The sequence below is a fragment of the Xiphophorus hellerii genome, chromosome 2, assembly GCF_003331165.1.
Source record: "Xiphophorus hellerii strain 12219 chromosome 2, Xiphophorus_hellerii-4.1, whole genome shotgun sequence".
NCBI lineage: Eukaryota > Metazoa > Chordata > Actinopteri > Cyprinodontiformes > Poeciliidae > Xiphophorus > Xiphophorus hellerii.
In genome coordinates, this window is record NC_045673.1 from 11,922,921 (window position 1) to 12,067,099 (window position 144,179).

Here is a 144,179-nt window from a genome sequence, read left to right on the forward strand (position 1 = left end):
AATCTGAAAAGTGTGGCATTATTTTAAAATGCTGCCAGTGAAAATTCAGTGCTATAATTAGTAACTTTAGCCCTTTTTAAAGAAGCTATTAGTAGAGCTCCAGATATCTGTTGCTCGGGTCTGAGAATCTTTTGAGGAGAAAACTATTGTTACTTATCCAGCTCAGATCCAGCTCTTTTGGAATATAGGCAAGAAGTAAGCACTGTTGGGGAAAGCTAGTCAATTTATTGAGACGATGAATACAGGTGATTTCAGGGGGATCTTGAATAAAAACTTGTTAGAGGCTTCAAAACACTTCAGACTTAGCTTGAGCTTCATCCTTAAGCAGACAGCAACACTAAACGTATAGCTAGAGCTTCAATGGCAGTCAGAAGGCTTGACAATTGCAGTTTACTGATGATACCCATTCAGTCTGACTGAATTTGAGCTGCATTGAGGAGTAAAGAGCAACAATTTTAGTTTCCAAATGAGCAAAGCTGGTAAAGATATACCCCAAAGAATTTGATTGATGCAGCCGTAACTACAACTAAACGTAGATCTACAAGTACTCAGCAGAAAATGCATGGAACACTTCTTAAAGGATTTTTACTTGTAAAATGCTAGAACCTAGCATAATTTCTTTTCACTTCACAACTTTCTGTTGCTCTATCCCATAAAGTCACACTAAAATACACTGAAGTCTGTGGTTGTAACAGGACAAAATGTGAAAAGGTTCATGGGATCTGAATTCTTTTGCAAGGCACTTCAATTACTGGGTGAAAAACTGATTTATTTTTGTTCTTTGGGGCTTACATAAAGCATTAGCAGTACTGTCTTTTCAGTGCAGCTATTCATTATTATTAGTAATACATCACAGCAATCTTTAAAAGACACAGCATTTTAGGAGTGGGAGTGAAAAAGTGATGCTTTGCTGAACACACGTCTGGAATTATGGCCATTTAGATAAAGGGATCCCATAATTAGAAAATAGGAACATTTGTATCAAAAGCAAAACATGTTTTTCTGCCAAAACAGCCACAGAAGGATTTTACAAAGATCCAGAATACCACAAACATCTATCAAGATGCAAAATGATATATTCTCAAACAGAAATATATCACTAAATTTAATGAATGTCTCTTTTGTTCCTTCCTTTCCCTTTCAATTTCTTTTCTGGCTGTTCTAGTTTGTCCAGTTTTAGCTTTTTTTCCACATTCATTCTAGTGTCACAAGACCTTTAACATTGTGCTGTTTGAACCGTCAGTAGTATAATATACAAATGTACAGATCCACATTAGAAATGCATACACAGTTAGTTATTACAATGATGTACTACAAAAAAAGCATGAGAATCAAAAGTCTGTGGGTATTGCAGTGAGGCAAGCAGAGCCACAAATGTGCATCCAGATGGAAGGACTCAGCCCCTCTACCATGTTTAAGCTCATGTCCATTTACATTGAAACAAAGCTATCAAAAACAAAGGTTCCAAAAAATTCCTCCTAAAAACATTTTTTTTGTTCTTTTGTTTCTCTACGTACAACAATGTTGATTCCATGTATATACATCCCTAGAAAATAATTTAATTATAGTTACACACTTTCTACATTTGTGAAACAATACAGTTCTAGTCCACAAGGAAGGCGTTTGCTTGTATTCAGTAAGTGTGTTTGTGTGTTTTTGGGTGTATGTGTAAAAGAGTGTTTGTGTGTAAAAGGGGGGTAAAACAGAGCTGGGGTGAAAAATGTTCGTTATTTGGCTAACAGTCGCAGGGGCGGGTTTAGAGAGCGGACTGGATGCTGTCACAGAGAGGAAGTGGTCGAGTCAACTATTTCTCTCCCATTGCACACTGTTGGGACGAAGTGGGCGCTGACAGAAGCTACGAACAAGAAGGAACAAGTTGATTAAAACACAAAGATTGATAATTAATAAGTAAAGAAAACATTTTATTGGATAGGAACCTTGTTTTGTCCCTGGCCCTCTCCATACTCCTATTTTGATCTGTTGGATTCATTTCCTTGTCTTCTTTCCTAATTTAAAGTATTATTATTTTATATTTGAGTGATTAAAGAAAAAAGAACGACTACTATACATCAAAGTTTAGTGTTTGCTTCCAGCATACTTACATATTCCTATATACACCTCATATGGATCAGTGGACCAATTTTATTGTACTGCTACACTGTAGGTGGGTAAATGGCAATAAAGATTTATCTTATTTTGTACTACTTCTCATTCATTGCCCTAGTACTAGTACTAGACTTCTTCTTCCTACCTGGATAAATCACTATATAAATTTTGGCCTTATAAATTAACATACAACTGCTCTAAAAATGTGAGTGGATGAGTTCAATGGTTTCTTTGGATTTTGGCTCCACTCTTGGCTGCCTTCTACTTGGTTTCTTATTTTTACTTTCCTTTTTCAATCAATTTTTGACACGAAAATGAGAACAGCTCCACGGGCTTCAAACTTGAAAATTTGAAATGTAAAATTTCTAAGAACACATTGAATTTCTCATGAAAGCTGCTGATCTCATTCATGTCTCATAATCACTCTGTAGTTTTGAGAAAGAAAATGCATCTACCTCAAGTGCCTTTTTAATGAACTACTCTGGTTTTTGGCACCATCCTCACTATAGGCTATGTTGTTTTATTCCTGCCTGTTTGATCAGCTGTACTTCATTCTGTGAGTTCTGTCTGCAGTGTGTGTCAAACTGATTGACAAAGAAACTAGGACAAACACCCATCGGAAAAAAGTGAACTGCTTCTGAGACCAGAACCAATCAATTTAAGCGCCACTTCCATCCTGAGGTACAGCAAGTGCGCAAACGACGCAATCTCTCCTCTCTTCTCTAATGTCCTACACATCAGCACTGTTTATTCCCTGTGGCCACATGAGCAACTCTGCCACTTTAATCTTTTTACTTCTTGTGTGAACAAAAAATAATAGTAAAAATGTTTGTGAAAACCATTTATTCCCTTCTATGTTTTAAATCCTGTTAGCAAAACTTGATATTTCCCAATTTAATAGAAATTGGTGAGCAATATTTCTCTTTTAACAGAACGCTTTGTTCAAATTAAGACAATTGTAAACCCAAATCCACGTGTTTTTGTACTCAAAAGAACAATCCAAAATTTAAATGCACTTATCACTGGTGTGAATGTGAAATTTATTTTAGTTTTGATAAATTACTGGCAAATCATAGAGTTGGTTTCTTTGCATTCTTTACCTCTTCAGCAGTTGACAGATGTTCAAAAAGTTGATGAGAGCTACTCCAGAAGCTCAGTTTTAGCCTGCTTTATGTTTTCCAGAACTATTTTAGATACGTGTTTGGGATCATTGTCAGTGAAAGAGACACTCATTATAATACCACCTTCACTTTGACTGACAGTTGCTCTTAGATTTAATAGCCTTCTCCTGACTCCTCCAAACACTCTTGTCATTGTGGCCAAACAATGACAATTTTTGTCTCCCCTGACCATAAGGGGAACATATTTAAGGGGAACATATTTGTTCCCTAGAACATATTTCTATGTTCTTGGTCAATAAAATGTAAAATTTTGTTATTGTAATATTTAATTGTACAATTTTTAGTGAAATAGAGAAATAGTATAATGAAAAACATGTATTTACTTTTAGCTTTGGGTTTCATTGTTTGTGACAAAGAACATTGGTTAGAAAACCAATAACTTTAAGTAAACATACCATGCCAGTAATTCAGGATTCAGTACACGGAATCCTTTTGAACAGTGAATGCCAAACAAGCCCATCTGTCACAGAAAACCTGCCATTTCAATAAAAACAACCTACCATGGGATGCGTATGTAGTGGCAGCCCCGCTGACACTGAAGCGATTGAGGTTGAGACGGTGGCTGGTCACATTCTTCTGGGGCTGAAACATGATGATGTGGACCTTGGGCGCAAACATACAACCCAGGACTACAAAGCCACTTAGACTGACAGAGATACACATGGTAGTGGTTTGAACCTGGAAAGAATGATAAAAGTATAATTTGAAATGTTGTTAATAACGTTTATGCTTGTTTAGTTAAATATTTCAGTAGCTGTTGACTGCACAGTGTAAAAACTATTGACACCACTGAAATAATTTAACAATTTGTCATGTTATAACTTTGGAATTTTATTATGGTATATTATGATTTCACCAACACAAAATAGTGCATAATTGTGAAGCAAGTTAAAATCTGAAAAGTGAGCCATGCATTTGTATTCAGCCTTTGTACCAAAATAAAATCCAGTGCAAACAGTTTCCCTCAAAAGGACCCTAGTAAATCTTCTGAGGAGAACAAAACTTAAGTCTTTGGCTTACATGCAAAACAAAATGTACTTCTGAAAAATAAAACATTAAAATGCTGCTAGACAGATACAAGTGTATCTGACTTCTAATAATGAGTACAGCCAGTACGACACTAGAGTACAACTCTTGTTTTCAGATCTCCTTACCTTGCACCAGTTCTGAGAATAACAATTACTGAATAGATCAATAAAGACTTAATCAACACAGAACACAAAAGCCAAACTTAATAGTCTCTCGGTGCTCACTTTAAGTTTGTCCTACGTGGTTCATTGTGTAAATCGATGCCAAGTACTGTCCCAGTCTCTTGATCACATGTCTGCAGAGGTGTCTGCTGCATGCTCTGTTCAGGCTCCCCTAATCACTGCTCTAATTGTTACAGCAAGTAAAATCACAGCACAGCTGAGCACATTCGTCAGTAATCAACAATTCAACATCTCTGTTTATGTAAATATTTATGAGTGTGGGAGGACATTATGTCTGCACTAGACTAATCTTTAAGAAAAATTTCTTAGAAATATTAGACAAATTTAAAGAGACAGACAGCAAAAAAAAAAAAAATAAAATAAATAAATGGTACTTTTATTCAGGGATCAAATGGGCAGCTCAGACAGCACCACTTCTGTCATGCCCCTTGAAACAGACTGTGTTTGTGAACACGTCTACTTAAGGTGTGTAGGTGTACACTCAGGATTTTTGCTGTTCAGAAGAACACTCATTCGCCTTTGATGGTAAGTCTGGACATGTGTCAGCAGTTTAGCAGAGCCTGTTTGTCACCTCAGAACAGCAGAATTGGGACATCTGCGGATGGGATTAGCTACAAATTAAAGTTGCCACTGCACCTGTTTATGTCCTGTGTTACCTGACTGTTTCTGTCAATCATGCTGAGTGAGAAGGAGCTGCAATAAGGCATAGCTACAAAGTAGTGATTTTTTTATATTTATTTTTAGCTTTAAAACTATCTTTATTTACAGATTCATCCTTCCGTTATCTAACACGCTTGTCCTTGCAGGGTCATGAGGGGGGTGGTGTGTATCTCCTGCAGTCAACAGCCGAGAGGCGGGGTAAATCCTTGACAGGTCGTCAGTCCATTGCAGAATTTACAGATTTTTAAAGTCAGATCGCCTCAGTATTATTTTGAGGTTATACTACAAAGGATTTCAACATTAAGAATTTTGACTTTTTTCCCCCCCTTTTTTTGTTGTAAATTGACTTCGATAATTAATCCTTCTTGTACTGTATGTGGGGGGAAACTTATGTGCAGTCTAATTTCTTAAATTTTTTTGCAGCTGTTTTGCTGTCACTGTTAGCTTGTTCTCTGTGGATTGAGGAAACTGGTACTAATAAATACAGAGGATCAACCTATTGCATCTATTTTTGAAACACTTTACAGTTACCCTCTTTCTGTGCATAAAGACAGAGGGTGCAGAAGTGATCATAGATGAAATTCACTTTTGTTTTTATTAAAAATAATAGAGAACTCCTATTTGTGACTTGATGAGGTGCTTCTCAAAACCCTAAAGAATAACACGTGACTAAAGACATCATGTCAGAATGGTGTTTCTACATCAAAAGTGACTTTGCAGACAGATTTAAAAAGAGGTTATAAGTGCATCACTTTAATTTATTTGGTTCTCAAAAATGTATGATTCTAAATTTACTGCATGTCAAAGTAAGTATACTGCACTAACTTGTAGTTAAGTGGGAACAAAAAGAAACATCTGTGATTTAAAAAAAAGAATTTAAACAATTTATTTGATTACAAAAAAATGGGCAAAAATATTGGGTATACTTCACAAGGATGGATAATAAATTGTAACTTTTGTGACATTCTTAATAATGCTTTTTTGAAAATCGAGCAGCGCAGCAGGTCCGTTTTTCCCTTTCTCCCCTTTTTCTCCTTCTGTACCAAAATTACCTCCAGCTTTCAGCAGATGTGCATAATGCAAACAGTTATGGTCTTGGAAAATATCTGGTAATTTGCTCTAGCTATTATGTACATAGATATAAATAAATAGACATGGGTAGGCTTTCCTCTAGATACATTCATAATACCTCACTTAAAAGTGAAAAAACTGCATCGGTGCAGAGAAACACTGCTTGGTGAAGATATTTTAGGATTAGTTTTGCCCTGGTACAATGCACAAAGTCAGGTATCCAACATTTAACTGTAATAATAACCTGTGTGAATATGCCCTTGGAAGCAATAGAATCTTTTACATTTTTGAATAAATCTTTAAGAGTTCAATACCAATATTGGTCTGGGAAAGCTTTATTTTGTTAAATGGAAAAATATGAATAATTGAAAATGAGGTTGCCAAAAAGTGTGATAAATTATTCTTTTTGGATTGAAAACTTTTTCCTTTTGCTTCAAAAACTGCAAGTGCCTAACTCTGGATTCAGACATTAGCTGTTTTGTTTTGAATAATAATTTTCAGCACTTTAGCATGCCTCTCCGTGTGTCAGAAAATACCCTGTAGTCACTGGATGTGACATAGAAGATGGGAAGAAAAGCCAGCCAAATTATACAAGTCGTATACATGGTGAATCCAATAAACTTGGCCTCATTGAAGTTCTCAGGGCACTTCCTGGTCTTGAAGGCATACCTAGAAAAAAACACAAACCCAATATCTAATGTCTGAAACACTGAATGAAAGGATTGGCAATCAATTTAGCAGTTGGTCACTTTCTTAGACTCCAACACAACTTACACAGTACACAAGATGACCAGGAGCACATCATATCCCAGTGACAGCAGCATGCTGGAGTCTCGCACATTACACTTGAGGATGACAGTCTGTCGTCGTTCTGGTAACGTAAAGCGACGAGTCCCAGGAACCTCCAGAAGCAGCCACACAGAGACCATGACTAGCTGGACAGAGATCAGACTCAGGCAGATAAATACCTGACAAAGAGAGGAAAGAAAGGAGAATTAAGGTCATTGAGTTTCCCTGTGTCTCAGTTACTCTCTCCATTCTTCTGGCTGATGCAGATTGATGGACAGAATGCAGCATTCACTCACTTGAGAGGATGGGCTAATGAAGCGCGGCCTCACTGCGCCCGCTCCATCTTTCACGCCATTGAAAATTCTGGCGATTCTGTTGGTTTTGGTCAGCAGTGCAGAATAGCACACAGCAAACGACGTGCCCAGGCCGAGGCGCCGCAGAGCACATATGGCCGGAGAGGGTTTGGCCAAAAAGAGGAAAGTCATGGCATAGGACATAAAGACTCCGGAGAGGAGAATGTAGCAGAGCTCTCTGCCTGATGCTTTCACCAATGGTGTGTTGTTATGTCTGACGAACACCCAAACCACCAAGCCAGTGCACACAAAGCTGCAGAGGGGAAGCATGAATCAGACAATCAATGGTGTGAACATACAGTAGAGCTTATGTTGCGTATGTGTTGCTTGACTAGAAATGTTAGAAATAATAAAGACAAAAATATTCTGTTGTTGGCAATTAGAGGAGGAATGCTCATTGTCTATTGGTTTAATGAAAGCAAAAAGTATGTATATTGCCTTAAAAAGTATTACTTGTCCCACTGTGTTATGTTAAAACTTTGATATATTTTATTTAAATTTAACATGATGGACCAAAACAAAGCTGTGCATAATTATAAAGTGGACAAAAAGTGATAAATCATTGCAAAAATATGTTTTTCCCTTCTATCCATCTTCCTAGCAACACCTCAACAGCATGATCAACAGCATGACTCACATGTTGATCATGACATATAACTTGTGGCAGAACTTCTTATCATTAATTGTTTTCTTCTGCCACTCTGTGAAGTAGTGAGCACGTGTCATAATATTTACTGTACTTTATGTCTTTATATAGAAATTAAATAAATATCAAATAAAATATTGAGTTAAATTTATACAAAAGGGAAAAAACTCATCTTTATGTTACCGTAATTAAACATCAAAATCCAGTTACTATTACTATATTTAAGTTTTAAAAATATATGATCATATTTTAAACTGGGTTTATAAAAAGAAACACCCTCCAGACTTGTGTGAGAAATATTTCAGAAACTGATTTGCAATTACTTGGTTTAACTTCTGTTTAAATTTGCATTTACAAAATGTATATCTATCTGTTGGCAGATTTGCATATATTTCTTAATTTTTTTGTTATCTTTTCCTTTATTAAAAAAATAAAAAAATGTTTTTCACTTACCCAACACATGCAATGGTAATAGGACCAATGGCCCAAGCATCTTCCCACATAATGTAGTCCTCAGGAAGATCGTAACAGGATGTGAGGTCATCAGTTGGCCACTGGCCAGGAGCGCAAGGTGAGCAGGTGAACTCATCAGCCAGGTATTCATGAGGCTCACACGCCGTACAGATCCAGCAGCAGTACTCACCTGGAACAATAATATGAGAAATGTGTGGGAACATGCCTATAAAGTCAATGCAGCTTCACTTTGACAAAAAAAAAGTTAGAATTCCCTCTCCTACCTGCCTGCATTTTCTTCATTTCAGTTTCGTTCACAGGGGTCGCTGCACTGTGAGGTTGGGAGCACCTCTTTGGGCCAACGAATCAGATCGTTGTTCAGACTCAGACTCTCTGCCCACTCACCTACTGGCACGTAACCGTAACGCTCGCCAGAACGCTGGTAACTAAAGATGTTGTACCTGCCCATGCCGTCCCCCTGGGAATCAAACTTCACTACCGTCTCACTGCCTGGAGGGGAGAAAGGGGCTGTGGTGGGGAAGAGGAGATAAAAGATAAGGAATCACAAACAAACATCACATTAATGCTTGCTGTACCTAATCGTTTTAAAAGCAGCTGTGGACACTAGATAATAAACAATAGCTATCTTGGCCTATGAGTTCGGAAATAAATGAAGACCATTCAAATTATGTTTTTATTGTTGAGAACCAGACAGTTTCAGATATTAGCAAAGAGGCCGCAAGTGCCAGTGATGCTTGATGATACGCATGTCACTGGCTTCATATCCCTCTCCAAGGTACCATAGGGATAAATTCGCTGGCCTAATATCTTATCTGATCATGTGTATCACCAAAGGCATCATTAAGCCTCTGTCTATAAAACCATATAGTCATAAAGGCACAGGAATAAAGACCCTGGGCAACGTAATAAGTACCCACTCATTGATGGAATTAGCCTGTGTGTCTCCTCTGCGAGGGAGGCACACTGCTGAAACTGCCAAATTGGTTTGTATACATGTTGTTATGAAAGGATTACCATCTACCCCGAGGATGTGGGAAGAAAGGAGATTGTAAAATTGGCATGATGCTGAAGCCATAAAAAAAGGAGAAAATGACTTTGGACTGGGAAAACAGTAACCTGACGCATTGTTGGCAGTATCCGACCTGATAGTGCTGACACTTCGTCCTTTTGACTCAGACAAAGTGTGTCTCTCCCACAATGCCACATCTGTCCCTATAGCGGAGCAATCAAATCTATGTTGCTGACACATAGATGTGTTATACAGTGCAACCTGTCAAATGATGATGCGACTGGGGATAGTGCAAGATATGCCAGGTTTTTGATTTCTCAACATACAACAACAAGACTCTCAGCTCCTCAGTAGATAGATGCACTGATAACATGGCAACGCCTTCCTAGTATCATTCCATGCTTGGGTTGACAGAAGAATTTGCAGGTCAAATTCAATTTTTATACATACAGAATGAGATCAGTAGAATAAATCTTAACAGATTGCAAATAAGCCGTCAGATTTTCTGTGAGGATGTGCACACAAATGCATGTGAGGACCCTATTAGGTTGTACTTCCAGTGTGATAGCTAAGGTATTGCTCTGAGCTCAGTGGGAGGCTGTGCTGACAGAACCAAAGTCTTGACCCTGCTGTTAGCTTGCGCGTGCGTGCGTGTACACAAGCATGTACAAATGGGTGGCACTGACAGCAGCAAAAGCCATCCAATTGTTGTGCAAGCTCAGTGTGATCAGGGAAGAATGGCATGTCAGATGGCAGCAGAGGGGGTTAGCGTTTATGAAATCCATAAATCACAGAGACAGCAAAACCCTTTATCTTCCTCCTGCCTCCCCTCTGTCATAGGAAATTCAAAGCGTCAAGTCTTATTTAAATTTTGGGGCTAAATGGTTAGTTGACAGCTAAATTATTGCAATAAGAATGTGGCGATAATATCAAAAGATGAAGAAGAGATATCAATCATTATCCCAGCAGCTGGCTTATAATAAAGTCTTCAAAATAACACAGAGTAATAGGTAAACCAGGCTATTTGCCAGTGAAACACAGCAAACACACTTTTAGTAAGACTTTCCCACCAGCCAATTATCAAAAATATGTTGCCAGGACCTTGGATGTGTACTGAAGCCAAATGAGCTGTATGTCAGTAATTACATGTAAAGCAGCCTAAAAGATTACAGATGCCTCTGATGGTCCCTTTCAGCGTTGTCCTTGAATTACCTAAAAATCAAGTTCGGCGAGTAAATAGATTGTTAGGACTCCCGACTTCTTATTGACTGCATGGAGGTGGATATGCTGAGTTCACAAAATGTCTTATCACGAAAGTGTCTGCGAGTGCAAGTTTGAGCCAGTGAAATTCTCTACGACTCCTCAGAGTGGAGAGACATGTACTGGAGACTGATGGTAGCTGTTTTCTCTTTGAATCTCAACTCAGATGCCATAGTGAACAGAAACCTACATTGCAGGTCAGAAGTTTGCATAGATACATTAAATTAACTTTTATTATATGTTCCACATTTTCTATGATATAAATTTTAAAGGGGTAAAATCAACTTTTTTAAGTTATACATCCTGTTATAATGTTATTCTCTCATCAAAAACAGCAATTATCAAATACCTGGTGCTGAGCTTGTTATATGAACTACTTCTCAGTCTAACACTGCTAAGAATGATTGTAAATGGCATAATGAGAAACATTGTTGTGATGACGTGTTGAAGGCAGTGTCGGAAAGAGCATGAGCTTCTTAAAGAGACAGAAGCCCAAAGTGTCACATTATGAAGTCAAACTTCTTTTAAATTATGCTTAATATATACTGCATTTTTATAACAACTGAAGGTAATATAGATACTTGATTATGCTACAAAATGGCAATATGCCTGGAAAATACACAACACCATCCCTTTAAAGATGTAAGAGTTGTCTCAAATATATACATACACACCCACTAACAACTAGGGGTTTCACCAACTTGTCGACCTTTAGGCAACTGGTGGTCTGCAATGACTTTTTAAGTGTCAAACTACAAAACAGATTTTTCCAAGAATATGGAAGACGAGGAACTGGGTGGGAAAAATCTGATAGTTTGAATTGCATTGTGTAAGTGATATAGTAAAGGTTAATGTAAACCAGCATGCTCGACTGTTGTCCTGCCTCAGACTCCGAGTGTGTGTATGTGAAGTTTGTCCAGTATGTTGTAAAGTTTCCATTCCAAATGAAGTGGGACAGATCTGTGTTACGTTGCATGTCTGAAAATGGATAGGGCAGGTGCCAAAAAGAGAAATTGAAAGCAGTTGACTGATAAGATTGTTGAACATTCATTTGTTACTTTTGAAGTAGATTGCTTTTTGTAATTTTTATTTTTGGATTTTAATTTAGCCACGTACAATTAAGCCAAAATGGCTCATACCCCTACTAGAACTTGAATTTTTAAAATTATTTTACCAAAACACTGTTTTCTGACTGAAAATGCAACAAATGTCTCTCAAAATATCAGAAGACAATGTAACAAGTGTACCAATTATGAAAAATGTACACCGGTATTTGCATTTATACAAAGATGACATTTTGAAAATGTATTATATGTTGCAAATTTGTTAAAATACACTATATTCTGATAGTATGAGTCCAATACTGGTGAAAGAAATCAAATGCAACATTATAGATACTTAGAAAGTCAAGGTAAATCCAACTATTTGTAACAGTTTTGCTGGAGTATGGATATACAGTATGTAAAATATGCAGGACACCAGTCTTTGGGGACTGGAGTTGGACACATCTGGCTTAGACTATTAATCTGCACAGTTCCCTGAACACACAGTGTAAAACAAGCTCAGAAGAGCATCAGGTTAACTCAAACATATATATATATATATATATATAAGGCAGGGATCAGGCATGTTGACCACTTATAATGACGAAGTACTGCAGGGTAGCACAGCAAAGAAAACACTCAAAAAAATCTAAAAAGTGAGACTAACACATAAGCAAACAAAATCTAGATCAATTCTACATGGCATAAATTAATAAACAAAACATTAAAGTCATTGCTTTGACAAGAAAAATGTGATAATTTTGCAAAACTATCTAAAAATCTGGACTGCACACTGGAGCAGTTGGTTGTACCATTGCCTTGCAGGTTCTGGGTTCAAATCCCATACTTTTATCTTTAAGAGTGGAGCTTTCCAGAGAAAATTCCAGCTTCCTACCACAGTCCAGGGTGTACGCCACTTATCACCCGCTAACTGCCAGAGATAGACACCCCTGCTAGGATAACTGGGCTTAGATAATGGAAGGATATTAAAAAAATCCATAAAGACCAAAAATTGAACAAAACAAAATGGGGCAATTCCAAAAAGTAGCAAATCCAGTTAGTTTGGAAACCTTCTGCATGAAAACATCTCTAAAGTGAGACACTTTAGCAATTCTACTAACTTGAGAAACACCTTATTATTCTGGCTTAATTAGAAGCATGGAGAAGACAGGCATTTCATTCAGAAGGTGAGAAATTAATTATGTTCTCAGCCATGAAGGGCTAACACAAGGCCCAAGGGGGTATGTTGGTGTTAAAGGCAGGGAGACAGAGAAGGCAAGTGGTCTTTGGAGGAATAAGTAAGAAGAAGTCATTTTATAAGGACGAAGAGAGAATTACAGAGACTCATCGAGAAATGATTTTCTCTTTTATTTCACAGTACGTGTCTGACACAGACGCATCCCTCAGCACTCGTGCATAAATACACAAAGATGCACTCGCATGTCACAAATGAACACAAAAGCGAGATCACATTAGCTTTTTGTTCTCCCAGCAGATTCAATCCCAGAGGATGGAAATGTTGCCTGGGTCACACTGCAGAAGGCCACAAGGGAATGCCAGAGGACAGATAGGAAGGAGAAAAGGAAGTCTGGATTGAAAAAGGGACGAAGGAAAGCAGAGGAGACCTAAGGCCTGAGTGAAATAAAGATGGGTGAGATAGACGGGACAAAAGAAAGAAACCTTGAGCCAAAAACAGGAGGTTCTCGGATGGAGAATGGGCCGAGAGACAAGATAAGTGTAAGAAAAGAAGTAAAGTGACAAGGAAGGAGAGACAGGTGAATACAGGTGTAAAAGAGAGGAAATACACCAGTGGAAGTACGAAAAACCACTGTCATGGTAGTAGAGATACAGGTGGAAGGAGGAAATTCTTCAGAGGTAAGAATCAATAAAGAATGGGTGAAAGAAGGATGGAAGGACAAGTAAAAGGAAAGTGTGAGGGAACATACCGGTGTGGAGAGACAGCTGAAAGAAGGAGAGCAACCTTGTGAAGTCTGTGTGGGTTGAGCAGTTTCTGAATGTAGAAAAAGTGGGATGTTTTCTAGGTGAGAAATAGGAAAGGAGATGGAGAGATAGAGGAAAAAGAAGGACTAAAAAGCCAAAGAAATAGCGACAAAAAGATGGAGGTTAAGAGACAGAGTCAAGTGAAAACAAGGCAGAGAATGAGTGAAGGTTGTTCACTTGCATCTGAACGTTGCAGTAAGCTCTGTGCTCAATATGGCCCTGAAGGCACACCGCCTCTGCTAACACAGACGTATCACACACACACACACACGAGCGCAAACGCCGCTCACACACACGCACACAGTGCAGAAAAGGGGGAATATCACATCTATCACCACTATTTGAACAGAGACTGCATGCATGTGTGTATATACTGATCTGTTTGCTGCAGATCGGGGAGGTGGGTGGGAGTTGAATGATGGCTCTGAGAAGTGTGTGGGTTGGGGGTGTCTGCAATTCCATGCTGGCAGAAAAAAAGCAAGCATTTCAAGTTGCCTCTGTAAAAAAAAAAAAAAAAAAAAAAAAAAAAGCTGACTGTTTTGCAGATTCCTGTCTATGTGTCTTTTTGGCACATGTTTATCCGTGTTTTTGTGGTTGACTCATGTAACAAGGACTCATAAAAAATGCACAAAATGCACAAATCTGCCCCACTGTCTGCTGCTAGTTCTTTCGGAGCTGGTTCCCGTGATCTACCAGATCACCTCAACAATTGGCAATAGAGTCGGCTTTATTACCATAGCAACTAGCTCAATGAGACTAGATGAAGAGAGCTGTGACTGAAAACACTCTCCTAACCAAACAACATGCTGCATCAGTGCGTCACATAAAGTGTCAGGGAAACACAACAAACAACCTCATTACAGGAAAAGACATTGTCCACAGTGCTGTGAAAGGAAATCCACTAAAAGAGGATACTACTTTAGCACATGTGGAATAAAACTTTGATGCTATATAAAATCTGTGTGTGCATTAGATCTATGGTGCGCTGAGGAGTTTCGGTTCTCCAGTTCTGACTGAGAGCACTGCGGATAGTGATGCTGCAGCTAAACTTCAGCACTCCTCACCTTCTTTTCCACTCACTGTATCAGTTTTACAGAGCAGTGAGAATGAGTCATTCAGGGCCAACCAACAATTGAAAATAAGTGCTGTCATATTGTACTCACTTAAACTGAATCACAATCAAGCTCTTATAGCTATGGATTCTCTGAATGAATACATCCATCTCATAGACTTTTTGATAGGTAACGGAAGAAAGAGACATAGAAAAGAGAGCAGAGAAAAGTGAGGAAAATCACATTTGATCTTGTTGATTTTCTTCCAGATCTATACCATAAACATCCTTCACATAAATAAAGTATATGACATATCCTTCTACTGTTCAATGGTGAGACAAAGTGAAACATTGTTTTGATTTTTTTTAAACAAGGTTACACATTAAAAGTTATTTTCTTATTTCTTATAAACCCATAGTTACTCTTGGATGTGTTTTTAATTGTTTTTTGAGGATGACTTCATTGGCGGCTGGTTCTTTTCTAGTGTGAAAAGAACCAGGCATGAACTTGAGGGCTTTATCTGTGACACTATTTTTTTTGAAGTATGAAGGGAATTAGTTCAGCTAAATAAACTAAATAAATATAGATGAATCTTTGACAACTCTTAAATCAATTATATGATATAAATTTTGCAACTTATAAAACAGAAAAATTAAGGGCAACAGCATAGCAAAAACAAACGGTACAATTTCCTTTGAATAAATAGTACCTTGCACTGCTGCTGGATGGATTAGGGATCTGAAATGGTAGGGATCTTGTGCTTTACTGGAGGTAATGTGAGGTATTTCAATCAATATTGTAAGCAACTATCTAAAATGGAGAGTACTGTTCATTTTTATGAGATTTGGTCAGCTTTATTTGTGTCATAGTCTTTTTTATCTACCCACATTTTCATGATGGGAACATTTCAAATAAAACCATGTTCTTCAGCTGACGCATGATGTCCCACTCAGGTTCTGCTGCAGCTCTTGTTTGTTCACTCCTCGCTTCTCTCTTTACTACTTTTTCTCTCACTTCTGTTCACCTTACCCCAAACTCTCTCTTCTCATTTTAGTCTGCCTGTCAGTCTTATCTGTAAGCCCCTCTCTCTTCCCCAACCTTCATGGATGATGCCATTCCCTCGTCCTCTTTCCATCCCTCCTGCTCACTCTCCCCAATGTCCCATGGCAAAGCCGCTGTTAATGTTGTTTGCCAGGGTGTTTTGAAGTCTGCTTCTGGTCACGGTTGGTGGGGGAATAAGCACCTCTAAACCTGTGTCAGTCCCTGAGATGCAGCAGTTTATTTATAACACTTCCTTTGTGCGTGATCTGTCAGTCAAGCCAATCCTCTGTCTCCTCTCTCTCGACTCTTCAGAGACTGACAGACAGACAAGCTGCATGCTATAGGAGCTATTATAACACACACACAATCTCATTAGTGTAAGAGAGAAGAATATGGCTCACGGATTAACTGCAGCTCTCATTCCTCAAAGCAACTTTGTAGTGTCGTATCAATTACGCATGGGTAAAAGGTGTCAATGGCAAGCTGGCTGTGACAATACATAGCAATTAAGAGGATTTGTTTCAGTACTTTTCATGTTCTGTGGCATAGAAGATGGACAACAGCCATGTGTTCATTAGAAGACCGTTAAGCAGACACTACATTCACATTCCTGTCTATTTCTTCTTATCTTGTATCCTTCCTCTCCAACATTTGCTTCTCTTTTTGCTTCATCCACTCTCACCACCTTATCTGGAACTCGACACTCTCTTCACCATGCGCTTGCTCACTTACCTGTGAAGCTGACATTAAGAATGTAATCCCTGTAGAGTCTGCGCCCATCCAGGGCCTTCATGCTGTCACACAGCTTGGTGGTGTTCAAGCACAGGCTCCGCTGCATGTTGTGGAGGGCATGGGCCATGGCATACACTGCATTCACCACAAACATGATCTTGGACTCTGGCTCGAAATACCTCTGGTCCATCGACAAGTTTTTGTCACACGGCGGAAGAGGTGTTCCCCCGAAGCCTAAGCCTACAGCTCCCAAAGAGCACTGGAAACGCTGCTCCCAGAAGTCCCTGAACCAGGGATTCCTGTGGTTTTTGATAGGGTCCAGACTCAGGAAGTAGCGGTTGAAATTTGGTATAGGGTTTGCTGCCAGTTCAAGTGTGATAGCTCCTTCAGCAGTTATTTCATTTCCCTTGACAATGCTCTCCTGTGCGCCCCAGCCATCACTAGCCACCCAAATGAAAGAGGTGTTAAGCCTGGCGGCAGCTGCAATCAGCTCTCTGGCATCATCACTGCGCAGGAAAAGGACGGCCACGTGGGCATTTGGCTTCTGGAGGAGTTGACGGATTACAGCCTCGTAAGACTTCTTTGCATTCGAACGTCCCACCTGGAGAAAAACAGGGGATTATGGAGTGAAAAAACAAAAAACAAAATGCTTCTTCCGTTCTAATGCTATTTGCAATCCGTGATCATCATCATTTAATGGAGAAAAACAAGCAAGAAAATGTGCTTAACAGTCTCACGCTATTATTCACCTCTGTAGTAAATGACATAAAAAATGAGACTGTGAAAGCACTCAGAAATAATTCTTAGAGATAAGCTTTTATTTTCTGCCTCAGCACTGATAACACAGTAATTTTAACCCCAATTCAGAAGAACAGGAGATAAGCCATAAAGGAAAAATATGAGAAACTTATAAATCTAGCACCTTAGTGAGTCTTTTTGGTGCAGTGACGATTTAAGATTCGGATTCTAAGCTATTTTTGTTTCTTTCATTACCTTCTCTGAAGTGGCAATGCAGATGTTCCTCATTCGTGCTTCCTGTTCGAAGGCCTCTATACCAGTTTCACCGTAATCTCCCTCTGATGCCACAGTGGACACGTATGTCCAGTTAAAGAACCGGAGGATCTCTGCCATGGCTTTGGCCTGGTAGAAGTCAGGCGGTACAGTGCGGGCAAAGTAATCATATCGGGTCTTATCGCTGAGCTTGGCACTCGTTGAAGCATAGCTTATCTGAGGGATCTGAAAGAGCCTGAGAAGATTGGCAACCTGCAAGGATAGACAGTAAAATAAGGCATAAATCACAGGAAACCTTTTCTAACGTACTACACAAATTTACCAAAAGAATTGCTCATTTTGACATTCTCTGTATCCATGATTTTTTCTTTAACAAATGGTCATGCAAACCCATGAGGGAAATAATTTTCTTATAAAATTCATTTACATCAAAGATGTTTTGGTGAGGTGTCAACAACAGTTTCTTTTGAGTAAGTTTTGTTCTGTTAACCTAAAGAAACAGTTAATTCAATGCATTTTATGTTTTTATGCACTGTTGCAAAGCTGTGAAGAGTTTTCCACTGAGGGCCAATATATTACACTAGAATCAAATCATTTAAAAAAGGTATGAAGTATTTTAAAATAGGAGATAAATTATGAACATTAGGTTATTCATGAAGTTCATAGGGCATTTACACAAATCTACTGTGATGTATTCACAAAAACTGAGCTGAGAAGTATTGAATTCGCACAACCACCTTTGGCGCACATTCGGCATATGTAGCATCACTCTAGCATATAGACAACTTCTGCTCGAATACTGCCGCAATGGCCTAGTAATGACATTACTTATATTAATCTCACGCTACATAATGAAGATTCTCTCTCTGCTGATGAAGATTTACTCACCATGTCATGCAGAACATTTGAAACAGCACATAAAAGTGATGGCTTGACCTACTTTCAGAATAATCTATCTAATATTTTGGGGACATGCATGAAGTACTGAAATTTCGTTCTTAGATGGCCTAAAATATCATATATTGATCTAGTAAGAACAAAAAAAAATATTTTTTTTTATCCAGATTTGTAGTAGACTAAATAAAATACAAAATGAAAAATAATTATTTGATAAAATAATGAATATCCCCTCTTGATGGATAAGTCTTTTATCCCCTTCTTGTCCCATCCACCAAATTGTGCTGCCCTGAGTCATGAGCCTTTTCATTCGTATACAGTACAGGCTCATGATAACACGCCAATGACGGGAGAATTTACACAAGAGAAATACACACTTCAAAGCGGCAACAGGACTTGCTGTTCTATAAAATCACCTTCATTTCCTCATGTTTATACATACTAATACAGTTTTTAAATATGCCAGCATACATGGCAAGATAGGTAATAGTGTGACAGCAGCTTTAAGCATAAACAAGCATTGCGGTAAATATTGTAATATTGAAATTTGCTGATATAGTGAAACTTCTAAACAGCACGAGTTTTGCCCAGAGCAAAAAATAATCAATTGCTGTGAAATATTCAAAGCATATTTTTGGTAGAGGAGCAGAATCCTAATTGAAGAGGTGTTTTCAGCTTCAAAACTCTTCTTGTGTGCATTACTCAAAATGTTTTTGATTTCTACGTGTGGAGTCAAAACTGTGGAAATCCAGACCTTCAAGTCGAAGGTCAGGTTTTCCTTTAAGAAGAGGATGATGTTAGATATTCAGTAAATGTTTCTGTCACTTAGTTGATCCTTCTGTGTTATTCACATTTTGGAATTAGTCAAAATTCATCTTTAATCAATAGTATAACTGATGTCCTGTGGCCAAGGGGTGAGAATAAGAGTACATTTAATCCTAATTCTCTCCTGATCTGTAAATTAAATAACTGAAGTTGGAACTATATTTTTGTGCTATTTTGCTACATGTTTTTATTTTATTCTATCTTTTATTTTCTCTTTTTTATGTTGTTACTTGGGTTACCCACTGAATATTGTTTGCAATTTCAAAATTAAATAAAATTTTATTCCATTCACCAAACACCCGTCATATGCAGAAAGTTAAACATAACTGTATAGCAGGGATGCCCAACTCTAGTCCTTGAGACCTTCCATTGTGCAACTTTTAGATGCGTCCCTTCTCAAACACACCTGAATCAAATCGATAGTTCATTACCAGGCCTCTGCAGAGCTGAATGGCATGCTGATGAGGGAATTAATTCATTTGACTAAGGTATGTTAGAAAAGAGATGCATCTAAAAGTTGCAGGATACTGGCACCCATGCTGTACAGCATCCATAAAACAGACACAGAGATCATTAAAAGGTTTATGGTTTCCATAACATTTGCCTTTCATGATGATTGGAATCTAGTCATGCTCTCTCCATAAATCCCAGCACATGATCAAGCGCAAACAATGCAAACACAGCTGCTACGCACGCTCATGCTGACAGACTCATAAATATACATCATCAACCTGAATGCACAAATCAACAAACTACACAGAAATGTTGCGCTTTCTTCAGTTTAATCCTTGGAGAGTGCATTGCTCTAGGTTTTTCTGTATCTCATTCATGGTGCAGTTGATGAGCTGTTTTGACAACATGTCAAAATCCTATTAGACTAATAACACAGCTCAGTAGACGGCACACAGGTTGAAATCCACGCAAACACTCTTAGACACACTGCCACAGTCACACTGATGTCTGCTTTTAGCCATCTAGGAAGGTTTTATGAGTTTAACAGCAATGAACGGTGTTGACTTAATTGCCACTAAAGGTCACACTTAGAAGTGTAACTGGATTGCTCTGTCAGATGCCACCAGACAGCGACAACATCTACCAACACGGTTTATCTGAGCGGACGAGTTCTGGCGAGTTCACTTTGCTTTATTCTTGTGAGCAAGCAGGGAGGGAAGATAGTAATAATGTGGAAAGTAGGTTGAATGTGAGAAAAATGGAAAGAGGAAAAACAGAGAAGTGGAGTGATAAAGCATCAAAACACATACTGTAGGTACACTTACTCATGATTTCAGAAGATGTAGCATTGAGCAATACCTGTCAACCCTTGTTCTAAATTTGAACTTAAAAGAATTATATCTTTATGCTACAAATGGGGTAACTTTAGGCTAAGGAGGCATAATTATTTCTGCAAGTAAAAATATGCATGATGTGACTGTTTATAAATATATTTAGGGAAATATAAAATGAGTAATACTTGGATGTGGCTCAGTCTCCAGCACAGGCACACGAACATAAGAACACAAACTAAGATGCATCCACAGACATAAATGAAGGTAAATACCTTCCAGGCATTGAACTGCATGGTTCAACATAAAATAATTCCATATGACTTCATTAAGAAGCAAGAGACACACTGGCCAAGTAGAGAGGCGTAGCTAGCTAATCTTTAAAGGACGGAGATCAGAAAGTAGGGCAGCGTTAAGGTCCTGTGAATCACACTCACACCTAAAAACAGACGTCAAAAATGGAAAAAGCAAAAAAAAGGGGGCAACAAGAATAAGGTGAAAGGAAACAAGGTATAATAATGCTTAAGGAAGGACAAGAGGCAGAGCGAAAATGTTGACAATGACTGCCCCAGAATGGAGGAGGAGAAGGGGGCTGAGGTTACCATAAACTGATCTTTTCCCTAATAGCCAAGGGGAATGCCTGTGGATGCACATAAAGACAACCCACAATGAAACAGAACAAAGCAAAGATTTGAAGTACATGAAAAGACAAATGCATAATACAGGAGAGAGAGAGGGGGATGGAAAAAGAAAAGGGTGAGGAGACTGAAAGACAGTTGCTCAGATTAGGGATTTCAGAACTGATAGGAGGAGGCTTTTGTGCAGTCACAGAGGAGTAAGAGAGAAAAAGGTTTTATGCTAAACTATGTAAATCACCCAGCTCTGTGACAAGAGCAACAGGAGTTAGGGAAACACAGACGAACATGCTGACTGAACTTGATTCAAAGAAATATGCATGTGCATGCTAACTAACACACAATCAGACCATGGGAGCCGGAATATGTCAGCTTCCAAACCCTTAAGGCGGTATGCGAAAAAAATCAGGAAGGTGCTCACAAAGATGTAACGTGGGGCGAAGTGTTTAATATGTTGTTAATATGAGTAAATGCTTAGTTTTACCTGTATGGAAACACTGCTATAGGATCCTCCGATGACCCCTGCGATGGCAAGAGGGCTGTCGTCCTGCAGAGCGTAAGACCCATCAGGACAGATGAACTCTGTGTCATCCACCTTAGTGAGGGAGGCTCTCACAAACTCCAGAGCCTGGAAATCATTCAAAAATGGGTTTCTATCTCTTTGAGCACGCAATTATCAATATATGTTCAGGGCTTTCAATGTTTTCCTCAGTACAGAGGTCCGTGATTCAAATGAGATCCTTCTGGAATAACAGTAACAAGAACAAGTACCTGGCAGAAGAACCCCTTGAACTTTTTCACATTTTATCATATTACAACCACAGACTTCAATATATTTTATTGGCATTTTGTGGACCAGCACATTATGATGTATCCTGAAGCTTGTTAAATAGATGCATGAGAACGTGGCGAGATAATATATGGTCTTTTTATTAAAAGATAACAATTCCTGGAGGCAAAGTGCAGTAATCTTTCTTGTAATTTGGTTCATTTTCCTAATGGAAAATAGTTTCAGTCTGCCTCTTTCAAGCATTAACGTTTATCTTCAGAGACAAGATCTTTGGCCCATTTCTGATGAAATTTCAAATAAGCGAGTCATAGAACACTTGAATATGTACAGTAGTTCTAATTAGACCTGTTTTTCTCAGTTCAAAATGGATTTGTTGCACTGTTGTGCAGATCTTGTTTTTTGATCATTTTCAGCTGTAGATGTCAACTGATGCAAATGAAAACTCCACAGTCTACACACAGGACGTGTGCTGACTATTTACCAGCATAGAGGCAGAACGTGTGTTCAAACCATACCCAGAAACATCCAAAATTTACACATATACTGATTTTTTTTGAAAAGCAATTGAGCTCACCCACCTGCTCTAGCGCATACGTATCTCTTGAGCAGGTGTCAAGAATGTGCACCCCAAGGGAGACGCCCGGCAGCACAGCGCTGTCCATGTTGATTCTGTCTATGGCGAACAGCATGGCCTCCAGCCTCTGGATCCCTCTGTCTTCATTCACACGCCCACACTCTTCCATCCCAGCCCCTTTCTCGTGCACTGGAAACAGGCCGCCGAGCACCAAGTCACCCTCAATGCGGATCTCACGGCGGGACTGAGGTGGGTCTGCCAGCAGGGCGCCTTGACACATCATGACAAAAACTAAAGAGGGAAGGTGGGACACCATGTTGGGCTCAGGGAGGACTTGGATTGTCAAAATGTGAGGTCAGAGCAGAAGAAGAAGTTGAAGCGGAGGAGAGCAAGAGGGCAGAGATTGATGTTAGGGGTGAGGGGCAAAAAAGGAGGAGCAGAAAACGCAGAGGGTTTGAGTCAAGCTGCGGCCGTGGATGTTGGCGTCGTCTTGTGGCCCATGGAATGGTCAGGAAGTGTTGAACTGGACCACACACGAAGGGGCAAACCATCTGGGCATCAAGTCTCCTTGAAGGTAAAAGGGAGAGCAGGGAAAGAAGGTAAAAAAAAATCCCTTTTAATAAATAGACTTCACAATAAATTGCTATTAGTACAATGAAGCATCAGACCTATGGTGGGGTTTGAGGACATTGTTAACAACGGCTCAAAGACATTCGTGGCTCACAGCAAAAACTCAGCCATGTAGGGATATCAAATTGCTTAGAGGTCCTCCCTACCTCCTGCCTTATTGCATCACTCACAAAAACTTTTTTGTACAGAGTACATGTGTGTATGTGATTGCATATTTTAGTTGTGTGTGTGCCTCTGGTTGTGACAGGATACGCCAGCTTAGATGGCTGGTTGATACATGAGCCCAGTATTCTCATGCCACAGATCAGAGAAGCTCCGCTAATCTGATCTCCCTCTGAAAATTTCTCTCCTTGCCCATGAAGTTTTATGTTTTACAGTTCATGTGTGTATGTATCTCTCTCTGTGTGTGTGTGTAATATTTATTACTCCCACGCTCCCCCGCATAATTAGAGTGTGAGGACTGAATGGATTTTATCATGAAAGATGCTATCTGACAACAATACGGCCAACAAAATCTGATGCTGCTGAGCACAGCTTATTACTCAATTAAGGCTGAGTTTCAACAGCTCTGCTGCCCATCATTTCCCACCTCTTGTTTAATCCGATAATCTAAAATATTTATTTATAAAACACAAATTTTCCAACACTAAAACATTATTGCAAGGCAACATTCATTCATTATATGACTATAATATATTTCCCCTGTAAATGGTTCACTATTTCTTTTTACATAGTCATGTAAATCGTTGATTCAAAGTGAGGAGCGGAAATCTGCACATGGTGCCACAAATGGGAACAGAGGATCACTACAATTCAAACACAGGGTGAGTTTCTGCTTCCAATCAACCCCCTTGTAGCCAGTTGTAATTATTCCCCCGAGTCCCTGAATACTTTAGATGTTTTCCTGTAAAATTCAGTTCAAGGGATGATGCACCTGACTTCCTACAGTCCTGCATTTAGGTCATTTACCCGGCACTAAAGATTTTGACAAAACACTGGAAAATGTACCACTATGAAGAAGTCTATAGTGCAACAGACTGATGAATTGATGCAGAGACATTTTGTCTGTACATAACAAAGTTAATCTGAAAGATAAAAATGATAAAGAAACTTTTAAACAATATGCTGGAATGACCAAATTTTGGACATGAGTCAGCTCTTGTGGCTTTCGCTATTACATTTCACTATGAGGAAGAAATGTCTAACTTAAATAGCAGCAAAAAAATAAAAAAGATGCAAATATCACAGTTTCTGAAGATGGCAGCTTTTGCAGTTTTGACATGACCTTCAGAGTTTTTTTTATCTAAATATGAGGGATCTGTCTACAATAAGATACAGAACAGAAAGCGTGTTACAGGATGATTACTGGGATTTCATTAAACAAGAACATTATACTTCTTTCGAGAAAAGTATAATGTTTCTAGTAGACAATTTGGGGTCATTTTGGGATCATTTTGAAAGTGATAATTATTTTAATTATATTGATTAGATGACTTTCGAAACTCAAGCAACCATTATGTAGTTAATTAATTAACATTAGCACACTCTACTAACACACTCAAGAGTACCAGTCATACTTTCCCTTAAAAAAAAAAAAAAAAAAAAAAAACTAGTAAGAAATGACTTTTGGCTTTAATGGCCTTTTTGTTTCACAATAGGTACAATTAAACATGGGAGGCCAAATATATTATGAGAGAAAAACAAGTCAAAACGTGCAGTCAAGGGTTTGAGAAAATATTTACTTATAAAAAAATTATGTTCTCCATGATTGTTTGTGAAGGTGGATCTGTATTAACTGTTTCCTCTAATGCCTTACTGACAGTATGGTTATTATTCCAAATCGCATATTCTACAAGTAATGTCCTAAAAAGATTGTCAAACAATATGTAACATTATGTCTATCATTGCCCCTAAGATTCTCAAGGAAATTGAATATTTGCTTCTTTATTACCTTATTAAAGGTACAAAATCAAGTGTATTGAGAGAAACAACATTGTATGAAATCAAATGAACAGAAATCCATTTCAGAGACCAAAAAGTGTTTCACTGCTCTCTACAGTACTGCTGAATATGAATCACAGCAGCTTTGGTGTGTGTGAACACCTTTATTCAACTGCAAATACTTCTTTGTCTTTATTAAGCCAGTAAATCTATAAAAATTACTGATCTGTCACTTTAACATTTGAGTGATCAGATCAAATAATCAATTTGATCTGATCAATCAAAGTCAATCAATCAAATTATAATTTCTGATTGGAAAGGATCATTTTCCAATCAGACTTTCTCCTTCCTAAGCTACTCTGAATGGAGCACCATTTCTAAATCATTTTTTGTTTGATAAGTAATTTTGTTTTATGGATGCCGTGTAGAATTAAGTTCACACACCAAAGGCTATCTGAAACTATCATAACATTTAAATATTGATTTGTAGCCTTCTCTACTGCTTTTTGACAGATTTTCTGAATCACTAAAATATATTATTAACAAATACATTAAAAATTATGAGACTATGTAGCCTCTACATTCCATTCACTTTACAAAAAGTCAATTACATTCAACAAAATTAAATTCCAACTAATGCTTTGCAAGCAGTTCAGTGAAGTTCAGTTTATTATTTAAATTGGTTTAAAAAGTTTTCTACCAAAGTTGGCCCCGTGCTTTGCAACGAGTCATTAACTTGCAGCCTTCTCTCCTCCTGAACGAGCAAGTAACAACAATGGACAATCACTTGCATTTTGTTGTTGCCTTTTCAGCAATCCCTCATAGCGAGCGTGCAAATACTGTGATACTATGAATTTTTACACAATGTTTCTACATTGGGTATCAGCACATGCCTAGTTGTCTTGGTACCATTGTAGTTTATATAAATTGCAAATCACAGAAAATAACATTTGAAACATCTTAACTTTTTCCCTTTCCTGCAAGTTTTAATTGGGGATGCACCAGAGATTACAATAGGACAGTTTTTCCATAAACAGCTCTGACTGGTGAGTGGCAGGTCAAATACAGAATAATCTCTTTTTTTTTCTATCCATTAGATGCATTAAAACTGAGGACACCCACCATTCTAGTTCAACAGACACATCAATAAACAAAGTGTACTTTGATACACTCCTTGAGTTTAATTAAAGATAATCTAAAAGTTCAGGACATGCTCTGGTGCATAAATTGGGAAAGTTCCTTAATTGATTCAAAACTACTTCCTCTGTCAGGTAGTCTGAAGCAAGCTTGTTTCTTTTTTATGAGTTACAGTCTTGAGGAAAAAAAGCAAGATCAGATGTCAATGTAAGCTGGAAATTGATATCGACTGATAAATGCCTCAGCTAGTTTTTTAATCGAGCTTTTTTGTATTTTACAGGAGGGCTATGTTTTGGAACATAAAACATAGACTTCTGCTTCTAGTGAGTGATCAGTTGCCTTACCAGATTTGAGAAGATTAGAAGAAGATTGCAGCTGGCACATGGCATCACCTTAGACCCCTTAAAGAGATGTGTAGGACACACATGGTGGGTTAGCAACAGATCTGCAAGGATGACTGAAAATAAAATAAAAAACAAGGAAAGTGCAGGATGTACTACTGACCCTTCTGCCAGGGAGTTATTATGCAGAGTAAGATCTGACAGAAAACCCCATTTCCCTTCTGACCTCCCTAAGTCAGTGAGTCAGCTACATACAGGGCACGGCACTCGTCTTCGGGTTCTCACATTTGTTTCCTCCCTGAATCCCCTTTTTTCTTTTTCTTCTGTCCTTTCTTCTTTTTTTACTCATTCTATTTATTTCCACCTCCCTTGCAGCCTCCACAGCCCTCAGTCTCCCCTAACAGGCACGGCTGCTGTGGATGACATGTATCCAGCTGAGAGCAGCTATACAGGGTCGATGGACCGCGGTACTGAGAGGAGAGATAGTCCCGCAACTCATGTGTGTTTGTGTATTTGGTCTGTTTCCACCGCGTATGTGCGTGTGTATGCTTGTTTATTGGCCTACTGTGAATCCAACAGAACTCACAGATGCAACAGTAACGTAAACATCACAGTAAGGGAAGATACAGTATGTGCAACTGCGTTAAAGGACTGAATATAAAAAGAAATGTTTTCGTAAAGTGAAACACTTACATTTTAGATCTTTACATATTTATTTCTGTCATTTTGTCTGTTAAATACAAGGAAAGGAAAATAAGCAAATTTTTACCTCTTGATAAATGTCTGAAAAGAGGACTACCTTTACTTAGCCCTCGCTAAACAATTACATGGTGTCCTACACTTCACTCAGTCTAAACGGTGCAATGGGCTGTGACCATTAATTATTCACAAAGTACATTTTAAGGGGGAAAAGCCTGATGATCCATAAATAGGACAGAAGGATACAACAAACTACAAAAAAACAAGTGGGCAGCAAGAAACAATGCACACCCTTTCTTCCCTTTTTGTATCAGCACACATCGGTAAGAAAAAAAGAGCAACTTGCTTTGGAAAGTAGCTTTGTGTGTGTGTTTCAGCAATTTGTAAGGTCCATTTTGCAAATAAATGCTATGTTGTGAAGAGCCACTGCTCCTTGTGAGGCCCAAAACTCAGCCCCCATTAGAAGAAGAAATGCTGTTAGGATATTGAAATGAATGGAAGTTAATGCAAAATCCTAGTGAAGATAGAAAGATGTATTATGTGTGTGCATTTGTATGTGTGTGGGGGGGTGAAGAGCGGAGGGTCTCTGTGTGTGTGTGCCCTGGATGTTTTAGTACTTGGCTTACTTGGGTTAGAGCCCTTTTCATTTACCAATCAAAGTCAATAATCAGGTACTCCGAGCTCAGCCTTTCCTATATTGATTAATCAGTCTACTCCGTGAGCAGAATTACGTCCAAAGGTTAAAAGCCATGCCATGTTAGAAACATAAAAATCGACTCTCTTTGGTTTCGCACACCACTGAAATTCATAATATTAAATTGCATTCATTTTTGCTTTGCATGGTCATAATTCCGCACCGCAGAGTGTGCAATCCACATGCTGGGACAGATAAAGAAGGGCTTTTAAAATGGAATTATAATCAACCCCCGCAAGAAGTGTTGTGCTTCAGGGCCACTGAGGCTAAACTGTGCTCCCATGTGCAGTTTGTGCTCCAGAAGTGTTCTTCACTAAAGGATTTTAGAGCACTACACACAATTTAGACTGCATGGGACCATCCAGAGTGAATTATTTGCTTCACTTTTGACCCCAAAAAACTCATTCAAAATGCTTTGGAACACAAGAAATGATTAATCAACTTCAAAATGCCCACAACCTTTACCTTCTCACCAATGTTCAATAAGGTGTTTTGACTTAAAACACTTTCCATGTAATTTTACAACAGCAAAATCAGCATATGATGTGAAGAAGCATGAGGCAGCATTTAGGTTAAGCCTTTTCTCCTCACAAAAGGTGAGAAGAAGAGCTGGCATGTCCAGACATGCATTAATAAATACATATGGTGTTATGTTATGTTAGAAATACATGCTCTGCACAAGTTTGAGATGGGATTCATGTCTCTTTGAAGGGAGTCAGATTTTGTGCATCTATTTCTTTATAAGAACTTATTTTTATATCTTAATTACTTTTTTAAGAAGCAAGTGTGGAGTAACTCATCCATGCTGCATTCATGGCCCTGTGAAAAGAATTACTTTTTGATGAGCAGTATTGTTTGCAGTATTTGGAAAAAAAATCTGTTTTATTTAGTGATTCTCCTATACACTGCTGTAATATTCACTCAAAAGTAGAAATGAACAAATCAACTGGGTAATTTTCTGATCATGATTAAAAAACAGCTTCTCAACTAACGACAGAGCAGCAGTTTGGAGAAGCTTGAATGACATCACTAGCTACAGATGACCATAAACCCACACTGTGATGTATGGTTTAAAAAAAAATAGCAATTCACACCTCCAACCAATTATCCTACAGCCATTTCCCACACAGTCCACATCTATCTTAAACATTTTTGTCCTGCGTTGCCATGGAAATGGCCTTTAAACAGATATAGAAAAAATGGGTTCCAGAGTGAACATTTTGCCCTCACGTGTTTGTGACATTTTGACATCAAACCTGACCTCTTACCCCAAATGTGTCCTACGCGTTATACATAGCAACAGCAATGGTGGATTACATATTCATAGTTGTGATGCAACTGCTGCAAAACTACTGCAAAATGTTCTTCAATACCCTACTTTATTATTTGCCAGTCTTGTTTTCTTGTCATGCTTATCGTGTACCTCGTGTGAATGCTTCATGCGCATTTCCCATTTTCAATCTTTGGTGCCACTTACATGTCTTGGGAAGTAAAAACAGTGTTGTGGGCCGTTCTCTGTGTTTCTGTGTGAATGAAAAAAAAAATTCTGAAAATGGTCCCCTGTGGATACGCGGGTGTTTTTAAAACCAGTAATCCCGTTTTAGAAAGAAGCATTATCTGCAACCCTAACAACTCTCAAACACCCACCACTCTGACGCCCTGCCTACACTAAAAATCATTGAGGAAGATATAAATAGGCTCTTTCAACAACAGAGGACCAAGAATGCTCCAGGACCTGATAGTATGTCCCTCTTCTGCTTGACAGCCTCATCTTCACTCAGATCCTCAACAAGTCTCTGGAGCTGTGTGAGGTTCCCTCCTGCTTCAAGCATTCCACCATTTTCCCAGTCCTCAAAAAGCTCACCATCACAGGATTAAATGATTACAGGATTGTTGCTCTGACTTCTGTGCTCATGAAATCCTTTGAGCAACTGGTGTTGAAATGTGTGAAGGCAGGCCCCCTGGTGGACCCACAGCAATTTGACTAGTGGGCAAACAGGTCAGCAAATGATGCAGTCAACTTGGGACAACACTGCATTCTCTGCCGCCTCGATGATTCAGTGATGTAGATGGGGACTCTGTTTTTTCCCAAACTGTCATATTTGTTTGAGCTGTTCAGGGGTGAACCTATGGCTTTGAATCAAAAGTGTGTTTGAGCTTAAGGTCATGAAATGATGGCTGGACATTCTTTTTCAGAATTTTCTGTTAGAGATCAGATTTCACAGTTATATGATTGCAGAAAGTGGTTCAAGTTCTGAAGGAGCAACGCAGCACCAGACCATAACACTACCACAACCATGTTTTACACTCTTTATGATGCTCTTTTCTGAAATTTGCTTTATGCCAGATTTAATAGGAGGCATATTCACCTTCTTTTTTCTTGTGAGTCCACAGAATGTTTTCTAAAATTTTTGTTTCTTTGAAAAGCTTCTTCAAGAGTTGCAATTTTGGTAAGATCGGAATTTTCTGCTAACGGTATATTTTCAAATAAAAATAGGAGTTCTCTTCTGTTTCTATGCAATATGTTCCTCTCAATTATTTACTCCAAAGAAAGAATACCCTCAACCAATCAGGGCATTCTGTACATTCTTGAACAATTTGATAGCTACAAACTTACAGAGTTAGTTTGAAATGCAGTGCATCACAGCAAAGCCACAAAATGTGACAATAACAAGTATTGTGACAAATACTGTGGAAAATAGGAGACGAAAAGCTTAGGAATAAACAGCATGGCCTGTACTTATTATACAGGTATTTTTTTTTATATTGTATACAACTTTGAGCCCTGCATTAATTTTGCTGCTCTTTCCATATTTCATTAAAACGTCAGTAAAATTTCTGCACCACAAATGTGATCTGAGAGCCCGTCTATGTTTGCTACTGCACAGTACAGCCACAGTGGCATAACGAGGCATTGTCTTGACGATTCTCTGAGTGAGAACAGTTTCTGTCTTCATTTTCCTCACACTGTGTATTCCCTAAGTTTTGATGATCCACAACTCATTTGACATGACTTGGATAGAAATGTCTGTTCAGCCTAAAAACAGACCAGTGGCAGGTGAAATGTGTGGAAGCATTCATCAGAACCACATTTCATCATCGTAAAAGACAGCAAGCCTGTCAGATGGAGAATTACCCCTCTGTGGATGGAATCTATCAACTTAACTGTCATGTAATGACCCTGGGAGTTATCGCGACACATCAGTCAACCTTGAAATGCTACAGGTCTCACTGCATACTACTTAAATTATGTTCACACACACGCTGGTCTGTCATCTTTCAGGTTGATATACGGGGGTGAGCACTTACAAAGGAGGGAAAAATGGAGAACGGTGACCACAGTCATCTGAGGAAGTTACACAAATGCATATAATCGGCTTGTGTGGACACAAAAGCCTCTTAGACAGAAATAATGTTGGTTGTTTTGGGTTGATTCAGGTTAGGTAGTGATGTGTAAAAACCAATTACTGCAGTCATTGCTCTGTAATTATTAGAATTTAAATAATGTATTTTCCATTTTGCACTTCACATTATTCCTGGATCTCACTTTTTCATATTCTTATTTAGTTGTAACACTCATATTTAAGCCACAACACAATGGCTTGTAGTTTTAAATTGAACCTAAGCCTTTTCATTTGTTAGGAAATATAATTATTAATAGTTGTTCATTTATATAAACATTTCTTAGTTATGATGAAAAGAAATCATGTAATATGTTTCGTAATATGTGTTACAACATTCATTCATTTTATAAATCTATTCTTTTTATTAATTTGGTAATTTTTGCATTTATGCAAGTCACTTTACACAATAATGAAGACAAAACCGTACATTATTTACTGTTAACTCTTAACGTTGAAGCATAAGTCATTTTTTAATACTTTTCTCTAGATAAATGATTTTTGTTTGATCAATATGTCTGCCAATTTAGCTGAACAAATATTTGTGAACAAAATGCATTTTCTTTGTTTTGGGACAGCATATGTTTTCATAAAAGTTAAATTCAGTTGAGGAAAACCTGACTTTCTTTAATTACAGAGTAAGCTACTATGCAAACACTGCATCTACAACTTAAGATTCATATGACAGTATCTTTAAAGGAGAAATTAAAGCAGGTTATTTCTCTCCAAATGTTTTGTGTTTTATAAGCTAATTCTTTGAATGATTTTAGCAATCTTTTTTCATCAGGGTTGTAATTGAAAAGAAAATGTGCTGTTGGGAGAACATGGCGAACCGAGACAGAATAAAGTGAAGAGCCGGGAATTAATCTAGAAAAAACAAGGAGCCAACACAGCATCATTTTCACTCCCGACAGTAAGGTCGTGACCAACTGCCTTCCAGCTGACAAAGTGCAACTGCTGGTACCAGCTCTTATTGGGAAACCTTGTTAATGTATTTTTACTTCTAGGTAAATCCTGAGAAACAACCAGTTCTAAGTCTTCTTTTGCAACAGAGAATGTTATATTGCTAAAAAATCTTGAATGGTTATAAAGAAGAAGAGATTTTAATGGTTCCAAGCCAGTCAAGAGAACTAGTTTTAAAAGTGTCATCCCACAGTCAGGATTACATATTTTATTCCTTCTAAGAAAAATCTTTTTCTGGTGAAGATGTCAGAGATTGTGTGCTGAAAATTCAATGCAGAAATTCCAAGAAGTAATCAAGAAGCAAAGAAATAAAACAAATATTTTTTGTAAAAAAAAAAAAAAAAAAAAAAGCTTTTACATAGATTTTTTTTAACCACATTCACATTTGAAAACCTTTGTGACATTTTAAAATGGCTTGAATTTTGTTCTAAATATCAAATAATAATAAAAAGGTAAGGAAAGGCTGTACAAAACTTTTAAAAAATGCCTTTGAAATGCTGGACACAACAGTTAAATGATGACTTAATTTCTTAAGAGAAGTAAGCTATCTAAAGTAATCATGCAACAGTGTCTCAACTGGAAAAAAAGGTCCAGACTTTGACTAGGTCGCTCCTTTAACAAGCCGGCTTTTATTAATTTTATGGCTTTTATTGCTTTTATTAATTATGCAGCTGCACAACCTATGTGCACTTAGGATTAGTTGACAGCTGCATGTTTCAGGATTTTCTGCTGGAAAGTCGAATTTTTAGTTAAAATCAGGGCCTGGAGTACTTTAGATTTTGTTGTTTGTTTATGGCCTGCAGGATGAGTCACCGCTGCACTTTTGCAGTTATTCTTGGTAGGCTTGGTAGTCCTGGGAAGCTTTTCCATTGTGTCATGTTTTCTGCATTTGTTCACTGATCATCCAGAACGTTAGAAATTGATTGTTTGACCCAACTGAGAGATGTCAATAACTTTGTTTCTGTGTTTACTGTTCAGGGGACAATGTTTCACTTTTTGAGATCTTTTAGTCTACTTCATATTGTACATTGGTTCTATTGAAGTGATTGCCCTGACTGTAGAGGCTAGACAGTATTTTAATCTGAGTGAGGCTACTGAAACTCACCCCAGTTTTCAAAGAAGTGTGATTATTCACCTCTCCTTTATGACTTGACAAGAGTGGAAGCAGTATGATATTAGGAAATCTTACAATGGGGATAATATTGTTAAATATATTGATTATGATTTTGATTATGTGATGCAATATGCCTATTTCTTCCTCCAACAACCTTTGGCATTCCTGCACATTAAAACCCACAATCATTGTATTTATTTCAACCAGCATAACAGTGTTGTATAGCATGTTAAACACAACTTCATATTGAAAATAAAACTGTATAAACTGTCCAGCCCCGCTAAAAAGTTCTAATTACAGTTTAAGCATTTTTCTAAATACTGTAAACTACATTGATTACTTCCCAGTGACATTCACAGCTCACATGCAGTTCCTGAGTGTGCAGCAGATGCCCACACAGCAGTGAGCAAGGAAAAGCTGAGCGATCTGATGGAGAGGGTTCGACCTGTTCATTAGCAGTGAATATCCAGGGTACTTACTGTACCAGATGCAACAGGGAAGGAGGACTAAAAGGGCAATTGTTGCTTTTAATCTATCATTCACATGGGAAAGACTGTGTTTATGTTTAGATGAAAAACTGTTAGACAGAAAAATTTAATGGACAGAAAAGGTCTTAGAACTTTAGTGGAAAATTCAGTTTATTTATGTGTAGCCATTATTTCCTACTTGTTGAACAGGAACATACTTTGTGTGCTGCAGTGGTTTGTATTTCTGTCAAATCTAAAGTGGGGAGAGAGTTGGAGCTGATGGAGTGTAATGTAATCACTTGTGTTAGAGGTAATTTCATCAGTTATGACATAAATAAACCAACTCAGTCAATGAATAAAACAATCAAACATGTAATGTGCAACTGCGTAACCTCTGACATTGCTGAGAAAGATGTGGACACCCACACTGTTGGTGTTATGCTTACTAAAACAATATGAGCTCTTCTCTGCTGCAAACTGTCACACTATGAAGGAAAGAAAAAACAATAAAAAAATTAAAATTCCATAAAGTGAATTTTAGGTGATGGTTAGACAATTGTAGGATCGTTGTCTCATAGGTGTCCCATTAGACATTATTAAGAACTGGGATTAAAATTGCTAAAAGATGCACCCATTGACTTTTAGTGAAAGCTTTTGTCTTGATAATAAACAAATCATGACCACAAAAGCACCTTTCACTATCCATCTCACCATCACACACATTCTTACACACACTCACACATTTTTCCTCCTCCAGATCATCATTTATTAAAGAGTCTGATCTGTCGTAGACACACACCATCACAGCTGTACATCCCACTGCCCTTTCACTGCCTCATCCCCTGAGCGGACGTATGAATGTGTGAGTGTCTGTACTTGTAGGAAACAGGAGTGTGTCACTGAAGAGACATTGTGATGCTTATGCTGTGTGTGTATGTGTGTGTGCTTGTGTGTGCACGCCAACCAGGATGTGTGAATGTTCTGTGTGGGTTGGCGTGCACAGCTCAGTGTATGTTGTGACTGTAGTGGATGATGAGAGGCGAGCTGTGGGAAACAGCAGTCATTTCCAGACACCTCCTTGTTTCCTCACTGGAGCAGAACAGTGTAAGGAACATGTAGAGTGCAGCAACAGTGTTTTAATAAAAACTTGGCAAACAAAGAACTTCAACTGGCCTTTAAAGGAAAAGCCTTCAAAGACACATTTTTTTCAGAATAAAATATCCTTTCCCTTCAACTAAAGAATAAGTATTCATGTCTATCTTATCATGCTTTGCAAAGGTATTCATACTTTCTCAATCTTACTATTACAATAGTCAATGTATTCATTGGGATTTTGTGTACAGTCCTTTACAAAGTATGTTATTAAGGTAAAGTAGATAGAAAAGTTCAGATGTTTTTCAAATATTTTGAAATAAAATGTAAAAATGTATGGTGTACAGTTGTATTTTGCCTCTTTGAGGTCAATACATTTACTGCAGATGGAAAAATGTTGGAAAAGATTAAACAAAAAGAAAATCTTCAGTTGAGTGTTTTAAAATATATATGAATAAAAATGTGTATTTTTTTTTTGCTGCATTTTTTGACTCCAGTAATCAGTGTCTTGTTTTTATGTATTTTCTAAGTTTCTGGTAAAAAGAAGTTACTTTTTAGAGTCAGCGTTCAGTGATGTTGAACTCCTCCTAATTGTCTGAAATACGTCCACCTCAAGACTGAAATTTTGTCCCTTTCCAATTTATAAAATAGTCAAATCATATATACGTACAGTACAGACCAAAAGTTTGGACACAACTATGTGTCCAAACTTTTGGTCTGTACTCAGTTCAGACCAAAAGTTTGGACACATTTTCTCATTGAATTCAATGAGAAAGTGTGTCCAAACTTTTGGTCTGTACTGTATATCACATCATATCACATTTTTGAAAATCATTCAAACTTTTAAACTGATACAGTTTAAAAGTTTGAACCGTAGCCCAATCCCCATAACAAACAGACATGCTTTGATCAAGTCATTATATTATAGGTGTGGCTGTGTTTTTAGGGTAATATTGTCCTATTTAAAGATTAACCTTTGCCACAGTCTCAAGACTTTTGCAGCCTTTACCAGGTTTTCAATTAGGGTTTCCATGTAGCTTCCTCCGTTCATCTTTTTACCAGCACTGACCAGCTTCCCTGTTTCAGCCCAACAACAGCATCCCCACAGGATGGTCCTGCCACCACTCTGTTTTGAGGAGGAGATAGTGTGTTTAAGGATAATCTGCACAGTTTAATTTCTGCACACATTACATTTTGAGTGTAGGCCAATAAGGTAAATTTAATGTCTGATTTTTCTTTAACTTTATTTTCTCATGTATGTCCTATGAAACTACAATCACAATTTGTCTTTTAAGAAAATGATTTCTTTTTCTTTTCTTTTGTTTTTGCTGCATTCGAAAGCAAATCAGATTTGTGACATCACAACTAAACTGCAATTGGGTCTTTGACTAAAACATAAATGTCTTTTCAACAAATTCGTCACTCTCAACTGTGCCCCTGGCAACTCTTGGGTTACCAGGGGCCTCTTAGCTTCTTCTCTGACTAATGTCTGCATAAAGCATTCTCTGAGGCCTCCTACGGCACAGGCCTCCACAATCTCGTAATAATGAGCTAATATCTATCATTATGAGATACCTATCTCGCAATTATGATATAGCTTGAATAGGCTCCCTGGTGATACAAGGATATGAATAAGTCAAAATTGGCTTGATAAAATTTATGTTGCAAACATCTTTGAGCAATAATTCAGAAGTAGTTTTGCAAATCTCATAATCTTGCAAGTTTTGGAAGAATCCCATAATGTCAAAAAACTGCAAAAGGGCTTTGGCAAGGAAAAAATAAGACATGGAATGAGACCCGGAGTACAACTGCCTTTTAGGCACGAACTTAAACTAAGGCTACAGAACAATTAACATTAAATTTTAAATGTTAATGTTTCTCTCTGGTAAGTAAAAATGAAGATTACACTTTTACGGCTTAGTATTCTCAAAAGTAAGTGCAGCTATATCTATTCTAAGGAGTCAGTCAATATCAGAACTACAATCAAAACAGCAATCCTTTTCAAACATTGGTTCCCCTAAAAGTGTTAAAGAAGTTTGTTTAGAATGATAAAAGGAACAGGAAATCCTTCCTTTGGTTCATTTCATGTTTTTAGAAAAGGTGAAACATAGTCACCTACCTGTTTTCTTAGTGTGTTTGAGTCCTTTTGACTAAGCTGGTGTGTGATCCCATGTTTCCATCTTTGAAAAAAAAAAGAACAAGAAATGAAAAAGACATATATGTTTCCATAAACATTTCTAGACAATTCAGGTCTTTATGTATACTTAAAAAATATCAGCTTTTTCAAAGTTAGTCAAATGGACAGTGGCATCAAATGCTTCTAAAACAGTTCTTTGATACACCTGTAGAGTTTCAGCTGTTTTCAGTGGCACTTAACCTTTAAATTAGATTGTTACTGAATGATACATACAATGGCACAGCTGCTGATTGATTGTATATGTGCTTTCAGATTTGTTGTCCTTTCTCTGTCACAGTTGTCATGGCAGGTTTAACAAAAGGCTTTAGAAATCACACAGAATCAATTATCCTCTGCTGAAACAATAAAAAAACACTTTTCATTACATATGCTATTAAATAAAAAGTGAAAAAACTTGGTTTGATTTTCAGTGACATACAGCCTAATATAAAGAAATATATGACAGTTTGTGACTTTCGAGTCTGCAGTGGATGACACAACTCTGGTGACAGAAATACAAGAAAAACTAACTCAGTTTCTTATTTCAACTTTTTATTTGACCAAATAAAGAATGTGATTCACATATCATAATTTAAAAACAAACCTATATTGTTTTTCTTTTTGTTAAATTAAAAACACTTAAATTTTTGGACCGAAGTATGATTTCAGGCAGCTCAAATAAGTACAAGAAAAAATAACTCACTGAAGTCATGCTCCTCACAATTTTGTTAGGATTTAAGCCCACTTTTAGACATGCACAAGGTATAGTAAAATGGAGATCTTGACATTTTACCAGAATATTTTAAACTTAGATGACACAATCAAATGCCAGAACACATATTTAATTATACTTAATAGATTAGAGACATTACTAATATGCTTCAATTCCAGCTGTAATGGAAGAAAGCCTTTCAGGTAAAGCTACCTCACTTATCCTGCATGTCCTACAAAATAATATCTAAACCCTCCTTATACAAAGTAGCTTATAAAATAAAAATGACAGTGTTACAAAACGTGTACTACTCCATGCATGGTATTAATACTGTAAAATGCTGGGGACTGTGCTGTACGCAGTCCGGTGAAAGAAGTCGTGTCAAACCTACAAGGGCATTTCTGCTCATGTAATCACAGACATACACACACCTACACACATGCAGTGATGAATAATATCAAAAGCAAGTACGTATAGCTACCAATAGAAAACAGATTTTTTTCCCGCTCACACACACTCACATACACACACCTATATGCGAGCATGCGCGCACACATGCAAACAACACAGCAACATGTATCACTGAACAAGCTAAGACGTCAAGTTTTGACAAGGCCACCAGGTTTCCACTCATGTCTTTAACTCTCTGACTGCTACACCAGGTTTGACCACACAGTGCAGTTAAACATCCCACCACAACCCTTACAAAAACACAAAAAACATATTTTTTTAAGCTCAGAAAAAAATAATGGGTTATTCAACAAGTTACACAACCAGGTAAGGACATTCATTTAACATCTGCCTGCACACACTGAAATGTATTTTAGTGTGACTCAAAGCACAAAATCAGAGGTACGACAATAAACTATTTAAATGCATAAGTGGAAACTAAAAATACAAGTATTTTAAATTGTTTTAAGGAAAGTTTTAATTAAATATAAGCAAGGTGTACATGTCTATGTAACACATGCACAATTTGCTCATTCTACCCTTAAAATACAAATAGAAAATATAAAGATGTCATTCATAATGTTACAAAACACACTAACATATGTTTTACTTATTGAAATGAGCTTCAGAAATTAAGTTTAATTAAATGTATTTTTTTCACTCTTTGCTAAAGATAAATAAACACAAAAAAGGAAAAAAAAAAGTCAGCTTTGACTCCAACCTTTTTTTGTTATAGTCAAGAAGCGTCAATCACCACCTTTTTCTCCAACATTTTGCGCCACTCCAGTGATCAAGTCTTACTGCAAAAATGTTTAAGCAAAACAAAAATGGTGTGATTTCAGCCTAAGCTGGCAGCTTCACTCAGAAAAAGCTGAAGCTGATCAAAATATCAGCATCTACATGGATGGAACAAGGTAGAACACATCTAAAGACAATTGTGTAATGCAAACAAATGGGCTCACCCAGAACAGTTGCATACTTTAGGTAAATTTGAGCATATAAAAGTGGATTACCCCCACTGCAGGCAAATTATAAGGTTGGTTTGGGATGAATCACTGTGGACCACATGTGTTTTCAAGCCTTTAAGTTCACGTATTTGTTACATTAATATATTTGCATATGGAAACCATGAATTTGCTCGTGCATGAAGAAGTCCTTGTCTAAAGTCAGCAAAATCACATTAGGAACAGCTACATTTTGCAGCCCTGGTCCATGCGCCTGTTCTCTGGCGCAAGGTGCGGGGCGGCTGTTGGGAGAGTAATGCTGCTGATAAACAGTTAGCTGATCCGCTTCTCTGATCCACCTGTACGCCTGCTTTTAGAAGCGCACTCCCCCTCCCCTGTCTCCCCATGGGACAGCCTTAAGCTGAGGGACATGCCTTAGAGCTGTTTCTCTGAACCCAAAAAAACTTCAAGGTGTAACTAAAATACGCAACTGCAGATACTCTTTGTTCAGCCCCCCTTTTATCTTTATCCTCCATCTCCTGCAGATATTAGCTTCGAGGCTTTTTTTCCCCCGCCACCTCTCTATCACAACCCATAGATCGCTATCTGTATCTGATTAAAGGAAAAGCATAAGAAGTACGTGCGTGCAGAACAACTGGGTGTTCAAATCCTGCGCAAAGTTCAAAGCAATTGCTCCCCACCAAACGGATGGCTGACGCGCACTTGAACGCTCTCGGACTGTCAATTTTTTCCTCTGCACTCTGTCGCCCCTAACCTGTAATCTTATACTGCTTCACAACAGCCCGCCAGTGAGCAATGTGTAAAATTTTTGGACCTACCTTGAGGACTTCAAGCCTTTTCGAGGGTTGCGCACAAATCTTAAGCCTCTGGAAGTTTGACTTAGTCTACTCCTGATCCCTCGGAGGAGTCGCACTGAGGGAGAGGATGGGCGCCACTGCTCAGCGCGCCAGCTCCGTGGACGTGCGCGTGTATGTGCAAGCGCACGTGTAAGAGGACGCGCGTGCACGAGGTATATAGAGAAAGTGAGTGAGAGATAGAGAGAGAGCAAAAAAAAACGAGAGAGAAAGAGAGACGGGAGGGAAACAACAGACGTGGAGAGATGTAGCCCCTTGCCAAAGGATGCTTCAGTCTCCTAGCAACAACAATCGATCCAGTGAGAAGACATTTTTATTGGATAAAAAGATAACTTAGCCATTCACGTCCCATAGCACATGTTTACTTCTCAGAACAACAACTCAAGCCTTAGTGAGTAAGGTCCAAGACTGATGTAGTGCGAAAATAGGGAAGGGGGTGGGGGGTTGTCAGACAGATGCTCCCGCAGGTGAATATCTTACATGCGTGTGTGAGGTGCTGAATCCAACAGCATCTCTGCGTCCTTGCATCCTACTCAAAGCACATCTAGCAGACCAGAAATTTTTATTCATTTTTTTTTTCTCTTTCTTTTTTTCCTTTTTTCTTTCTTTTTTTTTTTTTTTTGCTTGAAGCAAAAGCTCCATTAATGTTTTAACACATTATTACACTCTTTGGGGTCAGTAGAAAAATAAGTGGGAAAACTGCATGCATGCTGTCCATGCTCCAACTAAGTCAAGCACATTTCAAGACCACAGCCGTGTTCCTCAGATGAGAGGAATATCCACCTTTAGAGCTGATCACTTTCAGAGATCTTCAATGCAAAGTAGAATACATTTTAAAGCAGAAGGACATGCATAGCTTTTAATTATTTTTTGCTTATCAAAGAAAGCAGTTGTGTGCTTTTGTATTCATCCCCCACGAGTCAAGGATTTGTCAAACCACCTTTATAATGAATGGAAGCGTTTGCACTTCCAGAGACCAAAATGTCTTCCCATCTTTCTTTGAAAAATAGCTGAAACTCAGTCAAACTGGATGGAGAGGGTCTGTGAACCCCAGTAACCAGATCTAGCCTTGGACTCTCAACTGTATTTAGGCCAAAGTAGAGAATCCATTCTGAGCCATTCTGAACATAAAATCTGACATGGTTTTCATAAACATTCTATGTCAGCTCTGGCTCCATTGTTATTGTGCATAAAGGGGAACCTCTTCTCTTGTCTCAAGTCCTTTTGCATCCTCTAAAAGGTTTTCTTACAGAGCTGGAATGTATTTTGTTCCATGTAACTTTATGAACAACATGTTTTTTACATATTTGTTAAAACTGTTATGATATCATGACAGAATAACATGAGATAAATAATCCTCCCTACAGTCCTACTGCCATCTGCAGAAATACACTTCTCCCGGTCAGACAGCCAATCAAAGCCAGGAGAAGGGTCTTAGCACTGTCAATCAACCTTGTGTACACGCTGATCACAACTTCCTCCTCTTGCTCTCTGCTAGGTTTGAGCTAGCTCCCCATACCAGAGCTTGCTGTGAATGATCAGGCTAGATAGCAAGGCCGCCGATGAACAAATGAATAAACAGTTTTCCTGGAACAAGTCAGTTGTTTCTCTGCCATTAGCGCATTGAGCAGCGTACACTAGTGTGATTGACAGTGCTAAGATCTTTCTCTTGGCTGATTGGTTGTTTCTGACTGGAAGCAGTAAATTTCTTCAGATAGCAGTAGGATCACAGGAAGGACAGAAAGGAGCTTGATTTTTTTTTCACAGATGAACTGTTTCCGGCTAATGCTGTCACAACATGGTAACAGTTTTAGGAAATTACTATATGATAAAGTAAAAGACATACTGTCTATAAGTTACATACTGAAACTTTAAGGTCCAGCTGGCTTTCCTGCTAAAGAAAAGTACATCCACAGCATGAAGCTACAACTATTGTGTTTTATTTGCATGGTGAAGGTTCCAGTTGATATACAGTGTTAGCTTTCCACTGTACATAGTGGTATACAAGAAGCCAAAAGAGTTTGGTCTTGTGCAGCCAGTGTCTCATGTGGCCACTCCCCTATTTGGAGTGTGGCAACCTGCAAACATAACTTCTTGTTTCTTTCTTTCAACAGTGGTTTTCTTCTTGCCACTCACAAATTGTAAAATGTATGTATAACTGTTCTGTCAAATTTTCCATCTGACCTCTTGATCTCAGGCAGCTCTTCCACAACTACCATAGGCCCAGTCAAGTCACCTCTAAACACTATGTGGTATTTTAAGTGTATCAAAGTATGCCAGACTTTTTTAATGTTAAAAACCTCATAGCAGTTTTCGCTCCACTCCACAGTTATGACATGATAAAAAGTGCAAAAAGAATAAAATTTAATTAAAATAAAAAGAAGTCTATGTTTGTAACATACCAAAATGTGCAGAGGCTTAAGTGGTTTGACAAATTTTGCAAAGGCAATGTTAAGGGCTCACTTCTCTCCATCCACAATTTGTCTAACATCAGAACCAAAACAAGAAGCTCAAGTGATCTTTGTGGGTGTTATATGCAAAAGCACGTAAATGTGTATACATTTGTGTATACACACAAATGTGCAGATGTGCGCAAACGCACATCTGCACATCTATACTCAGTTTGTATGATTATGCTCAAAGATTCATTAGGATGCAAGTATGCAAGTTTGAAGCTGCTATTGAACTGAAAATCCTCTTCATGCATGACTGAGTCAAAGAGCACCCTCTCTCTCTCTTCTCTCTCTCTGCTCAACACAAATGCACATCACAATCTCAAACACACACACACGCACACGCACCCACACGCCGACACACACATACCCCCCCACACACCCCTACATACAGACCAACACTCAGACTAGAGGCCTGATTTATGTATTGTAAAAGTTACTCAAGTGCTTAGACATACACCATGTGAGGACTTGCTTAGGGTCCCTTTTTGATTGCATTCAAAGGCCCTGGCATGTTGTTTTGTCTACTGTGTATGCAGATGTCTTGTGGCAGGAAGTTTTGGCTGAGATGCTTTCAATGTATGTCCTGCAGGACACCATATGGTATGGAGAAACACTGCGGGGAAAGATATTGATTACTTCACTGAAGGAGTAGACGGGTAAGAGCTTCCACTTCACACCTCTGTGACACACTCTCACACACACATATGAGAAAGTGGATGTGGGAATCAGACACAGACATGCACACTTCTCACTGTTCCCACTGTCAATCACAGGTTTCTAGGAGCTCATCCCTGGTCCCTGCCGTTCCAGCTCGGATATGCTGGCCGCTCTAATAAAGGCCTCATTGTCTGCATGGCATGCATATATGCAAAAAGCCCAGAAAGCCAGCTTTGTCCCATAAGGGTCGCTCAGCGAGAGAGCTTTGTGCCTTTCCCCATAGAAATACTGAGAAAGAAAGAAAGAAAGAAAGAAAGAAAGAAAGAAAGAAAGAAAGAAATGAAGAAATGAAGAAATGAAGGAAAAATGAAAGAAAGAAGGAAGAAATCAGTGTGATAAATACGGGCATCCTGATAATATGAAACTATTTCCACTGGTGAGTTGTCATGTGTGTATATTTTTGGGCATGCGGAAGAATTTAACAGTCTGCTTCATAACGGTGAACTGCTCCAGCCCAAACAACAGGAAGAAGGTCCTCTGGGATTTTGCTTCCTCAGTCTTTGACTCCCCACAGATTGTTTGTGTCCTCGCATTAATAGAATTAACCACGCTTCATTTCCCATGGTCCTCTGTCCTGTTCTGGCCTTACGACGGATAAAGACTTGCAACAGAGGAGTGAAAATGCTCAGAAGTGTGCCGAGTATCTATCAGACAATAGGTTTAGTAACAAGCATTTAACTTGGCTGGTGAAATTACATGTTTAGATAGAAACACAAATAAGTAGCTAATAAGTATGGTTTGTATTTTGGAGTTCTCTTGTGGGCATTTGATGTGAGATTTGAAAATTTGTGCCACAGTTTGGCCAAAATATTAACAAAATCCAAGTACCCACTTCTGAATTACGCAAATAAGACATACCTTATCTAATAGGGTTAAGGGATAAATAAATATTTCTTTTATATTTTATGAGAAAATTAAGGTGGATGCATTCATTTGGTTTTCAATTCAGGAAAAGAGAAATTTTCACAGGAGCACATTAGCACAGTTGTAAACCCAAACGTCACTGAAAGTTAAAATTTACGTCTTTTAATGGTTTTAATTGTACTAGAAATATGGACTATATGTGGAAGGCTCCTGAAGGATCTTTCCACCAACAATGAATGAATTGTACTTTTTAACCTACTTGACATACAAAGTTTAAGAAAAATTCTGCATGACACACTATTATCTCTCTTAAAGTTTTGTAAAGAGACAATTTACACAACATCACAAACAAATATGATCTAATTAGCAGATAATTTTATAAAAAGAAAAATTCCAAAGGTCTGCAAGAAATTTTGAACTGGAGTTTAAAACCTATTGTCTTTCCCTACAGTACGGCTCAAGCAAAGTAATCAGTATTTGTTGTTGGTTTTCTCTCTTCCTGTTGCTCTTGACATTATTTCCTGTTGTTTAGGCAAACAGCTGAAACAGAGAAAGTCCCAAAACAGAAAAAAGCACCCAGTTACAGCAGAGACAACGCATATCGTGGTAATTAGCCTTTTTTCAAGCCCTTTTTCAAAGGCCTTAATCTAATACTATAGTTAATAGTATTTGATGAGGAAGAATGTGGCTGAAATTTGCAAACAATAGACAACACAAAGTGTGAAATATAGTAGAGGAATGGGTTTCATAATGTTACCCCTGCATAATTCTTCTTTATAAACAAATACCTCCCTGTTTTGTGAAAAGCCTAATTAAAAGTGCACTCTGAGGCTGTAGCTTCCATCAAAGCCAATATCCTCTCTCAGTTTTTAAGAAGGTTATCTGGACTAGCTCCAAAGTTAAATAGCTTCCTCTTTTATCTGTCCCATGGCTCCATCAAGTGTCACAAAATCTGGCAAGAGGATTTTTTGGTAATCTTGCAGAAAAACAGCATGGGAACGCATTCCCTTGCCTCAGTTCTTCACTGGCATAAGAATTAATTGTTATTTTAGAAACAAACAATACATTTGTCTGTTATTTTAGAGACCAAAAAAAATAATACAATGCCTCACAAAAGTAATTAGACAGTTTAATTTTTTCCCCTTTTTTCAAACTTCAATCTTCTTGGCATTTTACATGACAAAGCAAAACAGAGTACTTTATCAAAGCACTCCATCACATGGAAATAGAAAAAATAAAAATAAAATAAAATTCTTTAGAAAAAAGGAATTCACTAAAAAGTGTGGTGTGCTTTTGTGCGTAGTCTCCTTTATTCCAATACCATAAAACTCAATGCAACATTGTATCTTCAGATGTTTGTTAAAGAACATTAGTGAAAAAACAGCATCATAAATATTAGATGGGGGTTTTATATAAAATCAACTTTTATGAGCTTTATAGTATGTTGTAATGTTATTCCCTCATCAAAAAACATACCTGCATCATTGCTTTGATTCTTTCATGCATGTTTGAGGAATGCTTGAATCTCCTGTGGCAGCTATCTGTCAGTGGTTGCTCTCACAGAGCGCCGCCTATTTCCACAGAGCTCCTCCTTGGAGCTGCAGTCTCCAACCTGAGCTTTTGCCTCACAGAGCACACCTCAGTGCCCTGTCTTTTATGTCATGTTTGATGTACAGCAGCTGTAATGGTGACTGTATGATGTTTTTATAATGGAAAGCACTTTAAACTGCCTTGTCACGTAAATGTGCCATACAACTAAACTTGACTTGACATATAACAACTGAAGATAACATAATCACTTTGATTGTGCTACAACCAAAAACTCTGGATAACGTGATCATCAACGCTTTAGGAGGAAGAATAGGTTACTGGACATACAGTACAGACCAAAAGTTTGGACACAACTGTGTGTCCAAACTTTTGGTCTGTACTGTATATTTGTCAAAGTTTCATTTCCAGTTTTCCACAAGCCACCATGTTGGGGGCCACAGAAAACGTAAGGAAGAAAGCTATTTGGTCAAACACATCGCCAAAATTATATTTTTGTTCCTAGAACGCCATCTCCATGGTGGTGACAGCACCAAGCTGTTTTCTTCTTTTTCTTCAGTAAAAAGAGTTAATGGGGATGTAGACAGAGGGCAGTAATAGAAAAAAACCTTGTAGAGATTGCAAAAGATTAACAAAAAAAATTGAGACTGGGGCACAACTTTCAGCAGGATTCCAACTCTTAGGCATACAGCCAGAGCTACAATGAAGTAGCTTAAAGTCTACTGTGTTAGAATGGCTTTGTCAAGTCAAGACCCAAATCTGATTGAGAATCTGAGGGAAGGTATGAAAACTTCCCTTACAGAAGCTCTCCATCCAAACTGATTGAGCTAAGTTGGAAATGGATAACAGAATAAATCAGAAATTATATTTGATTTATGGAAGCAAATATAATTGCTTATATAAGTCAATTATATAATCAATATTATAGAGCTTTTATCTGATTTGAGGGACTTTCTATAATAAAAAATAGAATACATAAATAAATTAATAAAGTTTCAAAGTGTTAGCAGGTTGTTTTCCGCTTCTTCACGTGGATTTGAGTACATGACAACAGTGAAGTAAATATGTTATAACCCTAGTACTTTGAGGAAGTCTTTCATTGTTCTACTAAAGGCTGAAAGAAATAAAAAAAATGTGTATTAAATGTCCTTAATGTAGTTTAGATGACAGAATAATAAAATTTGTGTCTGAGATTGTGCATTGTGTTTAAGCTGTTTATAGCTCATAACAGGGGGCTGGTCTCTAATTATCTTGGTTACAGAGGCATGGCCAACAGACTGCAGGCCACACACACTTCACAGAACGAGCACTGACCTGTCTACTGTTCATCTGCTCACCAGTGCCACACAAACACAAATGTATGCACACACACACCCACCCCTACATGCACACACAAATTAAACACTTTGTAAATGACTCATGTGAACGACCTTCTGTCCGGGGTGCTTTACACTTGAACTTTGTTTGCTGCCAACTTATGAGAAATTAGATGGTCTTTGTAATTTATCAATTTCTTTTATTAAAAATTAAAAAAAGATTGTAATTACAAAAGGGTAACACATAATTGCTTGAAATGGTTCAAATTGCAAACAATTTGACAGACTGGAATGCTTTGAATCTGTGTCTTCATATTTATCTTTATAGGTATATTTATACAGAATCATGTGTAAGTGTATTTGTTGAACAAAATATATCAAGTGCAGTACATCTGTACTGCATATGAAATACGTAATTTTTTGAATTCATGAATCGTCTATGTCCTGTTTAAAATGTGTTTACCTTTTTCACATAGGTACACATGTACCCATTTTGCGTATGGTATGTTTTTGGCTTCTTCTCTGAGCTTTCTCACCACGCCCACAATTCATTAGTAATTGACCGCAGCAGCCTCACTCATTAAACATTAACGGCCTACTGGTGAATAATTGATTAATGATATGAGGCGATCTGCAGCAACATTCTGACAATAAGAGCGCATGGATGAGCTGAAGGAGAGGCCTGAACAAATGATGCACTAACTCCCAGTCAGTCAGTCATAATACAATGCATTTAATCTGTGCTTAAGTGTATATGGCTCTCCTGTGATTAGTAAGCTTGCTTTTAGGCTAGGTTTTACAGATTATGATATTTTTCGGCACACACTACAAATTGTGCCATTTAATGTAAAGAAAAACTTTAACATTGGACAGCAAGCCAGGAAAGCATTATCATTTTTGTTAGATTTGAGGGAGCTATATAGTTGTAGCTGAGAATGTGTTGGCCTTGTAAAGCCTGATGCAAACGCAAACATATTTTAATTTTACATCTCCTGGGTACGGTGAATGCAGAAGGATTTAAAATCAAACATTTGTTGATGGGAAGATAGAGAAACTAAGGGATTTTATTTTGGCAGAGAATCCAATGTACTGAAAACTGAACAGTCCATTGAATCATAATTTTGATGCATAAATATTTTCTATGTTGACAATCTTTCTTAAAAACAGCCACTCATATTCTCAGAGAGCGTGATCATTAGCAGATTTGAAGGATGCAGTTATCTTGCTTAGCAGGTGCAATGAAAAATGAAAACATATTTAGTTACTTTTCAGAAAAAAAGTAACTAAATATAACTAATATTTGTGTGTATTGTGATTAAGTTGTTTATAGCTCCTAACAGGGGGCTATTAACAGTTGATAGTTTTTATCTCAAAAGGCTAAAAGGATCTTTCCTGAAGTGAACGCTCATTGAAAATGATAACTATGTTAAAGTTCTAAAAGCCTGAACAGACTTCTCTGCATCTGTGAGCCGCTTGGACCATGCTTACTCACTGCACCTGAATTCATAAGTTCAGTTAAGACCTGCACTCAGTTTTCAGTTTTAGTCTTAGTTTTGTGTGCTGCTCTTGTTGCAGTCTAATTTCAGAATATTTCTTTCTTTCCTTTCACAGGGTAAACTGCCACTCCTCTGCTTAGACTGTATGTAGATTAACACAACTTTATGATGTTTGAAAAACACACTGAACATTAGCTATGCAATAGTGATGGGTCCGGCAACACCGATGCGTCGGCGCATGCGTCAAGCCCTTAGACAAAACCCCATGTTGGTGCACGTATTGCTTTCAGCAAGTCACGTGACCAATACAGGAACTGTTTCGAAATGACACTGGCACACCAAGCTGTATTTATAAGGAAGCGAATCTTTCAACGGGATGCATTTGCCAAAAGAATTCTTTATCTTTTACAGTACAGTGTCAACTATGGAGCCTCAAGGCAAACAAAAGGTTTTGTAGTTTGGGACAATTTTGATCTTACATCAGAAAATAAAGTATTGGTTATCACTTAGTTGTTTCATCCGGTTCTTTTCAGTTTCTATTTGCCAAAGTAGTCTACAATGTAGTCAATAGTTTGTATAGAATTACAAGAATGTAATATTTCATATATTTAAATTAAAATCCAATCAATAATTATCTATCGACTGATATGGAACTCTTACATTGTGATATGTTTTACAGCCATATTGTCCAGCCCAACTTTGAAGTAATTGAACACATTGGTCCTGTCATTTGTCTCTGAAATTCGGCTTCCTGCTTAGCATTCCAATTTATATTTTTAGTGTATCTTCTGGTCAGCATCATCAAGGGTGAGATTTTCATATACACTTTTGCCTGTTTCATTTAAATTGTACAGAAATCATTTTATCCCTGCCCATTAATCTCCCATTTGGCTAATTATCACTGTTTCTAATTACAAAGCTTTTAGTTGAAGTGCTTCCTCTGCTTGTGTCTCCCTTTATTATAATTTTTTTTGGTCTTCCACTCATCATCTTCACATTGCCAGTCACAGTGAGGACTCATAGTCTAGCAGTGAGCAAATGCTTAATGAGCGACAACTACAGCTACAACAAAATAATTAAAATGATCTTGAAATAGGCATTTAACTCAGCCAATCTTTACTCCTGAGCAGAAAGTGACATTGGATTAAATTTTTATGCTTTGCTATTAAAGTACCATCCCCACTTTTTTTTCCTTTTTAGCAGATGCCTTGGTTGGAGCTGGCTGCACATGTCTGGCCATCAAGCTGCTATTTCTGCCCGTGCCAGTCGCTCCAGGATTGCAGCTATGAGAAGAGAGCTTTGAAGAGCTGTCCAGGTGAGAGCTTGGCAAAGGCAAAGTGTTTCCGCTCTTTCACAACACAGAGTGCCCTTCGAGGACTCAAATTGCCCTGCAGTGTTATGGATAATACTCAAATCCCCACTGAAATTTCACAAAACACACATGCAGACATACAAAAAGCCCATTTGTAATGCAGACATACAAAAAGCTGGTTTGTGAGTTTGCCTACACTCACACTCTTCCAGGAACACAATTAAGTTCAAGTTAAAATGTAAGGTTGAACCATAGAGGAAAAGGGGAGGAAATTTATCTCAGACAGCATTCCCTCAGGGCTGTTTCAAACAGCCTGGAATAATAATGATAACAAAAATAATAAAAACTATAAAAGTCTATTTCTCACTCTGGACTTAAGTCCTTCCCTTTTTTCATACTCATTTATTTTTACTTTTTCTCTATGTTTTCATCAGATTATATGTTTCAGATTGTGAGAGCATATGTGCTTGAGTGGGTGTTTGTAATTATTGTTATCAAAATGTGCTTTTCTTTGTCCAACCAACTCTGTAGATACACAGAATGCAGTAAAAGTTAATTCCAAGTTGGGCTCAATAGTCTGAATACATTGGAGAAATCTTGTGCAGGACGGATGTTTCCTCAGGGCTAAAGCTTATTTTTGTCTGTCTCCATATATGTGCTTTGCACCAATTACAACCCTAACAGACCTTCTTCTTCCCACCTCAGAAATGGATGATCATGAAGTCACTCTGGTGTTTGTGGAAAGCCTATTTTTTGAAACTCTGATGTCCTTCACAGCAACTCGCGAACAGCTTTGTTTGAGAATTATTTTGCTGGCAAAGGCCCTATGCGTTGCTTGAGGAACAAAAACAAGAAGAACAATCAAGCGTTGCATGCAAACAAGCATTAAACAATTTACCTGCACAACACCACTATTTAAAAAAAAAAAACAACTAGAATCAAATGCAGACAAAGATCTTCTTACATACATTTTAAATTAACCCCTGGAATCATTTGCAGCCTGTATGTTCACAAAGATGCAAATTGCTTCTCCAAGAGAAACTCTGTCGGTAATAAATCATTTCCTGCTCACGTAATCTAAGAGATGACAAACTACATAATTCTCAGAATGCATTTGTTCATGAAACTATGCATAAGCCTGATGACAAGTTTGTTTTTTTTTTTTCCCATTTCTGTTGAGATGGTTTGTGTATGTGTAAATACATCTGCAAGCTGAGTAAAAGGAGTGTGTGAACTGTGACATCAAGTCCTGGAGCCACAATTTTAAGCCACAGCCCAAAGATTGCCTCTTCACTTATTAAGTTAAACAAGCCAGATACTCCGGTGCACCTGGTGAGCCAATGTTAATGAATGATATGATGATTCATATGCAGCAATGCATTTTCATTAAAGTCTAGTATTAGAAATACAGTTAGTCACATGACAAGATGTCAATACAGATAAACACTAAAAATTCTTTGTGATATTTTCTTTTTTTTTCAGGAAGAATTCAAACCCAAAATTTACATACACCAAACAAAAAGACATGCATTTTTCTCAATGTCTGAAGTTGAATCAGACCAAACTTCTCTTGTTTTAAATCAGTTAAAATTATCAAAATTATTTATATTTGCTGATTGTCCGAAAACCTAGTGAGAATGTTTTTTTAAGAGATTTTCTTGCAATTTTCTTCAAATTCAGAAATGTACATACAGAATGATTAATGTTTCTCTAAACAATGAAGGAAAACCCAGATGATGATGTCACAGCTCTGATCCACTGATAGGATAAGAGTTAATTTGGAGACACACTTATGAATGTATTTTACTTGATTTAACTTCAGACGGTGAAAAAACAATTGCAGGCATCTTTCTATTCCATTTATGTAAATATATGGTTTCAACTCTGTCTTTCAAGTTCCCCCAAGCAGATTTAAGGTGTGTACCCAGATAGATTAAAAGTTGAATTTCAAATAAAAAAAACCAACACTTTTACATGTCTTTTTTTTTTTTTTTTAAGTCACAAGGACCTTGGATCTTCACCAGCGTGTGTAGACTGTAATCACAAATTTTGTTTAATTTGTTTTTGGACATACATTTTCCAGGTGATACATGTGATTTATGACTTTACAACTGGACATTCTCACTACAGTTATACAAATATACTGATTAAAGCTAGGCTGTGACATGAACCATTTTTTACGCCAGCATACAAACTAAAGTAGCAGATCCAAAGTCAGTCTCATGCCTAAATTAGAGCACTTAGTAGCAACACATTGTAAACGAGCCTTAATGAGTTTCCCAGCCTTTATTTTCTGCACTATTAGACAGCCCTACGGCAGTGCTGAGATATCTGCTGCTCCTGCTGGGGCTAATATCCTCTAACCGTCATGATGACACTGCCACCAGGCATTGAAGCTCACAGGTAATTGCATGTGCTCAAGACACACAAACAGACCTAAGTATGTATGCACAAGTCATGCAGGAGACATTGCAAAGGTGGAACAACGTGCTCTTCACAGATTACAACAGACTTATACTTTTGATAGCCTTTGACCACCAGACATGTGCTGGGAAAAACTAGCACTGCCCATCACCCTGAACATGCTGCTCCCATTATGGAACATATAAGTGGCAGTATCATAATAAGGGGATGCTTTTCTTAATTAAGGACATTTTTCAGACACAGTGGATTGAAAAAATGGATTAAGCTAAAGACAGGGCAATCCAGTAACAAAACCTATTTAAGACAGGGAAGGACTTTCACTGTCCAGCAGAAAATCAATCCTAAATACACAACCATAGTTACAGTGGTTAGATCAAACTCATTTGTTAGAAAGGCACATTTAAAGTCTAGCCCTAACCCTTAATGGAAATCTGTTGCAATTCTTGAAAATTCCAATCTGACTTAACTTGAGCCAAAACTTTCAGTCACTGCAGGTACAATAGGGTAAAGTACCCTAAAAGAGTTAGAGCTTTAATCGCAGCAAAATGCTACTAAATATTGACTTGAGTGGTGAAACAGAAATGCAAGCTACAGTTTTAAGATCTTATTCATAAGAAAAATGTAAAATCAATTCATCTTTTACCTTAACTTTGTTTTAATTTGTCATATAAGAGCCGAATAAAATGCACTGATGGTGATAGCTGTAGTGTGACAAAATGTGTAGAGATTTAAGGGATATGAATAGTTTTATAAGACGGTGGCAGCTTATTAAATACTTTGTTAAATGTATTAACAAATGTTAATACATTTTAATAAAACACTCCCTTTCCTTAAGGAGATTCACAATTTTTAAAGTGGAACATAATTTTTAGTGTGTGTGGGGGTGTGTTTGTATGTGTGCATTTATACAACATTAATAATCTCATGACTCATCTGAATACTTAATCTCCCTTTCCAAAACAGCTAAAATCATCATCAACAAAAAATAAAAAACACACTAATAAAAAACCCCATCATGCTCATATTTGCAAATCTGTCAGTCCCCTAACAACGTTTGCCAGGAAGTCATGGAGATGAGTTATCCGAATGTGGGACGGCATAAATTAATCATACGATATTAAATAGAGTGACAGATACTCATATCAGCATTTACATAAACAGAGTATAAATCGAAACATTGTAGCTTAAAGTATTGATGATGCTAGGAAGTCAATTTATGCTTTTTACTTCCTGTCATCTTCTTTTTATTCATACTAGCACTTATTATGAAGTAAGTATAGAATGAACTTTTTAGATTATTGTAATAAAACTGATTGCTGGTGATGTTTGAAGGTTTTCTTTAATGCTTCTTGTTTCGTGGTTTGTAGTGTTTATGAAGTTAAAACTGCACTAAATTATGTTCATGTTCACTAATCATAGCTTCTCAAATGTAACCTGATTTTAGAATACCGTACTTTTCTTTTTTTCAGAGAACTGTCTGGACAGCACAAAAAGCTTGATTCTCAGGATTCAACACAAAATATGACACTTTTATCAGACTATAAAAACTAAGAGCTGGCAAAGATTAAATTACGAAATTTTGTCCATATGTGTCCATCTGAAGTGCCATGGACATTCAGGCAAACAGCTATTTGGTTGGTGAGATTAACTGGTTGAAATCTATGTGTTTCTAAAGTGTAGGTGGCTGTGTCGATTCTTATAAATTTCATTTGACAAGTAAGTTTCTATTGTCCCAAATGACAATTATGTTTTAAATTACTACACTGCAGCATTTAAAGTTCTCTGAGAACATAACCAGATCAACTAGTGATGCACTATATTCTGTTCACATCCAAGTATCCCAGAGTAAAACAATTAAAACTGCAAGGATGCATGAATAACCACAATGTTAACCAGGGTGTCTGAAGGCCATTAAAAGTCATTAAATTGATTGTGTCATATTTAGAGCCTTAAATTGCATCAAAGAGTAACCAAGCCCCAAATCAACTTTTTTTTTGCAGGTAAGCTGTCTAAATCGGTCCTTAAGGGTGCTATCAATATATTTCTGTGCAAATTTTTACATTTTTGTGTAAATTTGTTTTATTCTCCAATATGTGGCCTAAAACTATGTTAGTGCTGACTTTCATGCATTGAACAGTGGCTACTGCAATCAAATTTTTCCATTCCAACAGCACTGTGTTGTTGATGTCTACGTCACAGCCCGTGCGTTCGGGTATAGAACCATCTCACGCAGATACGTTTCAGTGGAGTTGGAATAGCCAGCATTGATTGATCACATTTTTTTGTGCTAATCAGATCACTCTTAACATCGACACACAGAAGGAGCATTTCTTAAGATTATCTTAAGAACCATGCCAGTAATCAGGGCATCCTTAAGATTGTTGGAAGAAACAATAATCGGTATAAAAACCTTGCTCTGTGAACTTGGCATCAGTTGGCAAAGAGGCTGTTCCCACACATATCAGACAACAAAACAGTTTCAGGATTTCTTCAAAATATCTCTACTTCAGTCTCTAAATGTTTCAAAATTTCAAGTTGAACCAAGTTCAACCTTCTCTCCCTAGTTTTCTTGTATTCCTGGGATCACATTTCAAACTTTTCTCCCATTTTGTTATACTGAAACAAAGAGGAAGAATAAATCATCCACAAAAGTTAATTGTTGTTTTCTAAGAGACTCTAATACTTTGCATTCTCTGAACTGTTAGAAGTGAACTTCATTTCCTGCAATTTTCAGTCTCATAAGACTTTTAATATACAGCATGAGGGAGATATGAAAAGTAATAAAGCAGTTGTTCTTTTTAAACCTTTTATTTAATTTCACACATTTCTTCAAAATGTATGTAGACTTTCAGGAATTAAGCAGTGCTTTTGGATCTGTTTTTCGGCAGCTTGAGATCTAGTTCAATCTTTTTCTCAGAACTGTCAATTTTTGAAATAACCAACAAGACCAGGACAAGATCTACTTAATTTAAAGTTCATTCTCAGCGCTTTTCAGATATTATTTGAAAAAGGCAACACAGTGTCAAAGCTATAAAAATTCTTTCTAGTGAGTTATTCTTAAGAGCTTCATAGATCTTACAATTAATTATACAATCTGATCCTTACAGAATTAAATTCATCATGCATTGATTATTTTCTGGTTTTGCATGGAATCACTTTATCAAAGAATACAACATTTACATTTAAGTTTGACACAATCCACAGTTAATATTCACATTTTAAGAAATTTCAAATTTCAAAATGACAAAAAATATGATTATTGACATCACTGGACCACTGCTTGCTTGAGTGAGAGTCTGCTTTAGCAAATTCTTTCATCCTACAAAGCCACTTTGCGTAAACTTTGAAAAGGTAGTTCTGCAGATTATGTTTCACTTCTGTCAGTTTAATGGCTGTTCCATATTTGTGAACTAAGCATGTCTATATTTTATAGAAAGGAGCCTATGTGTAGGTGATAGATAAATGCTGGAGGGATTACAGCAACTGTAGTAAGGTGGTTAAGGAAGTAATAAATGTTGCATTAGTACAACTGAATGCACCCTAATCTGAGGGTATTTTACATCTTAGTACTAATCTTCTTAGAGGAAAAAGCAAACAAAAAGCCATTCTTAGCCGTGGAAGTAGGGATGTTCAGCTTCAAATGTTGATTTTGTTGTCTGTTTTGATGTGAATATTTAGTTTCTCTCTGACCTTTTTTAGGAATTCTTTATCCATCATAGCACCATCAGACTGGCATAGGAACTGTCAGTCATTCTGAAGCAACCTTTGGCTAAATGATAATGTATTGTAAAAAGGCATTGTCAAAAGGATTATAAGATGTTAATTTTAAGTACTGAATGGCTGTATATTTACAAATGCAGCTTGCATGATGAATTTGCATAAGAATTTTGACTCAGAGACTATTGTGTTGCACATAAGTCTAAATTCTAACATTTTATCTTTTTGTCGTAGTACAAATGGAGAGGAAAAGAAACAAACAGGCATTCATTTCTTGCTGGAATCTCAATCCCTGGTCCACTTCCTATTTCCTGTTTTCCTTCCATCACACTGCAGCTAATGGAAAACACCTGTGCCATTAGTGAGTGGTCATTTCTGGCTCAAGCGACATCATGGGTAAGAGCCTCAACTTCACAACTAAACATGAATAAAATCAAAAATGACTCAAAAACTAAATAAACATGGAACACATCAAACTTAACTAAACCCAAATAGACAGAGGGGGAAAAAAAAAGCAAAATAGGCATGTTACCCAAATGATCACCTTTCTACATATATAAATATACTGAAGTTAATTGAATTATAGCTGTGAATAATTACTTGACGTTTTATGTGTTGTTTAGTTTCATCACTGTTATTATTTTTTTCAATTTAAAATGGGCTGTTTAAATTGAAAAGAGCCTGGGACTACCCTTGTGTTGATTGTGGATTAGTTTACCTTTCGCTATTTTGCCACGGAGTGTTTAGAAAGTCTCATATGGCCACTATGTATTTATGTGTATTATTTTTGCATTTGCTCAGTTTCTTCCCCACCTTTCTTTCATTTCTTTTTGCCGTTACCTCAGCTCTCCTCACTCCCTCCTCCCCTCTCCTCCTTGCTGAGTCGAGGGCAGGGTAGGGGGAACTGTCTCCTCTTTGAGAGAGGAGCAGTTTGATCTCAGAAAAGTATGGGGAATCTGGATAGCACACCTTGCTTTGCTTGAGGGAATCTGGCTTTATGTATGTGACTGTGCAGACGCCCACATGTGTGTCTACATTAGATTCTAGAAGAAGATAAAAGCTGCTACCTCGACACTGCTCAGCTGTGCTAAGTAAAGCTACAGGAATAGTTTACAATTTTCAGCTGCACAGTGGCAGCTTTGACTTCATAAATCTCTCAAACTGCTGTCGTGATGAGTCATATACATCACATGTCCTCACCTTATTACCCACAAAAATCTACCTTCTATTACTGCATTGGTGTTTTTACTTGGACCTTTTTGTTAGGTGGTGGATTGAAATCCAGTGAGAGATAACACAGCAATAAATCATTACATCACAGCATGGAAGGACAAAAGGATAAAGAGAAGATCACACCTGAAGATTTCTGTGCCATAATTTCTTTTCACTTCAGTTTAGCTACAGAAATTGTTCAGCTTTTCAGTTTTCCGAGAAGCAGAATAAATCAAATGCAATGTTTGTCCTTGAATTTTTCTTTTTAAAAAATGGCATTTTGTTTTCAGATACATGACCTCACTATTTGATCAACTCTCATTATTTCCTACTGTTATGCATCTTTCTGAAAACCTCACTTCCCACACATTTTCAAATGCTATTAGATAACCAATAAGTTTTGTCTCACAGAAATATGTATTTCTAAATGTGTGTAGCTTTTAGACTAGTCAGTGACTTTTTTTTCCCCCCAAAGGCTTGTGTGTGTGTCTTGTTGCTGTTATTATTTATTCCTGTGCATTTGGTACAGGAGTAGTTGATGTGTGATAGAAATGCACTAAGCATCCAGCCAAGAGTTGCATGTTGCTGGATGGATGTGTTGTCAGATGAAGCAGACAGAAAGTGGGAGACAAACAGAGACAGAGTTGAGAGACAGCATTGAACTGAAGTAACCCTCCTATAGTGTCTCACACTTTGAATTTAACAAGGATTTACCTGAAGTTTAACTTTCTTTGTGTTGAAACCTGAACTTTTTCTGAATATTTAATAAGCTGTTTTAAGATAGAAATGCAAGTTACTTTCTGCAGCTTTACTATCTGAGATAAACACATCTGTTAGAGTGAGCAGTGAATTGTTATAGTGTGATGCTTGAATGACAGTTATAAATCATTTTTCTTTGATAGAAGCCATCCCGTTTGTCTATATTTTCAAGTGTCCAAGATTCCATGAAAGTCAAAGTCTTTCAGTGGACATGCCAGGGAATGTTCTGCCATGTCAGGGAATTCTTTTCATTCTCCAGGAGATTCGACATGAAGGTATACATGAATTATGTACCTATAATTTTCCATATAGAATAATTTTATTTTTTTCTGGATTAATTTGTTGCTGATCAACATGAAGTAATGCATTCTGGTTACTTTAGTGGAAGAAAAATTATAAATAGCAGTCAAATGTTTTCTATATAAACTGCAAGAAGTATGATTTGTGACTCAGTTAGACTTAGAAAAATGGCTATAAAATGACAAAACATGAATAAGCTTATGTGTGCAAATAATTTAGCAAGACGCTCTGCATGAAAGGGAAACATCCAACATGATCCATTCTTATATCTGTGGCAGAAATGTTTAATTTCTTTATATTTGAATTCACTTTAATGCAGTTTTAGAAATGCCAGAACACTTTTCAAGACATCATACAGAGTGACGGCAGCTTCAACAAGTCCAAATCTGACTTATTGGTCCAAGTTCTGCTTTGACACCTCAACTGAAGGGAAATAAACATTCGTCTCACTGATTTATAAGTTTTCAACCCTTGATCAAAGCCAAATCTTTATACTTTTGGGCTTTTGAGTGACTTCAAACACCTAATTGTATGCCCTAAACAAAAACAAAATTCTTTATCCCTTCATAATAAGTACAAAAAAATAATACAACAAAATCCTTTTTCCAGTTGAATAAGTATTTTATACTTTTCTAAAAATAAGTAATGCACTATTCTCCAAACTAACAAATAAAAGTCAGTCGATGAGTATACTTTTATGTTGAGCTGATTTACTCTCCCGCACAGCTCTATGCACCTTTCATACTCAGTGGGGCTTCTTTGCATAGCCTTGATCCATGACTGAAGGCTGACTTCACTCTACTGTGTCAGAGCTTAAGGTGTCACGCAGGCACTTTCTTTATCTAATTTTACCTCACATTCTGCTCCTTCTTTTGTACAGGCATCTAACTCTTTTTAAACTTGAAGCATATGTCATTCACAGTGGACTAACCTCACCTTGAAATGCACAGACAAATGATCAGTTTTGCCTCTTCTCGCTGATTGCCATGCAATAGACATATCACAAGCTCAGCAGTAAATTTCATTTACATTCATCAGTCAGGACTCTGATCTTTTCATAAAAGTACAGCAGCTATGGTTACGTATCTGTAATGATAATGAGAGGAGAGGAGAGGGAAGTCCCTTCATATCACATTTTCATATCGTATTTGGCAATCTGGGGTGCACCAATTAACACACAAATGTTTACAAAATAGTGCACAGGTGTGCTCTATTTTTAGCTGAGTGTTTTTCTGTTTGGGTTCTGCTAAAAGGTAGTGAAAATGAACACATACACAATGACACCCAATCACACACACCATTAAAGGAACCTGCTTATACATACTAATAGAGTTACTTTATCTGTCTCTCTGAGTGCTGTTTTTTTTTATACAGTTTCGTTCAATTGGCTGGATGCTGACATATGGACAGCTACAGTGGATGGGATGAGGTACATGAATAAATACCACCAGTTTATCACTAGCAGCATGCGGTCCTGTTTATAGGCAGTCTGAGGGAATTCAAATTGACTCCACTCTGGCTCTGACTCCAGGTTTCTATTGTTAGAGCTCAAAAGATTGAGTACCTTTCTCTTCCCCCTTCACGCTACTGACTGCATTTTCCTAGTTTCTCCGCTCGTCAGACTTCCCAACTTTCTGTTCATAAAAAGATTTTGAATGAAATTTGTTCAGAGGAACAGACTTTAACACTTCACAGTCACGGTAAAAGCCAAAAGTAATGCTTAATTTACAAAAGCATTACTTACCATAACTCATGATCATCCAGTTCATTAATAAATAGAAAAAGTATAATTTGCTTTGACAAGTGACAATGTCAAATTAAGTTGTCGAATATGCAATAAGAATATTAAAAAACCTATTTATTTTTGGAATGACCTCTTGTGGATCTTCCATGATTTTAATTGCACACACACATTGAAATTAACCTTAAAACTGAGTTTACTTTTGGTCCATGCTGTGTCCTGTGCACCATGTTCTATGATTGTCCCCTGACCTGGTCTTGATTGTTCTTATCATTATTGCCTGGCTTTTCAATTCATTGTTGGTGAATGCTTTGAATCTTATCTTTAGTTTGGAGTCTGTTCTTTTGTTTATTGCAGCTGGGATTGAGTCCTGTGTTTGTTTTTCTTCTGTTTGTTTAGTTGGTGTTTATTTCTTGTTTTATTTTCAGGGGCTTTTCCATGACTCATGTCCCTCCTGTCCATTTTGTAAAGTTTGAATTATTCTTTTTAGATTTCTGTTTGACTCTGTTATTGGTCATTTACAATGATGTCCTGATCTACCATCATCTCAACTCATCCCACATAATGCTAATAATAATTTCTTTCTTTCATAATTTCTGGCAGATTCTCTTTTGATGTACAGTCCTGTTTTCTGCCAGTTTTATCCTCAGCTCAATTCTTTTTTCTTTTAAATTCCTTTTCCCTGATTTTGTTTTTGCTGTTGATTTTCAGTTTCAAAAAAGACGTTTATTTCTGTCACTGATTCATCTCAAGCCTGTTTAGTCTCGGTATTTGGGCAATCTTCCACTGTATTACATGAAAGTCTTTGCAACAGAGTATTCATACAGTCACCTACTAATCTGCTTCATAAATATACACTATCTATTGATTGGGATGCAGAGCTCATATTCACCGCATCATAGAATAGAGTTCCTTGGAGGTGAAATTCAGGTGTACAAGCAGCAATGTGACAGATAGTATGGAAATATGAATAAAAAGACTGCACAAGGAAGGAAAAATATAAATAAACACAATAGACATTTGTTATAAATAGAAATAGAATGGACAACTCATTGCAATGTAAAAAAAACATGTTTGAGCTTCGTATTCTACTGCCATTTAAACAATGCTCAATTGCACTGGTGTTAGTTTATTTATAAAACAATCATAGGCAAGTCCCTCTTAGCTTTTCTCATAACTCAACATTTCCAGCAGCTGGTGGTGCTGAAGTTATGCTCTGGTAAGTTCAGCACCGCAGTTTAAAGGTCTAAACCTGCTGTAATCAGTTCTTAATCCGGTTTTGTGTCCCTAATTTGTCCCAATTACTGGAATAGGCTGGAAAAAATCCTGACATGTTATGCCTACATCCTATTGTCTACCTTAGAAAACATATTAACAATGAGTGTTTCTGATCAGTGCACCTGAATGTATGACATTCAGACATTTGGAGATGGATGTATGTTTTCTGTGTGTGTTTTTTTTAAACTGCTTAAAAGAGTGTTTTTTCTAATATGATTGAGTGTCCATGAATTGCTTCATAAATAAACCTAATAAAGGGGCACATGATAGCATATTGTAATGATAAATACATAACCCAGATGTTGAGAAGCTACTGACTATTTGGGAACAATGACGAAGTAAAATCTGAGACACTCACAAGGTTTTTGTCTCTCCATGTTGAGCCCTGAAAATGAAAACAATTCAAAATGCTTAAGTTAAGAGCAAAATGAAACCTTTAATGTCTTGAAAGGTTCATTTCATCCACTACTATTTTATGAATGGCTGTTAGAAAGGCTTAAAGGCTTTAACATCTAAATCCAATACACACAGGTGAAAAATCGATGGTCTCTTGTTTCCTTTTTTTTCTTGTGAGCAGAGGGCAGTAAGATGTTAAATTCTTGACAAAGTTGAAGGAACAAGGAATTGTCAAAAGTAGAGAACTAGGACATCATAAAAGAGAGCAGAAGAAAAATAAGGGATAGACATGATCACAGGAGGAAGAAATTTGTATGAATAAATCTAAATTTAAAAAAAAAAACTCCACAGTAAAAATCTCAAACATACTTGTGGTAAAATGTAATTAAAATTGTGGATTTTATAGGGTAGAAAGTGACATCCAGTTTTTTCTCCCCGTATTGGAAAGACTGTACAGAAAATAGGGAAACTCCGAAATGACATTGTCAGGACTAAGTGACAAAAATGTCTCAAACCCAAAAGGGGCACTGTCCTGTATAGGCTGTTTCACATTAAGAATTTATTCCAGAATATCTATTAATCTGCACAATAGCCTGCACAAGTCAAATATTTATTAGCTCTGATTAGGAAATTCATATTTTAGATGTGACTGTGTCTCATTCTTCTCAGCTCATAAATATTCACATCATTCTTGATGATAACTCCAGAAGATGTGAGACGAGACAGATTTTCTCTGTCAAAGATTAGCCTGTCCAGGCAAGTAACATATCTTTAAAAGTTTGTTTGAACTTTATTTCACTGCATGTAGGAATAATTGCTGGATGAATATGTGGGACACTTGTTTGCATTTAGTTTAACTTGGAGCATTTAGTTTAACTTGCAGTCTTGGAGAGTTGGAATATTTTTGCTTTTACATTGTGTTCTGCCTAGCCTAATGGCAGTGTCTGTGTGTTTATAATAGAGATCAGAAGTGTACATATACTCACCACCAGCTGGTTAACTGGATGGGTAAGAGGAGAAAGGTGGGTAACAATTTTAATCTGTAGTGGATGTTGTCTTTAGAGGCTATGGACACCTCCAATTGTGTACTGCACAGGGACTTTCTTTTTCGCTGTATTGGAAATCTCCTAAGACACTCTACCACACAAACAGAAAAAGCAAAGCGATGTGGTGTTTTTCCCTGTTGCTCTATTCCAGTATTAAAACTACCCTTTGGAGCAGAATAGTAGAACATGATTTTGCAAAATACTTTTAAAATTTCACTTGTATCAACCAATCAAGAGCTGAGGAGTTGACTGGGGATATTAGAAATTTGTGAATTGAAAGTAAAAGAGAATTCAGAGTATTGGCCAGGCCACCATGTCGCCAGTGGGTTTAATGAGCCACTCTCTACACACCGAGACAGGCACACAACACTGAACTTCAGGTGTCAGCTGTTATAGCTTGTTGGTCTCATATGCAATTAATAAACCATTCCTGGTAAGTTTCATAAAGCTTTTGTGTTTTCACCTGGTTAACTTCATCTTGAATTTACACTTGTAGAATTATTGTTTGTCTTATTGAGAACTTTACCTGACTGCCCTTTAGATTTGTTCTCTGCTTTTGCTGCAAGGGAAGGTGTTTGACCTGTAATAAGCTAATCCGTGTGCAGCCTTGGTGAGAGACGGTGTTCTCTCAGGCTGAACCATCACTGCAAAGTCGCCTCTCACTTAATGACTTTGCGCTTCATGGAAAAACCAGGCCAAGAGAGATTACATATAAAAAAAAGGCAGAGAGAGAAAGAAGGACAGAAAAAAGACAAAAAAAAGCAATGCAGGGAGAAAGAGTGAGGGGTGAGCAGCAGAGCATGTCAGGTCTACTAAGGCTGTGTAAATTGGTTTGGACTGGTGTTGATCTTGATTACTGATTGCTCTTGCGACTGTTCTGTCCAACAAGTCCTCCAACCTGAACTAGGAAGGAGATTGTTTTCCATTCCCTCTTTGATTTGACCCAAAGACATCTGATGGCATCTGATAGATCTTATTTTAACATTTTTGGTTAAATGTCTTGATATAATAAATATTTACAGTCAGTGTAGATTGGTCATATGCATCAGGTCCAGTAAAGAGAAATTCCTTTTTTTTTCTTGTATACAAAGAGCCAATTAATACAGAAATGAGAAAGATAAACACATTTTACTGTACAATGTTTGTTTCTCAAGTAAAAAAAAAACATGTAGGATGCCTTACTTCTTGTAATAAATAATTGTTCCAGTGGGGAAATAAAATTCATTATTTATTTTTTTTTTTTTACCCCTCCACAGGGTCTTTTTGTGGGCTCTAGTGTCCCTTATATCACAGTAGGCTGACAGGAAACGGGGAAGACATGCGGCAAATGTCGTCGGGTCCGGGAGTCGAACCCGCAACGGCCGCGTCGAGGACTCAAGGCCTCCAAATACGGGTGGCGCTAACCGCTACGCCACCACGGCACGCCCGTAAAATTCATTATTATATTGGAAAATTATTTGCTGAACTTTTGTGTGTGAAAAGTTCAGGTACCTCCCATTTGTCTCTTCATAGATTAATTTGCATTATAGAATAATTTGTAAACCCTTTGACAGCTGATGATTTACAGTAGTGTGTCATGTGGTCAGTGTCAACTGTATAAGAATGGGGTAATGTGATGACACTGTATTTCTGATATTGGGATTTTGCCCAAACTACTGTTAGAACTACAGTAAATGGAAACAATGTGTAAATTTGAGACTTTAGGAATATTTATTAAAATATATTGTAATTCTGATTTAAATTAAGGACTTAATTAATTTAGTATTTATCTTCATAATTTGCTAGAACATTTAACTACCAAAAGAAACAGATGTGTGGTGGAAACTATATGGACAGGAAATGTTAAGCACATGAAGCTATTAGAACACAATAAGGATTAAATGACAGCACTTGAGTATGCTTTCATATTATATGTCTTCTTTAGATTTTGCAATAATGCTTGCTGCATATTCATGAATTGGTCAATTTAGCTTACAACATATTCAAAAGTTCTTTTATTAGTATTTTTATTAGGATAAGAAACAAACAGATTGATGAGTGACAGAGGTGACAAGATGGTGGCAAGCTATTGCATTGTAGCCACCGCTACTCTGAGACATTCTGAAAGAGGTGAGGCTGCCATGCACTGGTACCACTGGACTGTCTGACCATCACCAGCAGGCAGGCCGGGTAAAGTGTCTGGACAAAACGAAAGACACAAACAGAGTGAGGGATCGAACCTGCAACCCACCAATTACAGGATAAACTCCTACCACTGTTGCTCCCAAAGTAATCACTTTTACACTTCCTTCTTGTTCCTTGTAAATTGATTTCTTGGCAGCAAGTCAACCATGACAACACTGAAAGTTTGCACTTTAAATTGCGGTACACCAAGATTTTAAAGTGAGGTTATAATCTGTTCGTGTTACACAGATTCTATAATAAAACAATTTAATGTTTTTCTTTCAGAAACTCAATTTCTGAAAGTTACATTAATGATACATCGGAAGCTATGACTTTAATGTGTAAAACTTGTGATATTAACTGCTATTTGTCTATTGACAAAAGCACTCTGTGCTTAAACAGATAAGCCAACCTCAACAAATATTCTGTGTATTAAAAATGAGCAGTAAAGTGGTACTTACTCAGTTATCAGTGGTTGGTTGTGGATGATCCAGGCAGACAAAGGGCATCAGAAGCAGAGCAAAAAAAAAAAAAAAGTTTAATAAAACAAAATGCAACTTACTAAAAGAAAGTAGAAGGTCCACAATCCAGAGATAATACCTGAATATAATAAAACTAAAAAAGTAGAAAAAAATCTGGACCACAATGAGCTGTATTTAGCAGATGAACCAGTAAAGAACAATGAAAACCAGTGATCTTGTCGTATCTCTACTCTTGACAGAAGAGCAGAGCATGACATTGAATCCAGGTGAGGTAATCAGGGCATTAGGAACAGCTGTGGACCAGAGCAAGGAGGGAGATTAAGAAAAGATTAATAATTAACACAAACAAAGTTGGACTACACCCAAAGAAAGTACAAACCAAGTGGGAAAAGACTAAAAGTTATGCAGGAGAATTACAGCCAAATGAACAAAGAACAAGAATAAACTATCTGCAAATGAATGAACAAAACTCTAACAGCAATAAACAACTGAATATGGCAATACATTTTCTAATAATAATCCAGAAATAATTAGAGGAACTTCAAAGAAAACCAAAACATTTATCTTTCAGTTTACTCTACTCTAATCTGAAATTACCCATAAGACAAGCAAAATAATTATTAAATATAACTAAATAACACTACAAAGATGCAACTGTGGTGAGAAAATGTGTCAGATGAGAACGTGGAACCCCTTGTGATGCAAATATCTTTCTGAACCTGAAAGCTAACCAAAGCCAGGTCTAATTTCAATATCAGATGCCTAGGTCCAGAAACAATGCATTTATTATGCAGACAGGTGTTGTTCAAAAAAAGGCAGATCAAGATACTACAAGCTCTGTAAAATGCAGTCCTTTCTAAACAAATTAAATAAGTATTTCTCTTTTGCCTTATCATTCCTTATCCTCTTTCTTCTTCTCTGCCAATTACAGACTGAGTGGAATCAGTTTTGTCTCTCTGCAATCTCTCGTCCTGTGACCCCTAAACTCATTCTCATGCTAAACTACTTTTCATTTGCTAACGATGTGGCAAGACTTCAGTCAGCAACTCTCAATATGCAAACGGGGTTCCAAAGGTAGAACAGGTTTTATGGAGATGCACATCCATCGCCGTCGCTTCCACTTACACGCTCTTCTCCGTTTCTGATGACCCTGCACTCCATGTGTACAGTAACAGAATTTTTTGTGAGTTCATTTACTTTAATTGTGTTTGTATGTGCTGTTTGTGTGTGTGTCTGTTTGTCTGTGTGCTAACCTCTCATTTAGTCATCCCTCATTTGGTCATTATGTCCACTAATGCAAAGTATGCATGGCTCTACTCATAATCACACTTCTCTGATATGCAAAACAAGCTCTCAACTGCACCTGGCATACAGACACACACTTCTCATCAGCAGCAGACTCCTCTCTCTAATTTGCTTCCTGTTGAAATGTAATTGGAAACTACTCATTCAGACAAAGTGCAAAGGGGTTTTTTGCTCAATGTGGCTGTGTGTATTTGTATGGAACAAAGCCTTTATTCAGCAACAAGACACAACAGGGAATTGGAAACAGGCTACAGATGGAGATAATAGAGTTGTTACAGGTGTGTTAAATTTTGCACATGCAAAATAAATTTGCTATTGTCTGCATCAGTGTTGTGCAAAGGACCCTAAACAACCAGCACATGTATTAATTCAGTGAAACTACTTTCAATACACATGGTAATTAATCATTTTGTGACTATTCATATTAGTTCCAATGTCCTAAATTTTATGCGTGTGTGTGTGTTCATCTGTCTGCATGTGTGTTTATCTGTCTGTGTGAGCACAAGATAGAACAGAAGGTGTGAAAAGCGGATGTGACCACAGGCTCCAGATAAGACAGCCAAGCCTGTCTATCCACAATTCTGCTTTTGCCCGTCTCTTCTCCTTGACTAAATCTAAATAAGATCAGTTGGGTGTTTAAAGCCCTCTCAGCGGCCAAGTCCTCACATCTCCTCCTAATCGATTCAGCACATATCAACCCCTGCATTTTATTCAGTTAGGTTGCAATTTAGGTGGTGGAACATTTGGATGTATGATGTAGGACAGTTTACATTAAAAAAAATATCTCAAATTTACTTAAAAATAAGTGTTAGGTTAAATGTAATGATGCCTTTAAATTTGGCATCAGCATAAGAATATAGTCCCTAGTCACTTTCTTAGGTACCTTCTTATGTAGGTTGGACCTCTTTTGTCAGCAGAACTTTCTCATTTATTATGACACAAGCTAAAGACGATATTGGAGACATTCCTAATTAGTTTGTTTTGACTTCACAGCATTGTACAACAGATTTGTCAGCTATACATCCTTAAATCTCCCCATCCACCCCATCTCAAAGCTACTCTAATGGACTGAGACCAGGTGACTGTAGGGTCCACTGATGTGCAAAAAACTTATGGACCTTACCAGAGGGGCCGCTTTTCATTGGCTGATGCCCATTCTACGTGGTCACGTGCGCGGCCGTCTCACAAACAGACGCTTCCCGTTAGCTAAGTACAGCATAAAGGCAGAACTGATACAACTAATACACCTTGAAGCCTGTCTGCTACACAGTCTTACGTTAGCTAAACAGATCGATATGCAATGTGTACTGTATCTGACATACACTAAAGATTTTATTTTAGCAGAAAAGGCTTTGGACTAAACTCTTACTCGTGTTAGCCACTCTAGCACCAAGTACAGCTAGGCAATCAACCATCTCTGTGTTCAGGTAAGCGCTGATTAATAATCGAGAAATAAATATCAAGCCTGGAAACTTGATACCGTAACGGACTGAATGTTATGTTTATAACGTAATCTTTGCTCGTCTTGCGGGGCGCAGGCGGTTGCCACGGTAACAGTTGTGCTTAAACTACAGAGAGAGAGTAAAAAGGTAGAGTAGTTTTGAGTTGATCACCTGTTCGGGTTATTTTGCCTTTGCTGTGGCGCATTACAGCCGCAGTAGTTTCTAAACGTTGGACTAATTACCTCGTTCGTTTGTGAGTTTACATCATTCACAACAAACATCAAATAGAACAAATATATTTCATAAAATTTTAACAAACAAATGGCGTCTACCGAGGTAATTATGAGAAATTAAATTAATTATATCCCAACTTCAGAAGATTTGCCTTTACCTTTACAGAGTTCTTTGGTTCCTCCTATCAGTCTGTAGCTCCTCATATTGAGGCCATCAAACCAAATTTCAGATCTACCATAACTGACTGACACCTGCTGGCCTCAGGTTTGCAACCAGCTTGTGACTGAGAAACCAGTAACCTCCTCCCAGATGATGACATAAACTTATTAGTTCCTCTGTCCATTGTAGTAGCTGATATATTGTGAAAATCCGGTAGAAATGATGCACTAATCAGTCATGTTTACATAGAAACAAAGCGCCGCGAGGCTTTGCTTGTGAGACTTGCGGTCACGTGGGTCGGTTGTGGGCGGAGCTTGGTAAGGTCCATTATTGTGTCTTTAAAATAACCGTCTGAGACGGTGCGCATGGCACATTGTCACATGGTACATTCTTTTTCTGGACATAGTAATCCAGAGACGGGTATTCTGTTGCCATAAGTGGGTGGACACTAAGGTTCACCTTGAACTAAGGACCCCAAAGCCTGAGAAAATCTCCATTACTACCAAAACCTGGAACTGTTGTTACAAGACAGAATGGATCCATCTTTTGATTGACTGAATGTTGCAGCTAAAATCAAGACTCGCTATTTTTTTTCCATAACTTGTGAATTTAGGTGAATTTGTAGCCTTGGGGTCCTGTTCTTAGTTAATAGGGTTGGCAGCCAGTGTGGAACTCTGTAGCTATAGCCAATCTACTTTATTGCTTATGATGTCGTACATTCAGAGATTGTGTGAAAAATACCTTGTTTGTAACAGGTGGTTGTTTGAGCATTTCTGTCATTTTGAACTAAATGTTTTAATGATCTCTGACATTAACAAGATAACATGGTCCACCCAACTGCCACACACTTGATTCTTGATTAAACCGAGAGTTGGTTAGGTGTGAAAATCTCAGTAGATCAGCAGTTTCCTTCCTTATGATTGGTTTATTCAATATTTATGTAAAAAAAAAAAAATATGAGTTGTATGTAATAAAGCAGCCGGTGAGTGTAAATGTAACATGTCCTTATAACGATAAACTAAGTATATTTGGTATTATGGTCCATCCTTCCCCAGCCTGTCCACATTGTCTTTCAGTTTGTAATATGTTATATCTTCAGTGGTTGCTCTGCTGCATGTGTGTCATATATTGAAGCAGAAACAAACCCCACATACCTATCTAAAAAAAGGTTGGGAAGGGACACATCACCATGACAACACAGGGAGGAGTAGAATGTACGCCATTAAAAAGATGGAAGCAATGTTGTGTATCTAAGTCTCTCATTTCTGCGCAGAGGCAGAAACATATACCGTGTGTGTGTGTGTGTGTAGGGATAAATTATTGCACGCTCACATGAATGCAGATAAATATACACAAGAAATATACACACACTCAAGCACCCTTCCAACACACAACCATGTAAAGTGCACATGCTTTGTGATCCATTTAGGCCATGCTTGCCTAATTTGCCACAGTGATGACAAACTCAAGTAATTTCTTCTGCGTCTTTTTATTCCAGTTCAGTAAACTCTTGAACAATTCAGTTTGAACTTTGATTACTTGCTGCTCATTTGCATAATTTTGGTTTAAGCCCATAAGTCCTCTGTTAAATAGAAATAGGGTGACTCACAGAGAACTTTCTGCTGTTTAGAAACAAGTTCTACATTTACTTATTTTTGTTTTATTGCCCTAAAAACAATTTGATGACTAAACAGATCTATCTTAGTTATTGAATAATTTTTTACAATAATTCATCTTAAATGAATTATTATTTTTAGTTTTGAAGTTAATTTAATTTAGATGCTGATCGAACTGTGGTAAAATGACACTTTAATTCTATGTCGAATTTTTTCAAGCACAAAGTTTATCAGAAAGAGTAAAAAAATAACAAAGAGTTAATAGTGTCATCTGGTGGCCGTGTTAAGTATTGAAGGTTTTATCGAAAAAATGTTCTCTGCTTGTTTACCAGTTTTAGATTCTCCCAAAGGGAGTGCATGAAATTTTCCCTTTGTTGTGCTTTGATTTCTCTTTATTTATTTTTTTAAAGTTAGAGGCCTAGAATTTTTTAAAAAATCTTGATGTGTCTGTATGCCCATGTACACAGGAAGAGACTCGCCCACTCACACAGATGCAGGCCTAGAATAGCTGTATTTTTCTGTGACATCAAATTTATTTAATCAATTCTACACAAGCCCCAGCTGTCCAGCATGAAGTGTTTCCCAATTATCTTAATGTGATTTGCTCCCCGCTGTTGGGTGCTAGTATTCTGATTACGATGTAATAAGATGACGCTGGGTGAAACACACACACACACACACACACACCCCTTCTCATGAACACAAACATACACACTCTTTCTCTGCGGTGCTCTCGTGTCACAAGATAGACACCCTTAGAAGCGATAGGACAAGCTATGACAAAGAACTAGGGAGAAAAAACATAAACCAAAGGAGAATAGGGGTGATAGAATGAAGAAACAGGATGGATGTGGGGTACAAAGAGACAGACAGACAGAGCACACACCCACGGCTTCACTATTCTCAAAGCAAAACAGCACGTCCAGCAAAAAGGCAGAGCAAATTTCATCCTAACTGTGTGTTGACAGGGTTGACGAGACATTAAATGCGCATTAGGCAGGGGGGATGTCACAACCCCTATTGGGCAGACAGAACATAACAAGACAGAGAGAGATGACAGATCAGTATATCAACACTGGGCCCTGTGGGTTCTCATGAATCCCTGCAGACAGCCCTGACTCTCCCAGTTCCTCCCTTCAGTTTGATCCTACATGGTAAAATACTAAAGAGATTGCAATTTTGACACCTAAGTGAATTTATAAAGACTGTCCGGACTCGAGTCAGGCATTATCATGACATCAAGTAAGTGGTGGTGAAATGTAAACTTTATGTGTAGTCTATCACGGTTGAAGCAAAAAGCAGAGCAGTGAGCCTGCTGTCATCGGGGAGGCACAGTGACAAACGAGGGGAAGGAGGGTTAAACTACAGAGAGAAAAATTGTGGTTCTCTTAGGTATTCTTTAAAGACCAAAACAGAGGGCATGGCTTGAACCCCTGAGAGGCATACGTCCTTCTGACTTATCTTTGGAACATGGAGCCAGAGGAAAGAGGATTAAAATTTGTTGCTGGTCTGTTTTTAGAGCCTTGAGGCTACAGGGACAGGTAACACAAATAGCCTGGAGTTGGTAAAGGATACAGAAGCAAAACATTGTAGATGAAAGAGCTTGGTCAGATATTATCAAGTTGCTTGTGTATGGCAATTAGCGAGTAGATGTGTGTGAATGTGAGTGTTTGTTATTTATTTGGAGAAAAGGGGGCAATGTTTGTCACAATTCGACAAAGTTGAATTTATTGTGTGTTAATAAAAGGCAGCACTTGTATAAACAAAATTAAGTAGGTTGTTACTTTACATTGAGTGAACTCTATAAATAAAGTGTTCGACTTAAACCGTTTCACATAAGATCACTTTATCTTATGTGGAGATAAAGTGATCCATAACTTTGAAGTGGTTTTCAAACTTTGTTTTGCAAAAAAAACAAAACTAAACAAAAACAAAAAATTTAAAAATAAAATAAATAAAAAATGGAAATTGTGGTGTCCATTTATATTTATATTTAGTCCTGGGAGTCAATAATTTGTAAAATCATCTTTCAGTGCAATTATAGTTAAACTTCACCAGCTTTCCAGATGTAGAGACAAGAATTGCCACAATTGTATATTAAGTAGATCTGTACTGTGAATAGGTCAGTTTAAAACACAAATGATAAAGTGATTACATTTTTATAGTGCTTTTCAAGTCATACCATAGTGTTTTACACCACAGCCATTTTCACCCAATTACACTCACTAAACCAGTTGATTATTACACCTGAGCTGTGGATTTCAAAAGCTTTTCCAGAGTTATTCATGGGCCTCTTGTTGGCTTCTCTGATTAATGTTCCTCTTGCCTGACCTGTCAGCCTGGGCGGATACCCTTGTCTTAGTGTGTTTGCAGATGTGCCACATTTTTTCCATGTTTGTGTCATACATCGAGTACTGCTCCACAAAATTTCTTCAGCTTGGGACGTTATTTCATAAGCCAAGTATGCTTTAAACTTCTTCAGAACATTTCTTCTGAGGAAGAAGTGTCCTTCATTCTCAATGATCCTGTATGTTACTTAATATTTTCTAACAAGCCTTAAAGGTCTTCAAAGATCAACTATTTATGCTGAAATTAAATTGACTCTATTGCCAATTTAGCTGCCTTGTAGAAAGTAATTGCAATTCATTCTTTAGGGACATCAGAGTAAAAAGGACTGAATACAGATCCATGTCAGACTTTTCAGGTCAAACGGAAAAATAAATAACAATATAAATAATAAAATGAAAATAAATTCCCCTCTATTTGTGTTTATGGTTCACAATCTCAATAAATGTAATTTTATTGTGTTTTATGCTTGCAACATGACAACATGTGGTATAGTTAAGGCTCTTTTGCAAGACAATACTTGTTTTTTTCTCTGCCAGTACCAGCACTTTTCTCATTATATCTCAAACTGTGATTGTTACTTCAGCTTTAACTTGGTAGCAGCTGTCTGACTATTTCTAGCTTACACTAGAATTTAAGCAGCTTTATTTTCAGGGTTTAATGGTAATTACCTGTTTACTCAAGGATCTCTTATTGTATTACCTAATGTGACATCTAGATCTAAAGTGTTCCAAACATTACCACATTTATGGTAATTGACTGCAGATTTTTCTATGACACATATGTGCGCATCGGTACCAAAACAGGGTGAATAAATTATTTTATTTTGGGACTGACTGCTCACATAAGTATGACCTGATCCCATACTGAACTGCTGTCATTACGTTACATTGCTGACATGGTAATGGCATCCCTGTCAGTGTTTTCAATTTCACAGTCAATGGCCTCCATGTGGTTAGGCTTAATTGTAGCATTATCAGGGGAGTTTTGAATCTGTATGTCTCTTTGTATTCACAGGTAGGCGTGCGCGTGGGCGTGTGTGTGCGTGTGTCAAAAAGAGAGCTACTATGCTCCATTTGATTTGTTTCAAAAGTTGGAGCTTGAATCTGAGATTGATGTCAACACTGAGTTGAATGCATTCTGGGAGGAAGTTATTTGTTCTTATTTAATTTTTTTGTGTGTGTCTCTTTTTTTGATACAGCATAGCAATGCAAGACACTATTACTGTAACTCTTTCTATTTTATACGTTTAAATACTAAAGGTGCACATAGGTATTGTCCAGCACTTTATGTATTACTGATTTAAGAAGATGCAACTCATCAGAAGTTCTAATAGTTTACTGGCAACTTTCTGTAAGTTTTTGATGCACAGCAGCCATATTGTATAATGGAATTCTGAAATTCAGGATTCAGGGTCTACTTTTATTTTCAAATGGGATCTACTTCACCCTTTTATTGGGAGAAAAACATACCTAACACAAGTTTAAAACTTCCTGGAGTGCAGAAACAATCAACACTCCATGATTACTTGCACCGTCGGTAACTGTGTAATAAAAGGCCTAAAAAACTTAATCAATTCTCACAGCAGCATGTTTTCACACTGTAAGGTTAGTTGGAGTTCTCAAATCATGATCTTTGATCTTCTCATTGTGCATAGCAGGAACACTAATTCAAGTCCTCAACCTGCCTTATTTAAAGGAACTGCGGCAATGATGATCTAACTATATAGACAAGTAGCTTTTCTCTAAGATATTTTATCACTAATAAGTCCCCAAGTTTTATATATTCAGCTGACTTTGAATGCACAGTTATTTTTAGGATCAAACGTATAAAAATGTATCTGAAGTTGACCAAAATGTACCAAAATAAGTTTGTCTTGTTTATTGCCCCAGGTTTAAATTATTATATTCTGGGATTATATAAATGATCCTGAGTTGAAATCAGTTAGATTAACAAACAGGCCTTAATTAAATGTTGTTGCTTGTTTTTTCCATTTTGAAGAGTTTGTAAAAGAAACAGGTTTCTGTCAGATCACTTCAGTTTTTCACACCAGAGAAACAGGAAGTGTTGAAAAATTTATAAAAGGTCATAAATACTAGTGATCTCCAAAATCTAAGTGGAAAATAAAATAATATTTCAGTTAGGGTTTATTACTAAGAAACTGTCAGAGATGCAGCTAATTGTGAATTGCAAATAGGTATTTCTATAAAATTTGTCTCTTCTTGCTTTCAGAGTTTTTTACCCAGTGAATAAATGTACTTAAACTAAATGCTGAGTTTCTAAACATTTTTGTTTGAGATGCTATTGCGATAAAAAAAGGAATTTATTTTAATACTTTTAACAGCTTTTTAAGGAGAAAAAAAGCTCCTACAAGTGTCCTCATAGTTCAAGCTTTTTAAGACATCCATTTAGGTTGTTTTTGTGTTGAAAGGTAAAGAAGTAAACAAGTAAAGAAATGCATTCAGGGGCTGCTTCACAGTTAGGGTATTTACTTCAGCAATACTTGAATAGGAGGTACTTTTTAATCCAAGCTACTCAGAAGTTTCAGGCCTTGAGGCTTTCAAAAGCCTAAGTGACTTGACCTGTTGGGCTCAACATAACACCTGAGAAGATTTTAGATGATCGCAAGATAATACCAAATATCTACTCAGTCGGGACTGAAATCTTTAGGTTAAGATCCTGTATAACCTCTAGTCCTCGCCACCAAGATATCAGTCACAGAGGTACTTTGAAAAGAACTCCTCTGTGGACACTGTTTGGCTTTCGTGATACAGTCTTATAGTATTTATGTTAGCTTCCATGAATGACAGGATCGTCCAATAAACTATATCTTTCAGATTTATAAAACTATAATAAAAAAATAAAGTTTAGACTAATAATGTGTTTTTAATCAAACACTAGATTTTGAGCTATTTGTCTAAACTACAATGTTTCATCTGCAGATGAAAGATCTTGTCAAATTGCCTTTATAAAAAATGTTAATGTGATATACATATTTCATATTGTTTGAGGTATGTGTGGCTCACAGACATCAAACACATAATCAGACTATTTCACTGACCAGACATCAAAGGTTTCAGTTCTTTTTTGGCTCCATCTGTCCTCTCATTCCTTTCAGTCACTCCCAAGACACTGGGTCCTTTTTGGGTAGTCAACAGACCATTTCCTTTTAAAAGTTATTAGTAAAATTTAGTGGTCTCAAAGGGAAAGTGAGCTCATGAAACAATGTTGGTAACAAGAGAGTGGGAGTGATGCTCAGTTCTTTCCAAGTGATCCTTGAAAGGAAGCCGTGAAGCACACAACATTGTCATTTGATTGTTTAAACATTGAAGTTCAATTCATGAAACCTTCCTTTTATCATTGTGGTTGGTAGCCATTAATCTGAAAGTGGCTTTACACAGGAAGCTGTGCATTTATTGAACTATTTGTGTTATTGTGTCCATATGCAGAACACTCCAGGCTTACATTGTTAATAAAGAAGACAACAGCTGTTTATATAGTGAGCTCTGAAGACTAACAATTAAAATGGGAACTTTATACTATACCTGTAACAGTATACAATTGGAATTGTATATTTTAAGGATATTGTATTGAATTCTTGAGTTGGTGTAATGCAGTGGTGCCCCCAAGTATTAATTTCTTTGTATGTATTTATTTATTTATTTGGTTTTACAATTATGTCTTGATTGAAGAAACTGACTCTGAATGGCTTTATATAAACTTAACATGACTCTCTGGGAAGATGGTGAGATTATTATGATCTCCAGACTTCCAAAAAGGACTAAATGGGATTGTTAATCCACTTTCAGAATGTTTTTTAATATTAAATGGAATTTCCATTTACTATATTTATTTCCCAGGTGGAACAAGCTGACTTAAATTAATAGAAACTTTAGACATCAAACAAATAAAGAAAAGATTGGACCACGTGGGTAGACAGAAGTTGTTTTTTTTTTAGCATTTTTTATTTAAAACACGATAGCAGTACAAAATAGACATAAACAAAGAATGCAAAAGACTCATACTTTCATACCACAATAATCTTAACATGCTTGAAAATGGACAAAAAATGACCACATTTCCTTACAATGGAAGACACTTCTGCTACTTAATTATCAAAGCAGGCACAAAATGCTCCTGGTGACTATGAATTGGTGCAAAACTCCCAGTTTCAGACGGTTGCAATTTATTCCAGAAAAGTACGGATAAATAAACTAAAACTTCTACTTGTCCCAAAAAGAACAAATCGGCTAAGGGATAAATTTACCAGCATACTTTCTGTAAAAAGACAAAGAAAGAAGCAAAGAAAAAAACAATAAAAAACAAACCAAAAAAAAGTCACATTTGCTTGTTTTATGTTTTTTTAGAAAGACACATTGACTCACAGGCCAGTGAAGTTCAATACACATTGGAAACAAACTAAATTAAAATGAAACTATAAATTTCACACAAAAAAGCACAAAGATTTTGTACCTGCAAAATATAACATTTCAACATGAACATAATTTCTTAGCCAGCGTGTTGTTTTTCTTCACTTCTTACTTTATAGAAAAAAATCATCTCAGGTATTCCATAAAAAAGGTAGATTTTAAAGTCCTTAAAGTTTTCCTAGACCATTGACTGCAAAGCAGTTTTTAGTATTTTAATAATACTGAAATCAGTATTTGGAGAGGGTAAGGGGCTGTATTATTATCTACTTTTCTTGTGGATATATTACCTGCATTCATGTCAAACAGGAAAGCGGAAACAAGTTCTGCACTGCTCAAGCGTTATACTCTTAATTTTTTCCACACTATTGAATCGACAGCATGTTTTCTCAAACCTATATTTGACCTGACAGTAATGGCAACATTATGAAAACAATATCCTTCATAAGCAAATAATGTCAACATACTTGCTGCATGGTGGAGGGGTAAGATGAAAGCTTGGTGTGTCTCAGGCAGTGATACGGTACATTCACCGTAGCTGCAAGCTATGTCCTTTTTAAGAGTCAGGAGAAAGAACAGAAATCACACGAGGCAGTTGGTGAACTTCAGTCAGAAAGTGATAAACAGCAGGAGATTGTGCATCTAATGAGCTGTCTTCTTTTTTTATTCAGCTCATGTGTCAGTTGAACAGGTGTGATGTATCAAGCTGCAAATGATTTCACTTGAAAACTTGAAAGTCTCATTCCCTGAGAAAAATTTATTTTTCTCTTTATTTCTGGTGTGTATGGAAGCCTGCATCTCTGTGGTGTGCCTGCATGCACATTGAGACAGGAAGCTAATCAACTGCAAAACATTCCATATTAACGTGATATATTGCTGCTGTGATGGCTAAATCTGATCTTGTAGACTGTCTGCAGAAAGAATTAATCTACTTCAGTTCTAACTAGCGACACATGTTACAGGCATTAGGATAAGATATTTCCTCAATGCTGACTAATTGTGGTCCTCTTTTGTACCCTGAATACTTACAGTGTAGATGAAGTGTAGATTTTACTTTGAATTAATTGCATAAATAGAACCATATATTACACATGTCAAAGTAAGCATGGAGTTTGAAAGGAAATTTAGTGACAATGCAAAATAACTGAATGACTGAATGAAATACACAGTGTATCTAAAAAAACTATGGGAGCAACTGAAAGCTAATACTCACACAAGGGCAAAAGGGTCAAGAAGTAAAGAGCAAGGCATGTTAAGCTTTCAATGAGAGAACTGCCAATAATATGTTCTAACTTTGGATACATTAGATTACATTGCATTGAATATAAACACTTGTTTTTTTATGAAAGCAGATGAAACAGCTGGCTAGCCGAAATGCTAGCCAGATTTCTGGCTAGCATTAATGTCATAAATCATGTCAGTGTTCTACCAGTTACACAGTCTTGATTCAGTGGTTAGGATGGCAACACAAATGTCTTGGCTATGCAGCTTTCCATTATTTCCAGAGATCAATCAAGAAAAACAAAACAAACAACAAAAAAAAAACTCTTGATAGCGAAACTAGAAACAATTAATACTTTCTTACACACTCTCATACATAAGTATTCAGGTGACCCCATGGTGGACACCTTGTGATTGATTACCAGCCTCAGGCTATTGCGTTCTCTGAATTTCCTGGATTTTAACTCTAGCTTTCTATAAAGATCCTTGCCCTTTTTTGTTGCCATTAACTCATTGAAGTCATGATTCATGGGGGGTCTTCCACCCACTAAAGATGAGATTAGAGACAATTCTGCAGCTGGTTTGACATAGGGACAGATGTGAAAGAAGATATGTCTATAACTGGGTTGACGTATTCTCTTATTTCTTGCATTCACTCTAAGTGTGGCTATATGTTATATAGATAGTTATATGTGCAGATCAGTTCTGTCTTTGAACAGTTAGTATTTGCTCAATTTGTGTAATTTATATTGGCAAAAAAATTACATTTAGTATTGACTAAATATATATTTTTTTCTTGATCTTTGCCCAGCAGTGGTTACCTCTATATGGCCTGAGATTAAGAACTATTGCTGAAAACAACAACAAAAAAAATGATTCTGTTACTTGCAATATTATTTTCTTTCATGTAGTGGGATCACTTGAATCCCCGACTGCCAGATAGCTGGCAGTTTCTAATGCGCTTCATGCAACTTTTTATCTTAGAGTAACCACCTGCACAACTTGTGCTTTTGGAATGAAGAGTTAGCTGTGGAAAATTGTCCCTGAAGTTTGCAAGTATGAACCGACTTTGGATTCACTTGAGATAAATGCTTTTTTGGCAATATCTCAAGAAAGAAAGTGGCGGACAGACAGATATGGAGAGAAGTGACAAGTTTACATATGAAGCCAGCTATCTCTGTAATCATAGACCTTAACTTTGCCTTTTTAAAGTGTTTTTTTTTTTTTGTTTTTTTATCAGCTCGATTGGTGTTCTTAAAGTAATAATTATTGGTTCACATAGACCTTCAACTTATAAACTGCTAGAATCCTATTTAAATGCTTGAAAATGATTTGCATCTGTGTGGTTTGCACAGAGACAGGAAACTAATCAGATTAAATGTGCAGGGAAATTCATGGGAAATGCACATAAAATCCGAAAAGTAAATAGTGTCATCAAATTTAAAAAATGTACTGTATGCTGACTTATCCGTCAGAATTTATATATTTGCTTCTAATTTATGCTGCACTTTCTTCGTGGAGTTTTCATGTTTTTCCACTAAATACAATTTTTTTTTTTCCCCAGGTAGTCTATTTTTTCTTCTAGAGTCTAAAATCAGGTATGTAAAAGTAATTTCAAGATCAATAACTAACCTTATTAATGAGTGTGTATTAAAGTGTGTGATTGTGTCTCTTTGTGTTTACCGTCAGATGGACTGGTGAGTTGTTCAAGGCATATTCTGCCTTTTACCAGGTGACAGCTGGATTAGGGTCTAGATTCCCAGCGATCAGGAGGGTAGGAATTAATTGGGCATCTTCATGATTGTTCAATTTATTTGAGCTACTAAACCAGTTTTAACATTTGCATTGATTGACCATGTGAGGTACATGAACACCTACAAAAATGTGTTTGTGTAGTGGAAACATGGTATGTACCACACATACCATACATACCGTACATACCATATGTGATATGGTATGTACCACAACACTGGGTTTTGTAGACTATTACAGAGGAACCAGTCTTTACTTGTATAGTCTCATTGCACAACGTGTAACCTTTATATCTATTTTATATGTCACTGTTGAAAATTAGGGACCTCAAATAACCTTGTTAGTTTGCGAATTGTGTTTCTTCTTTTAAGAGCCATATGGTATTGGTTTTGGTGGCATTGCTCCAATATAATGAGCTATCCCTTGAGGAAGAAAAAAATAAAACCCCACAGATTTATAACCACCTCCTAACTGAATCTTGAAATTGACCCTGTGATTTGAAAGGTTAAAAATTTACTGCAAGCAACCACAAGCTCAGCTAATGACCATTACTGGAGACGATAAGCAGATAAAGGGTTTCCTATTACAAACTTTATCACTCCTTTTCTTTTTCTTAACTCTGTTCTGTTTCTCTCCTTCCTCTTTACTGTCATATGAAAGTGTCAAAGTCAGATGGTTCAATGTCAATGAATACTGTTGTTTGCAGACGACGACGTGAAAGGATGCACAGCAAAATGATTGTTTTGACCATTATTTTTATTTGAACTTCCCACATCATACAATGCAAAACTGTGACATTTGTCCTAATCCAATGAATTGTAGAACAAGCATTCAGACTGAAGTAGCTTTGGCAAACATCATCTAAACAGAATGTAGGTACTTCAGGCAAAACACATAAGATTTAGACAAAACATGTTGGAAATTAAGTTGTTGAATTACAGAACCATAGATAAGGTCGCTTTGCAAATAATTATCTTGGCCACAAAACCCACCTGAAATTCAGTATAATTCTATATGCTTGCAATTTAGCAGTTACATGGATTTAACAGTTCAAGATTACTTACCGAACACATATTTGCTACTGTTTTCCACACAGTGGTATAGCTGTATTCATGCAATGAGCTGCTGAAGATTATTGTTGCGTGAAACAATTTAGTGTTACCAGGCTGTGACAGTGTGCAGCAGGGAGGTGTGCTAACATGGGGCAAAAAGGGATTTGTACCACAGAGAGTGAAAGTCCACATTTAGAACCGAGGGCTGCAACTTTATCTTTCCCATACGCCACCACACTTGCTTAGAGATGAACCCGGTACAAGTCATTTCCTGTTTCAGCACCAACACCCTTTAGGTTAATGAGTGCCACCGTTGAGGGAAACCCTGCCACCACTCCTGCCACATTATTCCAGTTTGTCCAATTCCTGCTTTCACTTCACAGTGACTCATTGTACAAATCATTCCTCATTTCCTCTGCAGTAAGGGTTTGGGCTCTGTGGTGGCAGTCAGAGTGTACCAGACAGCAGCTTAACACAGCACTCATTATTGCCTAATGGACGTAAAGGTGTTTTAATGGCCAGGTCTGGCCTGTTCAGCTGGTCATTTTCCATCTGCGGCTTTCTGTGAGGCACTTATTACAAATGTCGTTCGAGTTTTACGCAACTATTTACAGATCCAGATCCATGCTCATGCACAGCCTTTCAACCAACATGTATCTACGTCTTGGATCTCTTGTAAACTACCGAATAAAATGTCTTCAATTTTATTAACTCTTCTAACTGCTGTAAATTGTTTCCAATTTGCTCAAATTGGTCAGTTAAGTCTACAGTTTATAGAGGACCTGAATGAGTTATAGAGTCACCTCAGAATGAATTGTGACCATATTAGCACAATAATTTTCTTTAACAGTGCAAGGGCTCAACAGTAATAAGAACACATTGGAAATTGGGTGATTAACTGCTCTTGATTGTTCTCAATTGTTTTAAAATACTTTAATAGAGTGATTTATTGCTGCCAGCAACCCAAGCTCCCACCGACATCTATACTGAGTGTTCCTAAAGTGAAGCATGGAAATTGAAAACACACCTGAGGCAGACTTTGGGGATATAGGAGTCACGCTTCAGTGAGCGTGCACATTATCATCAGTATTTTCCTCTGAGACTTTCAGGAAGGTCATGTAAATGGATCCTATTGTTGTAATGAATGGGTGCAGAAATACAAGCCCAATATCAACAGACTGAATGGTGGGGGATCAGTGGAACGTTAAAGAGGATTAAAAGTAACAGTGGAGTTGATGCTAGCTTGTATCAGTAACTTGATCACAGTCCAACTTTGTTTCTAGTGTTAGCGTGTCTCCTCCAACTTTGCGTGAAGGGTTAGCAGGCTCGAAACAGAGGACAGCTGGTGCTTGATTAAGTTAAATGAATTACATACTTTCTGGTATTTCCTTTGAAAGAAATACACAAGCACCATGGGAAAACAGCAGAGGGGCTATTCTTCAGTAAGCAAAAGTTTCATTGGCACATCAGACTGTCCCCAAACCTAAACATTTGCAGCATAACAATGAAGAATAAAATGTCTATATGAATGTATTTCACATTTTGGTTTATTTTTCTGCCTTTGTTTATCCTTCTTTTATTCTGTGTCTGCTTACATTTAATGACCACGGTACTTAACAAGACTTAAAATGTGCTAAAACAGCAAAGAGTGTACACAAATTTAGAACAATCAAATTTATTTTTCTGGAATTCCAGCAAGTAAATAGTGTGTCCACACACTATTTATTTGCTGGAGTCAGGTCAACAAATGTTTGCTCTAGTGTGCTGAACCTCAGTTCTGTCTTTGCAAGCAACTGGTCTGTGTTTATGAATGTGGGCCCACCTTAGGGATGAGTCCCTCACTTAGTGAACTTAGATGTTTGGTAATCTGTGAAAACTCTGTTGTAAACCCAGCCTGATCAAACTTATCTGCAGTTGTCTCACATTTTTCTTCCTCTCCCACACTCTGATTGCTTTTAGATTTAGATATGTATCAAAAGTGTTGGAAAAGAAGGAAAGCGAATAACGGAGAAATGATCAATCTGCTGCTGACAAAAGTAAAACTATGCAACAGAAACTTGAATAAGCTGCTGCATCTGACCCATATAGAAATACAAACACACTAAACACTACCTTATATGATGAGATTGCCTGTTCTTTCCTGTTGTTTCCATGTTCAAAAGTAAATAATTCCAGATCACATTTTAGAGCATTTGTCTTACAGAGAACTGAGATCTTTACAAAGTATCAGTTTATGGGTTCTCTCTCTCTTGTTTTTTACAGTACCAGTTATTTCATCTTTTAAAAAATTATTATGTAGGTAGATTTGTTAAAGGTTTGGGTGAGTTGCTAAAATACTTCATGCACCCATATTTAATACTTACAAAGTTCAACATATACCCACACATACGTATGTGCCATGAAAAAATATTTACCAACATAAAGTTTTCTTTGGGTATTTAATTTTTTTGTCATCTGTTTTGGCTTCCCTTAAATTTTTCACCATCTACAAAAGTGAAACTCCAAGAGTGCATTGACAACTCATCCATGAGGTAACAGAAGATGCCCAAACAATATTTAAAACACTTCAAGCCTTACCTGCCTCAGTCAAGGCCAGTATTGGTGTCTACTGTTGACCAAAAAGAACACAAAAGCTCGCACACATCTTAAGGATTACTGTATCTCAGTACCAGTTTGATATTTTACTTAGTGATGCATGTTTGACATCCTGAAGGTCCCATATTCTTCAGACTTGTTAATAAGCATGCAGAAAGGAGCAGATGTGTTTCTTGAATTAGCAAAGGTTTATGTAATTATAGGTGAGATCTGTCACACAACATTTATTTATCTGTTTCTGTTTCCAAACCTCACCCAAGAGTAGGGTGGTCATCGGCTTAGATTTCTTCCAACATATTTCACATTCTTACATTTGTTTTTACTGAACAGTCATCTTTTAATAAACACTGGAGGTAAAATTAAATATAAAAATGTCAGATTTTTGAACTATTACTAAAGATTCTGGATTTATGCAGTCCAAACTGGTAATGGAGGGAGGAGGTCTCCTTGATAATTTAACACAGAACACAGCTGGACCGTATCACACAGACACACAAACACCACTCACACGTGACACAGGGGAGAATGTTGTTAGATGTGTTTTGTTGAAAGACTTACTGACAATCTGAGGTTGCATGTCTACCTCCTACCCCTAAGGGTCTAATTCACACTCTATTCCTCTTTGTCTTTCTTCTCTTTCTTCTAGGAAGCACCATTCACTAACCAGATGAGATCCCCAGATGTTTTTCTCACAAGGGAGGAATGTGAAGACCTGTCAGGATTTGGGACAGATGTCAGATGAGCTATTTAATCTGGATGCACTTTTTATACAGTGTGTCTGGATCTGATGTAAGGAAAAGCATGACCTAACCCACAGTTATAACTTATGTATGACTTGGAGATGGTAAAGGTGTCTGAGCATTAATCTCCAAAATTCCCTTTCCATTTTAAAGCTTAAGCATTGTGGCTAACACAGTCTTTTTAGTGGACAGTTTTCTTTAGAATATTACCAAAAAATAAAAAATCCATAGTGGAATTCTTCATTTACTAAGTGGACAGGTTAATCAACCAGAACATTAGTAAGATAAGATGTAACAGTAGACATAAAAGCATTACAGGTAGCATATTCTTTCCTTAATTTGTGCTTTCTAAGGATTTCACCATTTGAACATTATAAATATTAAGAATAATTCATGGCAGCATTTGACAACATTCAATACATTTCTTTTTCCACAATATATTAATTGTGTGGTATATGTACAATGTTGTGAAAACAGTTTGCCTTTTTTACAGTGGAGAAAAGCTATTTAGCTAGTACAGCATTTTAGAAACAGAATACCAAACATGGTGGTTGCAGTGTGATGACCTTGGGCTGCTTTTTTGCTTCATGACCTGGCAAACTTGATATTATTCCAGGAACCATTAATTCTACTCTCTAACTTAAATTTATGAAGGAGAATGTTGTCCAGTTGTGATATAACAATTTACCACAGGACAAAAATCTAAAGTCAGTCCACTTTTAAACTTCTCACACTAAAAGTTTTGGAGAGACTTAATTAAAGTCTGTTCTGAAATCCAATCGAGATGCTGTGGTCTGACTTTAAACAGGTCATCCATGCTTGAAAATTCTCCACTTTGGCTAAATTAAAACAATTCTGGAAAGAAGAGTGGGCCTAAATTCTTCCACTTAAATGTAGAATACTCATTATGACGTATTCCTCAACAACATTTAGTTACAACATAATTGACTTTCTCAGAGCAGTTACTTTGACAAAATCAATGCAAATTTTGTTCTAGTGACAAAAATCTGGCATCATAAATTGTCTGTCTATGCTGCCAGACAATTGTTTTAAATCAGTTGTCTGGCAGCATGTAGAAGAATAAAACAGCCACAGTGTGTCTGTTTCATCAAATCAGTTGAATCTTCCTGATTCAACTGAAAGATTGTCTCCCATCTTGCAAGCTAACTTGACAACCAAAACATTAATGAATTTTACATGTTGGTCATGGTTCTCTCATACTAACTCTCATATCTTTCCAGCTTGTACTTCAGATCTTTTTATCCTAACTACTGAGACTGTTTCTGTGCAACCTACAAACCTGTACACGGATAAATAAATAAATAATCCCATGCTCAGACACTTACTGCACACTAACAGATTCCAGAAAAAAAACCCAAAACAAATAAATGTAGTGGAAAACAAACTCATTTTCTCACCATACTCTCCTTCCCACTCTGAGTTTATGTTTTTGTTGCAGTTTCAGGATAATGGGGCAGTATGTTTTGTATTTACCTTTGGCAGTATGGCTTAGCAAATTCCAAATGTTTCTTTTGAAGTATGTGTGTGTGTTTGTGAGAATGCCTCTAATTGGACTCTGGGTTTATTGTTCGTACAAGACTGTGATGTTAGAGGCTTCAATTGTTTGCCTCCCAGTTAGAAAAATGCAGTAACCATTGTTTTCTTTCAGTCAGTTTATGCGCACCTGTTTTTATTTCTCATGTTGTGAGTCCTCAGATCAGTTGACACATTCATATTTTTAGGTATCAGATTCCAAAATGCTACATTTATGGCACATTTTAATCCACTCTTTGATAAAACAATGTTTTTACTCTACAAACTAAATATATGATTTTGAACCTATACTGTAAAGATCAAGCAACTAACAAAGTGGCTTTTAATGATAGTACATTACAGATGCCCTGATCCTTAAACACCCTTACATTAATAATGCCCATTTCCAATACTCCTGTACACCAATTGTTGACATTTATACCTTTGTACATCTGCTTCTCTTCTTGTATATTTCAGTTGTCTGGGAATTTTCAGGCCCCTTCATTCCTTGTGACACATCTACTTGATGGCTAATAAATGATTCTTATCCTTATTCATTGATAAGAGACAATCATTGGCAATTAGCTCTGCTCCATTTGCTTTGGAGTAGGACTAGCCTGTTGGCAGCTCCTGTTATTGAGATCAATCAGTTAAAGTGTAGCACTAAAGCTTGGAGGGCAGTGTGCGTGTTTGTGTGTGGGTGTTAAACTCCCTGTGTGATCTAGCCTGGATGACTGCCCTCTTGAGATCTTGGGCGATTAGTGTGGAAATTACTCTCAGATTGCTGTGCATTGTGCCCCATAGACTGCATGTGTTCCTGTGCAAAAGGCCATCTCCCCTTGGAATACATATAGGCATGTAAGAAAAGCTGTTTCCTTCTTTAAACAAAGAAGTATTGCAAAGTTACTAATTAATGGCAAATAATATGTAAATTCCTGTACTCTTATTTCATTCCAGGAGGCCCTTCAGCTGAGTCAAGACTAAAGGTTAAACCTGAGTATTTTACCAGCTGACTAAAAGAGAATATAAGCTGTACACTATAACATGATATTTTTGCTCTTACTAATCCAAGAGCACATATTTCCCAGTCACAGTTGGGCTATTTACTCTTAAAAAAGTATCATTGCAGAGAAATCTGCACTCCCTGGATGTCTGTAGTCGTCTGCTAAAAGTTAGCTCCAACAGTTTCACAAAATGGAAATCACTTTCCAGACTGGTTAATTGTTGGAAACTTCTGCAGCTTCCCACCTAATCCATTTAACATGGGAAGCATCAACACAATTAGATATTGTGAAAATTACTGGGGCTCTTTTTTTTTTAGCAAAATCATGTGATTTTACACTAATGTTTATTGAAGAATCGCCAGCATATGTATCTATATATTTTTTTTGTATTTCTGCGCAAATCTTCACATGACAGGTTCTGGCATGTAAAGAGTTGCATTTTAAGTTAAACCATTTTTTTTTACATAGTGCAAAAATGACAAAAAAAATTGCTAATAAAAATGAGACAAGTGATTTACAAGTGGGAACCAAATAAATGATTTTTTGTTATGGTGCCTCTGTGAAGTTTTTCTCTTTCCCCCAGAACTGATTTCCAGAAGAAGAAAAAAAAGAAACCTGTGAGGTTTGTGGAATATTGTGACTTCTGAGAAACTTCTTCCACATTCAATACAGAAAAAAAAAATCCGCTTCATTTGTAAAGAGGAAATCAACAAAAAATACAACTTAAAATATAAAAAATATTAAATGACTCGTGTCAAAAGTGATGCTAAAAGTTGGATTAATATGCCATTCCTAATCAGCTTCTGGTCCTCTTATTCAATTAGATTGCCATGACATGTTACATGAAATCATCATGGTTTTATCTGGCTGGCTGAATTCTAACATAATACTTTTGTTCCTTTTTGAAGTATACAGCACCACAAAAATAGTATAATGGGGCAATTTGTGATTATAAAACCACATACAGGGGAAAATATTTGTTGCTTGAGATTTGATAAGGATCACATTGGCTTGAAAAAAACATTCATAAGCTTTCAAATTGTATTTTACTGAGATTTTATGCAACAGACAAACACACACAACAGTGATTTGACAGGACAGGGGTTTATGCTTTTCAGAGTTACTTGAAAAGGAAAATCCATCTCAATTCCATGCATACGTGGACTAAGCTGAGCTACTTTGCAAAGAAAAAGGGGAAAAATACAGTCTCTAAATGTGTAAAATAGGTAGGGTGATACTCTAAGCTGTAAAGTGTTAGTATTTGCATGTATTTATCGCCTTAAAAAAGGATGAATACACGTTCATACATGGTCCCCCAGCATTTAATGTAACTCCTGGCTGAGTGGGCCGGGATGAAATAGACTTAAGCTCCTCTTTACAATTTATATCATCATTGCTGCTCATCACTAATAGTTTTGCTATTGTGCGTGTGTCATCCTGAGGAAGTGCACACCCTGACATTGAAAACGGTATCCTCCCAATCGAGTGGGAGGATAGTGTTTTAATAATCTATAACCTATAATCCTCTCGAGTAGCTTGGACGCAGTTACATCTGCCAAAAAACACACCCAAGTTTGGAGCAGCAGTGGGTCATAAAGGTAAGAGAGAATTACATCTGACTTATTGTGAGTTGGAAACATTCTAACTCTCTTTTCTTGGTTCAAAGATCAAAGCTTTGATCTCATGTGGAAGGATTTCTCTGTATTCTTGGCACTGTCCATTCCACAGCTTGCGGTTAAAAAAGAATGGACTCACTCCCGCCTGTGTGTGGAGACATATAAAACAGCCAAGTTCACATAGGAATCACCTCTTCTATCAACTCCACACTTCTGTCTGTAAGTTTTCTGGTCAGCAAAGGTATTCCATCCTGCAGTAAGTTGTTGCCTGAGCTGAATATCTGTTCTCAACATTAAGTAAAGCTTCAAGTTTACATGGTCATGATCTTTGATTGGGTATACATTAATAAATCATTATACATAAATTAAAACTTTTGAAGCAATCAAAGACTTATCTCCAGGATTTATTTTAAAGAAATCTAATTCTATTTGGCTAAAATGTCTCAAAATGCAGAATATCATGTCCTGGTTTAAAGAAATTCAAGAACATATAAGAAATAGTTTATCACTTCAGATAGGGTTACAAAGCTATCACTATTGCTTCTGGATACCAGCAAAGTCACATTGGGAACCTTTATCCATAAGCTGAGAAAATGTGAATCAGCGGTGAAGTTTCTCAGAAATTAGTTAAAATTACTTCAAGAGTTCATCCACAAAAGAACATCTGCAATGCCTCAGTACAGTGACTTCTGAATGATTCAAACAAAACATCAATTTAGGTTATAATTTTAGGTATTATTATAACCTAGACAAAGTGTGGACATAATGGGTTAAGAGGCTTTGGTGTGACATGTTTAAAAATTCTCGAATATGCTTGAAGTAAAAATAAATCTGCAAAGAAAGAGTTTTAGAATGCAAAAATCTGTTTGCCAGTTACTGCTAATCTAGTGGCAGCTGTTGTACTGGTGGGGATTCCTTACTGTGCTTATACTTCTGACTGGACCTTTGTTTCTATTCATTAAAACTGAAGATGCAAGAGTCTGTCCAGAAATAATAACCACTTCTGTTTTCTAGTTATTCATTTCAGGAATCTCACTGTACCTCCATTTGTATTTCTCTGCTTTTTTATGTTTTATCATGCTGTTTTATCACACACAAAATACACAGCAATAAAAACTTGATTTAAAAGTTTGTTGGCGTTTAATCAACTCAATATTAACTAATTATTCAATGTTTATTATTGTAAAACAGCTCTGCGAAATTCTTCTTGTATGACTTTGGCTTTATTGTAAAGTTGAACAAATTTCAAAGGTTTGTCCAGGTCAAGAAAGCAAACCTTTAATAAAGTTTCCAGTCTCATTAAAATGAAAGCTAATTATGTGGAGTTCTTCATAATAGTCTATTATTTTCTAAAACAAAAAAAAAATATTTTGTTCCCATATGTTTTCCCTCATATTTAGTTAAGTAAAAATATCAGCAAATACCTGGCTGGCAGCGGTACAGATGCCGAGGGGCCCCTCCCCTTCAACGGCAACATAATTGGGAGACTGCAGTCAGTCTTTCCCGGGGCGAGCCGCCGCATAACCTAATAATCCATCCATCTAAAACACACACCAAGCCTCACAGAGGACCGGGAGTTCAAGAGCGCTTGAACAAACACTGAGGGGAGTGGAAATATCTTGGGGACGTGCTCGGTGCATTCTTCTTTCACATGCGAACTTGTGCAAGTGTAACATCCATACTGGTGCTTTATTTTCTTGTGCGTCGGCCAACTTAAAAAGGAAGAGAAGCGCGTCTGCGGGCTTTTGTTGGCCATGAGAAGTTGAGCGCGCTTTCAGGTGAGATGAAAACCACATCAGCATGCGATATTACATACCGACCGATCATTTAAACTGCGTTGTGCCGTTTTGAAAATATTGTTTTACTTAAGATATGCCCATGAATTTGTTGCTTATCTGTGGTACAGTTTAAAGAGCCGCTGCATGCACGTATTATTTGTCCGTTTTGTAACATTTTGTGTTTATTATATAACTTAGATAATTTATTTAAAACGTCGTTTTAGACTATATGGAAATGTCCGTTAAATCAGTTATCAACACTATATCATGTTGTTATCTATGAGGGGCCGTTTAGGACAAAATTTACGTTTTGTCTCTCACACACTACCAAAAAGTCTCGCATACTCCAAAAAAGTAGCCACGCACACTCCAAAAAATTACGTTTTGTCTCTCACACACTACCAAAAACTCTCGCATACTCCAAAAAAATAGCCTCGCATACTCAAAAAAATTACGTTTTGTCTCTCACACACTACCAAAAACTCTCGCATACTCAAAAAAATTACATTTTGTCTCTCACACACTACCAAAAACTCACGCATACTCAAAAAAATAGCCACGCACACTCAAAAATTACTCACGCGCATTCAAAAAATACTCAAATTGCGTATACACACACTACTAAAATGTCACACACACACACACAAACGTTAACTTTCTCGCTCACATACACTACTATCAGCTCGCTCACATACACTGTACTACCAGCTCGCGCACATACACACAAACGTTAACTTTCTCGCTCACATACACTGCTAACAGCTCGCACACACACAGACGTTTATCTCTCACATACACAAGACTAAAGTTGAACACACACACAGTACTAAGACTCGTTTTATGAATGTGTGAGAGCGAGACTTTTTATGAATGTGTGAGAGCGAGACTTTTTATGAATGTGTGAGAGCGAGACTTTTTATGAATGTGTGAGAGCGAGACTCTTTATGAATGTGTGAGAGCGAGACTCTTTTTGAATGTGTGAGAGCGAGACTCTTTTTGAATGTGTGAGAGTTGTCACGGAAGAGGCGGGGCATAATTTTTGGATCAAACTGCGCATGCGTAGATCCTAAACTATAAGTTTCGATTGTTGACTCACTGTATGTTCTATTACTTAGTATATTTGTGCTTTTAAATATATATAGAACGTTTAACTTTCTTGTAGATTAAATGTGCTATAGAAATAAATGAATCTGATTGATTGATTAAAAATAGCAAAATTGCTGTAGTACAATCTGTCCACTGGGTGCCAGTATTACAGGAATTATTAACCGGCGCCAACTAGTGCCGAAGAAGAAAGAGTTTGCTATACCGAACATGGCTAACTCTAATTCGAAACGAGAGAGAATTGGTCAGGCAGCTGCCATTTTAAACACCATTCTATCTTCTCCGGAGGCAACCAGCACTTTGACAGGCGCATTAAACGATTCAACGACTGCCCGCAGTGCTACAATCTGGCACCCAGTGGACAGATTGTACTACAGCAATTTTGCTATTTTTAATCAATCAATCAGATTCATTTATTTCTATAGCACATTTAATCTACAAGAAAGTTAAACGTTCTATATATATTTAAAAGCACAAATATACTAAGTAATAGAACATACAGTGAGTCAACAATCGAAACTTATAGTTTAGGATCTACGCATGCGCAGTTTGATCCAAAAATTATGCCCCGCCTCTTCCGTGACAACTCTCACACATTCAAAAAGAGTCTCGCTCTCACACATTCAAAAAGAGTCTCGCTCTCACACATTCAAAAAGAGTCTCGCTCTCACACATTCATAAAGAGTCTCGCTCTCACACATACATAAAACGAGTCTTAGTACTGTGTGTGTGTTCAACTTTAGTCTTGTGTATGTGAGAGATAAACGTCTGTGTGTGTGCGAGCTGTTAGCAGTGTATGTGAGCGAGAAAGTTAACGTTTGTGTGTATGTGCGCGAGCTGGTAGTACAGTGTATGTGAGCGAGCTGATAGTAGTGTATGTGAGCGAGAAAGTTAACGTTTGTGTGTGTGTGTGTGACATTTTAGTAGTGTGTGTATACGCAATTTGAGTATTTTTTGAATGTGCGTGAGTAATTTTTGAGTGTGCGTGGCTATTTTTTTGAGTATGCGTGAGTTTTTGGTAGTGTGTGAGAGACAAAACGTAATTTTTTGGAGTGTGCGAGGCTATTTTTTTGGAGTATGCGAGAGTTTTTGGTAGTGTGTGAGGGACAAAACGTAATTTTTTGGAGTGTGCGTGGCTATTTTATAGCGTTTTTGTAGGTGTCTTTTTTTAAGTTCTACTAGATGCGTTTTTTAGACAACAAAATAAACGTATTTATCCACTAGGTGCAGCCGTCTACTTTTTTAACTTACTAAAGGTTTTTAGAAACAAAACTCTAAAACCTTTAAAAAAACACAAAAAAACCAAAAAACTTTTGGATTCTTAAAAAAGTATTATATATTAAAAGCAAATAGTTCAGCAAATAACTTAAAACATTTGTTCAGTTTTCTCCAAAACTGAAAAAATGACATGTCAATTGTGACTCATCATCCAGGGTGGGATGACCTGAGGGGGCGCCATAAGTTGTGTTGCAAACAAGTGCCTGATTCTTATGTTGTGGTTCAGTGGGGGTTGTAAGAGAATATTAATTTACACCACTGGTGGTTGTGGAGATGCGGATTAACAACACTACGTTAAAGGGCTGCTGCTCTTTTTTGACAAATCTGGATTGAATTTGATAATTTGTTGTCCATTGCCTAACTCCTTAGAATGGTCAAACCTTAGAATAATGTAACAGAAATTCTTTATATCTATCTGTCCATCCCAGCCAGCTAGCTATACTTCTTTTTATAAAGCATAAGCTCTCAAACAATTCAATATATGTTTTTTTTTTATTTCTTAATAGCTTTGATTTGAAAATTCAGTGGTGTGCCAGTATTACTGCAACTTTAATTGCTTAAGATGACATGTCACCTGCATATCCATTCTAAATTTTAATTTAAGCTGTCCTTAAATCCTCAAATTATTCAGTGACTATTGTGTTATATAGAGGTATATGTACTGGCACACTGAACTAACACCACCCACCTTTCGTTGAGTACATTAACATTCAACAGTGGACATAGGTTACTCACCAAATAGAGGTGTCTAAATTTTATGGGTTCAGTGAGTCACTCCACTCACTGTCCATCTGAATTTGATCCAATTCCTTAGAAGGAGCTTTTTATTGAAGGGAGTGTTTTGAATACAGTGATAAAAAGCTGATGAAGGAAGGCAGCAAAAGAAAGAACTTACCGCTGTGTGAGTGCTGATTTTGCTGGCTGTGTTTCAGAGTTTTTGGTCAGCGTGACAGGGACTGAGAAGAATTTCTGTTCAGGCCAAAAGAATAGAACTGCTAGTTTTACAGCGCTACTTTGTATTCAATCCTGCATTATTTACATATTGTGTCATTGAGATGTTGCCAGTTGCAAACTACTGTCAGAAGAGAGTCAGAATTAAGAAAGTTGCAGAGATTTTAACATTTCTGAAGTTACTGCAGTATAAATTAAGGGAAATGCGTGTAAGGAAAATGCTCTTTCCTCAACCACAATCCTCAGTTTTCTTTTGGTTTTTATGACATGTCTAGACTGATCCAAAATCTCTATTCAGATGTGATTTTAATGTTAATGTACTGTTTCTGTTATGCTGAGGCCTTTGTTTGGACAGCGATGAAAGCAGCTGAAATACAATAGCTTTCTGAAGCCAATAGATTTTTTAATTTTATGTGTTATTTAAACATGTTATTGTCACAGTGGGAGCTTGGCTGGCTTTATATGATTATGGATTCCAGAAATCCTCAGTACCAATAAACAAAGCAACTAAAGGTACCTAATGTTAGTATGTGTAATGAGTTTACAGTAACGGTTAGGTGCCAATGACTTGCAGGCAGACAACTTGGCTGAGTTTGGCCTCTTCAAAACTCTTTGGTGTCTCTGCATTCTCCATTTGTAAATGAATTTTCTCGAGGTTTGTGTGAACATAATTTGTGCTGCTTCACTTGAGAAATACAAACAGACAACAGTGGTACTTTTGAGAGGAGACTGTGCATTGCATGCATGGGTGTTCCCCTGTACCCTTAGGCAATCAGGGGACAAGTGAGGGCACTCCTATGTGTCAGTCACTGTTGTTGTGCGCAAATGCTCCCATCAGCCTGCCTTTAGGATGGTATTAACTAATGCTTACAAAAATGTCAAAACACACAGACACTTCTGCACATTTAGACCTGATTGTGCAGGTCATAGGCTATTCAGGATGTGGAGAATTACTTGATTTGTTGTCAGCCACCAACAAGCCTATCATTATGTTTATCTATTTTGTCAGCTTAGTTACATGGTTCCATCTCCGTTTTTATTAACCCTTGACTTTTTTCCAGTCAGTAGAGTTTTTCCTTTCCCTACTGAAGAGTTGACTCACAAATCAAGTATCACTTGGAAACCCCCTAATCTCCCTCCTCCAAATAAAAATACATGAACCCCTTTTTTGAATCAGCAGATGTGCGCTGGTTCTGCCCAGTTACAATTTATGTTGTCTGGAGAACTAATTCACAACATTAAGCATAAAGGGAGTCTCAAATAAAAGGGACACATACATCACTGTCGATTTGGGGTATTTGGTTACCATACTATGCAGTTTCCTGTGGCATTATATTACAGCTGTTTTGAGATAGCACATTTAGAGATGGACAAAACATGGACAGATAGAGCCTAAGGGCTAGAATTTGATCCATATCGATTCCGCTCAGTAAAGAGTGCTTGTGGCATTGGATTAGTATTCACAAAATTTTAAAACTAATTATATAATTATCATGTGTGGTTGATTATTCTATGTAATTCAATAAATGTTTCTGCATACTGCAAATCTTGGATTACTATTCAAAATACACTCATATACTTACTGATTGTAGAGTAAGTGCAATCCTGAGTCAACAATGCATAGACTTCTATAAGAGAGGCAATCATGTATAAATTAACCAACAAAATAATAGGAAGACAAATTTCTGTAGGACATGCTGCCTTTTCTTAAAATAAATTAAATAATTCCTTTAGTCACCCTGGGAGTAATTTCAGATTTTCTTACCTCAAATGTTTTGCTCATGCATTTCCAGAGTACTTACGTTTAATCTAACTGTGTTTTCAGCTTCAAAGCCTGACTTTGTCATCATGTGCATGTTTATGTTTAATCTTTATATGCAAGTGGATATTCTGGCAATTTTCTGTATTGAATTATTGCGTCAAAACATAATTTCCCAAGAGAAACACATGCTCAGTTAAAACATCAAAAAAAGTTTGTGGCCTTAAAGTCATGTGCTATGAGTAAATTAGACAGTGTAGAAAGTACCAGAGGCGGGACCAGGTCATTATTTTGAACATCTCAAGCAAAGATAGTCAAGGCAGAGTCAAGTCCCAAGTTTGAAACTTGGAATTTCTTTCAAGTCTTTTTTTAAAACAATCTTGTAACTATGATGGAAGTTCAGAAACTGAAAGAATCAAAATAACACTCCAGGTATGGTTTTGATGAAGGGATAACATTTTAACATAACGTAAAGATCCAAAAAGTCAATTTGACATAATAATGCTCCTTTAAACTATAATTTTTCAGAATAAACCCTCAGTAACTGGCTACAGTAAACAGTATATTTATTCTCCATATGATTTATCGACACAGATCTTATCAAATATAATATCCATCCTCTGACAGAACTATACTCAAAATAATGCTATGATTGAGGTGCAGGGGGAGAAACTCTCTTTCTTGAGTGGAGGTGAAGAAACTGTTTTCTTAACATCCACTTGCAATCTTGAGCAAATAGACTGCACATTATTCTTAGATGTACTTGTAGGACTGGATTTAAAATAGTGTGACAAAAATACAATACACCTTTAAACCAAACAGTACCATTAAATATAGTCCAGAGAATACTTACTAATAACACAAAGTTAGCTAAAGTCAGCTAGCTCATCATAGCAAAAGAAAAGTGATGCCTTCCAATTTCAATTCAAGTCCCAAGTTGTTAGTGTAAAAATCCAAGTCAAGTCACCAGTCTGAACATTTTTTCAAGTCAAGTCAAAAGTCATAACATTAATGACTTGAGTCTGACTCAACTCCAGGTCATGTGACTCAAGTCCACACTTCTGGAAAGTACTAGCAAGCTAGTGACACAAAAGTTGCCAAGAACATATTATTGTAATATATGTCAATGTGAGCTTTTCTGTTGTGAATCATACTTAGAAACATTGATCACATTTTTAATGTTTACTTCTTCTCTGTAGATAGTTAATTCTCAGGCTACACTTTAACATGGCAATTTTCACACAGATTATGTGTGTTGTTAACACTTATTTGACAGAACTGTTGTAAGCTCTGTACCCTCAGGATAAATGTTGTGAACAAGTTATGGAAACAAACCCTGCAGTGCTATTTTCAGTCATTTCTAGTCTTTCAGCTTGTTATTGGAAGTTAAATAAATGACTACATCTCTGATATAAACTGTTTATTTAAAGTGTGATGAAATAACGAGTAAGAGCTTATCTGAATGAACTATGGCTTTTACAGCAATCTGTAATTAGAGTGATAGTCCAGAGATCAATTGTTGGAGCACTACATGTTACCATTGAATAGTTTCTGGAACTTGCAGGTTACTTTCACAGAATTTAAAGGTTACTTTCCAGGAAATTAGTAGGTGATTTCCTAAAACTTACAAAAAAATGCTAAATTTATAAACAAACTCCTGATTTCTGAGAAAGTACCCAATGTGTTCTGACCCGTAGTAATTGCCACAAAAAGCCCAGGAAAATTCATGTAATTCATAGAAAGTACACAACATCCAGGAATGTACAAAATAGGTTATCCAAATTATTGGGTGTTCCTATTTTGGTCATTTGACTTTGTAAATTAATATATTTTTTCTTTCCTCTTGTATCTGGGTAGTAGAATCTGGTCTGTGACAATTCAGTCACGTCACGTTGTAATACCACGACACAATAGAAATGTAAATAATGGAAGGAGGAGAGAGATGCACCTTTTCAAGATGGAAATACAAACTGTTTTGAGTTAGAGTAGGGTTACACTGTACACTGTGTGCTGGAGACAAAATGCTGTTGTTATACCCTTGAAAATAGGGGATACAAAATAACATGCAGTAATACAAAGATGAGAGTTTGAAAGCCCCCTTGTGGAGGACGAAGTCATTACCAATTGATCCCAAAATATTCTTATGAACTGATTGCTGATGTACTGATTGCAGTTTCCATGGAAAATTACAAACATTACTACAACAAGAAAAATAATACCTTTTAAAAATGTGTGTACTGTATTTACATTATTAGTTTTATGTCAAGTAATATGAATTAACATTTATTGTAGACATTTTTAATGCCAATTGAAAAGCTAAAGAGGTTGGCTGGAGAGTAAAGAGGAAATTCTACCCTCAGACATGTTCGACTCTCCCTGGTTGTCATTTTTATGTTGAGGCTGCAGAGGTTGTCATTGGCAGCTGATGAATGTAGCTAATAAAGTAACTTGTGATCTAACTAAGTTACTTTTAAATAGTCAGGTAAGTAATTAAGTTACTTTTTCATGGAGTAATTAGCAATCATAAAGTAAGTTTGTTTTTTTGCCATCACTGTTGATAAGTTACAAAAAAGTAACCACTGTACTGGATAAAAGTTTCACGAAAGTACTGTGTACGTTCCAGAAAGTGTTTGGTCTGAAATGTAAATTCTAACATCCAGAAAGTAACCTCCTGCAAAGTATGGATACGTCTCATGCAATGTTATCTAGGTTTTATTCTTAATTCCTTTTGTACACATCCGCAAAGTCTGTTGTATTAAGGTATCTTTAATGTACCCAGGGGGTAAATGGTATTATAGCGAGCAGAAAAAGTATTCAACAACAACAACAAGTGAATACAATAAAGAAAACCATCACAGTATAGACATTAAAACATAACTGCTGACAGACACACACAGATATGGTGTGTGGAGCCTGGTGGTAGTCCTACATTTTCCCACTGAGACATGAACTCACACACACTCACAGGGGAGTTACATGCTTGCTTAAATGCAGGGTTAAAAAAGATGACTGACTATTGCCAGAAAAAATAATTTATGTCTTGAGAGTTAGAAACAATTACCTATGTTGTTCTGCCAGGTCACTGCCTGTGGTCAGAGAATGAAGACAAATAGCTCTGCTAATGCACTCTGTCCTGTGGAGATGGAGGGCCTTGATAATAACGTATTAAACAGGGCACCTGGATGTTGCTAAATGCCTCATTAGGGTGAGGGATTGGGCGGTGTCTTTGTGTGAAAATGCCTGTGGCCAAACCATCTGCTGCTTTCTTGTGTGGCAATTTCTGCCACGAATATTATGTCTTTGACTAAGCTAATTTTAGATGTTGAAGTTTCCTAATTTTCTTCATAAAGCATCTAATTTATTAGATTCTGCCTGTTAAATAATCAAAGCTATGCAAGTTGTGCTTTATGGTCCGTAGCCTGTTTGATGTGAACTCAACTAAAAACATTTATATTTCATGTAGTATCTCTTAAACAGACAAACGTCTTGTGTAAGATCAGAAGCCAGCAGTACTTGGCTGGCAGGACCAAATCTGTCACCATCTCTATCCATATTATTTCCCATCACCCCCTGCACAGTCTGCCAGCCATGCTGCCAAAGACAACAGGGACTGAAGTAGTCAGGAAACAGCAGTGTTAGCGTAACCTACATGGTACAAGCCGTCTCTTTTTTTTCTATTTTCCATGTCTCCTTTGCTGTTCTCATACTTCTTCATCTTTGTTACTCATAATACTAGATTTTTGTTTTCTTATGGTGTTCTGTGTTCTTTCATGATTTTTTTCACTAAAGATTAACTGTTTTTAACAGATCCTGATGTCACAATTTGTTCAGCTAGGGAATTCTTGAAGAGGTTGGCTGAACAAGTCTGTACTCAAGCTCTCATAAAAGATCCATTACTCAAATGCTTCTCACTTGGTTAAATTCATGTCACTGTTATCCTGGAAATACTGTAGAGGGGATAAGCTCTGCCATCCACACTATCACCATTGTTCGCAAAGTGCAAATGCCGTATGGATTGAACCCTTCTCCATTTTTGCATCCCTCTCTTTGCTCATCCATCACAGAGAGCTCTGTATCTGTATTTCTAACCCTAGAGGTGTGAAGTTGTCTCAATTTGTCATCTTAAGTAAACTGCAGTGTGTTTATCAGGGCCTAATAGTCTTGGTTTTAAAGCAACGGGAAAATTGGATCAATGCCACTTTGCCCTTGTGAGCTTAGAGTACATTAAACAGTAAAAGCACACAGAAAAAATCCACTCTATGATTAAACTTTAAAGACCAGATGACAAAACAGAAGGGCGAAAGTAAAATAACCCAAAATAAGATCTAGTTTCCCAGCTTAAGTTTTCTTCCTTTTGATCATGGACTGAATATATGTGTTTGCATTATATAGATCATCATAAATTATTCAAAAGGTGCTGCATAGATTTAAAAAAAACATTGTCCTTGAAAGCAACCATGTCTTTTATTGGTTTCCTGTGCAGTCAGTCCATCTGGAAGAAGCGTGTTTCCTTTCAGATGTGTAGGTTACATTTGCATCCAATCTATTAATTTAGCTTGACATTGTTTACAGCCTTGTTTGACAGGTTGATGTGTGCAATCTGCGGTGGGTGTGGACGGAAGGTAATGAGGGCTGCTAAAAGGTCAAAGGAGGAGTTTTCTTGTGATCTATTGATTAATTTCTTCATCATTTGTCTGCTTATTTGGAAGCCGTATGGCTGTAACTGTAGGAGCTGAGTTCTAGTAAAACTTGTAATACTGAGATGGGACTCTTATAATGGGGTGAAGGTTTATCACAGCTCTGATATATCTAAAATCAAAAAACATTAGATTTGGTGATTAGGTTGCTTTATAGTTCTACTGTACATTGAAGTTCAGGAAGTGTTAAAAGACTTACTTTTATTCTTTTTTCTAACCCACCAAATTGGTTCATAACTTGTAACCTTAAGTTTGATTATAGTTACCCAACTTTGTCCCAAGAGCATTTGGGTCAAAGAAATAACTAAGGTTTGTCAACTTTTCTAGAGATGGGAACTAAGTGTTGTATCATTTTGTAAGAACTTCAGTGCTGAGCGTTTCATTAAACAAAACTAATGTGGTTTTTGGTTTAATAACAACTACATATGAACATGGTTTAACAAAGTTTATTTAGTTATAGGTTACATGGAAAATGTAATATGTTAGACCCCTAAATTATATGCTGAAAAGTGATATCTTCAGCACAATTCTTTGCATTAGCATCGCAATTACATTTTCATTTGATATTGTGCAGCCCTTCTACAAGTTTATAAATGTTAGAGTTGTGAGTTGAGTTGTGTGAAAGCATATTGTCAGTAATTATATACACTTGTATTTAACTCCCTCCCCCCCAAATTTTAACTAATTTCTTATTGTTAAGGTGTTTAAAACCTTTTCTTTTAAAATTCATAACTATAAATTAGATCTATGACTATTTATAGTCATATAAAACAGTGCTGAAGTCTGCAAATTTTCAACCAAAAAAGTCAGTGTCCCTTGAATTTTTTTACTACTGGTTTCTCAGAGTGTAAATAAAGTGATATATGTAATGTTTCTCCCTCAAGCCTCTTTAATTGGCTACAAAGTCCTCAACAAGTCACATCTAATCTTTTACTTGGTGTAAATTAACTTGTTACTGGGTCCACAGGCAGTAATGAATCTGTATACCATGAACAGAACAAGTAAAGATATCTGTGTGAACAGGAAATGGAGAGAGAAGCTGAAACAGGAATGGCCTGTGGCAAGATAGCAGAGTGTAGCTGTTTGGTTGGTGTGACCTTTGTTTTGAGCAAATGCAGTAAAAGAACACAAAAGGAAAGCTATTGACATACAACAGCTGATGTAGGATGAGCAAAGGAAGGGGAGATGCTTGATGGGCTCCATGGTGAAACAGCTGAATGGTAACAACAGATATACATCCTTTGTGAAGTTAGATGACACTGCATATTGCTCCACCCTATTGACTCTTTCCACTGGTCTCTCCCTTCAGATCTGAGAAGAGTGAAAACAGAACAAGGCTACTGCACACATCATGGCAACAGAAGACTCTGGAAGTAAGAGGAAGAATAAAGCTTGGACTCTGTTTTGCTTGCCTGTCAGTAATTATGACAGAGAAGGACGAAGGACTTTTGTTTTGTTCCATCCACTGGTTCTGTTTGTGGGGCTGATTTTGTTGGCCAGCCTTCCTTTTGGAGCAAGCATCAAACAGAGTGTCCCCAGAGTCAAACTCAGCTACAGAGGTAGGAAGTTAAATATTGTTCATATGTCTGTTAATTTTATTGTCATTGCATATTTTTTATTGTCTTACCTAAATATGTGTTTCATCCAGGTAAAACAATGTAAAATTAAACTAAGTTAATCATCTCTGAATTGGCTTGTAATATAATATTCTTTCCAACTTTTGTTTTCATAAACTTTTTTTTATCTCTATGAACAATTGTAAAGAAAAAAAAGCATGAACCATATAGAGAACATTGTTGCAATGTATCACATTTAAGACTGACAACCTGTCATGAATCCACTTTTGCCACTTAAATGTGTGCTCACTTTTGTTGTAAATAATTTGGGGCTCAAGGTGTTACAGTTTAGATTTGTGTTGTGTTGTAGTTCAACCAATTCTTTACTAATAAGTTATCATTTTATAAATATCGATTGAGTTATGTTTGCTACATGTTCATGTAGCTATCAAAATGACTTCAAGGGCTAAAAGGAAGACTGAGCTGACAGTCTCAGATTTTGGAAGCTGCTACTAAGGTGATAGCTTGCCTGAAAGATGAACTGACATTTTAAATCTTCCTGTGAAAGCCTAGTAATGGTCGATTTGTGGTGAAAAAGCGTAGCAAGTGTCTACCCCTGCTTGAATTATTGTGAAGATGCTCATGACGAATGGATTGAGGTAATTGAGAAGGGGTGCTCTCACATCTGAGGATGTTAAAATATACATATTCTTGGAAAAATTCTATTTATATTTCGCCTGGAGCCTCAGTCATGGGGACACACTTCCAAGCACTCCAGAGTTCAAGATATTAAACCTGAATGGCCTTGTCCAGTGAAACATCCATTATAGTTATAATGGCCAAAAAAATTTTTTTGAAACAAAATACTATTGCTACAGTTTTTAAATCTATATTTTAATTATCTGCTACAGTTTATGTTGATGGTTCTGTTGATTACGAAACAGCCATTCCATCTGCTTTCTAATATAATCTCTCTCATATTATCAGTCAACTGTGTTCATGCATTTAACCTTAAATTAGGTCAGTTTACTTTATGCCACTCAAGAAAAGCAAAAAAGGGACTGCACTCTTAAAACCCACTCTAAACTCCAGTGCAAACTTTACTTCAAAGTCCTCATCTGTCATTCAATGTACGAGCTACAAAAAAAACCTGCACAAATGAACTTCAGTCTTGCTCCATAAAACTGAATCCCCACTGTGACCTAAAAGTAAACTCACCCTGACTTCAACCTCTGAAGGCTCTCTTTAAGTTAAGGCTTTCAAGCCCCAATGTGGCTGGGAAGAGACATACGCGTGTGTTTTTAGGAGTCCAACATAAATACATTCACGTAGCTGCAGGAATAATGACTGCAATGGACAGTGTTTTTTTAGTACTAGGGGCAAGCATTTAAATCTGCTCTTTGTCTTATGTTATGTTTCTTTTAGCGTGGTTAATATATTATTACGTTTTAATTGAGATACTTTTATATTTTATCTTTTGTTTTCTCCTTAGCTTTGTGAACATGATTGACTTCAGAGTTTATTCGTGCATTTAACTATTAAGAGGGTTCTTGTAGCATGAGAAAAATTTGCAGTGAAATGCCCATGTTTGGCTTTCTTAGCCAGCATAACCAAGGCTTAAATAAATCCATCAAAAGCAAATCCTTACCCCAGCACTCATAGCATGCACACACCATCATCAGCTCATCAGTTCATGCTGGTAAAATGCAACACCAACCAGCAGTGATCACTCATCAAACATCACATCACATCATCCCCCACACCCACTGTGAAAACACAGCCTCAATGAGTGAAGGGTAAAATGATCAAAGTGAAATCATCCCTGTTTGAGTGAGCATCTTCAAAACAAGAACATTCAACTGCTTGAACTCTACCCGGAAAATCCCATACTGATGGACAGGTTTCAGCCAGAGTCATAGTTAAGCTGCCCTGGCTCTCTGCTAATACAAAGGGAAATCATCTACACACGATGTCACTGGCTCTAACTGTTTTATCTGCTGCATTGTTAAAATGGAATTCCCCTAAACTCTTAACTACATCCCACCACACATTAAATGTACCCACCCAACCCCCCAAAATACAAACAAAATAAATATATATATTTTTTTTTATGATAAAAATATCTCATTTTTAATCATAAATATTTGTTTTTATTGGCACAATAAAATGGCTTTTGTAAGTCAGGTTTTGACATTGATGTAGTTGTCATCCACTGGGGTGGACAAGGTTTCCGTCTCTGTATTGGTAATCCATAAAGTAGTGAATGCAAGAGATGCCTCAAATTAGCTCATGAAACGGTTCTAATCAGTCTGCTGGAAGATGAAGGACTGAGCCATGAGCCATTTGTAACACATTGTTGGATGGCAATCGCTGCTTTGTTCAACTTAATGACCAGAACAGTGAGGACATTGCTTTTACTTATAGCTTAACTATAATCAGATGTTAATTATCTGATTATTGATTAGACAGACATCTTCTCCTGCTCAGAAGAAACCACTGCCCATGTCTTGGAGCTCCGCGTGCGAGTGAAAGTTCGGAGGCAATAGGTAACAACAGACGCACGTAATTAGTAAATCACGTTATTGCTTGGATTTTACAGCGCCTTGTTAAGTCCCTAAACTTCACATTTTAACAGAAAAAAAGCGCAATGCGACTTGGATGTAATGAGTAACGCGACGGTTTTGTAGAAATATAGTGAAATAGAAAGTACAGATACTTACTGTAAAATGTAGTGGAATAAAAGTCGAAAGTATCCATTATTAAATCTACTTAAGTAAAGTACAGATACACAAAAATTGTACTTAAGTACAGTAACAAAGTACTTGTACTTTGTTACTTTCCACCACTGATTATTGCCAAAAGCGAGCCAAACATATGCCAGCATCTTCATTGCAATCATTGTCATTGTGACTGCAGTGGGAGGGTTGTGTTAATTGCTGTTAATTATATTTATCTATATGAGTTTTAAAGAATCAGTTGAAATAAATGGAACAATCACAGTAATGGTAACCTGCATAGTTCTCCATATTAGTCTTTGACCTTTGGCCATTCAACTTATTAAACATATCTATATCACAGCTTCCCTAAATGCCAGTTGGGGAGCCCAACAAAAGTTCATCGGGTTGCTGAAGGCTAGGTGTGGAGGACAACACTGATGAGCAACTGCCGCACACTGTTTCAATAGACTTATGGTGCTGTGTGTTTACAGAAGAGATTACTGCTAACCAGAGGCTAGAGAGTCTAATCTCTCTTTGAGGTTTAGACTACATGGGGCATGAGGTGTGTAGGAGAGAGAGATATGACTATGTGGGGGGTTTTGTCCCTGTGAGTCTGTATATGAGGAAGGCATAAGGCAACTTGGTGTGGAGGGTTCCCAGAAGTTCAAATATTGAAGGTTGCTAACCTCTCCAATCCTTCACACCAAGAGTGTAATCACAATGTCAATCTTTTCAGAGTGACTCCCACAGGACGCCCCTGCTCTGAAGTGTTTACTCAAGGCATGTTGCTCTACTGCTGCACTGAAAAGAGCTTGGTGATGGAAAAGATTTCCTCAGATCAGGAAGATCAAAGACTCAGTGCCGAGACCAACATGTAGCTCTGTTCACCTCCCAGAAATCCCTCTGTCAAATGGGCTATAGACATTGGGAACCCAAGATGAACTGTGAAAGCAAAATTCAGTTGAAGCGAGATAGTAAATAAGCTGTCACTATTGAACATTAAATCATGCTAAATATTTGCTGTTTTAAGTCAGTTGATATTTCCAAAATTATTTCTAGTTTCTGAATGCCATAATATTAAGATACATGTTTAGATGCATATTAATAAAATATCTGCTTTAGAGATCTTTTATTACTTTACATGTAATAAGATTATTAGGACTTCAAAACAAACTGGCAAGCCAAGATGATGGCTCTGACAACTTTTGAAAGGTTAATTCATGACATTTAGTTTAAACTTGGGTGAAAAATTTCGAAAATACCAACCTCAGAAGGAATGCGAAAGACCGTTTGATGATTCTGGCGAAAGCAAAACAAGTTATTTATTGAAATATTTTGAGAAGAGAACACTTTCCAAAATAGATGGCTTCATGAAGAAATAATATAATGTGTTAATATTAAAGCCTTGCATGATGTAATGGCTGAGCAACATATGTTCATCATTCCCTTATCAACTCTGCAGCCACAGCTCATGTTTATGATGCCCAGCCATCTGAAAATGACGCTTTGTGGACAATTAAAGCAAAGTTCAGTAAAATACACAATCACCTGAAATATCTGCTTTTAAAAACTTGGATTTAAACTGTTAGGTGCTTTGTCCTGAAAGGATATTGTACGAAAATGGACAAGAAGGTAGTGGTAGAGACATGTGCACTTATCACCACTGTCAATACGTCAGTTCTTTATCACCAAGTGTAGCTGGAGTGTTGAGCCATGGTGGATTAAGTAAATCCAAGATGAATTCGACACATTGTGTTTTTCTCCTGATCAGGCAACCTTGTACTGGTCTGCAAACAATAAGCTTAACAATGTTCCTCCACTGAAATGTGCACTGTAATTTTATCCAAGATGGTGCGTTTTTTACTTGTAAGCTATGTGTTTGCAAAGAATTTTAATCTCCCTGCTTGTCTCTTGCTTGTCTTGGATCAGAATTGCTTCAGGCTGGAAGTATCTATCTGTTTGCGGGCCCTGCTGATGTCCTGCACTCCCACTCTCTGCTGTTGGATGAGGAGAGAGGCAGTCTTTTGCTCGGAGCTAGGGATCACATCTACTTGCTTGACCCAGACAATCTGAGCAAAACCCCAAGGAAGGTAACAGCTATACAGAGGAGAAATATACAATACGTAGAAGGTGACAGAATGACTGAAATCTGAACTACAAATAAACAGATGCTCATTTCCTTTATCCAAGACATTGCTTAGGAAGACTTCAAAGTATTTGCAGGCTCTTCAACCACTGTTTGATGGAGCAGTAATTGTAGAAAATAAATTAAAGCATGATTTCTCCATTCATGTTATCTGAACTATTCAGTTTAGATCTATGCTTGGAGACACTTTAAACTCCCTGACCTCAGTTATTTGCTGTGAGTAGGAAAATGGAACATTCAGTCATTTAGTTTCATCCCATGACACTTAAACCTCTCCTACCATTAAGTGGGCTGACGTAAGGCACTTTTTTTCCATTCTAATTTGGCTGAAAGGCACTCAGGCATGTTTTGTTTTAGAGAAGCGCTCACCTTTCAGTCAGCAGCAGTCTGCATCTGTCTGTCTGCTGAGGTCAGGGTCGCCATGTTCGAGGGCACATGCGTGCACACTCTCCAACAAATGCATACATAAACATTTGCCGTGTACGCACACTCGCCATTATGCGTTTACACAAACACATGCATTCAGATGGGTGCCATATGTTAGAGATTGTGGATGTGAGTGTGTGTTTATGCAGCTGAGGTTGATCCATCAGAGAAAGGACTGTTTATTTGATCTTTATCAAGTTGTTCTATCTGATAGTCATGCTTTCAAAGTGTTGCCTTTCTGGTTGCCTCTTGGGCCATCGATGGTGATACTGAAGAAGATATGAACCAAAAGTTTTAATCTTTGAGACTTGTGTGATTAACCCAGACTATGGATGTGATTCCTACCTGCATACATAGTGTTTCTGAGAGGAGATGCAACTGAAATAGGATGAACAGAAAAGAAGCATAAATATTAATGCTTATTCCAGGCGTTTCTGCCTTATTGTTGCTCTTTGGTGTGCTGGAAAAGTTTTACTACAATTTTTATGCTTGTGTAGAAGCAGTGACAAAACCAGGTGGGAAAATAGTCTATAGTCTGTATACACTACATGCCTTCACCACATGTGTGAAGGCATGTGGTGCCTTCACACATGCACCAATTGTATTGTAACACTGTAGTTTCTCTATGAATTCCTTTTCTATGAACAGTATTGACAATAGCTCTCCTTGGCAGGGTTACAGAAGGTAACAAACTAAGCAGACAAGCCAGTTATAACACATGTATGAACAAGGTGGGGGACATTGAAAGACTATTGGAGAAGGGCTCTCTTACCAGAACTTAAAACGTTGATATAGGTCAGACCTTTTTTAGTTTGATTATTGAAGCAATGGAAGTAGGAATAGTGCAAGACTTAGCAAGAACACAACTTCTTAAAGGTAATTCAGAAAATGGCAAAATCTTTAAGTAGATTCTGGCTTTGACCTTTGCTTGTTCTCTCTACTGTCTTTCATGTTGGCTTTGGTCTGTAAGCAAAAAAGAAACATATGTTTGGCTTTAACCTGTCTGGTCTCAGAGTTCAGTCTGCTCTTGTTTTAAGCCTTAAAAAGCCTCTAAAAGGGCTTCAAAAGGCTCTTTGGTTGCACTAAAGCTGACATTAGGTTAAGGGGTCAAGACTTTTCTCAGTTCTGCATTTTAACAAGGTCTATAAAATCCTATATTTTGTTTGTTAAGTAGCCAATATAGATATACTACAAAAGGGAGAATCTGCATTCTCCCTGTAAAATATGGGCACTGTGTTTGTAGACTATACAAGATTATTGATGTCATTGCAGATTCATTATGATGTGCTTACTTTATGTGGCTAAGATATGCAGATTACAATGCGAATGACAACATTGAAACATGTTTATTATGGGGCTTAAGTTTTATATTTTGACAACAACGTTGAGCCGGAAAAACACTCGTATATTTATCTGTCATTAGATCCACTGGCCTGCTCTGCGAGACAGAGTTGAAACATGCAAACTTGCTGGGAAAAGTACAAATGTGAGTATTTTCATTAAAAAAAAAACAAAAAAAAACCTCTTTCAATAGAATCTTCATTCCTTAGTCTGTCCACAAGCTGTATTGTAAATTTTACATGCTATTCATTATATTTAATGTCCTACTGTACCTCATCTTTCCTCTGTTTTTTCTGTCCCTGCTTGTTCTAGTTGGAATGTGCTAACTTTGTAAGAGTCCTCCACAATTACAACCGGACACATGTCTATGCCTGTGGGACAGGAGCCTTCCACCCCACCTGTGCTTTCATTGACATTTCTGGGCAGAGAGAGGTAAAGTATAGATGAGTGAATATCAAATGAAAATTCCTAGGCTGTATTTCATGGGTAGTGTTAAATAGTTTTGGAATATTACTCTCCTTTAAACCACAGGATGGTGTTTTCCAACTGTTGCCTAATACAGTAGATTCTGGCAGGCTGAAGTGTCCTTTTGATCCTTTGCAGCAGTTTGCTTCAGTCCTTTCAGGTAAATAACATCCGTTTTGCAAACTTATACAATGAGTCATTTTTATTTCTGCAGAGCCAAATACTTTCATACAAAAATTTGCATTCCTATGTTTGTTTTCTAAACTGTCTTCTTACAAAGCTTCTGTGTTAGAAATAAACAAGTTGACGTTTCTCAGAGAACAAGAAAGTAATTTTGCTGACAGTCATAAACAACAAATGTTTGGCAGCCTTTCTGCCATTTGTTGCATATGCTAACAGAAACCTTTCTGCTTTGCATTTTTGGGTTTACATAAGCTAGACACCTGACAAAAGAGAACAGCTTTTATTGAATACTCAAGTTTTTGTCATTTTACAGTCTAAAACTTAATTTATTTTATTGGCATTTTATGACAAATAAGTGCACAATTGGGAAATTGAAGGAAAGCACTACATACTTTGGGGTTTGCCTATTCCAGTTTTTGCACATCCAGAGACAAACATGTTTGCCCACTTTTATTTACAAAATAAGTCAATAAGATTGAATAAAGTGTCCTGCTAGATATTCTTCATTTGGTTTGGGTCTGGATTTTGACTAGATTGTAAGGCATGAGCATTCTTTTTTCTAAGCCATTGCATCGTAGCTCTGACCGTGTGTTTACTGTTGTTGTGCTGGTAACAGTCTCATGTCACTTTTGGCCTCCAGCAGGTTTTCTTCAAGGATATGGAGCCTTTGCTTAGCTCCATCCATTCTCTCTGACCAGTTTCCCTGTTCTTTCTGAGGAAAAAAAATCCTGTTTCCATGACACTGCCAGCATTGTATGTTTCACTGTGGGTATGGTGTGTTCACAGTGATCTACAGAGCTACAGAGTTTTTTGCAACACATACAGCTACAACATATAGCACTTTATATGTTGGGCAAAATTTTCAATTTTGACTCATCCTGCCAGAGTACCTTCTTCCATACATTTAGAATATCTGCTACATGGGAGCAAGCTTAATTTAAGACTTTTTTTAGGTATTGTTTCAACAATGACTGAGTTGCATCTCATATTAATGCTCTCTTTGCCTGACCTGTCAGATTAGATTCTACTATCAGCCTTGTCTTGGTAGTTTCGTGGTTGTGCCATACTCTCTCCATCTTTGGATGATAGACTGGACAGCGCTCTTTGAGAAGTTCAACTCTTGGGATGTTGTTTTATAATTTAGCATTGCTGTAAACACATCCACAATAATATTCCTGTGTGGTGTGTATCTTTAGTGATTGTCTGAGGCCTTTACAGAAGAGCTGCATATTTGCAGAGATTACATTGCTCACAGGTAGATGTTATTTACAAAGTAGGTTGCTTCTGAAGGCAGTTAGTTGCAATGAGTTTTATTTAGGGGCGACTGAGCAATTCAAATAGTACACATTTTTATTTAAAAAATGGAAACTATTTATCTCTTCATTCCACTTCACAATGAAGTACTCTGTACTTTGTTTTTTTTTTCCCCATAAAATATAACAAAATACATTGAAATTGGTGGTTGTAAAGACGCAATGTGAAACAGTTGTAGGGGTAGGATTTTTTGTAAATAAAAATAAATCAAAAAATCAAATATCTCTCCAGATCAGTACCTGTATGTGGGCACATCATCAGACTTTCTGGGAAAAGACACTACATTCACACGCTCCTTAGGTCCTCCGCCTGACCAGCACTACATACGCACAGACATCTCTGAAGACTACTGGATCAACGGTATGTACACTCTTGCACATCTCCACATTAACATGCAGAGTGCACTCAAAACTTATTTGCTTTCTATAATACTTTCGGCCTCACCGCAGACACAAAGAGCCGCCTGTACCCTCAGGATGATTATTGGAATTCCACAGAAAAGGAAACAGTCTACTTATTCATTTCACTGAAACTTTTATATGAATGCCACAACTGAACAGGGGCCACACCTACAGGGGAATTTACAGTGTGCCACAAAGTTCCGAGTATGAGTCAAATGCACACACACATAAAAGCATGCACAGTCACTGAGCAGGGAGACCTCTCTGCATGTGCGTCTTCAGCTTTAAGTGTTTTACAACCACTGACAGACTGTCGTGTATCAACAGTTGTCTCCAGAATCTAAATCTTTGCACATGGTCTCAACATTTCACAACCACATGGTCAGGGATGTTTGGACTAATTTTGTCTGTCTCGGCTTCAGTGTCTCTTGGTGTGTGTAAACAGCTTGTGCTGGTGGTGGGGTAGACAGACAGCACCCCATCTTGTTGAGCGTCTCTCTTCCTGTGCGCCTGTGCAACATCTTCCCAGAGCTGCATGACTAAAATGACCTCCTGTCCAGCATGTTAGAAGCAGTTTATTAAGCTGTTCTAGTTGGGGAATCACCCTCTGGTGTTTGGCTTGGCTTAAAGACGTTGAGCTAATGTTGATGTACTGTCACTGAAACGTTGAAACTTTTTGTCCTGTCCCTCCTCTAAATATGGATAGAGATGGAAACATGCTGTTTCCATTTATTGCACCTAGCACAGTGTTCATTACTTTTGTTCAAGCTGATCAGTGTTTAGGACTTTACTTTATGATATGATTAAAACATGAAATACAGAAATCATTAGTTAAATACATAAACATACTTTAGGTAAAAACAACAAAAGAACAACACAAACTCCATTTTCTTTAGCCCTCTATTTCCCTTCAGTCATTGTGATAGCCACGCCACTTAGTTTTTTGCACTACATTCACATTTATCGAAATTGGGTGTCTGCAATTGAGGACCTCTCTCTTTAGCCAAAAGTATTATTAGGACACAATGAATAGAGTAAATAAATTTCTATTTATGATGAACCACCAGATATTGCAAGTAGTTCTTTGCAATACTGATATCGTATGCTTTGAAATTACTTTCCAATATTCTTTCCAGCCTTTGTCCATAGGATGTATACACAACAACGGTATTGGCAAAACTTTTAATAACCAAATCTGCACAGGTGAATTGTATCACATACACTCATTTGTAGAAATTTTCCTGCTATCTTAGAGAGACGCTCAGGAGGAGCACAACAGATGTCACGGTTGGACGGCAGGGAAGCAGGGGGTTGTCCAGTCAGTCCGTCATTTCCCAAAACCACACAAACTTAAAAAAACCTTGTAAAGGTGCCGGACTGCACACAGGGTAAAAAATCTGCAAATGACTCTGTTTTTTAAAGACCATGAGAGGATTGATTACCTTTTTGAGAGGTTTGAGATCATACTTTTTTCAGAATAAAAACATTGTTTACCTGCAAGTACAAATGGTAGCCTGAAACTTGGTGTCACAAAAATGTTTTGAAATATAACAGAATAAGTGTGTTGATGTTTTTAAGAATGCTGTGCCTTAATGACACCAGTGAGAAAAATAGTGTTGTGTGCCAAGAAATAGTTTTGCATTGTCATTGGTTAGGAGTACATGAGGTCAGAAACTGTGACAGAGGTATAAAAGCTTGTAGAAGGAAGAGATACATGAATATTGAGACTATCTAAGTCTAATTTTAATTACTTTTTATCAAGTGATCAGAACTGTACTCTTTATAATATTACATATTGCATTATAGCTATTATAATGTTGACAAGATAATTTGTTCCAATAACCTGGATTCTCATTTCTGAGTTAAAGCATGTTGTTGGTATGTTCTTTAATAAAATCTCTCTTTCCAGGGACACCTAGCCATTTATTTTTAATTTTGTTGATGGACACTCACATTTTACAGGTTTCTTTTAATTATTTTTAACTATGTCTTAGGTATTAAATTTGTCCTTTGAACAAAACTAAAAGAACAATATTTGACCAAACCAGTAAATGTGCTTTTATTATACAGACAAGACATTTATTAGACTACAAAAAATGATAAATGCAATTCCAATTGCAAAGAACGGCTTGGAAACAGTATTTGGTTGGATATAATATTTCAGTTGAATTGCTTTCAAGCTCTGTAGCTGGCATAATTGGCCAATTGGATCAACTCTAATTGCCCTCAGTTCCCACTCCTAATGCATATTTATAGAAGCTGAGATGCTAGAGCTCATAGAGAATGGTCAGGATCTTATGTAATGGTAAAGAAAAAAGGAGCCAGGAAACTGAGGATATGCTGTTATTGAAATTCAGTTTCACCTACTTCACCTTCTCAGACATTGCTAAACAGGCATGTATTTAAATGATACTAACTGAAATGTTCTTCAAAAAATCCAAATCTTCTTTCTATTATTTTATTTCTTTATGCACCAAAAATCTAGGTGTTTTAATGGTTGATATAGAGCTCCGCGAGGCTTATGTTAAGTCAAGGGAAGCAGGAATTAACTGTTACCATGAGGTGTACTGTAGTTTTAAAAGCCACATGACATTAGATTTAATGGAGAAACCATTACCAGACTCTAATGTTCTCTCTTCCTCCTTTCCTTTCCTCTGTGTCTGCAGAGGCCAGGTTTATTTCTGCTCATCCCATCGCTGACACTTACAATCCTGATGATGACAAGATATACTTTTTCTTCCGTGAGGTGTCGTGGGAGGGCAACGACAAGAGCATTCTCTCCCGAGTGGCTCGTGTGTGCAAGGTGAGATATTACTTGAGGAAAGTGTGGACAGTGGGAGTTTCAGAAGAAGCAGCACAGAGCCATGCAAAAGTATATATATCCTTTTAAGTTTTTTTTGTCTTCTTGTGGTTGTAACACACATTTGCGTGTTACAAATTTGTAACACATTATTGATAGATGTTGGTCTATCATTTTTTTCGATAGACCATCAAAAGATGACACATATTTTTAAAACGGACATAAAATTATTTATGGTTTTCAAAGATTTTGGAAGTATCCACTTTTCAGATTTGCTTTCTTGCTAAATGGCTCTTTTTAGACAGATGTTTGTGCATTAAAAATCTCTTATTTGCACAGGTGGGACCTGTGTTATTGCATTTGCCATTTAATGACTAATGCAATAAACCAATCAGATTATTAGTTAAAATGGACAATATAAGTTAGCTATGCAAAGAAAATTGTAAGATGTTATCTTTGATGATAATGTTAACAGTCAACTAAAGGTTTAACCTCACAGCAAAGCAACTGTAAGCTTAGAATGGCACAAGGCATATTTACAATTGGGGACCTTAGTAAAGCACTCGAAGTACCATTTGTCACCACAAATGGAATTCAGGTGGTTTGTAATTAGCTTTCAAAGATTTATTGCTAAAACTCGAAGGAACAGTTTTCAGCATGTTTATATCTTGGCAGACATCTGTAAGGCAGGGAGAAAGGAGATTCTTTTGAATTATGACCTTATTTAATTCCTTTTTTCCCTACCATCTCTTACCCTGGAGTACTTCTTTTTTCTTACCTTTACATTCCTTATTGGTGGATGACTATTTTCTCCTATGTGAAAGGACATACTTAAGAGCCCTTAAGTTTAATTCACTTTGATGACAGTCACCATGTGAAACATCTTTCGTAAGTGTATGCATTTTTTGAAAGGGGACACTTACCAGCATTCTTGTTTTTGAATGTACCAAATCCTATCCGTCTTGTATAACTCATTCATTTACCTTTCCATGCCCCACTTAAGGACTCCAAGCAAAGCTCGGTCAAACATTGCAATTTGAGGAAAGTAATTCATATGCAAAGATGAAACATGAGTTGTTTTGTAGAAAATGCTTTCATTTCAGCACTCCCTTCAAACCAGCTCCACTTCTATTTTTTTCTCTTAGTGTCTTCTTAAATACGACAAGTATATAAAGGATCTCATTAGTGCTAACTATACTGCAGTTCTAGGAAAGCCCAAAGTGCCACAGTATAATGAATAAATAAATTGCTACAAATCAATATCAGAGGTAACAAGGTCCAGTCCTTAGAAAGCTATTATACTAGTGTTGACTGTGCCTATAGCCTTTAGATTAAAACCTTCTCCAACACACCTGAATTAATTTCTAGCCTATCAGGCCTCTGCGGAGCTGCATGACATGTTAGTGAAGGAAATCGGCCATTTGATCCAGCTATGTTGGACATGGGCACCATTGAGTAAGAGGTAGTTAATAGGTCTTAGAAATGGAATAAATGAGTAAATAAATATGTCAGTGTATGTTATATATGAATAAATAACTTAATTTGTCTCATAAAATGTTTATCCACTATGTGTAAAAGTCATAATACTTCCATGAACAATTTTATTCTTCCTTCTTCATTCTGCACCATGAAATTAATTAGAGCCTAACATCTGCAGAGGATGTCAACTTCATCCCAACATTTTTTAATTTATTTGACAGTCCTGTTCTACAGCTCAGAATGAATTTATTTTGGTGCCAGCATTACCCACTGCAGTCAACAGGTGGGGCTAAAACTTTGATTGTGAGATTGTACTGTGATTGATTTGCTGTGCAGGTTAACAAATCAGACGTTAAAATAATGTATTTATTTTATGTTACGATGCACTGCTACACAGTAACCATAAAGCAATTAGTTAAATAAAGAAATACATATTTGGGACTGTACAACATATTAAATAATAATAATAATAATAATAATAATAATAATAATAATAATAATAATAATAATAATAATATAATGATATATTATTATTATTATTATTATTATTATTATTACATATTTTAATTCTTAAATATTTAGGGCAATGCACTATAACCATTTAAAGAACCATGAGCACTTCATATCATTATATCCAAATGTAAAACAATAAATTAAATTATAAAATTAGGACTTTGTAAGTTATTAGATTATTAATGCTGTTTATGAGATTATGACATTTTTGTTGCCTTTACACATGTTTAGGCATGTTGTTCAAACAAATAGTGAGTGTAATCAAAGTTCCCTCATGGCAAAATAGAACATCAGACCATGGTTTTGTGACTACTTGCTGTTGTGTTTCAGAATGATGTCGGTGGGCTTAGGAGTCTAACCAATAAGTGGACCACCTTCCTCAAAGCCAGGCTTGTGTGTTCAATTCCAGGACCAGATGGCGTGGACACACACTTTGATGAGCTCCGTAAGTGACTATGTGATTTAAAAGTGAGTCAGGACTATGAAATGACTTTTATCTTCTAACAGTGTTTTTCTGTGAGCAGTTTATTTAATGAATAATTGAATTAGCATATGCACAGTGGTAGAAGTAGCCAATAATAGATTCCTGGTGAAAGCTGTAGAGTGGTGTCATTTAAAATAACCTTTGCGTTTCTCTACTGTTTTTTTTTTTTTTTGAAGAGGACATTTTTCTGCTCCCTACCAGAGATGAAAAAAACCCCATAGTGTATGCAGTCTTCTCTACTTCCAGGTAAGTCACGTTATCATGTTCACAAACGTCTTCTTTCACCCTTGGCTTACATTGTTCTGTATTTGACCATTTCTTTAAGTTCCATTTTCCGGGGCTCAGCAGTATGTGTATATAGCATGGCAGACATAAGGGCGGCGTTCAATGGACCATACGCCCACAAAGAGGGGCCCGACCACAGATGGGTGGAATATGAGGGGAGGATACCATATCCCCGTCCTGGAACGGTATGTTTTTCCAACACATAAATAATTACAGAAAGAAAAATTGGTTCTTTCCTGGCTATCGATGTTATTTGGACAAGTTGGGGGAAAAAAACACCCCATAGCTTTCTTTTAAATTACAAAATCATAAACATTACCTAATTTAAATGTTGAGGATTAAAGCGTGAAATACTGAAGAAGCTGCAGGGGATGCAGGATATAACATCTGCTTACTCAGCGTCATTACAAATGACCTAACCTTGGCTTTCATGAGTTATATGACATGTTAATCAGGTTCTCATTTAATTTGTTTAAGAATTCTAATCAAGGCAGTGAACAGGATGCTTGGGGGATTTGGTGCTTTGTAAACCTCAGGTGCACAATTGAGTGAGGGCTCAGTGTGAGCTATGGCAAACAATAAAGCAGGGGAGGGGAATTGGGGATAAAGAATGCACAGATGTTCCACATTAGATTGTGTCATGCAGTTGTCGTTTTTATCACTAGATGGAGACATACATAAGGAAATGTGAAGAAAGGGTGTTCTTAATAGTTTAAAATCTATCCAACAAAATATCTTTAATAATAATTATTATCTTTATTATTATTGTTTTTTTAGTGCCCCAGTAAGACGTATGATCCAAAAATCAAGACCACCAAAGATTTTCCAGATGAGGTGATCAGTTTTATTCGATTCCACCCACTGATGCACCACTCAGTTTACCCTCTGGCTGGTCGACCGGTCTTCACACGTGTCCGAGTGGATTACTCCCTTACTCACATTGTGGTGGACAGGGTTATGGCAGATGATGGGCAATATGAGGTCATGTTCCTGGGAACAGGTGAGAGTTTTTTGGGGTTTTTTAACACCAGAGGGCAGTGGATCACATGGACTCAGCAAATGCTCATGTGCATCAACAACTAACATTTTTAGCTGTTTAAGACTCTCTTTGTGTTCTCTTTGTGTGTCTAGACAAAGACTCATCCTTACTGAATATAAAATCAACTACACACAATATGCATGGCTTACATAAGAAATAAAACCTTTGAAATCAAGGTGTTACAATTGATTTCAACCCTTTATTTCTGCCTCTGCTGCAGATGCTGGTTCTGTTCTGAAGGTGGTGAGCATCACTCAAGAAAACTGGTCAACAGAGGAAGTCATTCTTGAGGAGCTCCAGATCTTCCAGGTTATATATACAGCTTAATCTTAGACACACAAATATAAAAAGATTTGCTTTCAGACGTATTCTAGTAATTTTGAGGTTGTTAATGGAACAGCTGTCTCATAAAACCACAACGTGGTTGCCCTGCCTTTCTAATTGTCATGCCTTTTGTATATTCAACAACATCACCGATTATTTTTCCTTAAACCAATGCAGCAATGTTTTTGAGGTGTTTTCTTATCTTGTTTCTACAGGTTTCATCTCCCATCTTAACATTGGAGATTTCTTCTAAAAAGGTACATTACCCATGTTGCTCTCACAGCATTACATCAGTGTGTCTGCATAACATTTCTGTTCGCCCTGTCGATAATTCACACCTCACGCATTCCGTATGCCTCATGACGCATGCCTAATGTGTCACAAGACGAGCATTTTTATTTGCTCTTTGTTTACACATGCATTCAGGTTGACACTGTGTTAGACTGTTCTCCTTCTCCTGCAGCTCTTTCACTCGTCCATCTAATTACATTGGGGTCAGAGATGTCAGTAGACACTTCTGCCCCAATCACAACTGCTATTAATCCTGAACACTTTTTGACCTGTGTGTGCCAGTATGTGCCTGCCTTGTTATTGTTTCCAGACATGTCATGCTATATCCTTCCAGTTGCATTTGTTGACATTTTGAAGCTAATAAGATATTGTAACATACAATTGATAACTAACGAACAACCTAATATTGGATACAAAGTGCTTTGTTTTGTATTTGTGCTTAGTTAAAAAAGTTACTTTAGTGACTCCATTTTTCTTTGTAATCACCACAGCTTTTGACAGAAATAACTTGTTACATGACAGAGGAAAAAAGTGCTTTCTTGTACATCAATAGTAAATTTCATCTTGGCCACAGTTTTTACAGTCACCAATAACTGTCTGGCATAATTCTGGTGGAAATATTTAACCACTGGAGTTTCATACCTATGACCATCACCCCATACATAAAAACCTCTAAATATAAAATATTAAAGACAAAACACTAATAACCTTGTTGTCTTTTCCAAGAAAACAGTTCCATGACAACTTAAATTTCAGAAATATTAGAATATTGAGTTGAAGTATATATCAAGTATAAACCAAATTAGTGTTCACAGATATCTAATATGCATGATTAAAGAATAAAACAGTTATTACACTTTTAAGCTTCTGACACTAAATCACATTTCAAAAATTGTCATAATTCTCAGGGCAGCTCTCCTGTTTTTGCAAAGTCCTCTAATATGGGAGAAAAATTCCCCCAAACACTGATAATTTCAGGTCTTAAGGAACTGACTCATCAAGTATCTCAATAAACTTTACATTTTCAAATATAATGAACTGCCAGTGAAAGCAAATGCAGTTATGGAAACATCAGAGGCTTACGGGATTAACCCAGTGTCATGACTACAAAAGGCCCGAAAAAAAATGAAGACGAACAAAAATAATCAATAAATTAATCAACATTTTCAATTCAGAAAACATGTTTGCTGCTAAATTACTGAATGAAATACACATCAGCTAAAGAACAAAAACATTGAATTGTGTTTACTCGGTTATTTAGGTTCGTCAACCATCAGGATGGTGCAAAGTACTGTTATTCACATTCAGCTTATACTGTAAGTGTTTCAGAAAAAACTGATTATTCACATAACTTCTTAAAAATACCTTATCATTCTTCAATGGTGCAAAATGGATTTTAGGATGTAAATGTCAACACTACTCAGGCTTTTTTCACATATATAAAATGTCATTTCAATGTGGAAAGACAGTAGTTGAAATACAGTAAATCATTAAAAGGTCCAAATTAACATTGCGTTTATGTCAAAAATGACTGAATGTTAACATCGTACAGAAACCTTATATAACCTTTTATTAAACAAATTCTACAATAATGCTGTGTTTGATTTTAGCAACAACTATACGTGGGTTCCAGGGAAGGTCTCGCTCAAGTTTCCCTCAGCAGATGTCACCTGTATGGCCAGGCCTGTGCTGAATGCTGCCTGGCACGAGACCCCTATTGTGCATGGGATGGACACACATGCTCCCGATATGTCCCGGCATCTAAGAGGTGGGACAGAGGGGAAATGAGATGCAGCTGTGCAGCTCTTTTATCTTTGTGGTTTTACAAAATGCTGTACAAAATGATGTAGCCATTTATAGACAGGTTTATATATAAAAAAAAAAATACAAACCAAAAGGAAGGACACATATCTTAATTACCAAAGAAAATATGTGAATATTTGTTTCTATCTATATATTACAAATTATTGGCTATATAGTATAAGATTTACATGGATGAGTTTGAAGTATAAGCTGATGAAAATAAAAGCAATATGAAAATGTAAACATGTAATGTAAACCCAATGACCACTTCATATGAATTTTTTCTTGTACATGTTTATGTCCTTGAAAGAATTGTTGTTTAGCTTGGGATTTTCTGAAAATCACATGTTGTGGTTTATGTTTTTATTAGATTTTTTTGGGTATGAGTGAATTGTTTTGCAGAGAGAAACTTTTTTTGATGTGTCCTCTAAAAATGCTATGGTTAGAATCATTTTGTTGCCACAATTTATTCCACACCTCCTCTCAGTGTCACTATTGTTAAACAAGCTGTGTATGTTATTTTCCCATGTTTTTGTTATTTGTCCTTTCATGCATGTGTCTAAAGTCTACAGAAACAAGATCCAACATTTATGGGTCACACTGCCTTATTATTAGACCGTGGGGATGCTGTTTTGTTTTGGAATTAGTGGAGGCCCTGCTTGGTTTGCCGTGATCTTTGAAAGTAGATCTTAAGTGATTATGTGCTACAGATGTCCCAAGAGGAAGTGGAGGAAGAAACAATATAAACTAAAGGAGCCCAAGTGAGCAACATCACAAAAGAGGACAAGTAAACTCTTGTCTGGTGTAAAATTTCAGAATTATTTCCTGTGAAGCTGTTTGACAGAAAAAATAAATAGAATTAAACATATTGAACTTAAGGTAGAAGTAATATATAAATTTCTACTTCAGGAACCTTATCCTGGACTCAGAGTAGTTTTCTGGGGGCAGCTCTGTAACTGCCACTGTTTCCACTGCAGTTACTTCTAAAAAATGATCAGTGTTAAAATGTTCCCCATAAAATGGCCCTGGTAGGAAGACAGCTGTTTTGAAATTCTCCTAATCTCCAGTAGGGATATTTAAGGAGGGAAGAAGCATTTCCAATGGGAAAAAAAGTTTTCCATAATATATTTCAGTCATCCAATTTAAAGGGCTCTATGGCTCATTTTTTCTGTTAACTTCACCTGTAAATCACAAACTTGATGTGTTTTCCTTTTGTGTTGGCATTGAAAGTACATTCTTAAGTCAAAGTAATGTTTGGATTTTAATCTGTTTATGTTAGAATGCTTTACAGCATTTAAACAGTACAGAATAGTACACCATTATAATCTTCATCAGAGGTTCTACTCATCTTTTCTGCTCCACAAATGCAGTCAAGCTGGAAGTCTGCCTTTATGAAATACATTTTACTTCATAACAGTATTGAAGTCATTGTCGAATTGACTTTGATATTGTCAAAGAATCATCCATTATATTTTTCCCCCCTCAAATCACAGGCTTTTGAGCTTGTAAAAGAGGGGACTTTTCCTATTTTCCTCTGGCACTTGACTGTTACAAGTACAGAGCAGGAGGACATAGAGAAGCAACCTACTGTCAACAGTTGTAATTTAAAGAAACAGCACCAGCAGTCAAAACTGAAAAAAAACAAAAAGACTTGGGCAGATTAAGTGTTAATGGTAATTAGGTTTCCTAGGTTTAAAGATTCAGAGTAACATAATTCAACCATGCCTAATCAGAATACAATTAAATGAAATGCAACTTCTTCAGTAAAGGAAAATACAGCTACATAGCTTTTTATAAATAATAAAGGAAACAAATTGAGTTGTGAATGTGATGCATTTGGTGTTTATTTTGCATTTTGGTTTGGCATCCTTGCCTGGGGTTTTACAGCATGGAATTTGCAATGTTCTCACCATGTGGGTTCTATCCAAGTACTCTTGCTTCCTACTATAATCCAAAACATGACTGCTAGGCTAACTGGTCTGTCCTAGGCTTGATTGTTCTGGATTATCATTCAATGACTGCATGACCAGTGCACAGAGAAGCAAAGACATCTTAGAACTGTTTGTAAAGCAAAGATAATTTGTGTAAAATAAGCAAAAAGGGATGCCAATAAGTAAATCTGTCAATTTACCTTTGTCAACAAATGTGTCCATTTGTGTACATGATCACTGCATTTTTCTACTTTCACACTTGTGAAATTGTAAGATCTACTAAGAAGGAGATTTAAATTTACTATAACACCAAGCCATAAACTACAAGAAGGGCACAAATAATTTTTGTACATGCCTGCATAAAGCTTAATGAAGTTAGATGTGCATTCATCGTATTTGTCTTTGCTTTTCAGACGTTCCAGAAGACAGGACATTAAAAACGGAGATCCTGCCATTCAGTGCTGGGACACAGAAGACAGTATGTAGACTTTATACCAACTGGAGCCTGTATGCTATATATCATATTAACAATGTTTCCCCACAATATACATTATTCACTTGTGTGAAGAACTTCCTACAATGTAGGTAGAATATTAAAAAGATTCACAGTTGAATAATTGCCTATTTTTGTTTCATGCTTTCAGGTCATGGTGGGGGTAATGTGGAGGAGAGAGTTCTTTTTGGAGTTCAGAACAACTCCACCTTCCTTGAATGCACCCCAAAGTCTCAACAGGCCCAAATCCGGTGGTACATGCAGAAATTGGGAGCTGAACGCAGGGAAGAGGTCAGTGCTCATAATAATCCACACATTTTTGCACAAACCAGCCAAACACTCTGGTATGAACAGTTTAATGTCTTCCCAACTAACTTCTCTTTCTCTAAGATTTCTGAAGATAGTCATTATTGCTTTTTTTGGATGTACCTCAGTTCTTTTTCTTTTTCTGGTGTCAGAAACGTCAGAAAGCATGGACGTTATTGGGCCAAAGACAGTTATTTTCTTACAAAATAATGTTAAAGTATTCAGAAACTTCATATTTGACTTCAGCCTCACTGGCTCTGAAATCTGAGTGTTAAATACTTGGCTACAGTTTTCATTGCTCCCTGTGTAGCTGACCTTTATGGGTGTTTATGACTTTCCATAAATTTTTGCACCTTTGCTGTCCTTGAGGGGGTTAAGGAATGACTTTCTTTAACCAGACGCACCCAAAGGGATAATGAAGTAGAAGTGAAATGTGCAAAATTGTATTATGAAAGTGAATTTTAATCAACATTTTACTGGCTCTACTTATTTTGTCAATGTTCTGGATCTTGCAGATAGGTATGTGTTGCTGTATTTACTAGGTATCTGATCAATACCAAGTAAATACTGAACTACTATCACTGATACCAATTCCGATACCGATGCTTTTTTCCTGAAATATTATCACCAATTAATAATTTGGTGGCTTGACTTCAGTTAGTTATTTATAGTTGTAATTAATATATTTTAGGCAAATAAAAACATTTTAACTTTAAAATTACACAAATAGAAATAGAATACTTTTTTTTCAGTTTCAGTAAGACTTTTTTCCTGCTCCCTGATTATATGACTTTAATCAGTATGTTATAATGACAACTCTGGGCACATATTATATTGTGAAAGCTGAGAGAGACAGAGAGGTAGTACTGTTTGTGCAGACAGTGTCAGAATGAAGATGTGCTTATGGGGGAATTGAACAGGTTGAATTTAAAAGAAAACATACCTTTGTAATGTTTGAGCACAAATATTACAAAAGTATGACATCCTGGTAAGATGTCGCATTTTAATTCCTGCGTATGTGCTGACATGAACTACTTGAGGAAATTCAAGTAACTTGCTCAATATATAGAAGAGAAGCTGCAAATAAAAGTATTAACCTCATACAACCCATTCTCATTCCCGACTCATTATATATTGACGCTTTTGCAGGTTCCCTCAGCGTCACATGTTGACGCGTCGGGTACCCCCTTCGCGTCAATAATTGACGCGAGGGGGTGAGCCCTAAGCCTAACCGTAACCCTTATCCTAACCCTAACCAGATCGTCGGTTTTGGACGCTTAGGGAGCGGTACAGCATTCAATGAGAGAACCCTTCTCGTCAATTATTGACGCAAAAGGGGGTAACCAACGCGTCAAGATGTGATGCTGAGTGAACCTTCCCAAATCGCCAATTATTGACGCGAAGGGGGTACCCGATGCGTCAACATGTGACGCTGAGTCCCAAATCGTCAATATATGACAAGTCGGGAGTGAGAATGTGTTGCCTCATACCACTACTTACCTTGGTACCCATATCGATATATAGATTGAGATGCCCAACCCTACTGGCAGATAAGAAACTAATCATTTGGATTAGTTTGATTGAGACCAATGAGGCACAACTCAGAACAATAGAAAAGAAAATTAATTGAAACCTACCATACATAAAATATTTCCCTCTGTAAAAACATGTTTTTCAAATCAACAACAAAGATGTACTGTTTAGAAAAAATAGTGTAGCACCTTTTCTAAGGAACCGAAATAACAGATTTTTAGTAGAAACTAGTTGAAGTGGAACATGTTAAAAACTTCAAAGAGGGGAAAAAAGGGCATACTTAAAATATCTGTTATTTTTAAGTAGAATATATGAAAGTTTATGTTCAGAAGTTTTCATTAAGTCTGATAGGGAAGCATTACAGACTTGGTATTTGTTAACTAGAAAATCCAAAAAGATATGTATATACATTTTTTACCTAAACAGAAAACTGTTGTACAATGATGGAAATGCCTATTTTAAGAATTGCAGACAAGGGAAACCTAAAATTGTCAGAAACTACTTTGCATGCAAAGTATTTCAACATCTGAGTTGTCTTTGGCTTCAAATGTGAATCCAACAGCTGTTTTCCAATTGTGTTCTAAAACTCTTGGTCATAAAAATTTAAGGCAAGCAGAGGTGCAAAGAAAAACATGATGTGAAAAAGATGATTTAATGTGTAGAAATAGTCTCATTAGCTATAATTTTCTTCACTGAAGCAACAAAGATATGCTTATTCAGCCCTTCTTTCCCCTGCCCAAACATTTAAAGTCTTGTTTCTCCCATTGTTAATGGCCCTCCCACTGGCTAACTTACACACTCCTCATCTCTGACTCCAATTCTCTTTTTTCTAATTTACCCTCTCAGCTGTCTGCTTTTTGTTTTATGTCTCAGGAGAGAGTCTAAGTCCAGACAGGTGCAAAGGACTCATGCCTTACAGCCTCTGACTAAGGAAAACACCTTGTTCTTTTGTCTTTGGTGTGTTTATCTGTCTGTGTGTTTATCTTTGTAACCCCACAGCAGAAACCATAACAAAACACTCACAATGCACAGCCATGTGTTTTAGGGGAGTTAACACAATGGGGTATTTACTATGTTTTTGTCTAGGAATGCAGTGATAGTTGACCTGTTACATCAAAGTAATGGTGTATATGCAAAGTCTTCCTCTGAAGGTCTTTCAAGTTATAGAATGAAGTAAAGATTAAATGAAATACATAATATTAATTCAAAGAATTGGTTAGTTTTGCAACAGCCAAGTTTCTTTTGTGTTTTATTTATCATAATGTGCAAATTAAATATTTAATGCAACAATAAATACTTTAAGAATAAAATACTAAAACCTTCAAACTAGACATACAGCAACCATTTCAGGATTGAATGTATGTATGTTTATCTGACTAAACAATTACATTTCAACAGAAACAAATCACATATGTTAGAAATTTTAAAAATGACCTAAGTCCAGTAAGAAAGTATTTTTAACAGAACATATTGTAGCTATACCTCACAAAATGTTAGGAAGAAAATCTTGACTTGACAGTGTGTAGCAGCCATGTCAATAACACAGCATGTGGCTCATCTACAAAGTGAGCCACGGAAGTTTACTGCTAAACAAGCTGGCTGTTCACAAAGGACTTCATCAAAGCACCTAATGGAAAATTAGGTGAAAAGAAAAAGTGAAGGTCACAGACAATTACATTCTTGAAAGGATGTAATTGTTTGTAATTGTTAAACTGTTGGAAGTTATTTTAAAACTTTAGTCAAAGAGACACTGAAATAAGAAGCAGACCTCAGATTTTCGACAGTTGGCCTCAAAGTCCAACATCTGAATCATTACTATCAGGCACACCGACTGTCCTATTCAGAGGCTGTAACCATAACAGTTGCAGCTGCAATTTGTTGTGTTTATAAAATTTTTATCTACAGTATTTAAGTTTAATATTTTTCTCCTTCTCTGTTTTTGCTATATTCTGACCAATTTCCATTTTAAGCCTTATATTTCTATCCCACCCTAATCACCTCACACTTTCTGTCATTATGCTGCTCAGTTTATAGACTTGGTTTTCTTGTATCGTTCACGTTGTCTAGACAGCTTCTCTCTGTGTTTTCCCGCTGTGTTTTGATGGAGACATCCTCAGCCAGCTGCAGTCTGCACTTGCAATATAATGCTCACGCTCCTCATGTGCTCCCTTGTTTCTATCCCACCACTAAGGTTATTAAAGATATTAACTGAAGGAATGTAGCGGTCATACTCGCAACATCCTTGCACGTGTGTATGTTCATCTCCTAGAGTGTGAAATATTTTACCATTAAGAAATAATTAGTGAGAAAGGCATGGATGATGATAAAATGCATGCTCTGTTCATTAAATCAAGGCTTGCCCTCTTTTACAACATGTGAATTTAATTTGATACTTAAGGTGTCATGGTAACTAAAAGAAAATACAAATATGCATCTGGGTGTGCCTTCAATGCAGAATTGTTATTTTGATGTGCTGCATTTCCATTCTTTTGGAGTGGCTAAATCACTGCATCATGATACAAATATCATGCAAGCAAATAAAGACAGACCATCTGGGTGAGTTTATATGTCTGGCGCCGTTTTTCAGTCACAGATGCCTTTATTTCGGACTGTGGAAAAGCTTAAAAGACCCAAAATGAGCACATAAACACTGATTGAATTGTTTTAAATTGAGAAAGACTTTTACATGTTCAGAAAAACTCATGTTTTGCCAAGTCACTGCAGTGTATTAGAACACAGCAATGTGATGGAGTAGGTAATATAACACATGTCATATATATTTACAGCCCTTCAATGGCTGAAAATATGTATGTATTTTATTGTGATTTATGTCACACACCAACACCAATCAGTGCATAAAGATTTGGTAAGTGGGGGGAAAAATATAACTTTGACATTCAATGTTTTCTTTGTTAATGTCAATCACTTTCTTCAGCGGAAACAGAAAATTTTTATAAATGTTTAATGGGTGTGAATACCTTTGCAGTGAACTGTAGACACCAACATTCACAAGGAAAAACAAATCTCACACTCATATAATTCTTGTTATTTATAATTTCCAATAGTCACAGGAGGACTATGATGTTTACTTTTAAAGAAATCAGACATGCACAAGCAGCAACCCAGTGCACACACGCACTGTTTCTCATGCTCCTTCATGGTCATCTTCTGAAAGCTGATAAAACTGCTGCATTTCTTTAGGTGGAGACAGAAGCAATGCCACTTGGTTAATCATCTTGAGGGTAAAGAATGGCAGAATCCTAAAGACTGACCTGCTGTAGATGTTCAGGTTTCTATTCTGACCTCTTGGATGAGTCATCAATGCAATGTTGGATCCAATTTGGTGGGCTTGGCATAATTCTGGAAAAATTCCCCATTTTTCCATGTTTTCTTCATTTGACAATAATGGCGTTCACAGTGGTTCATTTCAGTCCCAAAGCCTCTATGGCCCTTCTCATACTGAGATGGGTCATAAGTGATTTGATTTTTTTTTTCTTGAATTTCTTCAAATCAGGACATATTGCATTGAGTTTGAGATCTTTTACCGTTATTCATTATTGTTATCTGACAAAGTCTATTTAAGCAATATTTTGATTTCAGTTTGTTGTTGTCCATAATAAATGTATTTGGAAACTCATAAGTGTATCACAAAAGCAAAATCACAGAAATAGTTTTTAGATTACATACACTTTTAAACTCAATACCATATTGAGTGCAGTATTTTTTTTTACAGTAGCAGAAGGATTCTTGAGTTTTCTTTATTTGAAAACAGATGTGATCTTTTCATCTCAGCCTCTCTGATGAGTCTCTGTCATGTTTCTTTTTGCCTCCAGGTCAGGCTGGACGATCGTGTTGTCCACACAGACCGAGGACTTCTAATTCGCTCCCTTCATGCCTCTGATGTTGGCATATACTTCTGTGTGGCTCAGGAACACACACACTTCACACACACCCTCCTTCGTCTCACGCTGCATCTTCTCACACATGGACAACTTGACAGAAAACCCAAGCTCAGTGAAGATGTCGTAGAGCTGCACCATAGTGCAGAGGCCCGTCAACATTACAAGGACTATTTGAGAGTAATGAGCTCTCCCTTCCACTCCTTGGAAGAGTACTGTGATTCACTTTGGCTGGATAAGAGGGCATCCAGGATGAGAGGGAAAAGTTTAGGACATGGCAAATGGAAACACATACAGGACATGAAGAAGAATAGAAACAGGAGACACCACAGGGACAGAGAGGAAAACAAAGAGAGAAAGAGCCAAGAGAGGGTAATTAGGGCAGTGTGAAGGTGAAGAAGAGGGACAAGACATTGTACTGTACATTGAAATAGGGGTTAAGGGTGAAACTTATGGGACACAGAAATGTAAAGTTGCTGCCCCAAACGAGGTTCTGACAAAGTTCTGAACAATTTGATATCTGACAAATTATCCAAATGTTTCTAAATCTTTACACTGTTTAATTTTTTCATCTGTGTGTTTATACCTTGGAAAGTGAAAACAATACCGATTATACACATGGTAACTACACCCAATTAGTTTATAGTGACATTTTTGCAACTTTATCATCTATAAGCTTTAAAGCCATATTTCTTTCTCCAGCTGTATTCCGTCAACACAACACGGCTTAATAAAAAGTGTTAAAGGTAAAATAAAAAAACAATCTAAATACTTAAAGAGAATTTGACGACATTGCATAAATGTTAAATGAGTGTAAATATTTATGTAACGTGTACAGTAAGTGTAGCATCCTTCTTTTTCTGCAAGTACCGTTTTGTATTTCTAAAAAGGTATATTATGCTGTATTTCCTCCCTTCTGTTTGATGTAGATTTGATAGATTTTTGTTCATTTACTACTGTTTCTAAAAGATATTTAAATAAAATTACCTCACATTCGTGATCAGTTTTATTTCATTTTTGCGTTATAGGCAGATATGGAATCAAACACAATCGTTGCTGCACTTACAGCACACAAAGAAATGGGTTAGGGTTAGTTCAGCTGAGCCTCTCCTGATTTAGCAACTCAATTCCCCCTGCGCTGTGCAGATGCCACAATGATTCAGGACCAGCTGGTCTGTTGTTAAAAGTGAGTGTGGGTAATAGGAAGTGGGCATTTTCAGGAACATGACAAACAGTACATTTCTCTAAAATGTTTTTAGGGAAAAAAGTTTAGAAAGCTTGAAAAATAAATTAAGCAGCAAGTATTATATAACCAAAAGCACCTGACCTGATTTACATTTTATAATTACATAAGATTCAAACCGATAGCGCATTTGTGCATTATATACGCCACACAGTAATATGTTTTCTTCTATACAATGCATTGCTAATGACAGCAGATTACATCTAAATTAAACAGGGTGATTGATTAAATGAAAGTTTAATTATCGTTGATGTAAGAGCTGAACATTTTTGCACTAGTCTACTTTGTGTTTATTCACAGTAAAATGTCATGCTTGCTGTAACAGAGATAATAAATATTTTAGGCACTTCCTCCTTGTTTATAGTTTATTTATCAGTCAGCTACAGAGAGCAAACTGCTTTCCCCTCTCCAAAAAAGAAACTATAAAGGAACATCAGAGTAGCACAACAACAAGCAGTAAAAAAGGCTCAGAGCATGTCGAATATGTTCCGTTCACATTTCTTGCTTAATGTAATAGGAATTTTTGTTTATTTCAAACATTGGCAGAAAATATGTACTACCTTTAGAATGCTGTAGTAATTAGGTCGATATGTTTAAAAAATTGGGCAGAATTAATCCCACTGTTAAGTAAAATAACTGCATGCTAGACACATTTATATGCATGATCTGCTTAGTTGTTTTTTAGGACTTTTTTAACATTGGTAACTTTCATCCTGTACAGAAAGGTTTGCTCAATAAATCCCATGGTTCATGCGTGGTTAACCCGGAGGTTAACATGACCTTTACATTTGAATGGAGAAAAGTCATTAGGAAATGATTTAGTATGACTTCTAGAAGGAAGTGGTGAATTTGATGTGATTGGAATAATGAGAGTCCTTTGGGAATCCCTGTGGAAGAGCTATTAAATAATGGCAAACACAAAGGCTAGTAAGCACAGTACCATTAAAAAACATTGATTTACTTGTGTCCACTGATCCAATTGGTCAACTCACCTTCGCATATAAATCCTTATCAATTTTAACATGAATCTTAATCTTATTTTTGGACCTAGAATTTAATTTAGTCTGACTTTTTTGTCAGAAACATGGGTTATTTGCCTTCAGTCTGGGTTTTCTCCCACTGACTTGAATTAAACAGGTTCTGTCAGCGAAGTTTTGAGGTTTTCTAGACCCTTTGTACGAAGGAAAGGGTAGAGCAAACAAGAAACTCCTGCAAAAATTAATTGAAAACAAATGTGAGGTGGGAGTTTAAAGAATGTCTTAAAAATGAATGTAAAAGGTCAACTAATGGGGAAAGAAGTGCAAAGCTAAATGGATTCAAGGAACTCAGAAAGTTAAAATGTAAGACTTCTTGTACTAATAAACTACTCAGAGTGAGCACTCCATTTCTTATTGTTGTTGAGGAAAGGCCTCTTCAAAATACCATGAGGAATAAAGGATTCCTCAAACATGCGTGAAAGATTCAAGCCAGCACACCAGGTAGAACATGATGTAAAGTTCAAAAATGTTGATTTTACATAATACTGCCCCTCTAGCCTTTTAACCATATTGGTCTTGTGCCTGGTCAGAGGGAGAATAAAAACTAATTGGCCCATTCCTCTTTAAACTGCCGGTTTCATTGTCCACCTTACTTTTATTGTCAAACTAATAGCATGGCATGCTTACCCAAACTTAACAGATTGCCAACTTTTTTTTTTCAAAAAGCCATTTTTGCTGATGCCTTCAACCAGGACCCAGTAACATGGGTCCTGGACAGTAACAATCTGTCCTATCAACAGATTGTTGTCACTTCTTTAGCACATTCAAGCCAGACCAAAGTCACAGAGTGGTTATTAATTTTGAAAATCCGGAACAGAACAATATCTGGATCAAGATCTGGACTGGCCACAAATTGCAGACAGCAGTTCAGAAATAGACGACTTGCGGGCCAGATGTGAACTGTGGGCCACCATTTTAGGGCCACCGACCTCGAATGGCCCTGAAGATGTGACCATTTGATGGTCACATCTTCTTATACAAAGGACTTGTACTGATAGGCCTTCAAGCAAGGCTGTGTGAGTATAAAACTTCAGGGTCCTATTAACCTTAATATGTCCAAAATTCAAGACCCAATCATCATGGGAGGCTATGGTTGCTAAATCACAAAGACTAGAAAGACTTTAAAGGGCCTTTGTGAAAACTGTGTGTGTTGCGAGTGAATGTTTTCATCTGATATGTTCCGGTTCACTACATTAGTGTGAATTATTTCAGGTGTTTATCTTCTACTATTGTTTAGTGTTGGCTTCTCAATGCCCAAATTAAGACATCTAAAGCCATGACAGCAAGATCTGAGCCAAAGGGGGAAGAAAATGAGCGGAATTGAGATGTTAGACGATAGAGTTATTTCTCTGTTTTTATTAAAGGGTCTTCTGCAGCGGTCCAGGTGTGGACTGTTCAGGCGTTGACAGTCAACTCCTGGGCCAATGCATAGGCAACCAAGTGTGCAGAGGTCTGTTGGGCTGGGGAGTATTAATGGCTGCCTGAGGGGTTTTAGAACATGAGGTATGTGTGCATGAGCTAGAAACAGTTGTTCCTTCAGTGTAATAACTACCTGCACTCCCTTCTGCCTAATTTATGGACATAAGTAATCTCTCATCACTGCAGGATCTGTGGCAGAACAGGCAGGATATAGTGAATAACATGCACCATGTATTAGCTGTTATATACTGTATGTGGAAAGCAGCTTTCAAAAGATATATAAATTCAGGAAATACCTCCCTGACCTAGAGTTCTCTTGAGTATTAAGCTATAGGTCTCTATTATTGGACTCAAGGCTTTTAGTTAGGAACCTTATCATCTCCAACAGGGTCTAAGGTCACAAAAACATTAAAAATCTGCTATGTATTTCAGATAAAGGTTCTAATACATTGTATTCAGGCTATTCATTCATATTCTATCATATGTGAAAACACTTACATTGTTTTTTGTTCTTCTGAGTGTCTTGAGTTCATTAATGTCCAAATACATGTTTAATTTTAAACTTTGTGACAGTTTAATGTTGGGGGATTACCTTCAATTTAATTGCTGTCTGAAAAATATCTTATTTCGTCCAACATGGTTTGTCAGTCAAACAAACCTTAGGAGACATCCTTAGATTTAACACAACAGCCTTGTCATATATTACTTATTTTGCCTGATGACAACTACAGAATGTTGAAACATGTGCCTTGATACGCTATACATAAATTATTGAAGAAAAGAGAAAAGCAGTGTTGTTGCGTCCAAAGTATTTGGCAGTCCTTTGTTTGCTTTTCTTTTTTTATACTTAACACAAAACCCTTCCTGCAAAGAACAGAAACTGACTGTACTCTTTAGTAACATTAAAAATGCAGGGAGGTGTGTGTAGATGACCAAGGACTAAACAGGTGAAAGGTGGAAGATCATGACTATTGCCTTTATTTATACCTATACTTTGTGAAAACGGTTCAACACCTAATGAGGTTGTGGCTCAGATTGGCCATCGCTCATCAGCTTTCCTACAGCTCCTGATCAGGTTTAAATTCTGCAGGTTTAGGAATATCAGCACTCTTTGGATAGAGAGCTGGTGAACTGTTAACCTCTCAAGGAGTTTTAAATTGGAGATGGGCTTAGCACTTCAGACAATAACAACCCTTATCATCACAGGGGAAACTAAGGAACTAGTGGAAAACCAAGGAACTAGCAGATCTGGGGACCCGACATTGACATAATGGACACCTGTTCTTTTTTCTCCTAGCTGGAATCATTAAAGCGCTACTACTGCCATTAACTTTGTACTTTTTTTAACATAGAAAGTACTCCTGGATTGCTGATTGTATTTTTTTGTGTGTATGCTATGTCTTCTCAAATACCCAACCTGTTCTGGCAGATGGTCGCTCAGACTGAGCCTGGTTCAGTTGGAAGCTTCTTCCTGGTAAGGCGGCGTTTTCCTTTTCACTGTTCCTTGAAGATGCATAATCACAATAAAGAAGAATTACAGAGTCAATGTCTCAATACAAGTGACTGTCCATTGTTGCTACACGTTCATCCAGTAAGTGTCTAAAGTGAACTTTCGCTCTTTACAATTTTCCACAACACTTACAGTTAATGCAACATCTTATTTGATTTGAAAATATTAATTGAATGTGGTAAGATGCAGGTCACAGATGGTCCACTGTAACCATAGCTCTTTTATTGTGTAAATGTAACCAGACACAGTACTATAGCTGCGAAAACAAGTCTTTGGTAAAGGGGAACGAATATCTAAACCCATACCATTCCCCCATCAATTGCTTTTTATGCAAGTGGTGTTAAAAAATGCAGTATTTTGTTCAATCATAACAAAAAAGTGTTGCCTCTGAAAATATTCCGCCTCGCCAGTAAGTTGCACTTTAAACAGAACTGGGAAAGGAGCTGCATTGACATGTTTCACTTCCAAGAAGTAGATTTGATGCAGCGCTCCTGCCATAAAAGGAGGTCTAGCATTACTCAAAAGTATGTTTAAAGGTAGTTTGATTTATTCTAAGTGTGTTTTACAACCAACTTGTTCAAATGAACTATGAAAACTTTTGTCATTTTTCTTATGCTTTTTGGCTTTTCCTGTTGTAATACTCAAAGTGGTGTTTTCTATAGCCTGTATGTCATAATCTGAAAAAAGACAGAATCATAAGCATTGCTTTCTTGTAAGAGACAGTCTGATGTTATTGAAATTCAAGAAGTAAATGGTGGCAGCAGAGGGCAGAGAAAACTGTTATTGAACATAATAAACAATAACCTGTGGCTGTCCTGAATTGTAGAAACCCCAAACCACATGGGAGCATCTAGTGCCATGAAAGTTAATGACCTGAGTAAACATGAGTATTTTCCAGAACCGTATGGTCCAGAAAGGATTTTCAGATATTTTCCTAGCATGGGTGTAAAGAAAGTACTCAAATTTCAAAAATGATTTTTCACATGCGCACACATTTTTCCTAGCTTTTTTTAAACTAGGAACTTGGTTTTGAGTGACAAACATTAATACATACTTACTTTGTTCCGTACCTCTAATATAGCCAGGCCAATTTCAGCCCTGGCAGGGAATATAGTGGTAAAAACACAGAAAAGAGGCGATTTTTAGGAGCCTATTGTTTTAGGAAACAGTTCAAGGGATTGTGTTAGATTTAGACTTGTATTAGAGATGATTAAAAGTCTGAAAACCTCTCATTGCCTCTAAATAACCAGTCCCTGTAATTTTTAAAACACTTGAAACTCAATATTTGGACATATCTAAAAGTCAATCTGTGATATACTGAAATAAAGAGTTAATATGGCTTTCCCAAAAACATACAATTATTAAGATCAAGGTCAGAAAACGTTGAAGATCATGTCGACACCACTTAGAACTCCGGATTGTTCATCTGTAATTTCTGTTTAGCATACAATTTATGTTACCAAATGTTTTTGCGCTCTGTGTGTTGTGTTTTTTGTTTCCGACCTTTCACCCATTTTCAGTAGGTGAAAGGTCTGAACTTGGACAACAGCACTGTCTATATTGAAGCCATGCTCTTATGTGCAGAATGTTGCTAGAATATTTTCTGGTGTAAAACTTTCCACAACAAATTTATTGATTTAACCCAAAGCACTAATTTATTTTGCTGGAAGCAAGCATCTGATGGACTAAGTTTAAAGCTGGAAGAATCACATGAATTAATATAAAAATTGGGGTTTAATTTTAACTCAAAACTTGTATTTATAAAACAACTCTGAACTCACTAAAATAAAAAAAGAAAGAAAATTGAGCTCCAGCAAAGAATTTACAGGTAACATACTGAATGACTGGACAAACAAAACAAAACACACACAAGGGTATACATAATGGCTGATCAGATTTTTAGAAAACAATAAGGGTAACAATACAACTACTAACTACAAGAAGACAACAAAGTACAGGTTTTTTTTTTATAAACTAAACACAAAGAAAAATAATGAATCAAAGTTTTTAGTCAAGTACAAGAAGCTACTTTGACTACAGAAAACAAAAATCCCCCCTCTTCAGCAAGAGCTGGTGGTGCAGTCCAATTATCCTCTCTAAATAATTAGGTGCTCAAAGCCCTGACCAGAACTTTTGTCTAGGAAAACTAGGCCAAGGAAGGTAAGAAACCAGTAAAACAAATGTAGCAAGAATTATTAATAACTAACCAAAGATAAAAAACGAGTTGATAAAAATATATAAGTGACATAAATGTGGGCTCCCACAATAAACCATTTTTCGATCTTTGAATTTTATAATATATAAAAAGCAATGTCCTGAAATATGTGCTGAAGTTAGACAGCTTGGCCTTGGTCTCAGAGGAAGTGGTCTTAACACTCACAGGCTGAATGTGGCAAACTACCGGATAGTAGCCACAGCTGCCCTGGGGCACACTGACAAAGGCACTGCTGCCATGCACCGGCACCACCAGGTAATCTGACCACCAATAGTAGGCAAGGTGGGTTAAGAGTCTTGCTCAAGGACACAGAAACAGAGGTGGACATTGTCCATGTTAGCCTCTCCCAAAGCTGAAGTGGCAAAAGGCTGAACTGTTCCTCAGCTGTGGACATTATGGATTTATTTGTTTATTTTGGCATTGCAAACCCCATTTTATTAATCATTAAACCATATTAACAACAACAATAATAATAGTAATATTATTATTTATTTATTTTTACGTTGAATAACCTGTAAATATGACAAACACAAACTTGTGAGGAACATGTGAGATGGGTCTCTCACTAACTTACTGAATGATGAAAGATTCTTCTTGTTGATCCACATTTGAAACTGTAGCTGGGGAAAGTTATGAAGAGTCACAGTGTGATTCATGTGATCTTCAGTAAACACTTAATACTCAGTCATCACACAAATTATACTTTTAATTTCACATGCTTCATGTACTCCCATATCAAGGTGGAGTTAATGTCTTATAGTTTAGCTGTAAACATGCCAGATGAAGATGGACACTAATGTTAACCCTAATGTCGAGCAGTAAAAGTATTTCAGTTTGCATATCTCCCTGAGTGTGTGCGGGGGCGTGGACTTGGGGGGACTGCGTGTGTGTGTGTGTCTCATGTTGCTGCTGGCATCTGCAGATCTAAGTGGGAAATAGAGTGAGAATATCCATGAAATGGATATGCCTTTCAGTACAGTTTGATGCTGCACCTTGTTGACCTTTTAATCTGATTTTCCATTTGGTCGCATATCTTTACCATTACTTTATTTTGCACTTCTGTGGCAAAAACAGCTTTAATCTGATTTAGAAAACATTTTCCCCAAATTATGTAAGACCTATAAACTCTAAGAACACTCTCCACAGGCTGATGTGAATGATTGTGAATCTTTTATCTAAATACTTAAAATCTACTAACCATTTTTTTAATCCTACATGCACATTTTACAGTTAGCATTTAAAGAGAACAGAAACTATCTTCACTTACCTGTTTAAATGTACCCTTTTGCTAAGGCTCAAAAACTTTCAGGAAATACAATTTTACTTCCAGGAATAGTTTTATAGGTCTATGCAGCTCATTACTAAACTATAACATTGTAAATCCTGGTAGGTTCTAACTATTTATTTTAGATGTCAAAGGGAGTGAGTTGCCACTGTTGGGGAATGAAAAGCTTAGTTAAAATGCTTGTCATTCTAACAGCTGCAGCAACGTAGGTTTTGACTTGATCCTGCTAAGAGCAGTGAAAAAGCATAGGCTTGTCAACATGCCTCTGCTAAATAAGTGTAGTTTTGCAATATTTATTTCCACTCAAGACTTTTTAAGACATGCCTGCATATTTATCTCAGTTCATCACTTTAATGAGGGCCACGCTGGCTGTTTTGGAAAGAGAATTAGTTGTTATGTAATAACACATGCTCACAACAGTCCTCTCTGTTTTTGCAAATGGATGAGTTCCAAACACAGCAGTTTTATTGAAACTGAGGGATGTTAAAGTCCCCATGTGCTAGTCTAAGTTCACAAACATGTTACAAAAGACTAAATCTGGCCAGTGTTTACCCGAAAAAACTAATGAAAAATGGCAACCTGAATAAAAACATTGTCAGACTAACTGTAGAAACTGTATATATAGATCTTTAGGGACCCAACTAGCCACAATTTTAAGACATTTATAGACTTCCATCACACGTATATTAAAATGCAATTTGTACTTAATTCTGGAACGACAGCATAACTTTGCAAAAGCTGTGAGAATTGGCATTTTCCAGCACTATCAGTTTCAGTTTTATGTTGTAAAGATAAATAGGAAAAAAAAGGCTTTACAGATCCATGCTCATTTATAGTTGAGAAAATGAATACTAATCATAGAACAAAAAGTCCAAGTCTGAAGGGTCAATTGTTTATACCTGTAACTGAAAAATAACTTCTAGAGCTCTTCAACTCGTAATTTACTTCATCATTCATTCATAATGGGAGAAAAGACAGCCTGGCGATCATAGAAGGTCATCAGAAAGCTTCCTTCGCTTTAAAAACAGACTTGTCTGATGGATGATTCTGTGCTTTCATGAAGGACAAGCTGCCAATGCCTCTCTCATGGTGATAAGACCCATTTCCAAGCATTTGTCTTAATGAACTCATTCCACATCCATTGCAGGCTAATTACTTTTCTTAATCATCACCAGGCACATGTAAGCCTATCATGAATATTGTTTATGTTAGATTTTATATGTATGTTGTGTCTTTATTGTGTGTCTCTCTTATCGCTGCTGCTTGTCTTTACCTTACATTTTAGAACACCAGCCCACATGGCACGGTCATGGATGCATTTCCGAACCCCATGTGCATGTGGGTTGTCATGTTGCCTCATGCAACATTCCTGTTATCCAGCATAGGGACTTCCAAACTCCCTCTGCAACTATGCAAGGTACAATATTTTTCCCCCTCTCAAAGTGCCAGCCTGGTAACAGGTACACCAGCTACCAATTTTGGCAAGCATGAAGGGCACAGTTATCATCAGAACAGAAGGATATTCAACCTACGTCACCTTCTGCCAGTAACAGATGACTGCACTCACTGCCACTTTATGGCTCTTTCTGCAATACTTAATAGTGAAATATGTGAACGAATGAGCAGGCCATATATTTCACATAAGACATGGAGGTCACATTTAACCTACTTTGAATTTTATGGTGGTTCAGATTTCCATTTAATATTGTGTGTGTGTGTGTGCGTGGGCGTGTGTGGGTGAATGTTACTGAATAAAAACAAAAGAGAAAGATGAAGATATAAAAGACGTGATCATATTAAAATATACAGTAGTATGACATTCTCAGTTCTAGATGCCTTTTCCTAGAATTAGTTATTCTCAGTACCTTAAGTTATTTAGGTATGTTGACCTGATTTAATTCTCTCCTGCTGGTTGTATTAATGTCTTGACATTTACTTGGATTTTTGAATTACCAATGAAATTAAGTTTATTACGTCTCGTTCAGTATATTTATCCCTGTCTTACAATTCTGTCTAAATCTGGAATTTCTTTTGGCAAGGTGTCAGACCTTATTACTGGGAAAATCATCACTAAGCTGCCAACAAGTACCTCACATGCAATTTTTTATTATTTAAAGTGCACATGCATATTCATCCTGTAGATAGATATACATGATATAGATCCACAACATAAACATCAAACTACTCCGTATAATCCTAGAGGGATCCAGGAGAAAAATGTCCCCAATGCACTTCAAACTGGCTTTGTTTATGCAAAGTGTATGGTAATGGTTATTCTCTCATGTCTGTAACTGTTAGATTGTTCAGATGAGGGAAAATAAGGGAAGATGGATACAGAGAGGTATTACTCTCCCTGAATGATTTGTAAGGCTAGTACTATTATGCAGATGAGTAGGTTATATGTTGTTTTGCACCAAACAGCATGCCATTATTTCTGTAATGGCAGTGGAATGTTAATGTTATGGCTTATGCAGTAATGTGCTTTGTCTTGCCACACGACTCACCCTTAGCACCTATTAGCCACCTGGTACTGCATCTCACATGCTGATATGTAGCCCAGTCTAACCTAATTACCCATTCTATGTTTTGCCTTATTTCAAAAATGTTGATTTTCTTTGTCTTGGATAGATTACTCTCATACACTGTAAAAAAAATTATTCTAGGTTTAGGTTGGTGAAGCTTCGTGAGTTCTTTTTAGGACAAAAATGTAGCCTTATAGGATGAACAAAAATTGGGTTGATGTCTTATGTGGAGAAGTCAGCCGGATGATTACAAAGAAAAGCCATTTCAATGTAACACTTGTGTACTGCAAATAGTTAACTAAATAGTCAGGCTAATGAAAATAAATCATCATTTTTGATTAAAATAAGTTTTAATCAAAAATGAAAATCTAAACTATTCACTCATTAATCCATCCATCCATCCATATTTATACACGCTTATCCATGGGGTAAGCATGTGCGAGGGGCGCTGGTGCCTGTCTCCAGTGGTCAAAAGGTGAGAAACAGGGTACACCCTGGACAGGTGACCAGTCCATCACAGGGCATCACTGATTAATATGTAAACTGATTTTAAAAATAAACAGAACAAGTTTCACACCAGCTGGCACAAAACTACAACTCTAACTCTGATGTTTCTCGTTTTTTATTGCGATCTTCAAATATGTGCTGCTTGCAGGGCTGCAGATTCACTGTAAATTTGCTCCAAAAGTTGACATGTACTCCTGACTTTGCTCAAGATTAAACTCCTAATTATGAACCTCCACAATGAGCAGCTCTCTGATAGCAGAACACACCTTTTCCGGTCCACTGCGGTGGTTAAGATGTTGTGATTTGGCTTGGAGTTTGCAAGCTTTGTCTTCACTCAAGCAGTGACATAAATCAATGAATGCGATCTGCTGTCAATCAAATTGCTTGCACGCAATAGCATAGCCTGAAGAGGTTACAAAACCCATGGAAGAATCTTGCAGGATCTACTAATGGAGACGTATCTGGGCCGGGAACTGGGCAGAACTGATTACTAGTGTAAAATAGCTTATCTGAAAGTGAAGGGTATGATGAACTCTAAAGGTTTTGTGATATTAAGAATTTCACTGGGTTAATTTAAGCAAACAATAATTACATGCAAAATAATTTTGATAATAAGCACCTGGTTTGACCTGTCTGAATAATGTTGCAGTTATATTACATCTACTTGTTTTTTCATGAATCCATATAAGTTGCAAAATATTATTTTCACAACAGTCAAGTTACTACTAAGCTACTTTAAAAGTTTACAGTTAATTCTTATCTCAATTTTAATCAATTTAAGTTTTTATCCTTTTTTCCCAGACCTAAACCTTAAATGTCCTGGTTTGTCTTTTTTCGCAGTCTATTGGCATAAAAAAGACCTCAAAAGTTGAGCTTGTAATGAGAAACTTAGATGAACAGAGCAAAACCAATTACTACAATTATCCAATTATTTCAAATGATATATGATTATAAGATATCATCACCAGTAATACTGCCGACCCACATTTGAATAGCTACTCAATATTAGGCATTCGTGTCTGTAGTTTCTATATGTAAACCAAGACAATACATTCAGTCCATTTTGGCCCAGGTCCATTTCCTGTTGTCATATGATTATACAGGCTATGCAGGCCTGTTTACCTCATTTGAGCCAGGGACATTGATGAAGCTTTCGGTTTCTGTGGCAAAGGCAGTAGCTGAGGGTCCCAACCTATTACCTGACATGTGAGAAGAGTGCTTGTGTGTTCGTGTGTGGTTGCCAAGCGATAAGCATAAATCACACTGCTAGGCATCCACTGATATGTTGTTATTGGAACTCCTGTGTCCATCTATCCATCTATACCATTTTCAGACTCAGACCTCCAACATCTGAGTCAACAGGAGCACAGTAGTATATCAAAGCTTCAAAACTACCGTTTAGCCAAGTCAGGCTTCTAATCAGCGATACCAGCCTGAGGTCTTCAAGAATCTAAAGTCAAGAAAACCCCCTCAGCACTGCAGGAATTTTACATCCTGATGATTATCCCATCTCCTCCTTCTCCTCTCCCCTCCTCTCATGTGTCTACTCTTACACTTCTTCTCCACCTTCTGCTCTTCATCTTTGCCACCTGTCTCCGGCAGTTTGTTACATCGCACCCTGTGATGACAGATATCTTAAACACAGATCATTATTTATTGCATTTCAAAATAGAGGTTAGATCCAAAACAGTCAAGTGGTGCATATTTGAAATGTAATGTATAGAAGCAGCTTGTACTGAAAAGCAAGTGTATTCTTGTCATTCAGATCTTGTTGGGGTCAGTGGTCAGGTCATGTGTGTGTGTGTATGCATCTATGTCAAGTAAAAGAGATGTTCACTGACAGACGAAGGCTTCTGTGTCTACTCATAATCTCCCAAAAGACAAAGTGTCACTTCCCCCTTTGCCTCCTTGCTGACTCCTTCCCATCTCCCCCCAGCTAGCAGTAATACAGATGGGACTATTCTTAGCTTCAGTGATAAGTTGTTTCTGGGGAGCAGTCACAGGCACACTGCTACACACAAATGAACATAATTAAAAACTAAATAACTTACTGGTAATCTCTTAAATTTTTACCTCTCTGAATTAGACATGAGGGTTGTTTACAGACTTATCCATGATTCAGTTTTGGGAGTAAGCACTATTTGATGTCACTTTTGAAAGAACTTACATTCACTATAAATAAAGATTAGGGTTACCTTAAGAAGAAAATGTGGCACTGCTTTCTAGGGTGGTGCTGGAGGCTATCTACTTCATAGTATCATTGAAGGTTGTAATAATGTAAGCCATTTTTCATTATTATACTGTAATGTAATTTACATGAAGATAGCATCTAAAACAAACAAAGGAAAAGTCAATAGAAACACAGAATTGAGTAATGTAGCCACAGGCACCTGTTTGTGGTCTGAAACAATGAAATAAAAGAATAAAAACTGGAACATCACCAAAAGAAATCTACCCTAGCCTTGTGACCGTCACGTTGTTAGGCCCTAAGCATCTGCACCCAAGAAAATCCCCTCAAATGAAACGAATATGATGCCCCGTGATGTATATGTGGACCATTTAAACAATTAATCTTTCAGTTCATGAAACAATGTTGAAGGTTGTATTGAGCCATTGATATATCACTGCAGCAATGGAAGAAGTGAGGGATTAGTGGTGTAGACGTCACAGAACATGTGCTATTGTGCCTGAGAACCTGTTTTTTTTTTGCTTTGTCAGTTATAGGATGACTAATAAAAGTAGGTAAAAGAGTTTGGCACAAAGTCCGTGGGATTTTGTTTCCACGACTGATGAGGACCTGCATCTGCATATCGTTGGCAGATACTTGAGTTACAAACTGAGTCTGAAGCCCCCACTTGCTATTCCATGAAAAGTTTTCAATTGTACTTTATGTGATTTATGGTGAGAGTGATACAGCAGTATCTCTCTATCTCAGCACTATTTTGACACATAAAATGTTGACTGAGGTTCCGTTAAGTTGATCAGCCTTGCTGTAAAACATCCGGCTGAAGAGATTATGTTAAACAACTTTTGTTCAGATACCTATGGGTACAGCTAACATAAAATCTAAGAGAATCTGATACAAGTCATTTGAACAAATTAGCATGCCACATATTTCTAATTTGTGACAGACAGACAGATAGTTAGGTCTGAGTAATATTTGCTTTGCAGCTAAATAACTGGTAATGTGGATGATCAAACTAGTGTGTATAAAAGTAAAATGTTTTATTACAAACATGGAACTCCATCAATATTAGTAATATTTGTTAAATAATAAGTAAAACAATCCTGGGTTCTGTTGCTATACTGAAAATTATTGATGCTCCTAAAACAAAAGGTGTTTTATATTGTTTCCGTCCTTCTTAAGTTGTCTGGTAAGAAATAATTACTCATTTTGATGTAGATAAAATTTCAGTAGGGATAAGTTTTGTTATACCAGCAATCTCAGGAGAAGTTGTTTCCCACTGAAAGCAAAACATTCTGCTTCACAACATAACAGAACAGATTTTGTTTTTATGTTTGTTTGATGACTTCATCTTCCATTTAAGTATCACAAAGGTGACTGTTTTTTGTGGCCTTTGGCTCCATTACAGTAGAATAATATTTTTAAAAATTAAATGATAGCTTAGGGTTAGTCTGTACTTCTATTTCTCACAGTCTGTAATTTTGAAGACAAAAGCTGTAGTGCTTACCCTCTGAAGACCACAATTAGGCCCTTTTTCTACACCTGTGACTGAAATTGGGCACCAAGTCTAACTGGGTGTTAGTGTGTGCTTGTGCTTTTTAAGTCCCGCTAAGATCCCCATGTCAAGTAATCTGAAAAGACTGTTGGCATGTAGCATCTCATAACAGGAGTATTGACTTTCAGACCACACAGTAAATTTATGTCCTCCCCACCTTCCCTAGGTCCCCTTAAATCTCAAAGAAAGTATAAAATCTTCTCATTACTAAATAAATGTACAAAATAATAGCCAAATAGCTTTCAGTTTCAGTTATTTCTTAAGCATACCTATCTGATAAGCCATCGGTATTAAAGAGGTAGTATTATGTAAAATTGTCTGAGCATTTTTGAGCTTTACTTGATGTTAATGTGATTCCCTCATCCAAAAACATACTTGGAGTGTTCCTTTCATTTCCTGTGGCAGTTATTCAGGTGTACAAAATGCTTGGTTTCACTGAGCTCTGCCTTTTCCACGCAGCTCCTCCTTGGAGCTGCTGTCTCCAAACCGAGCTTTTGTCTCAAATAGCGCCCCTTCACCACAACTGCCCAGTCAGCTCCTTGCACCACCAGCAATTAGCAAACACCTGGTGTAACTGGGCATCTGCCGAGTTCATCATATGAGCTGTTTGTCAGTGTAACGCTGGTAAGAATATTGTTAAATGCTTAATGGAGAAATTTTATGATGATGTGCTGAAGGCGGAGAATTGGAAAGAGCAGGAGCTTCTTAAAGAAATAGAGGCCCAATTTCAAGGTAAATTGCAAAGTCAAATTTATTTTAAGTCATATTTGACATATACAGCATATTTATAACAACTGATGGTAACATACTTACCTGATTGTGCTATAAAATGACCTAATTAAAAATAACAATTGGA

At 37.0% G+C, this 144,179-nt stretch overlaps 2 protein-coding genes and 1 long non-coding RNA gene across 3 annotated transcripts; 2 read left to right on the forward strand and 1 right to left on the reverse strand.

Moving 5' to 3' along the window:
• Positions 1–624: 624 nt before the first annotated feature.
• Positions 625–40,400, reverse strand: grm3 (glutamate receptor, metabotropic 3). The gene is given in 15 exon segments (XM_032583973.1): positions 625–1,855; positions 3,788–3,965; positions 6,766–6,898; positions 7,004–7,197; positions 7,315–7,624; positions 8,471–8,660; positions 8,755–8,776; positions 8,778–8,998; positions 16,630–17,230; positions 17,623–17,892; positions 21,765–21,908; positions 22,649–23,211; positions 26,697–26,753; positions 37,243–37,303; positions 40,245–40,400. Coding segments are annotated over 12 exon segments (2,652 nt in total). The 5' UTR covers positions 22,961–23,211; positions 26,697–26,753; positions 37,243–37,303; positions 40,245–40,400; the 3' UTR covers positions 625–1,778.
• A 2,867-nt stretch (positions 40,401–43,267) lies between these two features.
• On the forward strand, positions 43,268–86,943 carry LOC116730091 (uncharacterized). Its single transcript, XR_004341259.1, has 5 exons — positions 43,268–43,829; positions 49,878–49,992; positions 79,822–79,855; positions 84,303–86,787; positions 86,887–86,943. It is a non-coding gene; the product is annotated as an uncharacterized LOC116730091 (long non-coding RNA).
• A 3,098-nt stretch (positions 86,944–90,041) lies between these two features.
• sema3d (sema domain, immunoglobulin domain (Ig), short basic domain, secreted, (semaphorin) 3D) lies at positions 90,042–128,845 on the forward strand. The gene is made up of 18 exons (XM_032550126.1): positions 90,042–90,327; positions 101,426–101,675; positions 106,319–106,479; positions 108,385–108,447; positions 108,615–108,734; positions 108,834–108,927; positions 110,496–110,624; positions 113,332–113,468; positions 115,788–115,902; positions 116,118–116,187; positions 116,267–116,411; positions 117,004–117,226; positions 117,486–117,574; positions 117,805–117,846; positions 119,491–119,648; positions 122,028–122,092; positions 122,259–122,398; positions 127,780–128,845. Exons 2-18 carry the CDS (start codon positions 101,468–101,470, stop codon positions 128,233–128,235), a joined length of 2,415 nt encoding a protein of 804 aa, XP_032406017.1. The 5' UTR covers positions 90,042–90,327; positions 101,426–101,467; the 3' UTR covers positions 128,236–128,845.
• Positions 128,846–144,179: the final 15,334 nt, after the last annotated feature.

Excerpts from the sequence above, each read along its gene's own strand:
- sema3d (XM_032550126.1), top strand. The coding sequence starts at position 101,468 with ATGGCAACAGAAGACTCTGGAAGTAAGAGGAAGAATAAAGCTTGGACT. Across the intron at positions 117,847-119,490 it reads TGGAGATTTCTTCTAAAAAG|CAACAACTATACGTGGGTTC; the intron begins GTACATTACCCA and ends GTTTGATTTTAG. Across the intron at positions 122,399-127,779 it reads GAGCTGAACGCAGGGAAGAG|GTCAGGCTGGACGATCGTGT; the intron begins GTCAGTGCTCAT and ends TTTTGCCTCCAG.